The 119,581-nt window shown below is 38.1% G+C and overlaps 2 protein-coding genes across 3 annotated transcripts; both read left to right on the forward strand.

Moving 5' to 3' along the window:
* The first annotated feature begins 811 nt into the window (after positions 1-811).
* Positions 812-91,989, forward strand: LOC121959816 (rab GTPase-activating protein 1). 2 transcript variants are annotated; one of them, XM_042509320.1, is made up of 27 exons: positions 812-909; positions 13,363-13,598; positions 16,466-16,495; positions 18,594-18,852; positions 19,256-19,469; positions 19,706-19,880; positions 25,573-25,733; positions 27,130-27,240; positions 29,625-29,691; positions 29,775-29,877; positions 30,875-31,044; positions 31,210-31,378; positions 32,810-32,903; positions 36,422-36,572; positions 61,648-61,761; positions 65,121-65,195; positions 67,096-67,221; positions 68,107-68,250; positions 69,477-69,518; positions 69,993-70,121; positions 74,016-74,108; positions 76,202-76,312; positions 76,527-76,631; positions 78,410-78,493; positions 84,718-84,789; positions 87,155-87,355; positions 88,668-91,989. In XM_042509320.1, the coding sequence occupies exons 2-27, from the start codon at positions 13,446-13,448 to the stop codon at positions 88,788-88,790; spliced, it is 3,276 nt and encodes a 1,091-aa protein (XP_042365254.1). In that variant the 5' UTR covers positions 812-909; positions 13,363-13,445; the 3' UTR covers positions 88,791-91,989. The 2 variants fall into 2 exon arrangements, with proteins under 2 accessions (XP_042365254.1, XP_042365255.1); XM_042509321.1 differs by lacking the exon at positions 16,466-16,495.
* LOC121959817 (probable G-protein coupled receptor 21) lies at positions 47,750-50,274 on the forward strand. Its single transcript, XM_042509322.1, has one exon. It carries the CDS (start codon positions 48,123-48,125, stop codon positions 49,353-49,355), a length of 1,233 nt encoding a protein of 410 aa, XP_042365256.1. The 5' UTR covers positions 47,750-48,122; the 3' UTR covers positions 49,356-50,274.
* Positions 91,990-119,581: the final 27,592 nt, after the last annotated feature.

The following is a 119,581-nucleotide window of genomic DNA, read 5'->3' on the forward strand; positions in this document are numbered from 1 at the left end:
TAAGTATTGAAAATAACAAAGCAAGTACATCCTGGAAATAACAAAGCAAACAATCAGAATTCTGAGGATTATGAAGTTCATTTCTCCTTAACATGTACACCACCATAAAAATGGAGCCTGCATTACAATTGAAGGAAGGCAAAGTCTTCTTTTTTTTTTTTTTTTTACAACTTAAAGAATTTAAAGAACCGAAAAAAAGTATTCTCTCCTCTGATTAATTTATTCATATATACATAACAATAATAATAATAATAATAATAATAAAATAATATAACTTTATTTGTATAGCACCTTTTCAAAACAAACTTTATAAAGTGCTTTACAATAAAAACAATAACAAAGCTAAAAAAAAAAGGGTGCAAGATATAAAATAAGTTAAAATAAATATAAAAAAATAACAATAAATACCATTAGTAAAGAAAAAGCCAAACAATAAAAGTGAGTCTTAAGAGGCAATTTAAAAGAGGTCACTGAGTTTGCACAGCTGAGGGGCCCAAATTGAAAAGCTTGGTCGGGATTTTGAAACCAGTGAAATTTGAAAAGAAATATTAAAAAACTCAAATAAAGTAAAGATATCACCCAAAAAATAACCACTTGTAAGGACTTAAACTGTCATTTGAGTTGAGACGTGTTTTTGACTGACGTGAGACTTGGACTTGTCCCTGTAGACTTGCAGATAGTCAATGAGCATCATGTCATTAGGTGCCAGCCGCCGTTGGAATAAATCCCACTTCCCGGTCACCACAGACCAGAGAGGGGCACTGACAGGCGCATGCGCAGTGTGGGTGTCAGCGGGTTGGTTGGGCTTGTGTTTACAGCTCGGCTGGATGCTGTTGGCTGCTGATGTTCTTGGGAAAGTGCAATGTTGTGCCAGCCGCCGTTGGAATAAATACAACAGTGGGAACAAAGGTAAGCTGTTTTGCACTTGCACACGCTTTTAACATCAACGTTTAACGCGGCTGTTCCCACAGTTACGAACAACATACCCGTTTGTTGGCTCTAACTGCCAGGGTAGCATGGCTAGCAGGCGTTAGCTAACCAGCTACATACAGTAATGGCCTGTTTCAAGGCTGTACCGAGGGCCAGTTAGCGGTAATTCACCAAATTACTGCGAACACTTTCGCACGGCAGTTTTCTTTTTAGTGACGGAACAGTTTCGCCTGCTGGTCACTGTTTGGTTTAACATTTTTGTCGGACTTTGAATCGATGACTGCTAGTAGCTATCTTTGCTAACGTAAGGCATGTTTGCATGGGCTAACTGGGGCAGTAAGTTAACACCAGAGCTTGCTACATCAGGTTCGCCCAACGTTTTTCATTAAAAAATACAATATGAATCGTTACTTAAGTTATCTATTAAAGAGATGTGCTGTTTGAAATGTATCGAGGCCTTATGAATCTTATCAAGCTACACTGACATGCAGAAGGTTTACTTGTATCCAGATTAAGTGGTGCACAGGTGAGACCAGAAAGCCAATTAAACCAGTAACGGTGCAGTAGATCTGATTATTAAGCTGCAAATAAACATGCTGGAGTAGCTAAAGGCCACAGTTACATATTAAGCATAACATATTGGTTTTCGTGATTTATTTGACACTGTTAAGCTGGATTTGCTCTGTTTTTCTTTTCAATATATCGCCAACCAAGTGTGTTCACAAGTGGGTGGTATGGTTTAAGGCTACTATACTGAACTTTTTTTGTGTGTAGCATATTTCGTTATTCGGTAATATTTGACATTACAGTGTTGTCATGATACTATGGTTTCTAACTCGGTTCCGATACTCAGGAAAAATACTCCATACTTGATAGCTACAGTTTTTGATACCAAGGTCAAAAGGTAAAAAATACCCAAACGAACAAACAAAAAAAAGCACGTAAAAAATATTTTCATGGAAGTTAAGGGCAATACAAACTACAGGATCAATGACAACAATATTTTGAAGTTGCCTCAGGCAGTGCAAAATATGTGTTATAATGAAATTAAATAAAGAACTGCTATTACATAGGTAAATGAGGTACTGTAATAATAAGACAGAAGTATTTTAATAAAAACAAATGAATGTCTATTAATATAAAGTCGAAGTACTATTATTATAAAGGTAAATAAAGTGCTGTTACTGTAAAATGTAATAAAAAGTTAAATACAGTACTGTTATCATAGAATTAAATAAAGTACTGTTATTACAAAGTTAAATAAATTAGTGTTATCACAATGCACCAATGATCACACATTTTTCCTTGTAACATGGCAGCTTACCACATACATACAAGTTAATTTTGACATGAAATAAAGACAAAGCGGTCTACATAAAAATAGAATAGAAGAAGAAATCAAATCATAAGAGCATTGATAGCTCAATAGCTTGGTTTGGGCTATTTTAACTCACTTGAGTGTTTTATCTTGTATTGTTGTTTGTTATAACAACACAAGATAAAACCATTCATTGTGTTTATATTGGCTTTGACAGTGAATCTTTATTTGAAACCGCCCTTCAGATGCTCGCAGGTGGGAACTTAACATGATTTAAATCTTTCTTTAGTCAAGCACTCTGGCACAATGAGCATTAATCAATGCTGTGTTTTGTTAGTGGAAGTTCTGTTATTGTCACATGATGAGGGAGGGACCAGCAGGGATTGCTTTGAGAAGTCTGGTGGTGTGTGGGTGTATGACATGTCTGCTGTAAAGCATTGCCTGACTTTTTTATGCTGAATGATCCCATTGACACATTTTATCAATCATACTCGTTTGACACAGAAACATTCATAACAAACAAAGATCAATGCTGTGCTACATTTTTAAACTAGCTGTATAAAAAGATGAAAATATCTCCCTGCTCCAACACAGCTGATTCAAATGATCAACTCCTTATGACCTCCTGAAGCTGCTTGATAATGAGCTGATTATTGAATTCAGCTGTGTTGCAACAGGGAGAAATCTAAAACATGCAGGACAAGTGGCACTCAAGGAGAGGTTCAGAAAATGCTGTTTTAGAAGAATATTTCAAGGATACATTTTTTTAATCGAAGCCGTGTGACTGTGATTTAACATTTAAAAAGGGTGTCTCATACAGCCAGGGTTCCCGTAGATCCTTAGTAAGTCTGAAAAGACATTAAATCCATTAGTCTAAGTATAAGGCCTTGATTAGCATTAAAATGTATTTTTCAGTTTGTTTTCTGAAATTGCATTGCAAAAGCAATGTAATGATAATAATTTACCAGATGTCTCTTGCATTAACGTCACCAAATACTCATGTTTTATGTTTCAATATCTATTTCAAAAATGAAATAAAACTTTCCATAACCATAAGTAATGGATGTTGGTTCATGCCTTTTCCCCTTCAATATTGGCTACTGTAAAATTGGTCTTAAATTTTATGTGGCATTTTTAATCGGCATAAATAAAGTTTTGAAAAGTCTTGAATCCCACTTGCCCTAAGCAGTAGGAACCCTGTATACAGCATCCTTCCCAAAAAAAGCTAACTCAACAAACTCTGTGTTTTAGTGTTAACATTACACAGCTCTATTAGTTATTGAGTAGTGCAAGGTGTTCAAAAACAAACTGATATGTTGAGCAAGTAACCCGTTTGTATTGCGTTTTAGTCCGCATTTCTCTCATTTTTCATTGATAGTGAGACAGAGTTAGTAACAGCAGCAACCTAGCTGTCATTAGCTTCGCCTAATGCTTATTGTTTGCCAGAATAGTATTGTTGATGCATTCATTTTTTTCTCTTTGTTAGTTCAAATACTTCCCCACAGTGGATAATGTGCATGGTTAACCGTTTGCAAAACATGCCAACTGTCCCTTCACTTAACTCAGCTCATTGTTCCTGTTCTGTTTCCTGAAACTCAGGTATTACAGTAATACAGGTGACACATGCACAAAAGACACATGACCCAAATTTGTATGTATGCAAATATTTGCTGCAAAACAACAGTCACTGTGTATAAGAGGGAAAAGAACAGTGCTTCAGAGTATTTTCCTACACATTTGGGATAATGCCAACACTATAAAGATACATACATTTTTAATATTGGTCTTAGTACAACAATACTTCTTCAAGCATGCCTGTTTGGAATCAATTGTTTAAAAGCAGACTGCAATTCAGTGGTCTTAATTTAGTTATGAAGTCTAAAGAATTATGGAAACAAGTGCATACATTGCTATTCATTTGATTAAATTTAATACTTTTAAATATATTAACAGTGTTAATTCTTTCAATAAACAGTGAGAGCCAAAGAATGTAGCTTTTGTGGGGGGTTATTATTATTACAAATACAAAGTTTTGGTAGCCTACTATAATAATCAGTTACTTTTTCAGTCCACGAGATACAATTTGCCACAATAAAGATGACTGAGGAGAGATAAACAACCTGAAAACTTTATCTTAGTAGATAAAACAAATAAGTTTTCCTTTGAGGACATGATTTACAGCTGAAAAGGAGGTGATAAATCGGAATATATGGAATCGCAATAGTCAGTATATCAACACATTCAAAATCGCAATAATATCGTATTGTGGGGCCTCTGGTGATTCCTACCTCTAGTAGTTTGTCATTTAATCTCAGCATCTCTATGTCAGCTTCTCCTTTAAAGTCAGCCATGATAAAATACAAAACTTATTTATGTATCAAACAATCAGATACAAAAATCCTGCCTCCTCTACAACAAATCTGTCAAATCTAGAGCCTGATGCACTTTCTTTGGATTCCACTCGTCCCTCTGAGTGCATCCCCTTGTATCCCTCCTATTATAGCTCTATCTGTAATTGAGTGAGTTCTGAGCCCTGAATGCTCTGAAGTCCCAACAACGCCCCTCAGATGCACCTGTCATATGGCGAGCTATTGGAGACTGAATGGCGGCGCTGCTGGCTTCAACTGTAGTGGATTCGTGTTTCCTTACAGTTGCTGTGGACAAAATGAAAGCAGACCATGTGGAGTCTGAATCTGGCAAGAGATATAGAAGTGTAAAGAATTTTTTCTATTCTAATGATACTTAAGTCACAATACAACATTATTGCAATTTTGTTGTGATATGCTGAGCATTGTGATAACATATATTGTGATATATTAAAATTGATAACCTTTTTTCAACTGCAAATTATGTCCCCAAAGAAAACCATGTCAACATGTGTTTTGTTTTCTGTTTATTAATCTCACTTCAGTCATTTTTATCGCATTAAATTGTATCAAGTGGACTTTAAAAGCAGTTGGTTGTATTATTCTAGTACTAACAAAAGTTCGAGTTATAATATTAATAATTTATATAATTTACCCTAAGACTTCAAATAAATGCCTGTCCCAAATAAACGCCTAGTCCCTTTTACTAGCCCGGTATGGCTAAACATTTTGACAAATAAACGCCTGTCTCAAGTAGAAGCCGGCTTGCCATGCAGTTCATCTTTATAGAAGTTCTTTGACTTCCTGCTGGAGTTTACGTTAGTGAGCTTCTTAGATAAAATGTTTAAACTTTTGTTTAGTGGTTTAAGCAAATAATAGCACAGGCTATTAGTTGAAGTTTTATAGTGAAAAAGATACTTGGTGTGTCTGTGTATCACTGAGATATTGCCATGAAAATATACTGCAATACTATGCAATACTGTAGACAAAAGTATTTGGAGTGTCTTTCCAACACTTTCTGTTCAGCTTTATGGAGATGTTTTAGGTTTGACTCAGTGAAACATCAGTTAGATCACCCAGTGACTTTCAGGTGTTCACTTAACATTTAGTCTTCTTGTCTTCTCTCACTCAGTGTGTATTCCTGTTGATTGTTTCTTAAAAACCAGCTGCTATAAATTCAGATCAGAAAAGTCAATGTTTGCTTTAATGATATTTAATGACTTTCCCTGAGACACACTGTTTATATAGCCTGTATTTAAAATGAATAAATTCCCTTCAAATTATTCAGACCTCAAATCATCACCCCAGGAGGCCTAGAACTTTAATCAGTATTATGAATCGCTGACTGCTAATTCATTATTTTTGTATTTGAATTTTCAGATTTGTAGGAAGCTTATCTGTGGGCTGGTTGTTTAGATTTTGTGATTTGACAAATCTGTGACAATTATGTTCTCATCTGAGATACTTTCTGACCAGTTGTAGTGGCAAGCAGTTTATTTTTTAATATATGTGTGTGTGCAGACAAACCTGCAACACCCACAAATGTTCTCTCCATGTTTTTCAGTTCCTTTCATAATCACAGTTCATCCATGGTACATCTTGAACACACAGGTGGTCCTTTAAATCGTAATTTAATATGGTGTAAAAACACAAAGTAGTTCATAATTCATGGGTTAGAAATGAGATATTCATGACCTCACTGTTGTTGGCCACTTTTGTTCATTTTAAAATAAGATGAAAGTCACAAAATTACATTGTATTTTCAGAGCAAAACAACCAATGTCTTTTATTTTGCTCAATTCAAATAAAACAGCTATATAATAAACCTATTTTCTTTCAGCTGCATGTTAACCTTGTATCAGTGACATTTGCTGCTTTTGTTTCTCATTTCTAAACACATAACAGCCTTAACAACTGTTTGTTGTTGGAGCATATACCCACTTAAACACACAGGTGTCAAATTTCCTTTATAAGCCATAGTTCTGTTCTTTATAAACCAGCAGAGATGCACCACTGCTAAATAAACCCCTGAATAGCCACACAGTGCGCAGCTCAGTATCTCACAGTGGAGGGGTTTGTTGCAGCCAGTGCTCCATTTCAGAAGTTAAAGGCAGGCCTGCAATGAGCCATTGCGTTTTTTTTCTGAGTCATGTGAGATTGTTTTGTTGTTGAGTGTCAGACATGCAGAGGTTTCATCCCGGAACTGGGAGTCTGTGCTCTGCTGGGGATGTGAGTTCACATAATTATTTGATGATCACACAGTACAAATAAGCTGTAGATTAGGGACAGCATCTGTGTGTGTTTCAGTGATTTGTACAATCACTGACTTGCTCATTTAGAGGGCCCATCCTATTCTCTCTTGCCTTTTGCACCGTACCTTGTGACTCAGCTTGTGTTAATTCTGTCATTCTTTCTTCCATTCCTTTCGTTTCTCCCTGCTATCTCTGCCTGGCTGAAATCACTGCTGTGAGGCGAGTCGAAAGGGACTGTGTTGCAAGCCTGAATGCTCTCTGGCTGTGTCTGGCTGTGTCTTCCTCTCCCTTGTGAGGTGCACGCAGGGCCCAGCTGGCAGCCCAGAACAGCCTGTTCAGCTGGAGAGTAGTTGGGATGCAAAAAAAAAGAGAAAAGACAGGCATAGTACATGGATTGACATAAGATATACATGTTACAGATTTCAATACTTTGCACCTGTTTTTAACTTTGGCCAAGGTCCCCAAATTAAAGTGCACTCTGCCTCATCCATTGCAGGACACACCCCGAGTACACCAACCTAACTGCTGTTATCTTTTTGCGTATCAGCTGGTTTGGTGAAGCTCAGCCCCACCACACCAGATGACTAAGTTTGAAATCTTGAAAAGTACAGTGTAGTGCCTGTCTGATTACATCTTGTTAGTAAATGTGATGCTGTTCATTTTTAAACTTGTCATGGACAAAGAAACTCAATATCACAAAAAAATTGAACAGCTAATGCGATTGCATCTAAACCTATGAAATAGAGCTGAAACAATCAGTAAATTGATAAACCAGCTTCTCTCATGTAAAGATTTGCAGTTTTCCTTTGCCATAAATGATAGTTAATTGTATATGTTTTGGCTTGGGACAGTTGGTTAGACCAAAGAAGTCTAATTACATACAAGTATATGTAAAAATGACCCTACTTCTCACTTATTATTTCAAAAATTTACTTAGTGACTTTATTGTCTCAACATGCAGAATATCGGTCATTGACGTACCTTTTAGTGGTTTTAGCCTGATGTGGCTACTTTTCGCGGTGGCAGTAGGGCCTACTGCTCACTGCGTTGCGTGTGTGCTTTGTGCTAACATTAACTGCTATTAGTGGCTGAGCGAGAGTCCATCGATGCACAGCAGTTTTCTTCTTCTTTAGCTTGGGGTGTGTCTGTTACTGTGCTACTAGTTAAGTTGCTAATGCAAGTCTGTAGCTGCGCAGCGACTCACTCTGGCTGGGGGGACAAATTTCCTTTGTGCTATTGATTTAGCTGCTAACAAGAGTGTCTGGCTTCCCAACATTCATTTTCGTCTTTTCGTTTATATTGAGTGTCTTCACATCTCAACCTTCTTGTACAAAAGTAGTCACTCATGACTCAAAAAAAAAGTAAAAAAAAAAATATGATGGTCAAGGCTTCAAAAAGGTAGTCCACAAACTAGTAGGTGACGTAAAAGTGGCTGTGTCCAGTTCCAAGTCGAAGTCAGAGGATAGAATATGGGGAAAATGTTTATCAAGAATTTTACAAAAAAAAAGATTTAAAACAAAAAATGAAACAGAAACAAGATGAGGAAGAGAGAGGGTGTGGCTGCAGACATAAATAAATGGGAACGAAGAAGCAGTCTACTGCTCGTATCATCTGTAATCCACAACAAGCTGGTGTTGTCAAGCACAGTGCAATGAAATAAATGTAAGAAGTGTGATTTAGTTGAAGTTCAAGAAAACTCTCAAATGTAGAAATGTCCTCCAATTTAAGACATTTAGGAATGTTTTAAGCCTTTAGATAGGAAGTTCTGTTGCTAAACTTGTTACCTCAGAAGCGTGATAGGCAATGGATTGTGTGTCTTGCTGGAAATGTACCAAGGCACTGAAAAGGTTGATAACGAACAGTGTAGCTTGGCATGAGCAGGCAGAGGGCTGTTGCTGAGGCTCGGGAGGAAAGCAGGGTGACAAGGCAACCATTATAAGCCTGTCAGAGCCGCCAGCTAGTCAAAGACATTGAGTATGAGGTTTGTGTGTGCGCATGCACATGTGTGCCTGTGGGTGAGTGCTTATTTGTGTTCATAATACAGCTGCTTGTGTGTGTGTGTAGGGTATAAGTGAGCCAGCATGAAACAGTACTTTCTTTTCTGGATGCATTTGTGCGTCTAGGCCCGACTGCATAGGTTGGTAGAGTTTTTAGCTGCTAGAAACATGATTGAATTAGTGAGGCCATCCTTCTCACATAGCACCACACTTTGTGAAGTCTCAGCATTGCTCTCTGGTGAAATGATTGACTCTGGGGTTATAGGTAGTGATCTACTTGAATTAAGGTTTATGGTGGCCAGAAAAGGGGATTGGCTACTGTCTCATTTGTTTTCTAAACACAGTATTTTACTGAGATTTCCATGTTTCTCTTGGGGCAGGTTAGTTATTAACTGCCATAATTTAAGTATTAGGACTATGTAAACGTGAAAAAGACACTAGAAACTCAAAGTTCATCAACACAAAATCTGAAGAAGAACTAGACTAACAACTCAGAGGACACGTGTGCTAAAAATGGAAAGCAGCTGCCTTTGAGCCAAAAGTAGAGTAAACATCTGCATGTCTCTTCAAGATTAAAAGCCTGAGAAGATCAGAAGGAGGATGTTGAGAAATGCAAATTTCCCTCTTAGATTTGATTACTTTGCCAGATTCGTTTTTCTCTTTTAGACTGGTTGGTTTACTATTGTATATCAACTATACCCTGAACTTTGTATTTTATGTGTATGAAGAAATTTGTACACACCAACACAATCTTGAGAAGAAGTTTAATCAGAGGTTATAAGATGAGTTGTCACTTATCACTGATTTATATTTATGCAACATTATCTGGTAACCATGGTAACTTGTGTGCACAAAAGTGCTGGGCTTTTCGATGATGTTGGGAAGTGACAAGGAGGTAAACTATGGTGTGTTGGGCCTGTGTGCTCTGAGTCTTGTAGCAATTCCACATTAAAACATTGAGAGACAGTTAACTCTTGACAGGATGCTCTTCTAATTCTTAAGCTCCTTGTAACACTAAGGGTAAAGAGACAGGACGTAAAGGAGGCTTAAAGTAATGAGTCGAGGCTCATTAGTATGGGGATCACTGTTATACACTTTTAATGGACTTAATGAATTGACAAAGTACAAAGTCATATATTAGCACAGCTGTTTTAAGAGCTTTTGACATTATTAATCGGGGAGAATCCCACTAAGGCTTGTCAGTTTACTGAATTTTACTTTCAGTTATGATTTTGGCTTCCAGTGATTATGAAAACAAGATAATCAAGATGAAATGAATATTTTGATATTTTGTATTCAGTTTCTCGGTGATGTTCTCATCTGTTCTTGAGGTACAAACCCAGCGCAGCTCTTTCCTCTATAGCCATGTGCTCAGTGTTGCCAACTTGGAGACTTTCCCACTAGATTTAGTGACTCTTCAGAACCTCTTAGTAATTTTATTCTGAAAAAGTAAAAGATTTTTCAGACCATCAGGGAAAAATATATTCCCTCTCCTTTTTTTAAGTTTGATAAATACATGATGTCTCCAAAGTTAATCGGTAACCATGTCAAATAATCATGATCTCAGTATTAATCAAAATTATGATTTTAGCCATAATCAAGCAGCCCTAATACACATGCTAACGTACATGTTAGGATGGTTACCAGTCCTTATCAGTTATAAGATTGCTTTCTGAAAAGATTTCACAATAACAAGATGGATTTGTTAAGATTCAAGCTTTTGAAATCATGCTAAAATTACATCTGCTATTATAAAATCCTGTGGTTGGTTTGTTTGCTCCACCCCAGAATTCAATCGACAGCTTTCACACCAGGCCAAAGGAACTGGGCAAACAAACCTGAGTCAGTGTTTAACCAATTCAAATGCGTTAGGTTTGAAAGCGCCCTTATGGGAATCAAGATTGAGATTGTTTAACACAAAATTCAGAGGTCAAAGGATTACACTTTTCTGCTCTATCTGAGGCTACAGTTTCACAGTAAAAGTGGCCATGTGAGATCATTGTACGCTATGACCCTGTCTCTCAAGTCCAGTTTTTGCAATACAAGTGAAAAACAACACCCAGGACTTCAGGGTGAATAATACCAGTCGCTCATTTTCTCAGTTTGCTTTGAAAAGATAAAGAGAACAAGCTAAGCTGTCAGTTTATGTTTCTCAGTTTGTGTTTTGAAGCCTCATAATAACATTCATATCAGCACAAGATGTAAAACCTTTTAGTCACACACACACACACACACACACACACACACACACACACACACACACACACACACACACAGACGTACTAATATATTCTTGGTTAGTATAACAATGTTATCATCAGTAATGCACATTATTAACTGCTTTGACCTTTCTGCTGTAGACCTTTTTTCCTATTACTTTTCCATTGTTGGACCTGCTTTGAATAGGAAGGGCGGTGTTTGACAGGAGAGCAAAGTGGAAGCAACTGAAACCTTTAGAAAAATGTAGGAGTGCAAGGGCAGCCCTTATTTGAGAGGAATAAGGGCTGAGAAAACAGGAGATTGCAGGGGGATAGATAAGGACAGCATGAAGAAGAAAAGAGTAGAGACGAAGGGAGAGAGATGGGAGAGAATGAAAAGCAGTGGAGAGGGGGAACAGCCAGAAATAGCTTGTTATGGCCTTTTGTTGAACCTCTGCCAGAACCTTCTGTTGCGCCTTTCTTCCTGTGTTACACACAATGCCACCTCCCTTTTTCCTGAGTTGCCTCATGCCCTAACTGTAGAACTTTACCTAATTTTGCTTGTAAAACATAATTTTATCTCTTATTATCATACCTAAACTCATATATAGACACTAAAATGCTAATGTTGATGCTGAAGTCAGTTTTGACTTTAACACTTAAGGTAAAAGTGAAAATATTTTTTATTTTTTCTAGCTTTCCTATACCTATTACAAACTCTACTTTCTCTTTTCCAGTCTTTTCTTCCAGCTCGGTCACCAGGAGAAAATGTTTGCATTGCATATTTCTGCAAATCAACTATAAGTTACGTTGATGTAGTGATGACCTCACTTGGTCATCAGGAGGTGCAGGGGATGGTAGGTGTCATGTTTACACAGGGAGACGCCTGCAAAGCTGCAGACCAATGTTTGAGACCATCAAACTAAAAACTGGGTTATTATAAATGTTAATGTTGTAAATGTTTTCCCACCAGCAATGGTGCCACAGAAAGTGGTTGTTTAATATGGAGACATTGCTCTGTCTCCTGCCGGGTTAGTGCCACAAACAGTGAATGTTTTTTACCAAGACAATGATGCACTTTCTGCTGGGATGCTGCCAAGAAAAGTGGTTGTTTCTACACAAACATCACTGTGTTTCATGCCTGGATATTGGCATGAAAAGTAATTGTTCTTACTGAGATATTGCTGCATTTCCTGCCAACGTAGTACCACAAAAAGTGGCAATCAGGTGAAGTCAGTCTTGTGCCATCAAAAATGTGTATTTTAGGTCAAAACAAGATTTTTTCTGAACTGTGACCAAGTTGCTTTTGTGCATAAACCTAACCACATGTTAACCACAACATTGTTATAACGTAAAGAAATGTGAAGTTTCATGTAACAAATCTGTGGTTTGCATAAACTTAGATGCCAACATTACTATTGGCTTGTTTCTCCATTCATAAGGTATCCTCACAAAGACATTTTGAGAATGTGCTCAGTTTTGCTCACTAATTTTAATAGTTAGACAAAGTCAGTAGAAATGCTATCTTTAAATTTTATTGATTGTTGTTGGAGGGAGCTGGAGTAAAAGCCAGAGCGAGGGATGAGCGGATGATGTGCAGTGTTTCCCACAGGATCTGGGTTATTTGTAGTTGTGGTGTCAGGCCAGGAGAACAGCCAGGCACTGATGAGTACATGCAATGCAATTAGCACATTCAGTGCATTGCTCTTTTTGTGCATTTGGGTAATATATTTCTGGTGTACATGTCTGATGTGGTGATGTGTGACCACAATTTAATCTTTGTAGGTACAATACTGACATGAAATAGATGGATGCCTGTGGCAAGCTGGCTTGTTCCCTAATTCCTCACTTTCATATGCATGTTTATTTTTCAAAATGACACTTGCATCACCATGGCTTTGCATTGATCAAGCTATTTTGCAAATACGGCTTCTTTATTGTGCTGAGATAGACACATTTGCAACACATGACTTTACACATGACATTACTTCTTCATTGTAGCGTGCTCTCTTGTCTAGCACTTTAACTTGAAGTGAGCTTTTTTTTTAAACATTTCTTTTGCCCCCTCTTTTTTTCTCTAAATGCCCCCTCTCTTTAGGTTTCTAAAGCTTCCTCAGAGTTTCCTAAAGGTGTTTCAAAGACCTCTAAAAGAGAATTGTAAATGGTTTTATACCATTATATGAGAGGGATAGTTTCTAATAAGCCAAGTTTCCAGTTGCATTTAAAGATGCCTCATGAATTTCATCACCTCATAACTGTTTTCTGCTTCTTTTCTTTTTTATTTATTTTTTCTTTTTCTAGGTGATTTTGCTCATCATCTCCCACCACTCTCGCCTCCCGTCTTCCATTCATGAGCAGCGTGGCTGAGTTTAACAGCGGCAGCCATGGATGACAAGGGCTCGGTGGGGAAGATTAGCGTGTCTTCGGACTCAGTGTCCACTCTCAACAGTGAGGACTTTGTCCTTGTGTCCCGGCTGGGGGACGAGACACCCTCCTCCACTAATAATGGTAGTGATGACGAAAAGACAGGACTGAAGGTAAGGATGGTTGGGTGTAGGTATGGACGGAAGTACAAAGGAGAGAAGGGAGGCTTCAGAGCTGTACTGGTCAGAGTCTGAAAGTCTGTTGACGTTTACTGCCACTTGAATAGTGCATAAAAAATATGTTACTTAATGTGATCTTCATGACTATGCTCAGTACTGATAATAGTCACAATCTGGTCCTGATAACATAAGAAAAATTACAGCTACTGTGCTAGTAGGAGGCCAGAGTGTGCTGCAGATTTAGTTATGTCAAATAAGCACTCTTTTTGTAATAGTTAAAACTGATTTAGGTTAGGGCTGGGCGATATGACAAAAAAAAGGCAATATTTTTAGGCTGTATCCTGATGCACAATAGGTATTTTATTTTGAAATCTCCCCTAAACTATTTTAGACTACTAAAATACAAAATTATGAAAAGAACTACAGTTACAATGGAGTGAAATAAAGTAGCAACTGCCATATAATACAGTTAAATAAGGTACTGCTATAATAAAGTTTAATAAAATATTGTTATTATCAGGTTAAATAAAACACTGTTATAGTAAAATGAAATAAAGTATTTTTATAATTAGATAAAGCAAGCTGGTGCCTTTATTTTGAAGGACCCAGCTGTCTTGGGCTCACGAGTACTCGTAAGATGTTTTCACTGTGAAATTGAAGCTTCCTGTCAACAGTTAGATGTCAGCACTGCCACACTTTTAAATGTTAGGATTCTTCACTGTGAGCTGGCAAGAAACTAACAGCTCTCCAGTCAATATATTATAAAGATTTGCTAGTTGCACTGGTGCTCCGTGGTCACTCAGTAATCGTGATCAGAGTCGCAGACAAAAATGCACACTTGACCTGCTCACCTGCTATTGTTAAACTCGTTTATTTTTACTGCACCGCTGTTAAGCTTTAAGATTCAGTCACTGTAAGCTGGAAACAAACTAACAGCTCTCCAATCAATATATTAGTAGTATTTGCAAGTTTCAGTGGTGCTCCAGGAGAGAGCAAGAGAACCAAACGCCATAGAGCAAATCTCATGTTCATTGCGTTAAAAAGATTATGCGACAGTTTCTAGTCGATGTTTGTGTTTTGGTCATTTTATATTTCCCATGTGGGACAAGTCATGATTCATTGAGTATATTCGATATATCGCCCCCCCTAATTTAGGTGATGTATCTCAGGACCCACAGCATGATTTACCAAAACGTCTTGATATTCATTTCATCTTTACCTATTTGTCGCACATGTAACTTGATAAAGTTGCAGGTCAGGGGTCACAATCCATACTTATCACATCGTCAACAGGTTGTGTTCATGACAGCTCTTGTCCATCTTTTTAAACATGCAGTTTCACACTCTAACCATGAGGCTAACCATGTCTTGTTTTGCTTTTTCCCACATTCTCACTCTACGGTCTTCTCATAGTTGGTCTTAGATTTGTGTGTTTTATCTGTGAGTGTCTGTTTCCATTTGCTTCATATAGTAAAGGGAGCCCTTAAATTGTTGCACATCGCCAGACATTGGGAGTACATTGTTGCTGGCTTTAATTGTAGTAAAGAACTTTTTTGTTTTCCTAAGTGCTTCCTCTGTAAATGGTGGGTATGATTTAAATAGTATGGGATAGTGGAAAGAAGGGTGTCATCCTTGCAAATCATGCAACCGAAGAAAACACTTTGTATATCTGTGGGTGAGCTGAAAGTGTAGGAAAAATCAGTTGATATTTTACCAGTTTGTCATTCAGCATCTGCAAAGCTGAATACTTTACTTTGGGAGAACCTCTGCAGTCAGTCAGCTGCTTCTGTAAGTATACAGCTTGTGCTATTGTACCACAGTATGTCTGACATATAGTACGCCCTCTGCGCTTCAGTTAGCAGTCACTCAGCAGATATTAGTTGACAAACAGTGTGGCGATGCAGCTGTGAGTGCTTTGAACTCATTGTCATGGAAAGTAATGGTGTTTTGTGACTAGGGCGTGGTCTCTACAAACAGAATGAAGACTTTTGGAGGAAATGTAGCTGCTAGCCACCATCCTGTGTGTGTCCCTGATGGGTTTAGGTTTCGCTCCTCTCCTCTCCTCTCTCCTCTCCTCTCCTCTCCTCTCCTCTCCTCTCCTCTCCTCTCCTCTCCTCTCCTCTCCTCTCCTCTCCTCTCCTCTCGCCTCGCCTCGCCTCGCCTCTCTCTCTCTCCTCTCCTCTCCTCCTCTCCTCTCCTCTCCTCTCCTCTCCTCTCCTCTCCTCTCCTCTCCTCTCTCTCCTCTCCTCTCCTCTCTCTCTCTCTCCTCTCCTCTCCTCGCCTCTCCTCTCCTCTCTCTCTCCTCCTCCTCTCCTCTCCTCTCTTATTTCAGTTTACTAGTTATAACACTTCCTTTTGTTACATTTACTTGACTGGATGGCGTGTTCGTACTGTCTCCATCAGTGTATGTCATTACTGTACTGTACCTGTTTCCTTGTAAAATAAAAAATCATTCACTTGATGTTGCAAAGTTACCAGAAGATGGCGCCAGCAGAGCATTGATGTTGCATAATCAGTTGATAGGGGGAGGTCACGCTATGGGTTGTGCTTGGAAATGAGAGAATACAGATTTGCACAAGTACAAATCGCAATTATTTTGATTGAAAACTGAGTTGAGGTATCAGTTTTTGTGCAGCCTAGAGGCAGCTGTCTGCCTGATGTTGGACGGAGGAGAAGCGGTACCCTACACACATCCACTGTTCTCAATACGTAGTGGTGAAATCACGCCATTCACTGACACTTGGTCATCCAGACATCATGTATTGGTTCTCGCCAACACACTCTTGTGCACATTTCCCTCCCAGTCAGCCCATCCGGTCAGAGAGGAGTCAGTATGTCTAAACTTGTTGTTTGTTATGCAGGTGATTTCTGAGGAAGGGGTCAGCTTTAAGGTCAGTCTCTTCTCTCACAATCCTTCCTTTCCTTCTCTTTGTATCTCTTTCTTGCTTGTATCTCTCTATTTTACTCTCTTTCTGTGATGTGATTCCGTGGTGATTCTGTTTGTGATTATTTGTGCTCTCTTTGCCGGCTGTTGAGTGAGCCAGTCTTTTTTAACACCTAGTTTTTGATGACGTTAGTGATAGACATTCTCACATATAGGACTGTAGTTGTAGCTGACAATTTCCCCAGGCTTTTAGCACTACCTGTAAATCCCAACGCCGACCACAGTTGCACAGTGACGCAGTTGTGTCAAATGTGTGAACCCAAATGTAGAATTGATAGCTGTTTTACATCCATCTTGAAATTATACTCCTTTTTTCCCTTATATGGCTCTAGGGCTATGAACGCAGATGCTGTAGCAGTAGTCTCCATCCTGCTCTAGACAATTGCTTAAGTTTAACTGCACTGAACAAATTTACCTGCAAGGCAAAGATATTATGTATGGCTATCTAAACATGGAAAGCCTACCTGGAAAATTTTACCTGAATAGTCTACCATGCAATAATAACCAATACAATTAAGGTTGAAAAATCTTAAAGGAAAAAGGAAAACTTGTCCCCCAAAATTTGCATTATATATCAATCACTCACCCAGTGATGCGTTGATTTTGTGAAGACAACTTTGTTTTTCTTGCATGCCTCCACAATGAATAAAGAATCCAAAAAACAGAGAATATTCTTGATGAATTAAAGTCATAGACGACTGCATATTGTAACAGGAAAACTACATCAAAACATCCATTTACAAACTCAGACAATTTTCGCAGTATAATTCAAGTCTCATTCTAGCAGTTGCATGCTCAGTACTTTCCAAACAAGTACATTATTGTTAAAACAGTAGTACTTAAAACTGAGCTGAAAATGAAACTTATCTATGCTCTTTTTAAACTCCACCAACAAAAACAGTAATCCTGTGTTACCTTTCAGAACACAGGAGCTGCTGGTCTACCACTGCCTCATTCAGTTAGTTAATTTGTGTTTTTGTATGACTTTGGTGTTTTAAAGACTTAGTTTGCATTAGTGATGGTCACACAATTACACAAGCAAACTAACTGATATGGCATTGGTATACCAGAAGCTTCCATGTTCAGCGAGTAAAATGATTATTATTGTCCATGGCTTTGAGGAGAGCATAGATAGTTTCACTTTCAGTTCTGTTTCCCATCAGAAGGGACTGTCTGTTTGGGAAGTACTGAGCATATGATTGGATAAATGAGACTTGGCGAATGACTTGTGTGAGTGTTTGTGAACTGACGTTTTGATATAGTTTTTCTGCTGGGTTTTTTTTTCTGGTTTTTTTATTCTTCATTCACCAGAGGCATGTGAGAAAAAGACTGTTTAAATTATGAGTTCAATGTAGCACAGGCTGAGTAACTGGTGCACAAATGATCATTTTTGGGGTGAAGTATTCCTTGAATTGTATGTTCTTTTCCTTTATGCTCAACACAGCATTGTCCTCTGCAGCTTAAGTATGTTCTCCACTTCTTACCTAACATACGCTGCTGCCACAGCAGGCAGCAAGAAGGGGCGTTGCCACCTTTTGTGGCACCTCATGGTTTGTCCGGCCTTAAGTTTGCTCTTTAAATTGCTATTTGTTACCTTGAAAAAAACTCCCACAATTCGTGTTGGCATGGCTCATCTAATGTCTTGATGCAGGTGTTTGCACAACTCAAACTCACATGTCTACTAATCACTAATATTGGATGAAATGTAATGAAGATATATCTCTTAAACTCCAACATGAAACAAGGCATCTCTCCTTTGTAAACACACTGCAATCACTTAAAATGAATGAGAAAAAATCAGTGTAGAGGGCACAGCCAATGCTGTATGAGAAAATATTATCTTAGTTTCAATATGTTAGGGTGATTACTTCAGTGATTTTGTTTGGAAAAAATGTGCTTGTGTTTTATTGTTTGTTTTTTATACAAGATGTGTTGCTTTATATGCTTCCTTTTGTCCCTGCTCCTCGGTGTGGTTGTGTTTATGTCTGTTTCTGTGTGTGCGAATGCATGTGTTTCTCCTCCTCCTCTGTGTGTGTGTGTATCAGATTGTGGGGAATGGAAGTGAGCAGCAGCTCCAGAGGGAGTTAGAAGATGTCCTTATGGACCCATCGGTAGCTGACACTGGGCTCAGATCAGACGCAGGAATGGACAGCATTGGCGGGGGCGACCATTGCCCTCTTCCCACTACAGCGTCGCCTGTACCGCCAGGCTCTGACCCTCTGAGCGCACCACCACCCAAGCTGGAGATGGTCCTTCCTGTTCAGACAGCTCAGGAGAGTGAGCTGAATGAAAGGTCTTACCGAGGTGAGCTTGGATGGGACTATTTTTTATCCCCTTTTCTTGTGACTGTTGAAGCTGACACAATGGCTCTTATCTCCAGCTTAAAGGTGTGTTTCTAAGTCATTCAGAGTGATAATCACAGAAATACCCTGGTTTCTTAATCATACAGTTTACTCTGAGTCTTTCCACTTCCCTCACTGCCTCTTTTTTATCATTGTAGCAGATGGCTCTTGCCATTTTCTTTTCATTTACCTTTCACCCCTTTGCATTTGTTACATGAATTTCACTTATTCATACAGCTGCTCTTACTATCTCTCCTCCTACTATATAGAAAATCATAATAGGAGTTTTAAAATAATCCCCCCTTTGCCTTTACCTTGTTGTGCTCTCTTCTCCACCCCCCTCCCAAACCTTTGTCCCTTTGCAGCAGATGAATCATCATCAGAGGGCAGTCCTGGCAGTCCCATCCCAGATGAGGACAGCGTTGTGTTCAGCCAGCTGACATATCTTGGGTGTGCCTCAGTCAATGCCCCCCGCAGTGAGGTGGAGGCCCTCCGTATGATGAGTATCCTCAGAGGGCAGTGCCAAGTCCCTCTGGATGTCACACTGTCTGTGCCAGGCGTGTCTGAAGGCACTGTCAGGTAGGGGACACATACTAGCTCCAGTTCTTAAATGTACTTTAACATATGTCTACTTACAATATGCATACTTGGGCACCTAATGTTGAATTAGATGTCATACACACACACACACACACACACACACACACACACACACACACACACACACACACTATAAAACGCACACATATAATGTCATCATGCAACAGCATCTTTAAGATATCAAATGGCAGTATTTTTTATTGATATTCTAACAGGTTGCTGGACCCCAATGCCAGTACAGAGATCGCCAACTACCCTATCTACAAGATTCTGTTCTGTGTGCGAGGCCATGACGGCACACCAGAGAGCGACTGCTTTGCCTTCACTGAGAGCCACTTCAATGCTGAGATCTTCAGGATCCACGTGTTCCGCTGCCAAATCCAAGAGGCGGTGAGGATTCACTCATTAATTGATTGCTGGTTGTTAAATTTGTGTGTAACTATGGATTGTTCACTGGAGACACATTTAAAGGAAAGGGTCACAATTGTTATGACTCCTCACCGGCAAGAGCCGTGGCTAGAGGATTTATGTTTTTGGGTTGATTCTTAGTGCGTCCCATTCTCAAAAATGTGATATGTCAAAACGCCTTGAGGGAATTCTTCAGCTTTGGCACAGGCGTCCACTAGAACTCAAAGATGAACTGCACAGATTTTGGTGGTCGAAGGTCAAAGGTCAAGAGCAGTGTGACCTCACAAAACAAGTTAAAGTCAAGAATTCATAAACTAATTATAACAAAGTTTCACACAAAAAAAAAATTATAAATGATTTGATATGATTTTATATCCAAAAAGTCAAAGGTCACCTTTACTGTGACATCATAATGTTCTGCAAAAACACTTTTCTGGCCATTATTCAGCAACATAACTCAGGAACAGAAGGGGAGACATTTGGTCAGACACTGAATTGGTGATACTAATCTTCGATGTCCATCTTAAACTGTGCAGGTTGTAAAGATATTCTGTTAACTTTGCCAAAAAATACACATAACACCTTTTATTAAATTTCTTCAAAGTCTTCACTTCCTGAACTATGAGCCTTGACAGATATTAATGTAAACTACAACTTCACTGGTTGTTGGATGAATATAACCACAAGGCAGTGATTCTAGTTTAAATTTTTAAATGGAAATTTTAGCTTGAGATAAATGTTGGAATACATTTTTGCACAAAACAAGGACTGTGGGTTTTTTCCTCTATCACATCATGCATTAGTTAGGGAACTCTTAAAGGCCAGTATGAACAGGAGGAATGATTACATCAAGAAAAACCTGAATCTGTCTATTTCAATACCTCTTGTAATTTGTTTATTTATTTTGTGTGTAACAACTAAATGCCATTTTACCATGCTCAGTGTTGATCTGAGGAGTATCAAGGGATAAAAATGTCTATGATGACAAATGTATTTGAGTTTTAATGCCTTATAAACAAAAAGCAGGCATGGTCTTTCCCTTTTTACTGAGAGAAGACCATCCCACATTCTGGTACAGTTCAAACATACCAAAAGAAAAATGGTAACAAGCAGTGTTACTGCTATTCAGAGAGCGAACCAAAGGGGGGAGCAAAAGCTCCTCTTAGAAATGCTCCTCTGCTCTGTATTCACAATACGCTTCTTTATTCAAACTTTTTCTTTCTCTTCCACTCATGTACATATACATGTGTACACGCACATAGTGTCAACAGTATTCTGGTTGACCTTGTCTTAAAATGGTGATCTCCCCGTAGCGTTTTCCTCAGGGTTTAGCAACAGTGTTGCAGCTTCGTCAGAGGTCCCCAAGGTTTTATGTCATGCTCTGCAGGCTGTGCTGCAGTGCACATGTACATCATACACAAAGTACTCACAATCCCCCAAGCTAACATATAGGGTAGAGGAAGTGTCATTGCTTATACACAGTGAGTTCAGCAGAGATATAAAGGAAGAGAAGAGGGAATCCACTCATGAAACTGGGTTAAAGTACTGCTTCAGTGCTCGGTGACCTGATTCCTCCCTCATGGAAGCACTCTCCTTCAATGTCACTTAGAGCCTCCAGACAGATGCCACTTTATCAGACCCACATCATCCTACTACCTAGATTCTCAGACACCCACTTATAACACACATGTTCACACTAAAACATTAATGCATATATTCAACACACACACACACATAAATCCACATGCTGATAAGCCCCAGCAGTAATTAACTTCTTTGCTTAGCAACCAGACATCTCTGTCTTCAGCTCTCTCTCCTCTTCTCAACTCACTTCCTCTTGCTCTTGCCTTTCTTTTCCTCTCAAACCCCCAGCAACAAACCAAGCTGCCATGCCATCAGCTTTTCCTTTTTTTTTTGGCCTCACATTTGCACTTAAACACTGAAATGAGTCACCCCGCTGGTTCCTACTTATTCAGAAAAAAGCTGCTGGAGTCATATGTCTCCCATCAATCTCAAACCCCAATGTAAACAAGTCCCAAGACATCTTAAAGCACTGTTCATGTTGATGCCTACTATGCTTGGGTGATATGGTGAGATTATTATTCAACACAATATTGGCTGGCCATGATAATGGTCTTTACATGTCCATGTTTACAGAAAGACATTCAATTGTAAAATGCCTGTTATGAATGTTGCACTATATTCAGTCTCTTTTTTACTTGTTCTCTTACTTTCTTTATGCTAAACTGCGTTGTTAAATCCTAGTTTATAAATCATCATACATCTTCCCCTTGGCAGGACCATATAACTCCTACCATGGTGAGCAATCAATCCTCAATCATCAGGGCCTCTGCAAAAGCGATTAAATGTAGAAGTGACAGTCAACAATTGATTTATTTGATCTGTTAATCTCAGCAAGCTCATGCATTAAAAAAACAATACAAGAAAAACAAACAAACAAAAAAAATCTTATTGCCTATACATTGTGGCTACCTACAGATATTACAACATATGTGTCTCCAGTCCTATCATATTTGTATCCATGTGTGGCTCTCTCTTATTTGTGACACTAATTTCATATATCTGTTTTTCTGAGAGCAGTATATTCATAAAGCGAATTTTGATAACACCTAACCCTAATACCCACACAAACTTCCATATCTGTACAGAGCTAACCTTGTGGCGGGCCATCACAGCTGGACTAAAACTGTTTACTTCCTTATTTTCTCCAGCTGTCTCATCTGATACAACAAGTGACCTTATTATTAAATGAAATAGTTAAGAGCATCTGAAGCATTCGTTTGCCATAATTTTAAGAATATGACAATTTGGAAAGAGAAATTAGAAACTATGGGCAAATTCTTTCCATTCTTTTATTGGAATTATTACTGTAAGTCCTTTTATGTTTTATACTCATAATCTCTTTATAATTTCACTTTTTAAACAGACTGAGCTGAGCTGTTGATACATAAAGCAAACCACATCCTCAGCCTTACTCCGCCTCCTTTGTGCCAGACCTCCTAGTCAGGCCCCAAGGCTGCTTCCTAACGATTCCCAGTTTTCTGGTGTTGATGGGGATGCAGAGCTCCGCTGACTCTTAAACGCCTCCCTTTTTGTTCCCATCATCTTGCTGCTCCTGTCCAGAGATGTGTATTTAGTACAGTTCAAATCAAAATGGCTTAAATAGATTTGTTTCACTCAAATGATTTGGGTTCCTGACCCAAATTAAATCACATGTTCAGAGAGACAAACACAAATGGGGTACTGACAAATGAATACGGATTGTTGCCGTGACATCATTTCAGAATGTCTCAAAGCTGCATTCAAGTACGCACATTAAGATAAGGCTACCATATAGGAAAAAACAAGAATATTCTGTAATGGAAGTATAGACAGTGTAGCCCGATACTTAACAAGTTCCAGATTTTTAAGAGCTACAGTTTTAAAGGCTGAGTCAATATCCAAAATGTCTGATATAATTACATTTCAATAAAAAAAATTAACATTGAACATTTCCCCTGCATTTTATATGAAATAGTTAAAAATGTTATCCTGAATTTTTATAACAGTACGTCCCTCTTGAACTCACCTGTCTCTTCAGATAGATGTGCTAGGCGTTCTTTTTTTCAAGGATTGATTTTTCTGCAACTATCTACAACTGTCCAGGAAGTAATAAAGGTCTGCACACAAAAACAAACAGGCCATTTCTAGACAGTTGAAAACTGGTCAGTGTTGATTCTAGCATCGATTGGAACAGTACAAAACAGCAATTCTCTTGTGCCGTTTGTCAGAATTTCAACCATACAGGGGGTGACCCCCATCTAACTCCTTATTTCCCATCTCTTACATCCAGTCCCCCAGTGTTTCTCAATAAACAAACCCCCTGCGATGCCCAAACATCCTTCTACTGTACCGAGAACATAACAAAGGCTTTTTGTAGGAGATGTTAAGAGCTGCTTTATACCCTGGCCTTGAAAAAACCAAAAGAGCGTTGTTATTTATTGATAACAGCAGTTTCCACACACCAACTCTCAGTCACTAACCCCCAAGCTCTGCTGTTTACCAGAATTAGAGATCATCCAAAACCACTGTGCTGTGGGCCCCTAGTTGGGGGAACGCTCTGTTTGTTATGACACTCACATGTCTGTGTAGTAATAATCAGAAATAAAATCAAATACTTACTTAATGCAAATCTTGTGAGTGGAAAAGTATGTTTAGTGAATCTAAATAAATCATTACCACCTAGTTTTCCACACTTGGCAGTCTTTCACTGACCTCCCCCAACTCTACCCGGGTTGATTTAGCAGAACTCTGCAGTCCCTGGTAGGACTGAGTCATCTCTGCCTAATGCTTGTAGGAGCAATACCTCCACACTCCACACAGGCAAATGTGAATCAGTATGTTGATTAAAACTCAAAATGGTTAATAGGTTGGAGGATCTGCTGTCAGTAGAGTAGTGGGTCATTAGGTAAGCTTTTTAGTGCCCCATATTGCAGAATGGCATAACAGATCTGTAGAGGTTTGGTGCAGTTTTTAATCGATACTAATGACTGATTACTTGCTCAGCGCAGATATTTTTGGCTTCCAGAACTCCATTCTATGGTCTACAAGACATTTCAGCTACAGAAGCTGCTAAACTTTGTGCCAAAGGCAACAGAGTAAAGTACAATATTTTGTCATGTGATAGTGTTTATCTCTTTTGTAAATGTTTTGTATTAGGTTTTAGTTTTAATTCGCTAACTTGTCAATGTTGGCTGTGTTTTTAATCGAAGGGACATGACGGTGATCATTAACCCTTTGAAACCTGAGCAAATTGGCTTCATTTCTTTCAAAAACCCGGGTAAAAGGCGATGAGCAAAGAAAAAAGAAGTGATGCAAAAATTAGCCAGGATTTAGTAAAAAGTACAAGAAAATTACCTGAACATAAGTTAAAAAAAGGCAATGAAAAGGAAATTAGTAAAATAATATAAAGGAAATGACCTGGAAAAAGTGCTTAAAAATTATATAATTTTGTAACATAATTTTCAATATGTAATTAAAGTAATTGTAAATATAGTTTGAACGTAGCTTTTTTCTTCTTTTCCTTCAACATTTTGCCCTAGCTTTTTAAAAAATAATTTTCTAAATGTATTTATTGTAATTTATGAAACATTTCTTACCTTCTTCTCATTGCCATGTTTGGAAAGGAATCAAACCAATTTGCTCAGAGTTCAAAGGGTTAAATACTTGTGAAAGGCATTTGAAAGCAGCACAAGAAAAGTGATGTTGCTCCAGGTTTCAAAGAGTTAATCTACTAAGGTATCACAAACGCTTCAGTTCAGGCAAGGTTGTTAAATAAGAATTAGACATGTCCATAAAACAAATGTTTAACGAGAAATAAATGCAAATAAAGTTGCTAAAGATTTAATCCAAACACATCAAATTAAATTGATATCGGTAGATTCTGTGTTTTCTATCCCCCAAAAGGGGGCGCAGGCCTTGACATTTTACAAAGTTGCCATATGTGCTGTTCTGATGTTTGCTGAGGCAATTTCTACTGACCATGAGCACAAGTCAATATAAATGTCACAAATTCCCTTTCAAACACAGATTATTTACCTGTATATCTGCATTATTAGTCCTCCCCATTGATTTATTTTAAAGTGTTTTGTGTATATTTACCTTTCTCCTGCAGGTGAGTAGAATACTGTACAGCTTTGCCACGGCGTTTCGGCGGTCAGCTAAGAAGGCAGTCCTGTCATCTCAGCAGCCTGCTCCGCTCACCCCTGACAGTGACTTGTTTACCTTCACTGTCAGCCTGGAAATCAAGGAGGATGATGGCAAGGGTACCTTCAGGTAACATACATTCACCCATGATTTTTTTAATGTTTGGAGCATGAATTCACATTTTATTATGCTTTCACATAGGTGTAAATTGTGAGAAGTGAATGTGTCATATTTGTCTTGAAATGCTTTGGGGTTGCACAGACGTTGGGAAACATGGAACTTTTTCCATTGTACCTATTGTGACTTCAGCCAGAGAAGAATGAACTTCATGTACCTGCAGCTCCCTCAGTCTCACTCAGACTCACCCTGGGTCTGGGGTTCGCAGTTGTCTGAGACTGCTTTAGGAATCTCAGTCGATGTTTGCTCCATCCAACTCATCTTCCTTGACCCTTTTTATTTTGTTTTCACATACTACTGAGTCATGCCTGTGTGTTCGAAAACAGCCTGGGATACTCAGCTTGTTTGGAAAACAAAACCGAACGAGAAAATATGCCCGTGGTTATTTTTAACCAGCATTTCCTCCTCATTAGCTCTTTGGTGATTATTTTTAGTGTCCTGACTTTCATGCAAACAGCTCTCACATGCAAGCACGCATGAACTGTTTTTGTATGAGAGCAGTTTGTCCTTGTGGATGTAAGATATGGAAAGAGTGTTCTATACAAACACTGCACATAGTATATCTTTAAAATATAATACAAGTGTATTTACCTTGTTAAGGCATGACTGTGTGCGATAGTATGGTTGACTAAGCTGTATCTGGTGCATTAAGTCCCTAGTACTCACAGAGACATCTTTTAGTAATCTGAGTGCTGCCTGAAATCATGGCAGGTTCCAAATGTTTACAATAGATTTCAAACTGATTGATAGATTTTTTTTTCATGCAAGAATCTTTGAACTTGATGATTCTTTAGTGTTTCCTCAGAAATTTGTTTCTGTGAAGGTTTGGAAAGTGTTGATTATTGTTACTGTTTTAAACATGCCTCTCTATCCTGCTCTGCTTTGAGAGCAGGAAAGAACCAGGACCAGACCATGTTTGAAATAGCTCCTATACAGGCTTTTATTATGAAAAATTGGTTTATTCTGAACATGAGCCATGGTCTTTGATTTTTTTCTGTCAGTAAGGCTGATTTACTGATTAGTGGTAAATGTTATTGGCCTAGTTTTCTAGCAGAAGAAACACTAGTTGCTTTAATTTTAGGTTTTATTTGTTTCAAAAGTAGAAACTGAGGGAATTTTATTTTCCTTCTCCATCCAGACAAAAACAACCTGTCTAGTCACCCTGTGGTCAAATGTGAACTTAAATTTCCAATATAAGGTTTCAAATGAGTAAATCTGCCTCACTGTGTCATTGTATCTGCTACATAATTTAACCATACTTTTGACACATTGATCTCTGCTTTTCTCTATTGATGGTCTTTTTGCTGTTAAAAATGTGGGTACTATTTCTTGTTTTCACATTTTTCAGTGCTGTAGCAAAAGACAAAGACAAGCAGAGTTTCAAGCTTCGTGCGGGAATGGACAAGAAAATTGTCATCTATGTCCAGCAGACGTCCAATAAGGAACTGGCTATTGAGAGGTGAGATAAAGCACAAACACAAGCACGTACACTCATGCACACATGCAAGACATCCTCAGAATAGCTTCAGAGAGGCATCCTCTGAGATACTAGTTTAATATACAGTGCCATAACACCACTGAATGTTGATTTGTTTCGTTTCAAGTGTTATTAAGATAAGCTATAACATCCAGTCAGGGATGAGACTACTTTAAGACAGATAGGAAACACAGAAAACAGAATTAAGTTTTCATTAAAACACAGTGTGTGTGTTTATATGTACCCTAATATTCCACTAATACTAAGAATAATAGTCCAGTTAGTATAAAAATGCCTCATGTAACCACCTGGAATTTTAATCAGCTTGAGAAACTTGTAACAATCCATTCAGTACGTTGGAGTGAATATATACCTTCTGCTCATTTTTGCCCCAGGTGGGGGTAACACATCTAAGCCCCTCCCTTTACTGATTTCAACAGAGAAACATTCATCTATTAAAAAAGTATTTAGTGCACTGGTAGTGCTAGGTTCTTATAAGTGCTCTGATCAATACATGTATCCTTGGATTTTAAAACAGGAGCTTTATAGAAGGTGGCTGTTATACGCTGCATTGTGGATTTGCTAAACATAGCGATCATGATCAAATGATTCGATGGTATTGTAAAACTTATGTCACAATGCAATGTTATTGCAATTTTAAATGTTTTGCAATATGCTGAGTACTGCGATAACTAGGGATGTAACGATGCATTGCGAGGCAGTTAAAAATCGATACAAAATATGTGAGAATCAAATCGGTGAAATGAAAAATTAACTGCATTACTTTTTTGAACAGCAGAGGGCGTGATCTAATTTTGACTTTGCTTGCTTGACATCACACGTCACAATTTCTTCAAACTCGCCCTCTCTGCTTTCCTCTCTAGCAAAATAATTCTAATGCAAATAAAGTTGCTAAAATAATTCTTTAATTTGCTATAGAAAAGAAGAGAAAATGCAGTATCTTGTATATTTTTTGTTTGAAATATTACTATTATATATTATTATATATACTATTTTTCAGTCCTAATTTTTCTGTAATCTCATTTTGCAATTAAAACAAATTGTGAGGAAATCATATTGTAAACCCAGTATCGTGAATCTATCGATTCATGAGTTGAGTGAATCGTTAAATCCCTAGATCAACACACATTTTGCAATATAATGCAATTTATTACCTTTTTTCAACTGTAAGCTTTGTCCCCAAAGAAAAACTTGGTTAACATATATCCTACCAAGAAAAAGCTTGAAAGATTACCGTATGTGTTTTTTTTTTCCACTTCTTTTGCAGCAAAATGTATCTGTTGGTCAAAAAAAGCAACTGATTTTATTCTTTTAATAGGCTACCGAATGTTTAGTTTGTATTTGCAGTATTTATAAGTTATATGGTAAAAAAATCAATATTTAGTTTCTGTGTATTGATACAGTATTGCAAAACAAAATAAAGCGACACTAGGGTGTATCGTTTTTTTCCCCTCCATCTCTTGTTCATGTAACCTCAGCTGTTGTCAGGTCCTTTTGTTCAGTGCATTATTACATTTCCTTCCATTAACCAAGAGAACATTTTGGTATGTTGACAACGCTCCTTAGAGAAGATTTATTTTGAAATATAACAACCAAGGTGACATATCTAAACATGACAAAGTAGCAGAAATAATTTAGATTAATGTAAACAGCCAAGGGAATGAAGGATAAAACTGACATTTTGGAATTGTCCTAAAGGGAAACTACTTAAGCAGAGAATCTGTCAGACTGGCCGAGATTCTTCCATTTGCTCCAGTTGCGGTGTTTCTGCTTAAAACACTCAGACATTTGAAAAGAATCACTCATCTATAATTGATAAACACAGAGCAGTGAACATCTTTACATCCGTGTGTCAGGTCGCGTCAGGTTTTAAGTGTTCCGGCACAGTTTTAAGATGATTGATGTGAGTCTGTCTGCAAGGCTCTTCATTTTCCATGCTTTGATAAATCTGCTGAAATGTAAACAATCCATCACCTTTTTGCCGACTTCCATTTTCACGGTGGTTTGTTATTGTTTGATGAACCCAGACAAGGTGAGGATTGAAGGGCTGTGTTTAAATATCCCCATGTTCTGCTCTGTGTTAGAGGATCCCTCCAGGAAGCTATTTGCGGTAACATGTGATGATCAACGACTGTTTTTACTCTATAGGGAGATTTATTGTTCTGTGTCTGGTTCCTGCTCTTGCTCTCTATTTTTTTCCCTTCATTATGTAATCCTATTCATGTCACTTTTCTCTCTTCTGTGTGTGTATGTGTGTGTGTGTGTGTGTGTGTGTGTGTGTGTGTGTGTGTTCTTGATTGTTTGTTTGTGTGGGTTGCGTGCTTTCATGTGTGTCCCCTCTGCAGGTGTTTCGGTCTCCTGCTCAGCCCGGGGAAAAATGTGAAGAACAGCGACATGCACCTGCTAGATCTGGTTGGTGACTGTTTTTTTGTGTTTGTGTGTCACTGTGTGTTTGCATGCATTTGCTGACATCCCTCCAACTCCTGCCCCTTCAGGAGTCAATGGGAAAGAGCTCAGACGGGAAGTCTTACATCATCACAGGAAGTTGGAACCCCAACACGCCTCAGTTCCAGGCTGTGAATGAGGAAACGCCCAAAGGTAGCAGCCAAAAATGTGTCAAAAATTCACATAAAAAAAGAATATTTTTCAACACCTATTATTTCCTTGTTTCACATTTTATTAGCTAGTTGGTTGTTTATTCACACATATTTTTACACTAATATTTGACACATTGCCAAGCGTGAAAATCACTTTCCGCTGGTTGCACAAATCCCCAAATCAAGCTGTGAAGGAGCAATTTACTGTAAAATTACAGCTACACTAAATAGGTATGAAACTGCACTTTAATCATCTCTGTCCCTGTTAAAAATAATGTTGCAAAGCAGAAACTTCATACATTTTAACAGATCACACATAAATATAGCTGAAAATTTGATAATGACACAGGCAGTTTTTTTCCATCATTGTGCCACATGCTACATCTTATGCACCACCAGTCTACCTTTAAATACAAAATGTCAGATTCCATCGTTTTCATAAATTACACAATTATAGGTTGGCATGGGACAATAAAAATTTTATGTCATCATAATCCTGGGCAAAATATTGTCAATGCCAATATTATCCTGATATCAGCAAAGCATGTTTAAACTCTTAAAGTGGCAATAAAACATACTAGAATCACTTTTCTTTACTATTTTGCTAGAAAAATGACATTTTTATTGCATTGCAGACATCACAGATAGTGATAATTTTAAAAAGCCAGGTTTTTTTAACAATCGAAAATGGCATTAAATCTTTAATAAGAAATATGCCAATGATTTACATAGATCTTTTTTGTTTTTTGAGGTCGATGCATATGCAACCTGTTGTTGCGGAGTGTGGTCAATTGTTTGGATATTTTTGATGCTTATCTCTGATGAAAATTCAACATGATCAACTTTTTGAGTGTCATTATATTGCGATTCTTGTTAAAATCCTACATTGTCCCATCCTTAGTAACAATTTTAAGTTTCAATTTTTTTGGTTTGTTGGTAGTGAATTGAAGGGAATCACTGTCTTGGGATGACATTTTGGCTTTTTTCATTTTTTCCAGATAAATTTATGTACATGACGACAGCAGTAGACCTGGTGATCACAGAGGTGGAGGAGCCGGTCCGTTTTCTGCTGGAGACAAGGGTCAGAGTCTGCTCCCCAAATGACAGGCTGTTCTGGCCCTTTAGCAAGCGAAACTACACTGAGACCTTCTACCTGAAACTACGACAGGTACATCAAGTCCTGGCATAATTTTCCATCCAAGATTTATTCAGTTGAAGTGATGATCTGTCTTAATTGCACCAAAAATAAGCTGCAGTGATGCAAATGAATCAGTTTGTTAACACACTGTTTGTTTGTGACTGACAAGTAGTTTCTTGATGCATCTCTCTTCAGATGGAACGTAAGGAACGTAAGAGTCCCGCCTCTGACACACTATATGAGGTGGTGAGTTTGGAAAGTGAGACAGAGAGAGAGAAACGAAAGACCACAGCCAGTCCCGGCATCTTGCCCACCGGGGCTAGTACCACTGTTCCTTCACCACCTGAGGATGATGAAGAGGAAGGTGATGTGATGCTGTCTTACTTTTCCGCTTAGTCACCTCTTATGGGATTCTTGTTTTATCAAAGGCACACAATACAGAGGGATAAGAAATATGTTATTAAAATCAAATTCCATATATAGCACAGGGTATATTTTCTTAATATAACCCATATGAAAATATTTTTTTTGCATACATGACCACATAGAACCACAGAGGAAGCCTGTTTGGTAGAACCATCTGAAAATGGTTTCAGCCTTTTGAACCACTAGTTGAACTTGATCATGTCAGACGCAAACAGCCTCAAAGCTGACACTAAACTGGCAAGATAATATACATTTTGTACTCTTTTACCCTGGAATGCTTAACCATTGTGTTACCCTTGCAATTATGCTGCATATTCTCAGATATTTACGATTTACATTTGCACCCTGGCTCGATGACTCATTAAAAAATAAAACTCTACAGGGCTGTACCAGATATAGACTTGTGGTCCACGGGAGTCAAAATCCTGTGGGTTATCAGGCGCTGTGTGACAGAACTGTTTGTACTCCTCACACAGTACTTAGCCAGTAGTGATGTGTGTGTGTGTGTGTGTGAGAGAGAGAGAGAGAGAGAGAGAGAGTGAGAGAGAGCGGTAGCAAATAGCATAAAAGGCAGAGAACAAATAGAGGTACTTTTTTTTTTTATCCATCTGTGTGTCAGTCTTTGATCTACAGTCCTGTTTGATCTCACTCTTAGGACTGCATGTCCATTGACTGCTCCTTGCCGGTTGTTGTGAATATATAGATACCACAGTACTCAGATACAAAATTTGTGCCAGTACGTAAAGATATGTTGTACAGTGTATCAGTTGGTACCATGAAAAGATTAAGTGAAAGACCCTACTGTCTGTTTAGACCATAAAATGTAACATCTAGGTATGCATGTGGTTTAGGAAATAAGAAATTACCCATAAGAGAGATGCTGTTGAAGCTCAATATTATCATGTCCACAGCTCAAATGCACATTGTACATTGTACAAAAACAGCAGTACTGGTTGCCAGCTAGCAACAGATATATTGGGGCTTATTAAGGTATAGATTTTATTAGCCCACTCAACTTGATAACGCGATCTTTATAGGAGAACCAGAAATGCACACAAAAACAAAGGTGGACCATGAAAAACCAAAACAGTGACAAAAAATTGCTGATTTTATGTAAATTTACATTTTGGCCACTAGAAATGAACTTGATGGCCTGTGGGGTCATTGCTTAAAAATACTATCTATCGCTGATCTTGGCATCACCATTAGGCAGAAAGTTTGTGATTTTCTCCACAATTACTAATCTCTTGATATGTGACAACATCCAATGTTAAATCCTCACATTTTTATATCATTTTCATTTCACATGCAAGACTTTTTGTGACCTAACTTGTCTTTACTCTACGTGTTTGTACTCCTGTATGTCCAGATAATGATGAGCCGTTACTCAGCGGGTCAGGTGACGTTTCCAAGGAGTGTGCAGAGAAGATCCTGGAGACCTGGGGGGACTTGTTATCCAAGTGGTAAGGCTTTGTTTCCTCGTTAACATTGTCCTTCCACATGTGCACACATACACCAAGTCATTTTTGTGTGTGTGGGGAGGGGGGTAGCAGATTCACTGTATGTTCGTCAGGGAAAGAGCAGCAGGGAGGAGTTCTTGATAAGCAGCTTATTAAGATGGCTTCAGTCTCCCATTACTGCATTTGTTTTTAATCAGAAGCTTGTGATGAACTGAACTGAAACTGCCGGGACTTAAATTAGCTGTACGTTAAGCTCCCCACCCTGTCTCACACACACACACAACTTACCATGCCTCTCTCTTTTTACGTGTATGTTCTGCATGTTATTCAAGAGAACAGTATAATTTATTGTCAGTTGACTTTGTACAATACAAACTATGTATGAATTGTTTAACCTTATATATGTTTATTCTGATAAATCACAATAACCCTTGTTTTCCCGGACGACTGGGCAATATGGAGAGAATCAAATACTGCAAGATTTTCGACCAAATACCCTGATATTGATTTTGCAGTGATATTGTAGGGTTGACTATTGGTGCTTTTTCACAAAATACTTACATGAGACTTTTGATAAATATTCATTGGTATACTCTATTGACAGTTGGTGCTTTTTAAAAAATCTTTATATGAGATTTTCGATAAATAATCATCGGTATTGCGAATATCATGACTTAGTGGGTTAAGGTAAATAAAAGAACAGCTAGAAGAGTGGTACATTGAGAAAAAAACATCACATTATTGTAATGCAGCCTTTGAAACCAGGACAGGACAACATTTAGGATAATGAAATATCCAAAATCTTAGAAGCTATTCCATATCAATATATATATGATATATTGCCCAGACCGAAAACCCCAGTGACTGTAAAGTAACCCCAGTAACACTGTTAGGTGTAGGCACTACACAGACAACACAGAATACTTCAAAATTTAAGCAAAATTTACCCCAGCAGATCTCCACCCCATTAGTGATGCAATGGGTTGGAGAAATCTTCAGAGTGCTTCTCATGGAAAGACTCAGTGCCAAAATAAAAGGGAAAATGAGAGCAGCTTCATAAATGTATGGCAGCCACTGATAAATCACTTGCCCAGCGATTTATGCTACTTAATTCTCAGAGGAGGTACCACAATTTACTAGAAAGCACCAGAGGCCCGTCTGAAAATTATTTTATAAATGATTTGAAGGTTATAATGGTACAATCAGAGCGGTGTGGTCATGTGCATTCAATGTATCTTTTTAAGATTAATGTGTGTTTGTATATGAAACCCCCCACACCCCCTTATTTTTTTTTTAAATATTTCATTTTATGTGCTCATTTGCCTTTCTTTGTTGTTGTTTGTTTGTTTTCTGGATTGTTATACTTTTTAGTATTATACATCTGTGCATGTCTTTTCAAGTTGAAAATAATAAAATTTTCTTCTTAAACAAAAGCAAACAAAAAAAACCCACTGTTAGGTCTGTCAGCACTGTTAGTGCTGGTAGCACCACTGATAACGGTGTTTCAACTAAATAACTAAACAGTAGCGGGACCAAGTCGTCATGGAAGCGTAATGCCCACCCTCTGGTTCCCCCTCCAAGGTCGCACAAATGACTGTGAGCTAAACCCCTATTAACACTGGTAGTTTAATCGGCACTGTTGCTGTTGTTAGCACTGCACTGTTAATGCCACGATTTTAGCTCACCCATCTCCATGTTTGCTTGCTATGTCCGAGGTGAGAGCCATGTTTAGGCAAACCTAACCTAGACTATGAATGTCATATACTGCAAAGTGAAAAATTAATCTGTGTATCCATCATGTGATTCGGATCTGGGGGTTCAACCTTTGCCTTGGTTTTTACCATAATGTTGCAAACAAACAACCAAAGCACAAAACAAGGCAAATACATGAACTCTTTGGCAAAGGTAATGAAGAAAGAAATCATAAGACTAGTGTGTTATAATGCTAGGCTTTGTGCGGGTGATTTTGTGTGTGAGCGAGAGTGTGTGTGCTGCGGCATTGTGGGATGCAGCTCTCAGGGAGCAAATCAAAGAAAGCCCTTTACAATCTTAGGCCCCTGAGGACCAGGCCTGGCATTACTTATGTCACATACACACACATACACACAAGTACACAGTACACTTTTGTTCCCTTTCTGATACTCAGAAGAAAATGCCACACATTGCATAACCTGACTCTGGGAACAAACAAACCAAACAAGTCAGAAAATAATGAGTGATGAATTAAGAAAGGAGGAAAAAGTGAGAGAATCATCAGGGATTCAGGGATTTTCTGTCGGCTCCAGTCAGGCGGTAGTTGTTAGGTAGATACAGCTGTGTCTCCAAGTTCACCTTCTCCCTCACTCTGTATCTCTAATTCTGTCTCTGTCACTCACTAGTTGGCTGGCAGATGCCTGAGTTCACATCAGGCTGCATACGGTGTAAATCATTCTCTGAGATGGAGTGTTTCGCCAACAGCTTCAACATTTAAATGTGAAGATTCAGAAGGAAGGAAGAACTAAAAATTGCCTCTGTGTATTGCTTGCTGTTATTTTCTATTGGCTTATTGTCTCCCATTGTTTATTGTTTATCCATCCTGGTAAAAATAGTGCAGGGAGAAAAACTAATGTCAGGGAAGATGTGGAGTAATAAAGCTGAGAAAGAATAGGAAGGATATATAAAGTAAGGACTGTAGCCAACTCAGAATTATGCAAGTGGATTCAGATGTTCAGTATAAATATTAGATGATGCATTTTGTTTTCCATACAAAGTTGTAATGTTTGAACGGGCTCTGAAGGATGTTCATGTGACAGTGGCATTCACGTAAATAAGCTAACTGCATTAATGACAGGTCACGAATGTGCAGAAACATTTTTTGCTGACACTAGATAACAAACAAAAGCCAGAGACTGTATCATATTAAGTTGCTTTGAGTTGTAAATTCACCACTTCTAGGCAGAAAGTCTCCTTTCTCCTCCTCTGTGCCACAGCCTGCATGGCCGCAACTCCAAAGAGAAGCGTTAAAGTCAAGAGCACTCACTCTACAGTAAAATCTGGGGACCAAAACATACCCAGAATTAGGCTACACTACATACCATGCTGACTAGTAAAAAAAAAAAAAAAGAAAAAAAGACTGCTTGATATGAAGCAGTCTCATTCTGCTGAGGGGTCTCTGACTGATGATTCGCAGCCCTATAGAAAGTATAATGTTTTCCATGCAAAAATAGCACATATTTCACACTCTGAATCTGTGACATTTGTGTCACTGATTGATTGTATCCTTTGTGGGACTCGTAAATCCTTATGTCCGCTGTATTAGGTGATATAAATTCTCCTCACTGTCCTGATTCTTGCCCAGCACACCATCTGTAGATATGATGATAGTCCTTTATAGACACAATGTAGAGCCTATGAAAACATTGTTTGGGGTCGATATAGCAGACAGGTGTGCACCAAAAGATTGCAACTTATGACATAAAATTAGTATGTGCATGATAAACTGCCATGGTTGACTCCCCCTTTCCTCCTCTCTCCTCTCTCAGGCATATGAACTTATCAGTGCGTCCCAGGCAGCTTCCCGCTTTGGTGCGGAGCGGCATTCCTGAGGCTCTCCGTGGGGAGGTGTGGCAGCTCCTGGCAGGCTGTCATAACAATGACCACCAGGTAGAGGAGTACCGCACTCTTATTACAAAGGTAAGACCACACAAAAGTATTGTCTGTGTTAGGATGGCCAGGACATCGCAAAGTCCCATGATCCCCTAATGTTGGTGTCCTTTAACAAGATAGCTCGTACACAAGCTCCCCTAATTTTAGGATGCACCTGCAATCTGTACACTTCACCCCTGATTTCTAAATCTTTGTCCAAGCTGAAGATATCACTGAAGATAGACCTTTTTCCTGTAACAATGTTGTCTTGTGTGTTTTTACAAGGGAAGATACTGATAATTACCTGATTTTACCAGCCGATAGAGACAAGATCACCGATAATCGCATTTTTGTATTTTAAAAAGAAATTCTTAAGCTGTAGTTTATGCACACGTAAAGGTTAGAAAGGCTAAGATTCAGTGAGCAAATATGGATGATTTATTGTATCCCGTAGCCCTGGCCTAACCAAATCCAACTGACATCACAATTGTTAAAACAGAAAAACCCCGACAGAACAGTGGATGTAAAGGATGTAAAATAATTATATGTATATAATGTATATTGGATGCTTTGACATAATCTGTCAAATCAGACATGTCAGCAACTTATACACAAGAAAGTGAATGAAATGCTAACTGGGCAAAAGTTGAATTTACAGTTTGCCTGGAGATGGGCAGTTCTGGAGATAGTCCTTCATCACTGTGTATGTCTCATGTAATGGCAGCAACAGAAAGTTTGCTGATCATGCGGAGAGTGGGTGGTGTGGGTTCAAACTCCTGGGTCAATCTTGTTGTGTTTCTCTGAGACTGCGAAAAATGCTTCGGACGATGACAACACGTTTGGCTCTCTAGTCAGCGTGCTGCGCTTGTTGTTGTTATTCTCTGGCAGATTGCAAACCCAGTTTAAAGGTGCATACAGCCACATCCTGTGTCTGAGTGTGTAGATGCTGCACTTGTGAAATCAATGAAAGCAGTTTGATTTTGTGTTATCTGCTCTGTTATTACCTGTAGTTTCATTATCAGAATATTTTTCTGATATAGTATATTGTGCATCCCTAGTTTTTACACTTGGTCATAGTTTAATCTCTTTTACTGAAACTCATTTAATCAAACAGACTGAATTTCCTGTTTGTGTTTTTTTTTTGTGCTAACCAGAGCACATGTTACTGTTATTGTCCTTGGCAGTTTGAAAAAGCTTTGAAAGTACACCTCTGGGGCAACGGATTGCCCTGTTTCATAAGTATCTCTCATGTGTTTCAGACTTGTGATGGTGACCAGCTGATTACTTTTGGCGTTATGCAAGTGAAAGGTTGATGCGCTTACCCTTACTAACAAATTGGTGTTAAGTGTGTAATAATCCTTAACTTTTTTTTAAAACTAGACAGTTATGTTGTAACCTATATCCAGTTTCTAAACAAAGGAACAAAATATGTATATTACAACCTGTTTATGAACTTCTGAAAGTAAGGAGTCATTTTTCATGAGGTTGTGGCTGTTTTTTTTTACCGCATCAACGACGTGATGCTTTGTATTTCATTTAGTTTTTAGGCCATATTCAATGGTGCATCTCTTTTCTGCAAACCTGTGTGTGTTTGTATGATGGCTGCAATGTTCATGTAAAGGTCTGTCTGTGCGGCCATGTGTGGACAGATCGGAGGTGACTTAGCCCTGCTATAGGTGGGCAGCCCTCCCTGCGCGCTGAACAGTGGGTTAGTCTATGTAATTTTTGCTGTGGCTACAGCTCTGTCCACTGCTCTTATGTAAAGGCAACATCCCCGGGCAGCAAGCTGGGTCCCAGGTGGTGACAAGATGTTGGTCTTGCCCTTTCCTCCCCTCTGCTCTACTCTCCCACTCTTATTTTCTTCACCCTCGACCACATTTCCATCCTTCCTCTTTTTTTCTTTTGCTCTTTTCCTACCTCAGCCTTTGCACTTTTCCTTTATTTTGTCTTACATATTTGGCATGTGATGATGGAAACATTTTAGATTAAAGGGACCCTTGCCTGAGGATAAACTTAAATAAAAGTTTATCACGTAGGGGGCCACACTGTTTTCTGTTGACGTGAATAGTATGAATGGAATCTCAGCTTTTACTCAGACAACAATAACAATGGATCACAATGCCATTGTAGTGATAGTCATTGGACAGAAAGTTGGACAGGATTTTATTGCAGAAGCACTAAAGCATTCCAGGTTTGTACATCAGCCAACAAACACACAGAGAAAAGTGTGGAGAACACGTGCAGCTGTGTCTGACACTGACAGATGATGTGAGTGTTTTATTAAGTCTCCTTAGAGCAAGATGGGGTAAGGCAGCCAAGAACAGTTAAAGGACAGAAAGATGCTAAATCTTGTTCAACGCTATGAGGTGTGCATAGAGAAAGTTGTACTGATTTTTCAAATCAAACTTCAACCAAGACTTGAAAGGTCTTGTTAATAGAGTAGCTCTAAAATGTTGAAAAGAGTATTGAAATATATTGCATAATTGCAGTCTGAATATCATAACTTTAATTAGGAAAGAATTTCATTCACACTGATGTTGGTATTGTCACTGGTACTAATTAAAGCTGATCTTTTCATGAACTAATTCCATCTTTCCCCGTTCAGTTCCTATTTTAAAAGTTTGTACATACCATACTCATGTGCCAGCTCCTAATTTGTTTTGGGTGCTTTCTGTACTCAGCTTGCATCTCTTTGTGCTGACTTGCAATGTATGCACATTATGTCCTAGCTAGTGCCCTCCTTTGTACCCTAACTCTGTCTGAACTTGGTGTTCATCCACATATCTGAATGCAGGGCATTGATGGAAGGGGAACAGGTCATATGTTTGTCCCCTATGTAGCCCTAATGAATTATTGATATAAAAGCTCCTGTTGCTAAATACTAAAAGTACCAGTTTAACTTTGAAGGCTGACTACACCCAATAACCTATAAGTTAATTTGGCTGTTTGGCCATGGCTCAGTGTTAGCTTAAAAGTCTGGCAAACGAATAATTGGCCACGAAAGATGAGACATTGTGACACTTTGTTATTATGCTGAGGGGTAGTAACATCGTGGCATTATTACAGTATCACAGATAACACATTATTATCAGCAGAATCTTAGTTTTCTTGTACCACTGAAGTGTTGTTGCCCAATGTTTGCATGTAATTTGTCTTTGATGTTATAAGCTTTAGTTTGGTTGGTAACATTTGAAATAATGTTGGATGGCTATTTTAGTGTACATAATCCTGTTAAAACACAATTCCAAGCCTTTTTGGCTTTAATTATCCTTTTTTTTTACCTGCAGTTGTGTGACAGAGTGTCCGAGAGCATTTCTGTGAACTCTATAGTGATTTCCAGGTTCTATTTAGCTTGTGCGTGTGGTTGATGGTAGTTTTTAGGCCTGTCACGACAATAATTTCCTTATACAATTATTTACTTATACAACATAAGGACCCCAGTGATTTTGCTGGCCTCAATATTCCCTGCTGTGTTTACACGTGTTTGTTTACACGAGAATGTCACTAACGCTCTATCCATATGATGCCAGAATAAACAGCAGGGTTTCCCCTTCAACTATTATATGACGAGTCCGTGCAGCAAGCCAGAGAAAAATATAGCAACGCCTCAGAGCAGACACAGCATAGCTTACTGGCCTTCAGCTGCATTTTTGGAGGATAAGTGGCATAGTCCTGATAGTCGTTCACTTGCCAACCCCTGGCAACAAGCCAACAAGTCTGTCTTTTGTAGTTTTATCTTTAGACAACTTCATCCTCCACTCCATAAAATCCACCATAAGACTGCCCTTTCTTTCTTATATTTGTCTTCATTATCTTCTTATGTTGTTCATTACATAATTAAGTTAAATGTTTATCTCATATTACAATTTCAGTGTTCTTAAGTTCGTAAGATTTTAAAGTGTATTGCTCTTTTAAAGCATGTGCTTGCATTATTATGTTATTAAATTATCAATAATAACACAATGCTCTAAAAAAACAACAATAGTATTGTTTAACACGATTATCAGGGTGTCTGCAGGTCCATAAAAAAGTCTAAAAAATGTCTTGAATTCAATTTATAAATATTTTACCTTAAAAGTCTTTTAATAGTCTGGAATTTGAATTTGTGAGGTCTTAATTATCTAATTTTCTAATTTTCATTTATCTTTTCATTTGTTTTTGTTAAAACAGGTCAACCTCTTCAAAGTGAACATCCACATATTTGATATTACAAATCCCTTAACATACTATTGAGCCTTATACTGTCTTTTTACTTTATACTTACTTGTAAAATTATGTAACTTACTTAAATAACCATATTTCTACATGAAACCTACGTCTGCATGGGACAACTGATATACTTATTTATATAATTATTTATAATATATTATGTTCATACTTATCCGCAGTGTATAAATAAAAAATATTTGTTCCAAATCAGTCTCAAATTTGTTTAGAAATAATCCCTAAAATGTCTTTAAAGGAATTACAGTATTCTTAACAACTGGGACACACCCAATTATCCTTAAAAAGTCTTAAAATTTCTTAAATTAAGTTTCTAAATATTTAACCTCAAAAGTCATTTAGCTGTCCTGAATTTGAATTTGCGAGGTCTTAATTGCTACAAACATTTGATCTAATTTCATTTATCTATATTTAATTGATCTCTGTCAAAACGAGTCAAGCTCTTCTGCCTGAGCGTTCACATTTTTTGATGTTACAAATCTTGTCTAATGCCTCTAGACACTGATTATTTCATGGACAATGTTTTGTCCAACAAAAGTAGTTATTGTGACAGACCTAGTGGTGTTGTGTAATGTTGCATTACTGCAGGATACTCAAATATGTTCAGCCACCTTTTACCCATATGGGGGGGGGGTCTTATGGTATGTAGAAGCATCCACAAATGCCGATGTGTGTAGTGTCGACACAATGTGATCAGATAAACACAGTCCCGGTCCCCAGACCTGCTGTTTCAGCCTCCTATGGAGAGAGAAAAAAACAAGTGCTCATGTCTGCCTGCCTGTCTCTGTCTAACCCACATAATGACCTGTATGCCTGTCTGTCTTTATAATCGTTTGTACTTGTTTACGCCTGACTTTTACCTAGACCTGTTTGTGCTCCTGTCAGCTTGTGTGTCTTCCTGCCTCTCTCTGTCCACCTGCTCACTTGCGTTTTGTCACACTGTCTGCTTGCCTCTTCCTTGCTCCTCTCCTGCTGTCTTGTCGGCCCGTGTGTCTGCGTATTTCTTTTTCTGTGTGAGCCTGTCTCTCTTGTCCCATAGGTTTTTGTGTGCATTGCTGCTATGACTTTGACTGAAATGTAAATACTTTTGGATGTTTTTGTATCCTGTTTTGAAGCCAGTTTCCCACATTATAAAACACACAGAGAATGCCTGAAGGTTCAGGCAGTCAGATGAAAGAATTTTGGAATATTTTTTGCAGTCGAATGTGAATGGGCTTTTGTCTATCTTATTATAATAATGTTTTTGTCTGTGACTATGTAACAACTCTCACCACCCTTGCCTGATGTTTGTATTACCTTTATGTGCTAGCTCGAGGCTCATCATAGAGATCACAAAGATAAACATTGTTAATTCCCAGATAAAAGAGTTGGTATATCAGCCGTCCAGTTCTTTGAAATTCTTTTCATTTCTCTTCCTATCAGACATTTCTCATATTAATAAAAACCTCTGGCAGGACATCAGCTGACCGGCCCTTTTTTTCATATCACGTTGATTCTAAACTTGGCACTGTGTGACTGCTTATATGAAAACAGAACAGAATTATCAGGATTATGAGCCACCAGCTGGGTGGAGATGGATTGTGGGTGTGAAGCAGTTGCAAGTTTCCAATCTGTTCTTTTATTTGTGATTAGCTTGGCTTCCAAAAGGAAATGTATTCTCTTGTTGGGGATCTATTAATATTTTGTTATTTAAAGAAGTATTTCACTGCTGAAAAGATGGTCTTCTCATAAAGCAAAGCTATCTGTGCGGCAGAGAGACACAAATACTTTTTAAATCAGTGCTACTTACAGCTGTAAATTTAGTGGATTTTCTTTTTTTTTTGAGCATCACAAACCTGGTGGAATCTCTGGTTTCACCATCGAGATTTGATCCAGTTGGTCTGCTAACATTGCGAAAATCTTGAGAGTTGCATAATAGAAATAATTTTATCCCCATTTAAGTTAGCAGAGGGCTAAACCAGGAGTTAGCTGCATGGCCACCTTAGGTCTCTGGTGTGCTTGTTAAATGGGCTGCACCATTTGTACAGTGATTTTATAACTGGAAATTTAGCTTTTTTGGCTGCATGTGCCATTGAGTGACTCCCACAGATATGAACAGGTCCAACACCATATCCAGTTTTCTTCATGCATCTATGGTTTTGACACAGGAAACAACCGACTCTGTTTACTACCCATATTGTTATGATTCAGTGCTACTTAAAAATTTGAAAAGTATTTCTTTAAGTACAATTGAAATACATTTGCTGATATTTTGCAAAAGAATCACTGCTGATGTTAGGCAGTATTAAAACCACCCTTACAGTAGTTACAGAAGTGTCAACAAAGACCAATCATAAGGTGACTTAGTATTTATCACTAATAATCGTGATTCTCAACGATTTTCTTTCTCTTAAAATCAGACCTGGTTTTCAGGAGTTTAGGGCCTTTGTTTTGTTGTCAGGCTTGTGTTTAAGCTACTGGACATCTGTCCTTTAGAGGTTGACAAGTTGTGATGAAGCATAAGTTACACAGCTGTCACGACGAAGTTGTGCTCGGCCGGGCAACTTTGTTGATGGTACATCATGCTCTTCTTTCTCGTTCTCACACAGCGTCCCTTTCTTCTGATTCTTCCTCTGATTTGTTTTTGCAACATTGTATGTTTTTCTCTCCTCCGCCTTTTCCTCCTCTCATCTTTGTGTGTTGTGTTTCCTTCCAGTCTCTTCCTCATCCTTTTCTCTGCTCCTCCTCTTCCTCCAACCCTTTTCGTGGTACTGTCATCTATTTTTAGCTCCTCGTGTGGTGGGCAGACGAGGTGCGTGAAAGCATGGGAGTGTGTCTGGATTGCGGGGGAGAAAGGTGCAGGCTGGTGCACGCGCGTGATGAAGTGTGTGTGTGTGTGTGTGTGTGGGTATGTTTGGGTCTCCATCACGCTACACCAAATTGCCCTGCACGAGACACACTCTGCAGTCTTCAGGAAGCCATTAGGATGAGGATTTAGACCGTGCAGCACTAAACCTGCCAGTGATTACTACCCACTGATGTTTCTAATTTTAGCACAGGATTCTGAGTAATTAAATGTAATCAGCACATCATATGATCTAAAAATAACTCAGCTGGAAATTATTCTAGCACAGATTAAGTAGGCGTTTTGCAGAAGAGTTAAAGGGGACTTGCAAGGGCTTATATGTTTTTTAAAGAAAGAGTGAAAAACAAAGTGTTCAACGGAGTCCTTTAGAGCCTTGCAATAAAACATTTAGTGTTTATGTTGCCTGGAGGCAGATTAAAGATGTCTGGTGAGGTCGTGCTACCTGGGTGTAGCTGACTGTGTCAAAGCAACTCTCCTGTTAGGTGGAGTTGCAGCACCTGCTGATGCATACAGAATCAGGTGCAGGTGCATATTTGGCTCTTAGGCCAAATAGACAGAAGGACAAGTACATACACCACACAAATACGCTGAATCATGATTGTTTACCATAACTTCTTGGTAGAAAATCCCTACATCAAATACATACAGTAAACGGGCGCTAAGCAAACACTGCCTCAATTAGTGCATTTTTAGGCCTTTACGATGGGGAATAGGAGCCGTTATCTCAAACCCACCAGACTCCATTGAAAAAACAGTCATTTTACTTAGCAAAAACACTGAAGTTGCTTGTCTACCGCTGCCTCCATCAGATAGTGTGGCAGCTGAGGTGCTGAAAATATTCCAAAGACAGTACACTTACACTGATGAAAAATTTTGAAGAATGAAAAAAGAATTTTGAAGATAAAAAAAGAAACAAGAATTCAGTTTCTGCAATTGAAAGCAATTGCTAGTTGTCTACCTGCAAGTGACTATTATTGTTAGGGCAGCATGACAGTGATTTGGTCTATACATGGACAAAGTTAGCTGGCTCTGGGATGCAACTAAAAATGCATTTTATTGTCAACTATTTTGGAGACTATTTTCTCAATCAGCAAGTTTTTGGTCAATAAAATGTTAGAAGAAAATGAAAAATATAAATCGGTGTTTTCCAAAGCCCATTGTGGTGTTCTTTAATGTCTTGTTTTGTCCACAACCCAAAGATATTCATTTAACTGTGGTAGAGGAGTAAAGAAACCGTCAGATATTTACATTTAAGAAGCTTGACCTGGGACTTTTTTTTCTTTCTTTGCTTAAAAAAATCCAAACTGATTAATCAATTCAAAACTCAGTTGGCATTTAATTTCCCAGCTTACATCTAATAGATTAATTGTTGCACCTCTACTCTGGAACAACAATAGGAGTAGAAATTCAGTAGTTGCTACTTAGTACGGTAAATGCTTAAGTGTCAGTATGAAGTCTCAATTTTCTTTTTTCTCTTGCTCATTCAGAAACACAGAGTTACAATTAAACAGAAGGCAAAAATACCCACTTATATATATCTGAAAAGACCTTATAGGACAGTAGTCCATTTGTGTAGTCATTACATACCATAGTACCATTGTTTACATCATAAAAGGCAGGAGTACTGAGTGCTGTGTGTAAACATTATCTCATTTTTGTGTGTGATGTTATTTTGATGTATTCATGTTACATGAATAGTGATTATTATTAAAGTTGCCACTTTGACCTCTAATAGTGTTTTTTGGAATGTTTTCGTTCATGACATTTCCACATGACACTGTCATCCACATGTTTTAGTACAAACAGTACAAAGCAGTTATTGATGACAGAAGAATATTGCAGTTAAACCCACTATTACATTTTTTAATACTAATAATATGTACGGTTTTAGAGTAGAATAAACCCTCTTTGTTGAGGTTATGAGTTCAATAAATATGAACAAGATAAATGTACTTTGGTAACAGGATATTTACATCGCAGTGGTGTTTCTTTTTTTTGTTTTCCAGGAAACTTAAGCACATCCTTTTAAGCCATTCTATCTCTTTTCTTTTTTTGGTCCAGTGCTGTTTGCTGCACTATTTTCACAAACAGTTCTATATATATAATTTAAACCAATGAATTGCTTTGGTACACTCAAAGTGGCCTTAGAAAATGTTACTTTAGAACATGCTGAATTCCCGCCATTGAATGACGCCTTTCAATCTCTCCTTCACTCGCAGTATGCACCTAGAAGGCAGTTACTAATTGCATAATTACTTGCTGCGTTAGTGAATCAGCTCCTAATTACACACTGTGCTGTGAGCGCAAATTAAATTATTTGCGCTATGCTTTCATGTATTTAAATCTGTCTGTCAGTCTCGCAAGCTTTAATGTTGCTGCTATTTATTATTAGTAGATTATAGCTATAAAATGTCTAAACTAATACAATTCATTTATTGCATTAAGTTTAATTCAGTGTACAACAGCATGAAAACATCAGAGCCAGAAAAAAATGTACCCAGGGCTTCGTTAATAAACTTGTAGAGATAATGTAAGACATTCAGCTTGGGTTTTTATTTGTTTTTTTGTTTGTTTTTTTTTTACAAAAAATGAAGACTATCAGTTTATCTTTTGGAACCTGAATGCCACACTGGGCTAGGAAAACTGACTGGGGGTCTTATTTTGATGTTTTACAGTAACTGAAAATTGGCAACCCCCCCCCCAAAAAAAACAAAAAAAAGTGAATTAACATAAAAACAAACATAAAAAAACCCCAAACAAACAAGGAAACAACCTGGCAAAAAAAATTGCTGTAAAAGTAATAACTATTATGTAGCATATTTTTAAATGTATAATGCTAATAATTGTAAATACAGTTTTATTGACATTTTCCCCCAAGCAATGCAAATTTACCAATTTCGTTCAGTTTGAGGGACATCTTTTAGTAAGTTGCCTTTTTCCCATGTTACCAAAAGAATTCAAACCGAACTTGTTCAGGGTTCAAACATTTAAATACTTGTGAAAGGCGTCCGGACGCAGTACAAAAAAAGTGATGTCATTCCAGGTTTCAAAGGCTAAATAGCGGCACTTTTCTCACACTTTGCTTTTATTTTCGGAGCTGACTGAAAATGAACCAACACATAAGAGATGATTTACTCTTTTGTGCAGTAAAAGGCAGCACATACTGTATGTACAGTGTGCTTGTATGCACAAAGCTATAGGGTGACCTGCTGTTCTGTACTGTATGTTCTTGGTTTGCAATCAGATTGATAATGGGAATATTTCCTGTAAACTGCACCCAGACATGCAGTTATTGTTGCCCTACAGACAAATACAATAACTTTGTGCACTGTCGAGAGAAAATGTCTTTCTTACAGCTCAAAATGTTCTGAGACTGAGTTGAGAGGCTGTCAGCACTCCAATTTTGAGCTTTGTTAACATTGAGGTAAATTTTGACAGTGTAAAACAGTGTTTGAATCTTTGGGTCGATTATAAAAAACAAAGCAAAACAGGAAGGGTTGAGAGGGTGGGGGAAGGAGGCAAGCCTCGTGCCCTTGCAGTTGATCATTGGTTGGAGCCACTGGGTAGGGGAGGGGCCTCGGAGCCACTGTTTCTGTAGAGAGAGAGGCAGAGAGAATGAGAGAGAGAGAGGGAGAGAGACAGCGAAGGAGGATAAATGAACACGGGGGGTTCTCCCAGCATCGGCATGCCTGCCTACCTCATTTCCAGTCCAGACAGAGTTGCTGCTCCTCTGGATAGAAATAACAGCTGAGGTGTATTTGTATGCGTGTGTGTGTTTTAAATATCAGTCACCCCCGCACACCGCCTTCATCCTCTCAGCTTATGGCAGTCTGCTGTGATCGTACTGCGAAGGACCAGACAAAAACTGAGACAAGAGCAAGCGGACACGGAGGAGTGGGGAAAAGAGGGTGAAGGAGAGGCAAGAGGAAAAAGAAGAAGAGAGAAGCAGGAAGACATAATTAAAAGGAGAAATTATGCTTAATGTCTCCTTCCCTCAATTTATGTACGCAGCACATTACACAATAATGTCTTTTCACTGGAAGCTGTGACTGTGTGGACTATAGACAGATAAGAGAGCTTCAATCTGTGCTTTCTACAGCTGCGGCAGATGTTGAAGACATCTTTGACTTTATAGGGAGTGGAGGCATTTTAAGCAGGACTGGAATTCTTTTATACAAAGTCACTTTTTTTTTCCCTTTTTGTGCCTTTGGCTGGGAAGTTTAAAAAAAGAAAAGAAAAGGAATACGTTTCTTTTTGTGTTCATCTGTGGTTTGGTTTCTCTGTGCAAAGCCACAACTGCCTGCACCGAGGACAAACCCAGGGGGCTTCCTCACCTTTCTCTGTCCTTTCCATCCCTCCTGCATTGGAAATGGCAGATGGCAGCAGTCTCATCATGAAACCGCAGCATGGAGCTTTTTGTTTGGACTGAAACCATACGGCTACTTTCAGAGCCAGCCAGCTACCTGTCAAAATAGCGTTGGCTCATCGTACCCTTGAAGGGCCCCTTTAGACACGTATTCTTGCCCAAGATGATGAATTCCTCCCTGGATCCACTGAACCAGAGCTCTGCTGACCCGTCAAACTTGTCCGTTCCCTTCTGCCTGCTCGAGATAGGCTATTCCCAAATTTTCAGCACCTGCCTCCTTGAAGTCTCCATCATACTCCTGCTCACTGTTCTCATTATTTCTGGAAACCTAGTGGTGATTTTTGTGTTTCACTGTGCCCCCTTACTTAGCCAGCACACCACCAGTGCTTTCATCCAGACTATGGCGTACGCTGATCTGCTGGTAGGGGTCAGCTGTCTGTTCCCCTCGCTGTCCCTCCTGCATCACCTCCAGAGCCTTGACCCCAAACTCACCTGCCAGGTGTTCGGGTACATGGTGTCTGTTTTAAAATCAGTTTCAATGGTGTCGCTGGCGTGCGTGAGTGTGGACCGCTACATTGCCATCACACGACCTCTGACTTATGCGTCTCTTGTGACGCCTTGTCGGGTACGCTGCTGCATTGTTCTAATATGGTTGTACTCTGCTCTGGTGTTTCTCCCATCTTTTCTTGGGTGGGGGAAACCTGGTTACCACGGGGACGTGGTGGAGTGGTGCGCACTTAAGTGGAGGACTCGCCCAGCTTTCACCACTTTTATTGTAGCGCTGCTCTACGCTCCAGCTGCTCTCACTGTCTGCTTCACCTATGCCAACATCTTCAAGATCTGCCGACAGCACACCCGGGAGATCAGCGAACGCCACGCACGTTATCGACCCCAGCAGCTGCAGGGTCCAGGATTGACAGCGGGATCTGCGGTCAAGGACAACAGTGCAGTAGAGCAAGGGCAGTTGCCCCATTTGTCTCAACCGCTAAAATCCCAACCACAGTATCAGCAGCCCACATCAACATACCCAGACAAGCGATACGCCATGGTACTGTTCCGCATTACGAGCGTGTTTTATATCCTCTGGTTGCCCTACATCCTCTACTTTCTGTTGGAGAGCGGAGGGATCTACCACCACCCTGCAGCCTCATTCCTCACCACATGGCTGGCAATCAGCAACAGCTTCTGTAACTGTCTCATCTACAGCCTCTCCAACTCTGCCTTCAGGAAGGGCCTCAAACGCCTCTGCTCCTTCTGCTTACAGCGCAGTGGCGGTGGATTTGGGGTTAGGAACACCAAAAAGGCTTTTGTTGGCTCTGTTGAAAAAGGATGTGCAGGGCCGGGGTACGGATATGGTCACGGGGACATAGGAATTGGCACAACATGTCATGTGTAGAGCAGACAGAAAACGCTAGAGCCATTTGAACTTTTTAAAAAATGCCAATGTGATTGCTGTAAAATGTCTCCTCTTTTAAGCTTAAATGTGCTTTAAAGAGATGGAAGGAGGCGTCGATCTGCCGGTGCTGTTTGTGTCGCATTTGGAGGTTACACAGGCGTCCTCTCTGCACATGCTACAGCTGGTAAAGACAAGAAAGAGAGTCAAGAGCAAAGCACTAAAGGAGAAAAGGCCTAAACAGCATACTGTACTGTATGGACAGAGGTGATAGATGAAAGGAGTTGGAAAAGAGGAGAAAAAGGTGTCTGAAAATCTCTGCAGAAGTGAACATTTTATATTTTAGGGGAAGTCAATCCTTAACTTATTTTGCCAAAACAACAAAACGTTGCTAGAAAAGTGTTCCAAAACACTGTATGTGAAACAATGTGACCTTTTGTGACCACATTATCAGTCAAGTGCAAATACATTAACAGTTAATGGCTGTGTTTTAGTAATGTGGTGCTGAGTTGAAATGCCAAAAGCAAGCTCTTGAAATATGTTTTTACTCACTCTCACCCCTTTAGTATCTGAACAGTATCTGAAAAGTGATGCAACGGTGTGTTTGTGTATTTGTTGCGTCTCTCGTTGACTGATTGATTAAGCAGAGTCAAAAAGTAATAGAAAGAATTCATGTAGATCTACACTCCATACATGTCAGTTTGTTTGCATTGACTGAAAGCAATGTCAGCATCAAGACATAAACTTTGAAACTGCAGATTTATATTATATTTTGAATCACCGATGATGCATCTTAAACTCATCTAATGTGGGTTCACACATTGAGCCTGCCGTTTGTAATATGTGATATGAGACGCTTCTGAGCTTGGGTATGCGACCATTAACCCGACAAAATTATTTTCACTGAATTTCTCTTTCAATTTTAAAAATCTTTGTCAGTTTCATGACACCTTTGTTGTTTTGATTATGTAACTAAATGTATTTCATAACTGTGTCCATGTAAAGCAAGACCAAGAAAGGATGTACTTTTACATGTATTTTACACCGATTGTTGGTACATCATTTGGCTATTTTTTTTAAGCTTTTGAGTGAAGGTTAAACTTCAAGCTCTTAGATGAATGACCCTTGAACTGTGAGCCTTACCCTTTGTATTTAGGATTAGCTGAGAGTTGTAGTCTAATGAGAAGTCTTAATTATGTGATTGTGGAAATTTGCGAATAATTACGTTGTTGCAAACCTGGGTGTAAGCTGTGCCCGTATTTGGGAACTAGTGCATGCGCTCACAGACACACACATCAACACAGGAGGATCACTTGTAAACAGAACAGACAAATAGCATATTCACTCTGCCAGCAGGCTAACCTCTAACCTCTGTGTAGCACCATGAACACTCCCTGTGGACTTCACTTGCATTTGTTTGTGTGTATGCACATTGTGTAGTCCGTCTGCTCATCCTTATGTTTATTTGTGGGTTCTTTTCACTATTTATTTGATATTTGAATACAAATTTACCAAGACCAATAACAAGTCCAAATGAATCCAAGTGTACATACTGTGTTATAAATTCAAAAATTGCGAAAAAACTATCTGTTTTTTAACCATGGAGACTTCATGTCACAGTTTGTTTAGCTGCAGATAATCTAGCTTTATATATTTAATCTACCAAAGAAAGTTCAACAGATCTTCAATTATGATATTTGTTTCTAAATATCAAATAGTAAAGATTTAGTAAAATGTGAATGGGTTTTACACAAAGTTTGTGTAGGTCCACTGCACTGTGAAGGCTCAGCGATGCCTTGTGTGCATGAATATGACTGTTTTTCAGTATATAGTGATATATTGTTGCCTTGATATGAAATTAACTGTTGACAAAGTATTTTCCTTACATCTAGGGAGGGCTTAATATATAAACACACAGACTCAAAACTGAAATGAAAATGTTCATCCTTGATGAAGCCTTGATTTCACACTCAGTGTAGAATAACCTGAACCCCAGCTGTTGTGATAAATAATTTAAGAACGCCACTGGTTATTCAGCTACTTTTCAAAAATCGCTGTTCCTTTTTTCTGTAAAATGAAAGTAGCCAGGAGCAAACACATGACTCAAAACTGTTAATTTTTGTGTGCATTTTAATTTATTTGTTTGTGTGTGCAGTGGTGTGTATGAGTGTGCGTAGAGGTATGTAAGGAGACGACCATTGGCTGAATTGGACTGTTTACGTTGTTTTAGCGAGGTTGCTAAACAGACTTTCATTGCTTCATTAGCAGCAAATCACCTTCCTTGAGTATACTGTATTTGTGAGTGTATGTGAGTATGATGTTCAGTGGTTGTAGATAAATTCAAATTTTGTCTTTAGATTTTTTGGCTGTCATCTGTGAAGCATTGCCAAATATTGTAATCTCTCCTATTTGTACAGCATTGTTCAGGAATTGTGTGTATAGAAATGGTGTGTACAGAAATGGCGTATTGAATGTCTGATCTGATTGTCAAACTACAGAAGTTTATTTTTGTAAAATTACTTACTTTCTGTCTATTCTCTTGTGAAGTTATCCAGACACTAAGTACGTTTAGCAGCATGCTTATCTATTGAAATGCTTGCAGCTGTGTCTTTACGAAGATACATTTTATTTTACTTGGACAATTTCTATTGAGGTGTCTGTACTGTCTTTTGCACTTAGAATAATTTGAATTCACCACTAAAAAGATAAAAAAAAAAAAATGCCCCATCGCAGTTCATGGTACAATTCCCCAGAAATGTGTACAGCAATCTTTCCTGGGAAATTATCGTGACATAACATGCTCACATTAGCACACTCACACACTCTTTTTTTGTCCTGTGGGAAAACAAATGACTCTCATGTTCTCAAGGGAACAACACTCGGTGGCTGTCTCGAGGTGCAGTGCCATGTTAGGTCAGATTAGCGATAACAAGAGGGAATATGGACACTTAAGGCTGGTTTAGGAAGCCATTTGAGGTTAAATACATCCTGCTTTAGGAGAGGAAAGCAATTGTTTAAGGGGCAGTAGTCAGTAATAATGAGCAAAAAAACGGGACGGCCATCTGCACATAGTGTTTTTCAGGTATGAAAGTTAAATAAAATGTACAATAGGTGCTTCTTCTTCATTTTCCACTTTTGGCAACGTATGCAGTTGTCAAACAGCTTTAGTTGTATTGCCACTTTCAGGACTGGAGCTACCCAGATGTGTATCTGTCTTGGGAACATGCATAGTCTTTATGTAGCGTACTGTATATGTCGATCAATGTAAATACTGTATCTTTGATTTTATCCAGATACAAACACATGCAATTGATAAGATTAACTGGAGCCTACAAAAACTATAAATCTATTTTGAGGCACACATTAGTATCTTGAACATATTGTTCTCTTAGTTCAAAACGCATGTTTTGTAATTAACAACAAAACTATTTTACACCAACTAAATATTGGTTGGTTGTAGAGTGAATAGTGCCCCAAAAAGGTTACAGCCTCACTCTTTTAGTGCACTTTAACACACACATTCCCACGCGACAGCATTTTCTTATCTGTCTTTTAATCTGTATTAGATTTTCTTCTTTGTGTTTTCATAAGGCTCTAAATAGGCCACACCAGACCCCCACTAATGGCTGACTCATGACCCAGCTGTTCTCAGGAACAGATTATTATCAGATTAAGCCGAGACCAACCACTGTAGCAAAACCTTGGTCTGTAACCTTCCCAAAAGATGCAGGAATTTCACTCTGCATGTGTTTTGTCCACAATGAATGCTGGAAACTGCTCACAGTCAACAAGGGTCCATTTGTAAATTTCAGGTTGAGAAATTGAAGCCATTACTGCATTAGATCCTGGCAAACCACGTCATACTTCACACATCAGGGGTGTTTAGTTTGTGATAAGGTTTTTGTGAGGTGGCTGCTTTTATAGTTGGAGAATGTTTGGATAATGCAAATGGTCAAACATATTTAATTTTGCTTCTTTATGAAAGTGAGTCTTTGTGACGAATGAGATATTTTTCATTACATGATGCTTTGTAGGTGACAAGCCTATATGGTATTACAAGATGTACATGTTCTGTATCTGTACTGAACAAATAAATGTAATGTTATCTCAATGTATTCAAACTTCCTTGACCTAATTACTTGCTATGATTTTCCTTTATAGTCAGTTTCCCCCCTTAAATGGTGATAGTAATCTCTACTATAGTAGGTTTACACACACATGCGTTTTTATTTGCAACAAATTTCACAAAACAGACCTGTTTTCGCAGTTTTTAGTGAGGTAGAAGTCTTGGCTAGATACTGCTGGCTGGAGATCAAGCTGTGTAGTTGATAAGAAAAGTAATAACATTGCATTCACACAGAATTTGCCATCATTTGCCAAATTGCGAACACTTTGGCCTAGATTGTTACAGATTAAATTAATTGTGCAGCTTTAAAGCAGCACCATATTTGTGCAAGCAGTTTCAGCAGTCTGCTGAATTTTTATGCTTGCAAAGCTACGGTGGGAAATGTTAGTGCGGTCAATGGAAAGTAATACCATCAGAGAATGCAGGCCATTGTAGTTTTGGCAGCGTATTTAAGTATGTGCTGTTGTCATTACAGTTTACATTGCTTCTTCCTCTCTCTGTCATCTCTGTTCTAATCAGATGCATATTCTGCCTGCTGTCCTTGTGCTGAAGCAGCATACCAGTGCACAAATGGCACAAAAAGTAGGGCATGAGACAGACGATTAAGATTTAATGATAGATGACGCTAAGGTGAGGTAACAGCTCTGTGGGTATCTTGAGCATGTGCTCTGTCCATTACAGATTATTGTAAAGGGAAGACTGAAGGAATTACTGCATTTAACTAACTAGTATTGGCTTTATTAAAATAGTGGTTAAAAATTGCAGTTTTGTGACAAACGCATCTCTTAAATATCTGCTAACAATAAACAAACCATTAAACATCCGTCGGCATTTCCAAGTGGTATTATTATTGGTGTTGCTGTCACAAAGACAACTGGATCGCTTTCTGTTTTCCTCAGAGCCTAGCAACGGGGCTTTGTCTTTTGCTGGGTAGAGTGTCCACAATTACTCTGGTTTTTCCACTGGCTGCCACTTCCGCTACTGGGGATAGTAACTTCAAAGAACTTACATTTATTATTTTTTGGCAATTGGGGATAACTACCAATAACTTCCAGGGAAAACAAAAGTGCAAATCCTCTTCCTGTTTTGGTTGATGCACTTCCTTTGTGCTTTAAATTGAGCCTTTATTTTCTCAGGAGATGATGCCTGGTGGCAGACAGAATCACATATTGAAAAAGAGGCTTCGGCCGTTTTCATTTTAGGTACAATTGTCTAAGTACAACTATCCCCCTTCACTACTCCCCTGCTGCTCAGCTTTCACATTAGTAATGTTTTGAACCAGAGTGATCATGCACTTTTTGCATGATCGTACATGACATTTGTGTATGTTGTTGCTACAGTGTAGAAAAGGGTGCTGATGTTCAAGACCACCTTTTCAAGTGGACTCAGGCATGGATCGGCAAAATGTGCTCAGGGATGGTACACGAGGTCATGTGTACTCAGACCTGGGTCCTGATGTGAAAGCCTCCTTAGTGTATCTTTTTAAAAAAGCCTTAGTCCACCTTCTTTCTGTCAATATTGAGAATTTGAAATTAAAACTAAATCCAACACAAAACTTTGTTTAAATGCCTTTCGCAAATGTTCAATCAAAACTGAAACTTTCAACATCATATACAGAAAGTTCACAGCACCTTTTTTTATAAAAAGTGAAAATTTAAGTAAAAATGAACAAAATAAAAATAGTTTCCTGAGGTTTTGCAGAGTAAAAGTTCTTCCCATGCTGACACTTTCTTTGTACTTTCTAATTCATTATTTTTATTGGCGATCATTGAAATAAAACACCAATACAAATAATCATCAAAATGCCCAACATTAGCCCCAATAATTGGCCAGGCCGATAATCTGTCGATCTAAATGCTGTCTCTGTCGTTATTCAACAGCCACTACATTGTAAAATCAACATTTATTTCTTTATGATAAATTAAAGCAAAAAAAACTTATCTATTTCCATTTACAGATGCTGTCACATTCATTGTTACTTCTATAATTTAACTTTGTGTCTAGTGATATAATCCAATTGTAGCTCTTAGGGTTGTTTGGGTTGAGGAACAGGGTTTGTATCGAGCTTGATAAATATCACCCCGTGTTCTCTTGGCATCTCAGCAGGGTCCTTTAGGAGTAGAGAAAGAATAACAGAATGACATGTAAGCTATTGTGTTGAGTCAGAGAAAATCAGGGACATAAACAATAGAGGGCTAGCTACTCAGCCTTCCCACGGAAGCCCTACTCTGTACTTTATTCCTAGCTTTAGACACACACAAAAGCACACACGCACGCTGTAGCTCTGCCATTTTTGGCCTACCCCCAGTGAAGGGTTTTTATTGTATGTCTGTAATAAGAAGAAAAAGAACATGTTTTGTTCCTTGACTTTTACTCAGTTTGTAGATGCTCTTTGAATCCCTACAATACGACTCTGGTGCTTTATTGTTGCTAACAGTACACAAGGGCTGCAGTCTAGAGCTGCAATGATCAATTGATGAGTTGTCAACTATTAAATTAATTGCTATTTAATTTGATAACTAATAGATCAGTTTGAAGATTTTTTTAAGACATAAGAGTCAAATTCGCTACTTTCAGCTTATAAATGTGAATATTTTCTGGTTTCTTTACTCCCGTATGAAAATAAACAGAATATTGTTGGTTTGTGGGCAAAACAAGACATTTGAGGGATGGCATATTGGCCTTTTTTATGTAATACTGAGCAACATTTTTTTTTTACCCTTTTCTGACATTTCATTGACCAAACAATACATCAATGAATAAAATAAAATAATTATAAAATAATCAAGTGACAATGAAAATAATGAATAGTTTCAGCCCTGTTAAAGTCTACCAAAGAAAATCTTGGTTCGATACAATATCCACCAACTCTTCATCCAACTGACTAGTTGATCGGGCAAGTAATCAACGTAATTTCTCTAAATCGTCCACAATGCACACACTGAGCACTCTCTACCTGTTAGCCTATTGTGTGTCCAGGAAAGTGTTTTATCCTGAGGCCATCATATATATATATATGTATGGGATATATGGGAGCGTTGCATAATTACACCATGCTAGAAAGCCAGCAGCCTGACGAGGTGCAAAGCCTCTGTTCTGTGTTGTTGAAAAATGTTCATCTTTGGTTAAAACACTCTGCTAGTCACTGTCACCTTTTTACCCCAGTTATCCAGTCACAGTGGAGAAGGGGCAGAACAAATACAAGGACCAAATGTCACATTTTACATGTACCAGTTCTTAACAGCAATTGAGGAGAAATTATTACTGCTGGTCATGTAGACTGGCTGATCCGTCCTCTTTCCTTACATGGGTCATCCTTCTGTTCATCCAGAGCAAGGGTCTGACAAAGTACTTTATCTTGTGTAGATATTCTGTATCATAGCAATCAAACACGACCAAAGCATCCCAGCTTAAAAAACTGCTCCACCTCCGTAGTGCTATCAGGCACTCTCCTCTTGCCACATATCTTTTGGAAAAGAAAAAGGCTTTGTTGGACACACAGCCTTATGGAAGTAACACCAGTGAGTTTGAGATTTGAGGGAAATCTTGCTTATTTGCTCTCTTGCCATAGAGTTAGATGAGAAGATCAGTACCACTCTCATGTCTTTGTGTTAAATATGAAGCTAGAGCTATAAGCCTAGCTTAGCATGAAGGCTGGAAGCAGGAAAGTTTCTTGGCAAACATCAGCCAACAGCAGTGACTCCTCATAAAACCCCAACTTGACATTTTTACACTTTGTATATGGATTAAACAAACAAGACACAAAGTTCTTTATAGATGCTGGTAGGTATATTTTTTAGCTTTTGACAGAGCCAGGCTGTCTGTTTTTCATTCCTCCAGTCGTTATGTTAAAAGTAGAGCATATCTTCTCTTCTAACTCATGACAAGAAAGAGAACGAAGAGTTATTTTCCCAGATGTTGGACCGTTCCTTTAAATGTGCACAACATACTTAGTGCACAGATGGAAAGGGCAGAAATGCATTATGCCGCGAAAGTGGTTTCATAGTCTTTTTCAAACAAAACATCCGCACACTGTACTTAAAGCTCTTCGTCAGGCATTTTGGCAAAAATTCCTGACGAATATTTCTGATCAAAATGTTGCAAATTAAAATGTATTGGGAGCTTTAAGTACAGTGCACAGTACCTTTTGTTTGATTCTTACTTTGTGTGATTTTTTTTTTATCCTGCACCTGTAGAAGTCCTTTGGATATGTGTGCCCTCCTACCTTGTTTGTTCATAGTCTGTTTTAACTGAATGTCCAGGCTGACCAGGCACAGTCTAACCCTTTATAGCCTCGTTCAAAACATACATGGGTTTAGTGTTTAAGTATCACTTAAAGCCATAGTTATATATAAATAATATTTAAATACTTTGTCCTTTGCTGTCTCCTTTATTTGTACATCCCCATAGGGATGCACTATCCCTAGCATTATATTTCTCTCTCTTTTTGTCTTTCTCTTAATCACTTGAATTCACTCTTGCACTTCCTGCACTGCCATGAGACACTGGATATGTTTTCTCTCCCCTCTCACGCGAGAGAGGAAGCTAATTGGCCATTATGTCAGAGGTCTTTGTACATGCTCTCAGCACTTCAGATAAGTATGGCTAAGTGGTGCTTGTATAAACATGGATCCTTATCATTCACTGAGAGACTGTGGCCCAGTGTAATGGGCTCTTCACACTGGACACAGTAACGCCACCCCTGCGCTCTGAAATGCATCAATACCAATTTCAAGATCAGGGTTTCTGGAGTGCCTGTGTATCTTTCTTGTGGATAAGTTCAACCTGGTGAAAGTGATGTGCTCTAAAGTCAAGTTTTCAATCTGCAATTAATTTTTAAAGCAATTCATCACTTATTTGGTCTATGAAGGTCAAAAAAGAGTGAAAAAAAATCTTATCACAATTGCCAAAAGAGAGCCTGCATATATGATGATACATTTTGTTTTTTAAAAGCCTCAAAATATTTTTGTTTTTTAGAAAAGCTGCCTTTAAATCAGGCAAGTTAGTCTGCAACAATACCCCAAAAAATCCTGCAAAATCCTGGAGGGACTCATTAACACCAACTGAGGTCAGGGCGCACTCTCACCAAAATTACTCCAACAATCAACATTACTCAACTTCCCAAAGCAGCCAGACACACACACACACACACACACACACACACACACATACACACACACACACACAAACTAACTATGACTTCAAGGGTGTGGTGGAAGTTTTGGAATGGACTTAAAAAAATAGCCCCCTGTTGTTGGCCTCTGATCCCCATTAGCTCACTTTGTTTTAGTATTCCTTTCTTCCTGCATTTCTTCTTATACTCATATTATTTTTGTTTCACTGTCTTCCTCTGTGGAAGCGGGAACAGAAACCTTGGATAAGGAGAGGGAGGGACTTGATGGGTACAGTAACTGAAAGACCAAGATGGTATAATTAGCTACACAAGAACAAAAGAGATTTACAAAAAAAAAAAAAAGCATATTGATGATTTAAAGTCAGGGATTTCTGCTTTAATTTACCCATTTACCCATTTTGGCTATGATGTAGCAGGATGATGTTCTTTATAGGGATTTGAAGCCCCTGCAGGAATTGATGGTATGCTTTCAGTCCTGCAAAAGTCCTGTTGAACCAGGCACAGGATGCTAAAAACTCAATGAGTACCTCCGGACATGTAGTGGAAAGTTTTCCTACATCGGAGTATCACGTTAAATTGCTCATTCAACATGAACTTGGTGCGGCATTATTGTTACTGTGCTTGGTATGAAAGCCTGGTCGCAGCACCTCCTAACAGATTTCTGCCTGCAAAGTTAAATGAATGCCTCATTTCTGGTTAACATAAGCTGACATGTATTCCCCAACTTCAGAGCCACTTCACTGCCAAATACTATATGAAGGTGTATTTAAATGTGTGTTTGATTTGTCATGTAATGGCCAGGGTGTCTGGAGTGACATTACTTATTTAGAGGCTGTTTGTCCCAAACACACTGAGCATCAATAATAAAATGGGGAGTGATTAATCTTTGCTAGTAGAGTAGTTACTGATTTGTGTGTGTGTGTGGTATTTCCACTGCGTTGTGCTCTGTCATCACAGTGTTGGGATATCCCAGAGAAGTATGTTGCCTCAAGCTGCAGTTGTGGATGTGGTCATCCTGACTTTATCCTGACTTTAAACAAGCTCATCTGGATTTATGTTCCAGATATATTTTTGTTAGCATTGTTAGCAGCTTTACTTTGGGTGGCAGTGTGGTCTGTGTTGATTGTTTGGTCCAAAAGGTGGATTATCAAGTATTTTGGTATGAAAATCAAGATTAATTATATTTTTGATGACAGCTTTGACTTTTTTTAGTTGCGGTGTTCAGGTCAGAGTGTTAATTAGTTAAGTACTTTATAACCAAATAGCTTGGTGATGTTTTTATTTGTAGGCCGACCCAGAATTAAGCTTCACTTTATGATTTGCAGAACATAAATGCAGTCGCCAGAAATATAAAGCTAATGATAGTCCATAAACAACCTACACCGCGGCCGCATGACTTAATCGTCGCTACCACACCGAGGCTGCTTAGCCGTGTCCAGTGTGATGACGTTCTGGAGCCTCATTGAAACACTGCTTTTTGAAAGACACATGAAAGCTTAAAAGTTCACGAGTGGGGTATTTATGGATGCATTTTTTTTTTGTCCTAGAACAAAATGTGAAAGTCTCTTAAGCTTTTGCTACTCAATGCCCCCATGAATTGTGCAGGACCTTGAGCCAATTTGACATTGTGACCAAACCATGTAACCACATCTTTTTGGTCCAACACGTGATGCCATTGAGCCAAAGAAGACTTTTTCCAATAGACTTACATCAAAGTAGAGACACTTAAAATATCTTGATACATTTTCATGAGTGTCACAGGCCCTGCAAAATTGTGATTTGAGCCATTAAGTGCGATAACATTTTGAAAGTCTAGAAGAGCAGCACAAGTAAATCATTTATCCCTATTCCAGTTAGTGGAGGCCTGAACAGGAAAAAACAGTTTTGCTTCTTTAAGTTTTTAGACACGTACTGTATGGACTGTATGGATGATTTTATACACAGGAAGTCAAATTCTTTTGGGCTTCTAGCACCACTGAGCTACTTTTAAAGTTATGAATAGGGCTCCAGCTCCAACCCTTTATGCTGTTCTCCTTGTACAGTCTTGCACCACTCAGTCTCAAATACAATCAGATTTTGACATTTAATGTAAGTACACATGCACGCAACAACACATTTGATCCCTCATACTGTGGTGCCAATAGCTCTTCTCATGTTTTTCTTTTGGTGCATACATTTCCACTCACACCTCCACGCATCCCTTGCTCTCTGTCCTAGTCATCCGTCCATCCTGCTCTCCAGATAAAATATCTTCGTTTCACTCTGTTGCAGTTCAGATTGGTGTTGGAAGAAGGTGTAACAATGAAAGCCAAACACCCTCTTATCAGCCTGGTGTTATACAGTACAGTATTCAGTCTCTGGTATTTTTCCTTCCAATGACCTCCTCGCTGATATCACTCTGAAGTAGGGCAATGTGTCAGAGATTTTCTTAGTACAGAGTGCATGGAGTTTTGTGCAGCATGTTATGAGTAAATTACATTTCACAGTACCACCTTTTTAGGCAATGAACTTTACTTTTTTAGTCCCACCACTGGTGATGGCAGAATTGTCAGTATGTTATTTATCTCAGAAAAAACTTGATGATATGTTGAATCAAGATGATGAATTATATTAATCTTTCAGATTTGTCAGACCTTTTTTTCTCAGTGTTAGTAACTATTGTTATTATTATTTATGTAAGCTTTGACAACATCAGAATAACTTGTCAAATTCTAAACTGGTTACAGTCGCAACTAAAATGGACGGAAAAAGAGGTACAGGAAGAGATGCACAGCCTGTACTGTAGAAGAGAACACTCTGTGCCACCAGTAACTCACGCTGACCCGTACTGTAAATCTCAGCAGTGTGTTGGCACCACATACTGAGAAACACTGACCACTGCTGGGCCTCCAGGGATTTTATCCCCATAGTTGTCTCTTAAAACTTCCTGTGGATTCTCATGTGAATGAATCTTCCTCTCTGTGACAGACCATCTTCACTTCTTTTATTCACCTTGACCTTTTTGTCTGCCCCCTCCTCCTTTGTCTCATTATTAGGAGTCCCCTCAGGACAGTGCCATCACCAGGGACATTAACAGGACATTCCCAGCTCACGACTACTTCAAAGACACTGGAGGAGATGGACAAGACTCCCTCTACAAGATCTGCAAGGTGGGACACATACATTTTGAAATCATCACAGAGCATTTTCTAACCCAGTCAAAAGTGGAAAATAAAATTTGATCAGCTTAGTGGACAAAGCTTTATCAACAGCTACAACTGACTATATACCATAAGAAAGAAAGCTGCAGCCTGAGAAAAAAAGAGCTACCATCTTTACCCGCACAGTGACGCTGCATTACAGATCAACAAAACGTAAAAAACATGGCGAACTGTTCAGTACCATCCTCCTAAATGTCTAACTTTCTGCTGTTTCCCAACTCTGTTACTAAAAGTGGTGGCTGAATTTTATTTTCTCGAGTACTGAATTTAAGTACAACTCTGAGGCACTAGTGCTTGAGTGTTTCTGTTTTCTGTTACTTTAAACTTCTACCCCACTACATCTCAGGGACAAAAAACTGTATTTTTTAATCTATTACATTTATTTGATTGCTTTAAGAAATAAAAAATAAATTAAGATATTATTAAATCTGTAATGATGTATTAGTGCCCAGGGGAAAATATTCTTCATATGCTTCATATGCTTCATATGCGTATTAAAATCACTAAAAATTTTCTACGGGGGGGATTCCCCCTGACCAATCCATCTGATTTTTGTTTCATATCTTGTCTAATATTTTATATCCCTGAAGTTTACAGGTCTTTTAATTGCTCTTAACTTGATTGAAAATGTAATAAAGCCCAAAAATGTAATAGCTTGACCAGTAATGTAGTTTAATGTCCTGACTGATATTGTAACAACATTTTTATAGATAATGTGATACCCTACATGTGGGATCTTTTAATTTCTTCAGATGTTATGATATAATCACTTCAGTTTTTTTTAAAATGTAAAGTTAGTAAGTACACAGATTTTATTACATTTTCAGCATTATTACATTATTGGATTTTACAAGGTCTAATTAATTAAAATTACTGTAGCCCTGATGTACATTTAAGATCATTTATAATATAAACAGTTGGTCTTTTTGGTAGCAGTGGTGTCGATTGCCACTTAGAGCAATCTGCATGTGAAATCAAATCACATGTTCCCCTCTAACACTGCGATTATTACACAAATGCTTTACAGTAAGTCTGATGACAAAGTGTGTCGAGCAGTAGTGAGAGTTGTCACAGCTAAAGAAAACGGTTCATTAATTACCTGAACAGCCGCTTTCTTTCTGGGTGGTTCAGTGAGTTCACTGCCTGTCTACAAAAGCAACGCAAGTTTCTAATCGAACAAACACACACATTCTGGGCTCCACCATAATCAGTCCTGCTGCATAGCTGACTCTCTCTCTCACAATCACACACACCTATATGCAAACCTGGCAACTTATCACAAAATACTTATTGATCTTGAAGTGCGAGCGCTTTCTTTCTCATGAGCAAACACGTGCAGGCACAGCTGAGACACATTTCAGCCTATATGGTTCCATAATCTCACACGAGTGGCCTGCAGTTTGTTCACTGTTTTCATTTCATTCATTATGTATAACTCAGGTGAGGGCATCCATCTCTTTCCCAGACAAACACCTCCTCAGGTGTGTTTGAATAATTCAGTGGGCCCTCCCTTTCCTCTGTGTGTGGATTGATCCACTCTTTGTCCGTTGGACTTGTACTCATTATTTGTGTTTGTAGCTCAGTAGGCCACAACTCTCTCTGCTCCCTCCTCTCACATTTATGCAATTTCCTCAATACCAACGTCTTTCTCCAACCCTTCCCCTCTCTTTGTCTCTTCCTTTTTGTTTGACTTTTTAACAGTCTCGTAGTAATTCTTACTGTTTGTCTGTCCCCTCACTCCATATTCTTACCTCATCTATGTCCTCTGTTACTGCTATTTCAATTCCAGTAATGACGCCCTTCACAATGCAGCCAAGTATGTTTGATCACATACAGTGCAACAACTTCAACAACTTTAGATTTCTAAAAGGGGAATAAAAATGACTAAAGATTACTCTCAATAGCTGGTGCAGTTTTTTTCAGGAGCTCTGTAGCTAAACAATTCTGCATTGAGTTCAAAAGCTAAATATTTATCCTAGTTGTATTTAACTGATATGATGGTGGGTATGCAGTGTACGTCTTTATTTTTGGTTGCGTAATTTCTCAAGCTCTCTTTTTTTTTCTTATTGATTTGAAGCTGTGTTAAATTTCCAGCGTTGCTCAAGCCATCTTTTTCACTGCCTGTCAAATACAAGTTCAGTGTTTACTGACACTAAACTGGCTCTTGCCTGGTTTGCCAACGCATAAGGAAAAATATTTTTGGTATTTTGTTTTTTTCAATTTACCCTCACCTTTTTTTTTTAAACTCTGGCTCTTCAACTCTATTTCACATTACATTTCATATTTTGAGTCTGTGTTGAAATCATAAATGGGTCATTCTTTAGTTATGATCAGTTTCGGTCTGGAAATTTTAGAGATCTAACACTTATTCAGAGAAATGTAATAATATAATAAATGTATTCAGTGAGATGTTGACTGTTGTGAAAACAGGATTTTATCACATTTTTCCAGTTCTTTTTTATTGATTTTTGTCTCATTAAAGAAAAAAAAGGTTAGATTGCTATTGTCAGTTTTAGCGTTAGCATTAAATGTACACGAAATACACATGTTTTAAAGATGTTATTATTATTATTTGTACTCTCAAGGGAAATCTGTGCTGTTTGAAAATGACAACAAATTAACATAGTTTTGATTTAGCCAAATTTTTACCTTGATTTCGTCCTATTTCAGTTCCCTCTATGGAGCTAACTATCCCCCAGCCATGTGCTCTACTGTTACGTGACTATTGATGTGGACAGCAAGTATACACATTCTCAAAAAAATTCTCCCTGAATTTACATTTTGTAGTGTTTGGTGGAAATGAGAATAACCCAGAGGGACAGGTGTTCTACAGTAATTATGAAAAAAGACATGAAATACTAATATATCTCACAACACATGATAAATTTCATTAAAATGGGTGTTTTTGTGTCAGGGTTAAAACAAAGCAAATATAGCAGAAACCACACATAAAAGACCACTTTTTGTTTAATAAGAATAATTACAGATCTACCATTTATTTTTATATTTTCCCCTTGGTGTCCAAATGTATGTTTGTTTTTTTTTTCTGTCCTTTCTCAGGGACACAAAATCACAAAAGTTGCATAATCACCCAAATACTGTTTAATGTACCTGTAAAAATACTTGTTTGAATCAGCTGCAGGCTTCAGTTGCAAGGTGACGGAAACGCCTGTTATACAGTAGCTCTTTTTTTAATTTTTTTTTTTTTTTTTACAATAACCGTCTCATCATCTTTTCCCCCATCAATATTTGAAATCACTGTGAAAATTATTTACTGTGTGCCTGTTTGCCTTTCTCCTGTCCCTCAGGCTTACTCTGTTTACGATGAGGAGATTGGGTACTGCCAGGGACAATCCTTCTTGGCTGCTGTGCTGCTGCTGCATGTGAGTTCAACAAAAAATCCAATCCTATCCTTTTTAATCCACTTTCAAGAGTGGAGAGGGACTGTTTTATTTTCATTTGACATCTGTATCTGTTTTGACATTCTGCAGTGCAGGAGGACTGACCTAGCTAAGCTGAATGTCTTGTCTCTAGTATATTCAGTAGAAGATATGATAGGCATGATGTACTGTTACTGCACAAAAACAGTGTGAGAAACATTTTTGATGGGAGGAAGGCAGCAATGGAGTGTTATTAAGTACATCTACTCAAGAAGTGAACCTAAGTGCAAATTCAAGGTACTTGTACTTTACTTGAGAATTTCCATTTTATGCAACTTAGCTCTCAGTTTAGTTTCTCATCCCCTTCCTGTCCAGTGAAAACCCTGAATCTCCAGATGTGTTGACGTTAAATTTTTATGATAAAGTGAAGGATGAGGTGTTCCTTTATGAGTAGAGAAAATTCCTCTACTTCTTTAGCTAACTTTGTAAAAACCCTCTTGGATCAGCTGGAATATCATCGTCACAGAGCTGAAAACCAGGGATGTGCGCGATTAGTTGATTAAATGTTGTCATCATTCGCACCAAAAATACAAGTCGGTTACAGTTATTTTTAAAGTTATTATTCTATTGATCTACACATTTAAACTACTCATAGACATTATTTCCGTGATTTAAAATGTCATGTCTTTCCATTTAAATGTTGCTTTGTAAAACCACAAGCATGTGTTAGCCATTAATGTTAACAATGCTGTATTTAAAAAATGAGGTAAAAACAAAGCAACTTGAAAAAAAAACACACTGATCTGTTTGGCTCGCCCCACAAGTAATGATGTTTGATAAAATGAAGCACAACAAAGATGACATCTTGTGAAAACACTTGCAGTTTAGCAGTTTTTTGGCTTATATGTAGTGAGTTGTCATATTTAGTAGGATACAAAAGGGACATACATATTAGCTGCATTTAAAGTATGAGTTAGTAATTGAAAAGTGTAATTTACCATTTCAAATGGCACTTATACACAATAACTTTCTCTGACAATGATTAGCCTTATGGATTAAATTGCGCTTAATTTGGACTGTTTTAAGTGTTTTCTTAGGTCAACTAAGTTTAAACTTCCCTTCAAGGAATGTCAGGGAAAGTAGATGTTAGGAACATCCCTACTGAAAAAATGGGTGTTTTTCTGACACCAGTAAAAGTTTACTTTTTAGAGATACGTGATTCTCACGGGACAGCCCTGCTACAAATTTATCATGGTCTTAAAGATTATCATGCATTGATGTAGGTTAAACTATTAAAATGAGCACAACCCTAAAAATCTACAGTAGTAAAATGCAACAGTGATATTAATCCAAAAAGCATCAGATATAACAGTGACACACTGATAGAGAACATTTTACTGCATTATGACTTTTATGTTAACTACTCAAAATTCATTTTAATGATTATACTTAATGCATTTATGTAAGTAAAGTTTAGAATGCAGAAATTTTACTTCTAGTGGAGTATTTTTACAGTGTGTTATTAGTAGTTTTACATAAACAAAAGATCTGATGACTCCCTCCATCACTGCAGGTGGAACACTTACATTTTATTTTTATATATAATACATAATGTGCTCATGTTCATCCGCCACCCTAGACTGGCTTCCCTTTAAGCACTCCTGCAGTACAGGGACGTGTCAATACTGCCATCAAGTGGACAAACAGTGTCAAAGTCTTTTTATGAGCTGAAGATTTGTGCAAAATACAAAAACATAAGAGTGATTTAACAAGTTCAGGTAGTTTTGTATGAAAAAGCTTTCAACTAAATTGTCTGCCATGTTAGCCTCATCTGAAACTGTGTCATTAAAATATAAATTGGCGTTTTCTTACTAATGACCAAAGGCTTGGTTGTCTTCTTCAGATGCCAGAGGAGCAAGCTTTCAGTGTGCTGGTCAAGATCATGTTTGATTACGGGCTCAGGGACCTTTTCAAGCAGAATTTTGAAGATCTGCATTGCAAGTTTTTCCAGCTTGAGAGACTCATGCAGGTAAGTGTGTGTCATTTGACATCTTAATTACTTTTTCTGAATGTACTCTGTGGCAGTGGTCGACTTCACTGTGTTCAAGCATTATCACACTGATGAGCTGGTTTACACCTGGTATTAATATGCCTTTCAGTGATCTGTCAGCTGTGACACATCGCTGTTCAAACCTGTTTCTATAATAAGTCTTCTGTAGATCACTTGTTCTGATTTTCTTATTGCCTACGTCACTTACACTAGAAGGTCAAAGGTTTCCACGTACAGTTATTACATCCCCGCTCTAGCTAACTGCTCTGTAGGCTGCTCAGTAGTCGTGTCAGCTGTTGTGTCGGTGCAACTGGAGATACGGTTGTCATCAGAATACAACAAATTTTCTTCCACTTGGCTGGACATTGGACAGTCACACTTTGTCTGACTTGGGCAAGTTATACAGTGCAATCACACTGTCGCCAAAACAACAATCGCATCCTGCATTGATGACATAGTTTTTCTCAGGGACACTTTAGGACACTTTAGTGTTTGTACTACAAAAGCTATGTGGTCAAATGTGTCCCAGACCACATTGCCAAGAAGCTTGAGTGATTGCATCACAATGAGTCATGGTGGTAATTTACACTTGTATGTAGAGCTTTTAACTTGTGATCACATCACCCAAAACTTGTGTTTATACAAACAGGGACAATGTGTTCGGTGGTGTACAATTAGTCTAATTACTGTAGCACCGATTAGTACTTTCTTTCTTCCTGTGCTTAACTTTATCTTCATTGCTTAACATAACTTTCTCCTCTTTCTTTCCCTCCACATCATTCCTTTTACTTGTCCACTGTCTGTGCTCCTGTCACTTTATTCATTTTATTGTTTTGTTGTTTGCCTTCTTTCCATCTTTAACAGGAATATATACCAGACCTATACAACCATTTCCTGAATGTGGGTCTGGAGGCTCACATGTACGCCTCCCAATGGTTCCTCACCCTCTTCACAGCCAAATTTCCTCTTTACATGGTCTTCCATATCATCGACCTGCTACTTTGTGAGGTTGGTATTAAAACACAAAACAATTTCACTGGCTGCAATTACACATACATGTGAAAATATATTTATTTGGGTTTAAGGTATGCACACAATCTCCCATACCACAAAGGGGAAACAAATTTTGAGAAATGTAAACAATAAATAACAACTGAATAATGAATGAAACAATGAATAATTTTGTTTGCGTTCACTTGTTTGGTTACACATTTTACAATTCATGCATAAATTGAAATTGAAAAAATCTTTATTATGCTTGGGAGAGGTGGGGAAAAATTAGTGTGTCAATAAAAAGTTAAATAGGGCTATTGCTATGGCAATATTGTGAATAAAATGTTGTTGTACTTGTTAGTGCAAGTAGTAAGTATTTGAAGCCCTGAGTAGTTGAAATAATTAAGTTTGAAGTGAAAAATGTAAAGTAAAAGGCATTTGGAACAATAAACACTCTTCCCAGACCTGGCTGTTTGTCCAAAGTCAGTAAAAAAAGTTTGCCTACCTGAAGGCCTCAGAGAGTAGTTCATCTGATGAAATAAAGATAGTTTTTGGCCCGAATGTTAAGCTCTGCGTCTCGTAAAAACCACACCGCATTAATCGTTTGACAAATAGAGGGCACCATGATGCTGTAATGATGCATCACTGCAGCAGGAACTGGGAGTCTGTTCAAGATCTAGGACATGATGGACAGACCCAAAATACGAAGAAAACCAGCTCCAAAACACACACACACACACAACCGCAGACTGAGGGGAAGACCTCATACTGGTCCAAGCCAAGACGGCTGTGTGTCTCTGGTCTCTGGATGTTTTTGAGTTGGCCAGCTAAATCCTGGACCTCTATGGAGAGACATTAAGTTTGTAGTTTTTCAACCTCCCATGAAGTGTGACAGCTCTGATAAATAATCTGCAAGGAAGAGAAGGAGACACTGTGCTAATTCTAATATGCAAAGCTGGTGAAGGAATATTATTAGCAGCAACTGCAGCACTAAAATAATCGGATTATATACTATATGTGGTTGAGACATTTCTCTTTTTCTTTTAATAAATCTGGGAATGTACCTTAGTCATTATTGAGTTTTATGTATACATTAATGTAATTAAAGTCCTGCACACAGAAAGATTATACAGTATGCACCTTTTGTGCGCATACTATGTTTTTATTAGTTATGTTAATTTTATGGTAATTTCTTTGAAACTCAATTCCTCAATACACCATTAATGTCCCTTCATTTTCAGGGAATCAGTGTGATCTTCAACGTGGCTTTGGCACTCCTGAAGGTAAGATATCTCATACTAATGCGAACACACACACACAACACCAGGCAAAAGAAAAATCAAACTGCAGAAAGTTTTTACAGGTGCAGGCGCGTGCTTTGAGTGACCCATTTATGGGTGGCCTCGAAAATAGCGATCCATCAGTTTAAACAAGTCCTGGGAGCTACCTTATCTTGTACTTGTCTCTAGACTTAAACGGACAGTTCATCCCAAAATCAGCCTCCTTGGCTGACCTATAACATTAGTTAGCTCAGTGGTGCTATGTGAGCTAGCAGTAGATGGCGAGAAGGCAGATATCTTTAACTCCCTCCAACTCTTTAGTTTAATACGTTTTTTTATTATATAGTGTAGAGTCCAGAAATTGTGTCAGTAAGTGAGGATTATGCTCCTTCATGTTGCAGAAAAGAAAAGAAATGTTCACCTAACAGGCTACTCCTGATTGTGTAAAAGCGTTTAATGTTTTTTTCCTTCCCTCAGACATCAAAAGACGATCTTATCCAAACAGACTTTGAGGGTGCACTCAAATTCTTTCGTGTCCCAGTTCCGAAGAGGTATCGCTCTGAGGAAAACGCAAAGAAACTGATGGAGCTGGCCTGCAGCATGAAGGTGAGTTTGGAGTAAAAGAATCTCAGTTGACTTAAAACACACAGCAGCTATGTCTGCGCAGCACTGCACCTCTTACACAACCTCTGAGACTTCAGGCTCAGCTCTGTATTCATGTAGTAACCTCATTTTGATGTTGAGTGAAAAGAGAAATTTATGCAAGTCCCTTATGCCTTAAAAGCTAATGGTCTTTAGGATGTTCAGGAAACTGCAAAAGATTTTAAAAATTCGAAGCACAAAACTTGCATGACTACTGATCAGATATTCCAGATTAAATGTAATCGATTAAATGAATGAGTGAAACCTTTTTGTAGTCCAGCAGTGCTACTTAAACACCAGCAGGGGTCACCTTTGGACTTTAAAAGGAAACCACATGCAACAAACACACACTACTTTCTCCTCCCGTCTCTTCAACACACACATACAGTCACACCTGTGTCCTGACCTGTTTTGAGCAGCCTAGTTTAGAGGGGCCTGACTTTGACAGTAACTTTTGGCGGAGATAGTTATTAGTAAAAACTCTGTAGAGGAGCCAGAATGGAGATAGATATGATCTTTTTGGTTCTCAGCTAGACAGGTGGGACACACACAATGAGCTGCTCCAGCAGAGAAAATCAAGTGGAACAAAATCAGAAGGAACTGGACTTTCGGTACTAGTAGAGATGTTTCAGTACTCATCTTAGCAGCATCAGTTCTCAGCATAAATCATGAGTTTGGCCTCTCAGACAGGATGCAAAACACTATAAAAGCACATTTTTCTTGTTCTGTGCTGCCTTTGAGATGTCTGTAGGCTTTATGTAATCATTAATCTTAATTTAGGTTTGTATTTTAAGGGTGTTTCTTTAAGCCATTTGCATAAAATACCTGAATGTAGTATTTATACAGACCCAACGTTTACTGTATACTGCTCAAAGAAGTTATTTCAAGCACATTTTGTTGGAGGAGAATATAATTCTAAGAACTCATCTGACCTCAGTGAGTATGGCAGTGTTGGAGCTAGGAATTAAATCTGATTCAAGGTAGGCTAATCTGAGACTTGGATGTCACTATAGAGGGATTACCTGACCAGATTACTGGTGCCCTCATTGACTGATTATTCTGCCTTCTGATTGGAGCATATCTGCGCTGCCAGGTGCTCTAACTCTGTCTGTTTTAGCTCAGATTTGCCAGGTTTATAGTCAGTATCTCATAGGGCTGTTTCAAATGTGATTTAAAGTTTGGAGTGTTACCTTTGAATGACCTGCCTTGGGGTGTGTCCACATACTTTTTCATACTAAAAAGTAAAGTAAAAAGTCAATCAAAATGTTAAAGAATTATAGTGGTTCTTTCTATATTTATTTATTCTTTCGTTAATTTAATTTCCTATATTTTTATTCCTTTATTTATTTATACCTATATTTTTGGTGGAAGCAGCATGAAACTGTTAGTTCAAAATATATATTTTTTTAAATATATTTTTTTAAATTTTACATGAACAGCAATTAAAATTACATTTCAAGGATCTCATTGATTAAGTACTTTAATTTGATATAGTATTTTGATAGCATTAAACATATTGAATAAATGTATTTAATTTTTAAGAAATATTTCCACTAGAGGGAGCATGTGTACCACCACTGGTACATGAACCATAGTGTGAAAACCAGTGTTTTAATAGATGGTTTTGGGGGAAAAACTCTTTCAACTACTTTACTTAGTAATTGTGGTCAAAGGTCTTTATGGTTTGAATAATTTTCCAAGTGATTATGTGACAAACATGGTTGGAAACTACAGTCAGGTCACAAAATTTATTCAGGAAACAATCTCAGGGTCAAACTGGGGTCGTTTTGTCTCGGTGTGTAGATGTCACACCTATTTTCTCCTCGTCTGTCAACTTTTTGTCTTCTAAAACTAATATATGCAAATTGCCAATAGGATTTAAATGGAAATCACGAATGCTTGACGTTTCATTTTGTTTACATTTCTAGTTTCCATCTCTTAATGTCTACCTCATAGCTCTCTTGTGTCTATGTAGTATGTACTGTATGAGCATGTAGGTATTTTTATACAGTTACAGCCCTCCAGGCGAAAAAGCTTGTAACAGATTTTAAGGTTTAGAGAGAATGATCACCTGAGAGAGTGCAGGTGGTCTTACAATATGCCTCCTCACGTTCACTTTAACAAAACAATACTGATGGTGCTGCACAGGTAATTTTCTGATTTATAATTGATCCACGACTTGCAAGATGAGAAATATTTTATGTCTGTAAATTATAGCTGTGCCTGAGAGAGCCAGGTTGCTCCGTGTTCCTAATTGCTTTTCTAAGTAGTAACTTCTGGAGACCCAGCTGTCTGTCAAGGCTGTGAGAGAAAGGAGAGAAAAAGAATGAGAGCGAAGATCGATGAGGCAACTCCTGCCCTGAATGACGTCAAGTACTTCTTCTTCCTTTTGTCTGTCTCCCATGTACATGCACACACATGCATGTAGAGACAATTAGAACAGGACAACATGTGGGCCATGCTGCCCCAGTTCTGCCAGCATCATTAGGGGAGGAGTGCTGGGAGGATTTGGATCATCTGATGTACTGCAGTGTAATTCTACACTTAAGATTGTAATATGCACATGCAGGCGAAGACTAACCGTGCACTGATTTTGCTGCAGTAACTAGATGTGTTAAAGGGATTGTTCAGATCTTTAAAATAAGATAGTAAGAGATATATATTCATAGTCAGGATACCTTCACTGTGAAGAAGCAGGCAGGAGTACCACCATGTAAGCTTAGCAATGTGCTGTTGTGGATGAGGGCAGCAGCAAAGTGTAGTTTAGTTCAGTTTAAGTGTATAGCGATTTCTGACAGGGAACTAAAGCCATTATATCCATCTATGCTCTCTTCAAAGCCAGATTCCATTAAGAAAAACTATTTATTTTGCTGAACACGGCAGTTACCGCTCTACTGCTGCTCTAATCCACTGTTAAGGGGGTGCTAACCAGAAAATATCTAGCCCAAAAAGTGACAAAACAATGCTTCCAAGTAATTTATCAGGCTAATAACTTAGAGAAATCCATCCTCCACCCTCTCTTCCCCTCTGTGACTCTCTGTCTCCTGATCAAACAAACGAACACACACATAAACCATGGAAAGTGCTGCAGTGCTGCCTGTCTCTGTCGAGGAGCTACAGCCAATGACAGCGCAACACACAGGTTAAGGACAAAGTCCCCCCATGTCAGGATGCATAAGAAATCCTCACAGCTTGCGTCTTTTAACAGTTCACACATACTGCTGGGGCACTGATTTGTTAAATTAGTTGGAACTTGTTTCTTCCTGTGTTTTTGAAAGAGATGAAGCCAATTTGGGTTAATCCATGTTAAGAAAATACAACGTTATCTCAAGCAGCCTTCAAAGTATATACATACATGTACGCTGTCTTTGGGGAACATTCAGCCCCTGTTAATGTTCATGTTTTAATGCTGTAATATTTAATTTCTGTGGGTTGTAGTAACAGTAAAATTTACAAATTGGCAAAAATCTAAGAATGTTTAAAAAAAAAAAAAAACTCTGCAAAACGGTTAAGTGGCATGAGTTACTCCGAATTGGACAAATACATCTCAATGTATTGGCCCGTCCGAAATAAATGAACAGTTACAGATTGTGCCTATAATATCCAGACATGTTCCATTGTAACTTATTCAAATGCTGGACTGAACCAAAGAAGGCCACAGTCCAGCAAAGATTATCAATCTTGTGTGCTTGTTTACAAAAGATGGGAAAGATTCTTCTCTGGCAGCCACCTTGACTGCACGAGCCAAAGACTAGTGGGCCAGTTTATGTTCATATGTTTCATCATGTTGTATAATTGTTTGTGTGATAAAGTTGATGAGTACCAAACATTTGTTGTTCTGCTCTCTATGCCCAATAGATCAGCCAGAAGAAGCTGAAGAAATTTGAGAAGGAGTATCACACCATGAGGGAGCAGCAGGAGCAACAGGAGGCTCCCATCGAGAGATATGAGGTAACAAGCGCACAAAATATTCACCTGTGCGCAGTTATATTTTCTTTTCCAAAAAACACGACTCTGATTTGACAAGAGCAGTGATATTTATCCCTGTTTCCAGAAATCATGACCTGGTTGTTCAAGATAATCCACAGACCTTGTTGTGAGCAGTTTCATGTAGGCACTATTTTCTCTCTACTGAACTACATTTGCTAACCATGCACCTGCTCATGGACAAGAGGCTCGTGCTCATGACATCGCAAGATGACGACATCAATGGTATCCTCTTCCCCTGAGCTGTAAAGTTAGCCAGCTCAGTGGTGCTAGGTGAGCTAGCTGTAGATCCACGTTTGGAAAGAAAATAGTTCCTACATGAAGCTGCTCACAACAAGGTCTATGGATTGAGTGACCGGGTCATGATTTCTGGAAAGAGACATTGCTTTTAAGTTTGTCACCATAAGCCGAGTGCCATCTAGTCCCATTATATTTGAGAGAAGGCAGACATCTCCAACATTTGGCAACTCACACAAAAAAATTTAGACCTATAAAAAGCACTTCACGTGGAAGAATATGTATTTTATATTTGGGGGTGTCCCTTCAACTCATATTTATTAGTTTATAATTTGCCAATGTAGTATTTCATTTGATCTCAAAACCCAGGTGCTGGTGTAGATAATGGATTGTGTTAATACAACATATTCATGCTATATAGTGTTAAAAGAAGCAACATGTTCTGACAGATTTTCCACTGAACACTGTAGACCTTGACAGTCCTTGTTTGGGAAAGAAAAACTACATGGCACCAAAAAAGTCATTAATTGTACTGCCATAAGTCATCTCAAGGGTAGCGAGTTGGCTGTATACAGTACAAGATCATCAATTACAGCAACTGAACTTCTGCTTTGTTTGCTCTTTAAAGAATGCTTCCACCAAACCATATGTCAATACCATTTTTAAATGTCAAACAAGGACTCTTAAGATGTTTTTATTATTGCTGTTTATGAGGATATTTATACAATCAACCATTAAGCTGCAAAACTGATAAAGGTGACTGCAGTCAGGTTGGTTCAGTCAAATTATTGTAGATTTATTATTTAAAAAATATATTTCAGATATAATTGCAATTTCACATTTAAATGCTTTTTTAACAACTCCCTGTTTCAGTTTACATTTGAGTCAGTTGTTTTAAGGAAGCACCTCAGAGCATTTATGAAGCTTTATTTCTTTTATTAAAAAACATTTGTTTTCCCAGAATGAAAGTGAGCATATATTTCAGTGAAAAGCATGCACTCAGAAATGAGAAAATGTGCATTATTTGCAGTAACAGAATTGCTTTAAAGTCCCAAAACAAGAAAGTTAAACATAACAAAATGCCATCCCAAGTAAGAGAAGTGCTGCACACTTTTTTTAAACTGTATCTTCCTGAAGTTGGAGCATTTAAGATTACTTAATATCTTAACTTTTAAATCGAATCAGATGCATTCATAAAGCAGGTTTTTATAATGGTCAGAGTTGACGTTGAAGTGCTGTACAATAAAAATGATTAATAACATTACATGGTAACAGCAGAAGGCACAAGAGATAATATAACAAGCACGCCTCCAAGCATGCATCCTATAAGCATGCACAAATGAATGGGTAAGGTAAAACAAAGTAAAAAAATCAAACACAGAAGTAAAATTAAGTAAAAGTAAAGGATATTCCTTTAACCTCTATGTTTGTTGACTCCTTGAAAGTATTTTACATTCATGTCATTTTTTCTTTAGTTGTCTGTTGCTGTTAATGATGTACAAACAGGTTTCACTCTGTTAAACATTAACAACTCAAACTGGGATTACGCTCTCACCTGATCACAGTTAACTTTTACGCTCAGTTTCGTTCTGTATATTGTTGCACTACGCTCAAAACTACTGAGCCAGTGAGAGGTGCTTATTCATTCATTTGCAACTCTTTGACTCATTTTCCCTGCTCTATCACTTTACTTTCCTTCCTCTTTTATGTTCCCTAATTTCTCTCTGCTCATACGCTCTTCTGTTTTCTTGTCCCACTCTTTTTCTTGCATCTTATTTTTTTCTTTGTCGTCCTCCTTTTCTCCCTCTCTCTATGTCCAGCGGGAGAACCGTCGCTTGCAGGAGGCGAACATGCGTTTGGAGCAGGAGAATGACGACTTGGCGCATGAACTAGTCAGCAGCAAGATAGCCCTGCGCAAAGACCTCGACAACGTAAGCCAAACAGTGACATTTCCTCTGTGTGTGTGTGCGTGTGCGCGCACGTTTATTAGAATATGAGGTGTCATCAGGTTTAACTTAAGAGAGATTGAACTTACCTTGAAAAGAAAAGACACTAGAGAGAAAACTAAGAAGAAAGTAGGGCAAGTGTAACTTTCAGTGACCTTATCAACATTGGGTTATGTTGTCGTGTGTGTTTGTGTGTCAGGCTGAAGAGAAGGCAGATGCCCTGAATAAAGAGTTGCTGCTGACCAAACAGAAACTGGTGGACTCTGAGGACGAGAAGAGAAGACTGGAGGAGGAATCTGCGCAGGTTAGAGCCAACAACGAGACACCTCTCAGCCTGATGTCTATATTTTAGGCATTAGCTGAATATATGTTTTTTCTTAAAATCTCATGAGGCTCACAGGGTTACAGATGGTAGGAGAGCGTCAGCACTATTGCTACACAAATTCTCAGGTGAAGGAATGATCAGAATTATTGTGAGAAGACGCTGCTTAAATCTCCTGTCCCCGGGTCAGGAGTAGGAAACTTGCAGGAAGTATGCAATATTAATGTGACAGGCTGTGACTGAGCAGTCACTCTTATGGACAGAGCCAAGAGTCTGCAGGTTTTTAGTCCAACCAAACACTGCAAAGGCTGAATTTGCTGAAAAAGTCTGTCTGTGGATGATGGTGTGTTAATCAGTATAATCACCTGCTAGTTTTTTGTTGTGGGGAGGAAAAACCCTGCAGACTTATGGCATGTTGGCATGTCTTTTAGTTTATAATGTTATCATCACTCAGTCTCCCAAGATTAATTTTGCTTCTCGTTTAAACTAGAAATTATAGTCTATAAAAGGAGTTCACAGAAGTCCCACCATAGATACCTACAGTGTGCTTATAGCTGGATCCAATTTCCAGACTTAACTGCACTTGCAGATTCAGGACTTTGTGGGCCTCACCAGACTTCATTAGCCACAATTCATTGCAATACAGACGTGACAGTTTGTTTTTTACAGTTGCCTACTAAAAAACAACTGTTGCAGAGGCACTACTACTACTACACTACTTAAATCATGGAGGCAAGAAATAATATTCACCCACATTATGAAACAGAAATATGTAGAGGTATGGGCTATATAGGTAAATACATTTTATCATTGCAGCCTACCTTACAAACTAAAAACTTTCAAATATATAGGCCTAGAAGACTAGCATAAACAACAAAAGAAGATTTTTCAATGTACTTGATACCCAATTTATTTAGTCACAGTCCAGTTCTCATTTACAAGCATTTCTGTATCTTAATGTGTATTGCATCCACGTTGTAGAGAAATGTATAAATAATGTTTAGTTCAGCCACAAAAAAGCCTGTACTCTGGATTTATATCTTGCTCTGCAGGAACAGATGAGCAGACACTGCCCATCCCCTTGCATAAAGAATATGACAGAAATGATTTCCATGTACATGACTATAATTGTCGCTCCATCGTTTCCACAAAAAACGGGTGAAAATCTCTTGAGGCCTGTCTATCAGCAGCGTAAAGCCCCTGCCATCGCAGAGTTTACATGATGACAGTGAAGGTGTTACATGACAAATGACTGAGGCCTTCGATGGCCTAGTCTGCAAGTATTGAAGGGTGAACATTTGGATTCAGCATATGTAGTTGACCATCGAACCACTACCAGGACTTCAGGACTTCCTCTATCTTCTGTGCCATTTCTACAAAGAAACGCTCTCACAGTCAAATCTCCAATGTCAAAGGATGTCAGTGCACCTTTGATGTTGATTTTCTTGAGTTTGTGAAGAATCCCTCTGAGGTGAAAGCAAGCTGCTGCCCTCTGTGCTCCAATGTGTGTTCAATACTGTCCTCCAAAGGTGTTCTGTCTTCTTGAATGTGTGGGTCTAACTGTGAATGATGTATGTGTATGCATAGAGGTTGTGTTGACGGTGTGACTTTGCCCCGAGCTTTCAGTCTGCCAATACCTCTCTCTCTCTTCTTCACATGTCATGGCAGTCACATGGTCTCTGGGGGCTCTGACCCGGCTTTTGTCCTTGGTCTCTGCCCTCCAACTGCCTCACAGTATCTGTTTTTGTGTGTTTTCACAGCTGAAGGAGATGTGCAGGCGAGAGCTTGATAAGTCTGAATCGGAAATAAAGAAGAACGGCTCCATTATTGGAGAGTACAAACAGGTATGTACCATAGATCTTTGAGTTTACCAATAATATCAAACATGCTGTTTAAATCATATCACTGAAGGATCTCTCTTTCTTCACAAGTACAATTTAGAGAAGTGAAACTGTAGACTGTTGCAGACCCACCCCAATTTCCTTTTAACTTTTTTGAACACGTTGCAATTTAGGTACAACATCATAACAATCCACTCAACAGCAAATATAAGGATGTTTCTTAAAGAACAATGCATTAAAAATCAAATTATACAGGTATAAAAATGACATACAATGAAATGAATAGCTAAAGAATAATGGAATAGATAAAATAAAGATGACAATAAGTCAGTCAGCCTTTCTGTATGTCCTCAGGTCGGTCATTCAGCAGTCTTTGGTTCCTCATAGCAACTCTGTCTCCTTATTTTCAAGCCTTGACTCAGAAATGTCTCAAGGTACACACAGGTCCACATGAAGCTAGAGGGTCTAAAATATATCAAGTAGTCAGGGCATTAAGAGCCTTAAAGGCAATCAAAGTCTTTAAATCAATCCAAAACCCCAGTTGGAACCAGTGTAGAGAGATGAAAATAGGTGTTGACAAGTCACACCTCTGAGCTCTGGCTAAAAGCTAATCAGCTGACTTTGTACAGTTGCTGTTTTCCAGCAGCAAGAAGATAACCTGGCACTAATACTTTCAAGAGAATTTATCCTAATCAGTGGCTTAGATTTAATTTCATGAGGAGATTTAAAGTCTGAAGTAAATGAGCAGAAAGCTGCTCACTGGTCTGGAAGACATCGTGAACATAGTGGAGCTTTGCTAATTAAGTGCATAAAACAGGGTAAGACAGCAGTACAAGCTTTCAATTGGTGATCAGATACAAACAGGCAGTGATCCCGTGGGTCCATGTTTGAGTTTGGCCAGACAAATGATAAAAATATAAAGATTTAGAGGTATTTAGGTTGCTTGATTCAAGGCTCCCTAATCCAAAAGGAACATCTCATAATGTCAAACAAGACTTAAGCAACAGTAGGTAACTTTTTAAGCAAAATAACACAACAAAGTTTTTCCTTATAACTCATTTTATCCTGACACTAGTACATGAGGTACTGTGAAAATGATCATCACCCTTTTAGTTCACCCAATGGCATTTGCAAGAATCACAAAAACAACCAATCAGAGCAGAAGAGTCTCTAACGCAGCTGACACTCATGTCAGTCACTGCACTGTCAAACTAGGCAGCGCTGGTCAAATATGAATCAAGATTCAAATGTTTTCAGAAACAGAGAAAGTTTGCTTTGGCCAGCAGTGCTTCATTTCGTTTTTCCAACATGGCTGCCGCATCTCAAACCTTCTGATTTCATAGCTTAACAGTACACGAAAATATGTTTCTAAAAACAAAATAGGTGAAAGATGGTCAATGCAGTAACAGAATCTTGATTCATATTTGATCAGCGCTGCCTAGTCAAGACATAAGACACTTTAATGTCATTGTAGGTGCACAGCAAAGTTATGTCTGACATTTAAATGCAGCTGTTGACACGATTCACAGCTGATTTTTTTTCTGAAAATGGCCTGTGATTGGCCAAAATCTTCCATCATGGGCTAGATTTTCTAAAGCCTGAAAACATCCAAGAGGCACTGTAGAAGTCTAGTGTTCTCTCAGACTGCTTTAATTACAACATGCTCAAAGTGACGCCAAAATTTTACTACCAATCCAAGCTTTTATACAAATTTAGAGAAGATTTGGAGAGAGAATTTACTTGGGAGTTCACTTAAATCTCAGACAACATAAATGAAAAGGAACTAGGATTTTATGTATTTTCACTCAACATCTCTTATTTTTTAAGTAGGCCAAGCAGTCATTATTATTAAGATTAAACTCCTCAGGAGTGTCATCACCAACATACAGTGACAAGATTAGTTTTGAATTTCATCAAGAGTATGTGTTTTACATATTAGAATTACTGTGGCTTGTAGTTTGTGTTTCTTATGAGGCAGTTTTGTCTGATTTGCTACATTTTACTCGCCTCATCCTGAACTCTGGATGTTTTAGGAGCCTTTAAGCACCTCTTCTCCACTTTATCTTTCCTTTTTTGGCTCGTCTTTTCAGATCTAAGCTCTGATACCGCCATTATCGTGGCAAGACTAGCCATAAATATTTAAGAATAATATGAGTGCTCTGTTTTCATTCATTTATCTAGTTTGTGAGGCAGAAACTTCTAATTTTACGAACTGTCCCTAAGCTGAACCCAGAGCCTTTGATGAGTGAGCCTGTGAACATATTTTGAGTTCCTGTCTCTCCGAATTCCTCTTACGGTGATTTTCATCCTCTCAGATCTAGTCCTGTCACTTAATGCTTAAATATAAACCTACTCAGATCAAGTACTATTACCATCAGCACAGAGTTATTATGCAACAGTCCAGCTCCTATCATTCCCTCTGGAGGCAGACAGAAATAGCAAGAGGACTAATTTAGAAACCAACCTTAACTTCACCTGAGTCTAAAAATATTGGCATCAGATTTAAATTGACAGATCTGAAAACTGATGAAGAGCCATCAAGGATTTGATGTTTGTGTGCGTGTTATGGGTGAGAGCACTTTGAGATAGCATGCAGCTAAGGGCGCTGAGCTGAGCAGAGCTAAATGTGAAAATGGAGCTTTCTAAAAAAAAAAAAAGTTATTTTTGTGACAGCGAATAAGGTGGTGATGGATGGAGAGAGGGAGAAAATGAACAGAAGTCTGTGGAGGAGAGAGCAGAGGGAGGACAGCAGCATTCAATCCTCTGGGATTGACAAGCTGAGGAATGCCCCAAAATAGCCTGCATTGTTTTCAACCCAGATAGCTCAAATTATTCTTCAAATAGCATTTTCAAATTTCAGTGGCTGTGACTGCCAAGTTTCTTTTAGTGGGATTAGAGCCCAAAAAGCTTTGTGTGTTAATTGCCCCTCCAGCCCATGAGGACAGAGAAACGTCTGTTAATGGTGAAGCTAAAAACGGTGTCGAGTGGTGTATTGTAATCCCTGCTGTCGGAGCCGAGCCTGTGTAGATACACTCAGGCCTCTCGGGTACTTAACAGGGACAGCGACGTGTGCCAGCGCTTGTGTCTCTGAGGCCCTGTTTGCATTATATTTATTTAATTTCTACATTTTAAAATATTTTTTGACACCAAAATGCTATGAACATTTTTTTGACTGAGCACTGCATCCTAATTGCTTACTTTAATTCTCAGATTTATACATTATATCAGTGTGATAAGGCACTTAATGTAGCATGTGTTTACAATATGCCTGTTCTAAACATACATACTGTATACATGCAAAAATGACCCCAGGTAGTAAAGTTACAGCAGGACCAGTTGAAATTCGGAGTGGAAATATTAAAACTAATATAACTAATAAGACTGTTTGTGGAAAAAATTCAAGATATAAAATTAGAAACAAATTGAAGGTCACAGCAACCTTGACCTTTGAACACCAAATTCTAATCTGTTCATCCTTGAGTCCACTCAAACGTTTGCGTTATATTAAAAGAAATTTCCTCAAGGTGTTCTTTAGATAACGCGTGCACAAGAATGAGACGGACAAGGTCACAGTGACCTTCACCTTTGACCACCAAAACTTAATCAGCTCATTGTTGAGTCCAAGCGAACATTTGTGCCAAATTTGAAAAAAATATCTCAAGATTTTTTTGAGATACCTTGTTCACAATAATATGCCTGACAGACAGTCAAACCAAAAACACAATGCCTCAAACACAAAAACACAAAAGTGTCAAATAAAGCAGTAACAAGAATGAAGGAAATGTTAACGCCATTCACCCTAAATTTTAAATAAGAAAAATAATCCCTGACAACTGGCTGAGAGATGGTACAGTGAATTCCTGATTGTACAGTAGACTGACAGTTATAGTCGACTAATGTATGTCAACTTACCACCATGAAAACAGTGGTTGGATAACTCCCAAAACAAACTACAACTTAACTGTGCGCTTGAATCAAAGGTGCACTCTGGCACTTAAACAAATAGCACAATACCCCAGCCTACAAATGCCTAATTTATAAGCTTGTTAGTATTTTAAGACTTTAACACCTGGATCGACATTGGTTTAGTGTGTGGATTGAGGTTATTTTCTTCTGTTTGTTTTTGATTTTCCAATTTTCCATTTTTTGTGCTATTTTCGGGTAAATTTTCTTGTAAGAGATTTTCTTGAGAGAAATACAAAAATGAAATTCAAAATGACAGGTAATAATAGATTATGACAGAATTTTTAAAACAAAGTCCGACGCAACCTCTGGTTCTGGTCCCAACACACGTTTAAGTACGTGCTACTCGTAATCCACTGCAGTACTATATTTGCCTGAAAAGCGCCCGCACCAGCCTGCAAAGAACGCATAGGCGCACAGCTGCAGAAGTATAAATTAGGCAAGAGGGCAGCTGGAAGATAAACAGGGATAAGTGATCAGTAGTGATGAAGGGAAGGTGGAGAGATGGGTTCAGCAATGGCAGTTGAGAGCAAATGAAGGCGAGGATGACAGGAGAAAAAGATAAAAGACATGGAGGAGGAGGGAGATGGATATCTGCTTGGCTAAAGATACACAGATAGATGTATAGATTGATCTCTAAAGGAGAATAAAGAGAGATACAGTATATGCCACAGGGAAGCCGAGAGATATGCAGGGAGCAGAAACAGATAGAAAGATAGATCTTCTGTCTACAGAGAGGTGGGATGACCCCGTTAGGATGACTCATGTCACATCGATCTATCTGTTCGCCAACAAGCTAGAGCACAAGTGTGTGGGTGTGTGTGTGTGTTTGTATGTCTATCAAGTGTGCTTGTAGGTATAGCAGGAGGAGAAAAGGAGATTGGGCATATGTAAGGATGCACATTCATTCTTATGCGTGTACATCTGATGAGCCCTGCTGGAAAAACAGGACCTTGTGACACTGCTAATGGACTTAACAGTAAGAGGATGAGGACTCTGCCACAAAGACTGATTTACCAAATGAGGGAGAAACAGGGCTGTGCACGGTGATACAGTCAGGAGAGGCAGAAATCAAAATAGATGTTAAAAAAAAACTTTATGGTCTTTCTCTGTGGAAAAATCTATTTTTTATTTGGACATCACATCCTTGCTCTATTGTAACAAGCTTTTATTATTTCATTCTGCAGCTTAAGTAGATCCATTGTTCTTCACTCGTATTTATAAATAGAATTTGATACATGTACAGTGTTATAAAAGCATCTTTATTGTTGAAAATACTTTTCCCAACTTCTGACCTCTTATTCATGGAAAAATGTAAACAAGCTACTGCATCTGTATTCAATTTTCTTTTTATAATTTATCTCCGCCTAACCGACACAGTGCTGCTCTAGATACAGAAGTCTGCAGAGCGTCACCTTGCATCGCTCAGTAGAAATTAAATGGACTTTGGGTGAATTATTTATCATGTTGATGACAGTCTGAAAGTATCCATGTCAAGTCAGTTTTATTTATAAAGCCCATTATCACAAATCACAATTTGCCTTAAGAGGCCTTTAAAGTATACGACATCCCTCTGTCCTTAGACCCTCCCATCGACCAAGGATAAACTCCCCCAAAAAAGCCTGTAACGTGGGGAGAAAATGGTTGAAACCTCAGGAAGAGCAACTGAGACCCCTTTTCGGGGACGCACTGACGTGCAATAGATGTCATAAAAAACAATTAAATTACAGTAGATGACAAAATGACATATAGGAAAGAGAAAGAGGGACGGGGAGAGATGCACAACAATAATGGTAATAATAACATAACATATAGCAATAGTAATAAACATAGTGAATGCAATTTATGATAGCATGTGATGTTACATGCAAATACTCTAAGTGGTGATAACAGTCACCTGTATATTAATAGTGGAGGCATGACTAATAATAACAGCAGTAGAAGTAGGTGTCGAGCAGGATCACAGCATCAGTGCAACCAAGGGCCCCGACACAGGCGCAGCCACAGATAAGACCACAGCAACAGCACAGTCATAACCACGATTCAAGCTGAGCCGGAGGTACAGCATCAGTGCGGCCACAGCACGCGCACAGCTAAAGGCAAGAACACAGCATCAGCACAGCCATCACCACAATCCAGGCGCAGCCAAGATTCAGAAAAAACTACGAAACAAGGGAGCACAAATGCTCCGGAGAAGAAGCCAGGTTATAGTTACGCAAATCCAAACTGAACATTTTATGAAAAACTGTCTCTGCTTCATATAGATCTGCTCCCAGCTGAGTGAACGACTAGAGAAGCAACAGACAGCCAACCGAGGAGAACTGGAGAAAATCCGGGTGAGTTTTCACACCTCTATATGCCCACACTTGTTTTGTTTTTTAATTTTTGAATTTCAGGTTACTTTACACTAACAGTCATGTTAGACCTCAAATGATGCTGGGTAACATTAACAAAGTTTAGATGCTACTGTTATTCTGAGTATGACGATGTAAAAAGCAGATTCTGTCTGGATATAGGGAATTAAGACTTATTCTGTATTTTTTGATTGTGGGACATGCTGGTATTATTCCAGTTTTAGGAGCAGTCATTGGACATTTGTAATATGTGTTTCAATTCGGGTTTTATAGATCTCATTGATGTATGTTTTCTAAATTTGTATTTCATGTCTCAGAAATTGTCTACCACAAGCAGAGTTAATTAGATATAGTTTAAGAACGCATGGTCGCTACACTCTGTAACAATATTTAAAAAATCCAGCAGGTATGTCCATGTTTATATCAGTCACTCCGAGTTTGCAGGTATGTTGGTGACTATGTTGCCATCTCATTGTTCCTCCTGGCTGTGAAATATAAGCTTTTTGAGTAAGAATTAGGAGTTAGGCCAAGGAGCCAGGGCCAGGCATCTCACTTTCAGCACTTGCATACTTGGCTGATGTACTGTTTGTTTAGACTGTAGCTGGGAGGAAGGCCATTTTGGCAGTGAGCTCTGTCAGGGCTGCCCAAGGACTCACAAAAGGACAAACAGGTTTATTGCACAAAGGACAAGTCCTGTAAAGGATGTAGCGGGGCGTCTTTGTGTGTGTGTTTGAGGTAAAGTCTGAAAGTCTGTAATCTTGTTTGTTCTTGTGCTCTTTTCTCTCGTTTATAGTTAACTAATAAAAGGGCAGCAAATCTAATATAACTGTCAGGAATCACACTTAGAAGTGATGTAGGGGAACAGTGCTGTGCAGTGAATAATATATAACAAAGTTACAACAGTGTTAATTAGAAATGTTTAAATAATGTACTGACATACTTATTCACTATAATTCTATTTAAAGTGACGACAGAAACGATTTCAGCTCAAGCACTCCGCTGCTTCATTAATGCTCTCATTCACTTCTGCAGTGATGAGCCCTGAAAACGTGATGTATGATTACTATTCAGCTTTAAACTCAGTTGACAGTTTAATCCGAATGAAATGTAATAGTGTTATGAAATATTAATTCTGAGGGAATATCGGAACTAACATAGTCAATTGTTGTCACCAAGAAAGACCACCGCGACTTTGAGCTTCAGCGCTGTGGACACTGCTGCTTGTTACTGTGAGCTAAAGCACTAATCTATCTGCGCTGGTCTCAAAGGAATCAACCTACTAAACAGTACCCAGCCTGCACTGCCACTGAGCCAAACTTAGAGCAAATGAAGCAGGAACACTAAAACTACCATTTGTATGTATGTATTACTGCTGCGCTGGTATTACCTTGAAATAGTTCGAGGCTCTTTACACCTTCAAACACCTCCAGAATAGCTTACCTCATCTGGCAAAAATAACGCCCCTCTGCCACAGTGATAGGTGCTAAAATGAACGAACAAGTAGAATTTCCACATTGTCTTGCAGCTCAATCAGTATGGGTTTGTTTGCAGTGATTTTCTGTTGCTGCTTGCACAAATGTTCTGAGCCCAATAATAGCACATCTAATACAAGGGCACCCAAAAAGAGCTCATTGACAAAAGGTCAGGGTGGAGTGCAGCCCTGACAGAAGAGGGAGAGTTTAGTGGGCTCGTATGGATACTACACTAATGAGCTGCAATGCTTCAGTAACTAAGTAGAGCACCATCTCTTTTCAAGTTATATAAATATTGCTACTGCAAAATGATGATGGGGCACCTCACAGAAGGACATGGCTGCAGATAACTGCATACATTAGTTGTTCTGTTAGACTTTTTGTTTGTGTACAAAAGTTGACATTTTCTGCTGGTCTCATCTTTAAAAAGTCATAGCAAAGAATGCCATAAAAGGTCATTGTGTAGTTTTTCATTAAAAAAAATATAGTGTCTATAGTATGTATATTATTGTAAAGAAACAGTAATGTATGTCAAAAAACCTCAGTGCACTATGCCATAACAAATCATAGTATGTTATGAACAGTCATAATTTAGAATGCACTAAAAACGTTACACTGCGATATGCTATAAAAATGCTCTTTGAGCTTCGTTACAACGTTTTTTTTCACTTTTTTTTTTCTTCCCCGACAGCATGCTGCTGCTGGCCTATATTTTTTATCTAACCTGGAAGAATTCTTTCACAGTTCCTTTACCCCCCACAACACTGCCCTTTGCTCTCATTTATTTTACTCTACTCAAGCTTAAAGGTGTATAGATGTCAGTTATTAGCTTTTTTCCCTCTAACCTTTTCTATCTTTCTTTTATCTTTCTCAAGTCAAAAGTGGAAGGCTGTGAGAAGTGCAGTAGTCTTTTCAATAAAGAAGGTCGCGTACGTGCTGCCGTGACCACAGCACCTGCTGGGGGCTCCGAGGAGATGGATGAGGAGAAGGAGGGTTTGAAGAATCAGCTGAGAGAGATGGAGCTGGAACTAGCCCAGACCAAACTGCAGCTGGTGGAGGCTGAGTGCAAAATCCAGGTACGCCCAAAACACAGCTTTGACCCAAATCAAACTACAAAGTGAGAGCCACAAATGCATGAAAAATGTGTTTAAAGTAAAAACATGTTGTCACGTTGTTTTACCCCACTGATCCTGAAGGAGCTTGCAATATGATAGCCTCAAAAAGTCATACTAGAATATATATTTCAAAATAGCATAGAAGGCTCATGGTATAGTATGTTGTCCAAAAAAGCATAAAAAAGTCATAGTATAGCATTTCTTAAAAAATAGCATGGAAAAGTCATATTATAGTATGTCATCCAATATGTGACAAAAATTCATACTGTAGTAATTATTTCAAAATATTCCCAACAATTCATACTATAGTATGTCATTCAAAATATGCAAAAAAAATATCATACAGTATTATGTCAATCATTCTATAGTATGTCCTCTACCATGATCTTGATTTTGATCTTGACCATGATTTTAACAAAAACACTGACTTTTTTGACATGCCTTGCAATGATGTTTTTTTAAAAGAAGACTGACTTTTTTTTCACCATATTATACTGTACATATTGTAAAAAAAACATGATAGTATAGTTCATCATCCAAAATAGAATTGCATCGTCATAGTACAGGATGTTTTGTAAAATAACATAAAAAAGTCGTAGCATATTTTGTTGTCAAAAACAGCATGAAAAAGTCATACTATAGTTTGTGGTTGGATAAGAATGTCATCATATAAATATGTTGTCCAAAACAGCATAAAAAGTCATACTAGAATATTTCACAGAAATTAAAAAAATAAAGATAAAAAATGGCATAAAAATGCAATAGTATAGTATGTCGCCCAAAATAGTATAAACATTTTTTTTAATGTTCATGACATTTTCTACATACTACACCATGTCTTTTCAACTTACCATCGTATGATTTTTTTGACACACTATACTGTTATATGACACTATGACCTTTTGACATTCTATAATGTTATAATTTTTTGACATACTATACTATGACTTATACACTATAAAATGACTTTTTTTTAACATACAGTGCATTTACTTTTTTGACAAGATATCATGAGAACAGAGTTTATCAGGAATGATGTCAAAAAAAGAAAGATGAGGATTTCATATGATTCATGGCGTCTGTTGTAGTGGTAAGGGAATTTGGATCAAAGTTGCAGATTTAGGAAAGGCAAAGTGGTAAAAATAGATTCTAGAAATATTTAAAAACCTTACAGAGGCCTGAACTACATTTTTTCATCTTGTTAATTATTGGCATACTTGTTTAAACTGCTTTTGTTCTGTCATAATCATAGCGATCTTTTCTCTGCATTCAGGACCTGGAGCACCACCTGGGTCTTGCACTCAATGAAGTGCAGGCTGCCAAGAAGACGTGGTTCAACCGAACACTCAGCTCTATCAAGACCGTCACTGGGACCCAGGGCAAGGAGACCACCTAACCTGATAACCCTGTCATCCAGTTTTACCCGGACCACGTCTGGAGCTCAGTGCTACATCACGCTGAAACCTCTGAGCGCCTAACTTAACCCACCAGGCCATAACTTGACACTGACCGTTAATTCCCAGGATGACCATTACCACAGACTGTGCTACTTGTTCCTCTAATCAAGAATGTCCTCATATTTCCCTGTTCCCACAGCTCCTGATCAAATCACCCCCATCCATTTATTCTCCTCTCCACCCCAGATGACTCCAGCTAAGTGTGCTGATGAGAAGTGGTTGACAAACACAAGATGAAGTACAACGGTACCAGAGACACAATGTGCTTCCACCAGTCACAGAAAGAAAAGCATAAAAAAAAAAGAAGAAAGAAATGCTTCATTTATTTCTGTCTTTGTACTGCTGATCTTAAAGACCCGCAGAAGGAAGGTAGGACATCTGAACTGTTGCTGTCCTGACGGGATAGAAAAGAAAACACTCCGTCCTTCCTTACTGTTCTGCGTGCTCCCTTCTAAACTACTGGCACAGACCAACCAGTCCCTGTAAAACTTTTGTTTTAGGTACGAGAGCTAATAGACGCCTTTTCAAACTGAGCTTTTTCTAATTTACGTTGAACAATACCTTTCTTTTTTAATGTATGTACATGAATGTGCTTATGTAATGAGCATATGTGTGTGTGTGTGTGTGTGTGTGTGTGTGTGTGTGTGTGTATGAGAGAGAGAGAGAGAGAGTATGCATGTTTTTTTGTTTTGTGTTGACTGTGAGGTGTAGGTGTTTGTGAGCGTGAGACTAAAAAAAAAATGTGTTTGGATGCAAAATAATTGACTGAAATAACGTTAAAATGTGTGTATAAAAGAAAGAGCAAGACAGTGTGTAGAAGTCCAAGGGAAAGAAAAAGCACTAAGGTTATGAGTGTGTGCATGCATGTAAGGGGAAAAAAGTTTCCCCGGCTGTTGTTCCTTTAATGTTCAAATGTTTATATGAATGATGCTAAAGAAAAGTTTGCTGACAAAGCCTTGATCTGAAGGTCGATAAAGATTATACTAGTGGATACAAATAGATAATTCACGGCAAGGACAGAAGCATAAAAGCTGCTGTGATTACCAACAGCAACATAACTTTGCTCACATCAAATTCTAGACATAAAACATGCTTGAGGTTTGTTTGGTTTGGGTGTCCCAGCACAAAGAAACTAAAAAAAGCTCCAAACCAGGCCAACCTTGTGTATGTGTGTTAGAACACTGTTAAACCCTGAGCGGTGCAATGCTTGTTACAAACCATAAACATCACTTATGGGAAATGTAAAGTCAAAATGGAAACACACATTAACCGAACGTTGTAATTCCTTCTGCACTTGAACACACCTTTAAACCTCTCCTTCCTACTCTCTGGCACCAGCTGCTCTGACCTTTGCCCTTGACTGGCAGGGTCACGCAGGGTCAGGCCTTTTTACACTTCAGTCAGACCTTTGGGATCTCTTTAACCACTACACACAAACACTGAAATACACTGTTTCATGTAAAGCTGCGTACAGAACCAGCACTCAGTGGCCACTTTATTAGGGATACCTGCTTGTTAAAGCCGTCATAAAGTCTTCCAAACACGCAGACACGTTTAAGAGGTTTCCTCACAAAAACTCAGAGAGGACAAGATGTTGGATCTGGATGAGGGTATGATTGTTGGTGCTAGATGGAGGCTAGTTATCTTTGTACTGGATGGTGAGAAACAGGAGCAGTGCAGTCAGATGCAAAGAAAAAAACATGCCTCGTCTATGAGAAATGTCTATGTTTAAAAAATGTCTATGTTTAAAACAAACTGGAAGGCCACAAAGTCAGATAAGTTCTGCACTGCATGCAATACTTTTTGAATGGTGACTTGTCTTTAATATCAATTGTAGACATTTAAGTCCAAGAAAATTAGACAATAGTAGGTGATTGCCAAAACCACGTGACTGATGATTAGGATATGCTACATGATGGAAGCGATCATTCTGAGGGCCAGACTTGGTGTAAAAAGCTTGTATACAGTGTTGACTCAAGGGTAGACTCTATTGTAATGGTGAGAAGAGTTTCTTGGCTTGCACAATGGGGTTCCTTAATGTCACAGTGTCCAAAAACATGGTTACTGTCCAAGTGCATCTTTTTTTGGCTGTGTGACAAAGCATCACCTCTAGATAGATCCAGTAACATGACAGGAACTTGTGTTTATTCCAGCTGCCTGCACTCGACTCAGTAAGAGCACCTCTGGGATGAGGCACAACGGGATAACCACAGCACACGCATCTTGCAGCACGAAAAATCTGCAGGAATTGATCGACTATATCAAACCAGCATGGGGCAAAAATATCTGTGAAACATTTTCAACACCTTGATGAATTCATGCCTCACAGAATTCAATGTGTTCAGGAGGCAAAAGCAGATGTTACTCAGTACTGAGAGGATTGAAATATTGAGGTGGCCACTGACTGTATATACCCCCCCACGCACACACACACACACACAAAGTTAACTGCCAGAAGTGAAACTCTGCACCTTAGGCGTGGATCAGTATCACAGGAGTGACACTTTCAGTCACAGGACTTCAGAGGGAAGTTGTCAGAGGTCAAACTGACATGCACTCTAAATCAGTCCAAAGGGGTTGGGGGAGGTTTAAACATGCTTGTTTGTGTGTTTTCATATTTGGCTGACTAGAAAGAGGGTTCAACAATATTCTAATCAATTAATTCTAATACTAAACTGAAGGAAAAAAAAAAAACAAAGCTATTATTTCTGAATGAACAGTCACTGTAAATTGCATCTAACTTGAAGGTGGAATCTGATTGGAAATTCAGAATTGATATCAGAGGAAAGTTTGAGATGAAGTTAAAACAATGGACCGTTCCTCGAAAGGCACTGGGTTGAATATAACAAAAATTAAAAAGTTAATATTGAGTTTTTGGTTATGATTTTCTACTCTGTAACTATAACTAATGTTGCCTACTTGTACCTACCAACCTGCTGCCGTGCTACAGTTCAATTCACAACAATGTTTTATGTCTTCAATGTTTATTTTGCTCCAAGCTTCTTAGTCAGACTGCTGTTTGGTTAATTAAATGCCAAAACGTAGCTTTATCATCCAACAACAAAAACATTATCAACGTGTGGAAATTGTAATAGTGTAGGATGCATTGTGTATACTTCATGAATTTAAATATAAAGATAAACACAAATATGTCTAACATTTTTTGCGTCTTCAATAGTTTGAAAAAAAATCAACGCTCAACAGACACTTTCAGTAGATGATGAAATGAAAATGCAAATGTAAGGTCATAATATAATATGTCGGAAAATGTAAGACTATAGCATGTCCAAAAAATGGTTGAAAAAGTCATAGTATATTATGTCAAAAAATGTTGCAGTATATTGTGTCAAAAAATGTCAGAATATTACATGTTGAAAAAGCTGTTGAAAAGGCAAATATTGTCATGATATAGCATGTAAAAAAACAGAATGAAAAGGTCATGCTACAGTATGTTGCCCAAAATAGCATTAAAAATTACACTATAGTATGAGTCCAAAAACAGCATCAGACGAGTCATACTATTGTATGTCTTCGAAAACACGTGAAAAAAATGCATTAGTAAAGTCATAGTATATAGTATGTCGGTCCAGAATAGCATAGAAGGGTCATACTATAGTATGTTGTCCCTAGTAGCATTTAAAAGTCATAATGTCATCCAAAATGGCATTAAAAAAGTCATACTGCAGAAGGCCATACAAAATAGCATGAAAAAGTCAAAGTCAAAACTGCATGAATGAGTAATAATGCACTATGTCATCCAAAATAGCATGAAAAGGTGAAACGTCACAAAAAAAAGTCACACTATAGTAGGTCATTCAAAAATTTTAAAAAGAGTCAGAGTATACAAAAATTCACAAAAACATCATAGTATAGATTTGAATAGAATTTGTCTAATTTTTACAATATTACGCAAGTGAAACAAAGCAGTAATGAGGTTTGTTTTATATAGGAGGCAAAGGATAAATCTTGACCGAATATAACTCCAAGGTTCCTTACAGTTGTGCTAGTGGCCAAGGCAATGCCATCTATAGAAATTAGATCCATAGAAAAAGAGTTTCTGAGGTGTTTGGGACCAAGTGGCTCATCCAGGCTTTTATGTCTTTAAGACATCCTTGTAATCTAGATAACTGATCGGTTTCATCTGGCTTCATAGATATGTACAGTTGAGTATCATCCACATAACAATGGAAGTGTTGAGAGTGATTTCTAATAATGTTGCCAAGGGGTCCAAGCACAAAACCTTGTGGTACTCCGAAGCAGACCTTAGTATGCATGGAGAATTAATCATTAATAGGAACAAACTGAGAGCGATCTGATACGTATTATTTAAACCAGTTTAGTGCCGTTCCTTTAAGGCCAATTATGTGTTCCAGTCTGTGGAGTAAGATTTGATGGTTAATGGTGTCAAACGTGGCGCTGAGATCTAGTAGGAGAGAGCTTTATGTACAGATTTACATCGGAGAAATGCCATTTACACCAAATGCTTTCTTTTGGAGATACAATGGCAGCAGCTAAAATCACATGTAAAACAGTTTGTATGTGTACCAGGTAGCCAGCTTGTTACAGTTAACAAGTGTCAAATAATGTATATAACCTCTGTAAATATTTAAATACAGTATGTAGTATACAGTACAGAAATCGTGACACCAGTCGTCACATGACCACACTTTATTTCAGCCACACATGGAGGAAAATGAGGTAGGTGTGGGTTTGTGTTTGGGTCATCCAGAGTAAGATTAACAGAAGGTGAATGAGGATCATCTCTCTCTGATGCTCAGATGAGTCTGTGTGAATTATTTTGGAAAAATACAAGAAGACCTGAAAAGACTTCATTTTATAGGAGCTGTGCCAACTTTGATTTCTGGCAGTCTGTGTCTCTCTATAGAGGGCCAGGACTCTGGACGGGGGTTAGTTGTTACTTCAGAACCATCTATGGGAGGCACTTGATGAGGACATTGAAGATTAAGGCCTTGGCTCAAACAGATTTAACTTTAAGTTAAGGATTTAAAACAAATTGGTGTTAAGAGCAACCCTGTTATGTGGGCAATTATTTTTAAGGACAAAATTACAATTTTACAGCTTTTTAAAATGTATTTGTTTATGGATTTATGCATCGTTGGTGCTCTCTTTTTTCTCATAATTAAGTCAATTTTTGTGACACTGCTGTGGACACTATACAACCAAATGACCTACTCTACTCTTGTGGCCTGTTTTCCATTTTGGCATTAATCTGCCAGTTTCAGCATCTGGTCTACCCAAACACAGTGAAGGCTTTGGATGTCCACTATGTTATCTATCTTGCCATCAAGACCGAACTACACTAATGATTAATCAGAGCGAGGAAGATCAAACATATGGAAGAACAGAGGAGAGGAGTACAGGGAGCCCCTGTGATAAAAAGGAGAAGGAAGGTACTGCATCAGGTAATGTCTTCTGTAATCCGTTATGCAATATAATAAGAATGTAATGTTAACAACTCAGCTGCTTATATCTGGATAAATGCACTATATTGCATTAGTCCTATGAATTCATTGGATTTTTTAATTCCTTTGCCACAAAATGAGATTAAGAATGAGTAAGTGAATTTGTTTAATGTAAAATAGAACCAGTGCCATGTGCATTGTCAGTAAGATACAAACAGAAAGACTCAATTATCCAGCAATCTGCTTTTGTTCCACTGCTATTCATTTCTGTGTCATCCCCTTTGTGGTTTGGGAGCAAAGTCAAGAGGCCAGCTTAGTAATAAGGAATACAGGTGTGTGTGTGTGTGTGTGTGTGTGTGTGTGTGTGTGTGTGTGTGTAAGTAGGTATGTGTGCGTGTGCATGCGCGCGTGTGTGTGTCCAACTCTTTAATGAGTCTAGCAGTCCACGCAGCTGAAGGTGACTCATCTGCACCAGGTGCAGCTCTGGTGTAACACTCTCCTCTGTTGGGGAAGCATTGAATCATGACGAGTAAACAGTGAATCCTCAATGAAAAGTGAAATTTATTCAATGCAGTGCAGCTTTGAGCTTTTACTGTATTTCTATAACTCCAGGAATTTTACTCTATTTTTTATGTCACTGTTTTATCTAGTGCAAGGTCAGAGATAAAGTTGCATTAGTATTGGTTTGAACAATCAGGATTGATCAGGATTATGAATTCTGGTCATTTTTTACTCAGTTATATTTAGAATGCATGTACATGTCCTCTTTGTATTGAAATGTACAGCCTATACCGAAGCACTACAGGGCACACAGTAGCACTATAAAGGACTGATGTGTGGGATTAAGTGGCATCTAGCTGTGAGGTTGCAGAACTCAACAAAACAATGCTGTACAATTGCTGTACATACTGTAACAGCATCGGGATAGCTGCAGGCCATACAGGGTTACTCACATGCACCAATATCTGTAGTATATATATATATATATATATATATATACATATATATTTAAAATTATTATTATTTTTGCTGATGGGGAGGGACATCCAACTTTAAATTGTTGTATTTGTATTTATTTTGAACACCATATAAGCACAGAAAGTTTAAAAAAGCTTGTTTTGTTTTGGGTTTTTTTTTTTTTAAAAAACAACCCTAAAAACACACCATTTATCACAACCAGACACTGGCAAAACAGATATCATCATCATTTTTTCTCATTTTTGATGGTTGAACACATCATGTACACCTCCATTAGGAAAAAAAAAAATTTGAGCCTAAAATTGAAATATTTAATTAAAAAAATCTTTATTCTACATGTCCCGTGTAATATTTATCCAAAGAAAGAAAATGTCAGAACTGACCAGATCCTTCCTCACTTGTGTGCAATTTTTTGTTGCATTGGCTCTAACATTTGTGTGAATGTATCCTACAAAAATATGGTTAGGGTCTATTTAAGGTGGAAGGAGGGCCATGCTTTGCCCCCCGGTCACTCAAGGAAAGAACAATATGTGTAGCTTCAGGGAGGGTCGAGAAAGGAAGTTTTAGCTATTGAATAGTTAAACAGTGGATTGATTTTCTGTGGGGGATAAATCTCAGGAGTGCTAAGATGATAATTCACCGACAGACAGTATTGAGCTTCAAAGAGATCTCAGTGATTACTGAGATTGGCCTCCCAGAGGAAAAGTTTTAAAAACAGATGGTTTCCTGGCTGAGCAGAACCAGAGGCAGGTCCTGTCCTTGCTCCTGTCTGATGACACTCTCACATACCGAGTGAGGGAAGATTATCGAATCAGTACAAAAACATTCAAGGAGAGAAAGAATAATCTGGATCAAATTCTGGGCATCAAGTCACACTGACATGTTTTGTGCTTTATTGTCGCTTAAATCCACCAATTCATAGGTTAAACAAAGGAGATACATTTACATGGTTTTACTCACATCTGCTGTTTTCTCACTCAGCGTGGACTCTGAGGCAATCAGCACCAAGGGCACTGGTTCGGACAGAAAAGTACTGTTTTCCAGGAAATTCTTGTATCGGTTTCATGGGATTTGCATAAACCACTATAAACATTTGGTGTGTTTAATTAATTATGATATCAACTTTCATGGCATTGAAAAGAAGAGCAGTAGATGCATGCTTTCTTCTGTGGGGTAATATGGTTGGTGGTCGTGATTCGATAGAAAGAAAATAGTTCCTACATGACTGCTCACAACAAGGTCCGTGGTTTACCTTGAGTAACCAGGTCATGATTTCTATAAAGAGACATTGCTGTTTAGTTTTTCAGATGAATTTTTTTGCCGCTTTGAGTGCCATCTAGTTCCACTGTATTGGACAGAAGGCAGACATCTCTACAGCCAATTTCTCCTACACTCAGCATCTCAAAACAATCTAGATTGACAAATAACACTGAACTGTCCCTTTAACCGCTGCAAACAAATCAGCATTAATCACTGTGTACCATCACTTTATGTCTGTTGAAATGTCTTGTTTTTAGGGCCAGAATTTTGAAACACTATGCAGGCACCATTACGTCAAAGTGTAATCAGATATGACTGCAGACATGATGCTTTCACCCCAGCAGTGTCCAAGCCACAGTTTGCCATTTAAGCCGAACAAGAGCACTTTGTGAGGTTAAAAGAAGCTGACAGATTTATATTTTAACATTCCAGGGAAGTAATCCCTTTTTAAATATTTCATTACTTCTTATCCACTGCTTTTGATAGCTCACTTACCGCCCTACGAGGAAATATTTATAACATATTGCACTAAAAGCAACTCCACATATCCCCGATAGGCATAATTAAGTACAAATCAAATGTCTTTGGATACTAAATATTTAGCAATATGTGCAAAAAAGCTCAGTGTGGGTAAAAAATTGAAATTACCCTTTCTTCCAATAACTCTCTCTGTCATGCACACACAGCCTTGTCATAACCCTTTCTTATTCTCTCAGCATCCACTCAGCCTGCACAGATCTTGACCCAGCCACCATGTGACTGTCATACAGAACAACAAACTGAGGAATGAATGAGGGGACGCCATAAAAAAAAAAAAGGTGTGGTCAGGGTGAAAACAGGAAGGAAGAGTGTATGTGTGTATGTGAGTGAGAAACACAAAGAGAGAGAGAGAGGACTAGAGAGGGAAATAGAAAGACAAAGAGAGGAAGACAGCAGATGGTGTCAGGGATCATTGTGAGCATAATGCCTGCCAAATTAAAACACAGCTTGAAGATATTCCACACTTTATCTCACTCCACTGGGTTATCTATCTATCTGAACATATAATTGTTTAATTCAAGTAATCGCCTACACTCAGTTTTTAAGCAGACCCCTAATGGGAATGTGCAGAAAGTTAAAAGCAGTCTTTAAAAAAAAAAGGTCTCCCCGAAAATGGACACTTTAATGACGACAATTCCACATCAACCAAGCAACCCCATCTGATGAGGAACATTGTGACTATGATCAAAAGCTCCAGGACAGCTACTGATCAGAATTATAATTTATTTTATTTTATTTTATTTTATTTTATTTTATTTTATTTTATTTTATTTTTGGTGCATGAATTAAACAGATAATAAACATATTAAAAGAAATAAAAATGAGGTACAGTACTGCAACACTCAAGAATACATATAAAATAGAAAAAATAGAATAAAAATATGAAATATATATATATTTTTAAGTATTATAACATAACGTGTGTAAAATAAAGCTGCTTCAGAATAATAATAATAATATTATATAATAGTGTGTATATATATATATATATATATATATAGTAATTTGTGCAGGATGTGTAAAAATGTTAATAGGGGATGTGCAAAAGTTCACAGTGGATCAAATATTTGCAATGTGCAGAGATAATACTCCAAGATGTGTGTCAAATGTAATGCATATACACCTATGGGCTTGTGGTGTGATTGTTTTACATACTGCCGTTTCTAAGGTCACCAGGAAGGATTCAGTCTCAAACCTTGGCTGGCATGAAGGCTAAAAACAAAGTAAAGAGAGACTGTCCAGAATTATAAAATCACCTTTAAAATTATTTGGAAAGAACAGAAACACCCAGGATGTATACTGTAGATAAAATGCAGATAAAATCCTAAATTTGTCCCCCAGTAAGACATCACTTCAGAAACCAAGAACATTAGCAAAAAGGCATAATACCAAATGCAATAACTTTGCTTAACTGGTAAGCATCATTCACACTAAAACCATGACCGTAACTTTTCAGACAATCTACATTTGTGGACAATAACGATTATAATTGTTGGAGCCATTTCTAGCAAGTTCATAAATTTCTGTGGTTTGGCAGCACCTAGTGTTAGTTGTTGGTTGTGTTCACCTGACCTGGCATCTCAGGAACCTCGAATTAAACCCAGGTGTGCTGAATTTAGCTGACTACAGAGGACACCACAGGGATACACTCTCCAACTCTCTGTGTTTGGTTTAATCTCAGTTTGTTTGATGAATGTGTTTATTACCCCTGTTTAAATTTCTTTTATGACAGTCAGACAAATCAGTTTATAGCTTAAGCCGGCAACTCTGCACACATCATTCAAGTCAAACTTAACCACCTAAAGCACACTGGATCATCAATCAGTGAGTACAAACCAAAAGCATCGAATGATCATGTCTAACATGGTGTCTGTGGGTGAGTATTTTAAACTTGTTTTTAATGAGCGACAATAATGATTATATTTAATTGTATCTGTGGTTGTACTGAGAATTATAATGCTTTCCTAAAATCACTTTCCTGGTTTACAGAAATAAGAGACTCTTAAACAGCTTATTTAAACTATCAGAATGGCATCCCATATTTTGTGCTTTTTTTTTTTACTATGTCTCTGACAGTATTAGTCGTAACTGAGGCATAATGTTTTCAGGTTGTCCATCTGTACATTGATTCATTCTTCCCATTCTCATTAACACAATATTGGGGAAATTTCTTCAAATTTGGCACAAATATCCACTTGGACTCAAAGATTAACCGATGTGATCTTGGTGGTTGTAGGTCAAAGGTCAAGGTCACTGTGACCCTGTCTTTCTCATAATTTGAATGCAATGTCTCAAGAACATCTTGAGAGAATTATTTAAAATTTGGCACAAATGTTCATTTAGACTCAAGAATGAACTCATTAGAATTTGGCAGCCGAAGGCCAAAGGTCAAGGTCGCTGTGACTTCTGTGTGTTTTTACAGACATGGGTGTAAACTGTAAATGCAACTTGACTAACGGCAGAGACATAAAACTGAAACGCAGTAATACCACTTTAAATGAAATGACTTGTCAGTGGCATCACTGCAAAGGATAAATTAAGTGTTGTCATGATTTTGAAGTTCATGAAATATGTCAGAGGCTAAGGATGCACATTTGCAGAAGTCGTTACCATTGTTCTCCTGTCTGCATAGTATGAGCAGATAACCTTCACACTCGTGTGTCTGTTGTGTGAAGTGAAGAAATGTGAACTGTGAACATCTGCTAACCTGCAAACCTCTCACTGTCACCTTTTAAAACCCATTACTTTGTCTCCAAAATATTCCATTTGAGTTATAACGTCTATCTTGTATTCTGCACTGTGACCCACTTCTGCAAGCAGATCATAAATGTTTCATCTACTCTAATCTAAAGCTACCCCACTGTATTGTTATTTTGATATTGCTCTTCACTTTATTGCATTCATGCTGCGTATTCTGTCTCTTGCTTTCCATTTCCCCTTCTCTTTTCTCATCATCTATCCATCAGTCTCTGCCTCCTGGTATCAAACCAGGACTCTCCTTCATCGTTTGATCTCTGCCCTGCGTTTCATGGTTCACACACACACACACACACACACACACACACACACACACACACATTCACAAATGCACATACAAAATCACATTGTTCAACCTTGAGTGTCCTTTTCCACAGCTGACTGGGAGGGTGAGACAAAAAGAGAGAGATTGAGGGAGATGGGGGAGGTGCAAAGTCATCAATTATTTATGGCTGAAATCTAATAAGCGGCAGGAGTTTAGATGGGCAGCGAGCATATTGACAGATAGACAGAGTTCCTGTTTGCTGCAATGTTACAACATCATTATCCAGTGAAAAACAAAGCTGAAATATTGAAATCTGAATATAATTTTCTGTGTTTGTGTTCTTTGGCATTCAAATACATTTGCTCAGCTAGATTTTAATCAGATTGCTGTAATGACATTACATGATGACGCATTACTCTCTTTGTGTGTGTGTGTGTGTGTGTGTGTGTGTGTGTGGTTGGGGGCTGGGGGTCCATGCATCAGAAGGATCATTTGCATTGAAAGGTGAATGATTCTTATACAAGCATTGATATGCACAATAAATCATTTGCCCCTCATTAAGCCCATATTTGCAATTCTAAAATCCACTGATTTGGAGTGAAATGTTTTGGGATTTATTCCATTTTGTGTATAATCCCACTACAAAAAGGACAGCTGATTGACTTTGTATTCTTTAGTATATCTTCATCAAAAGCAATTGTAAGACTTGGAAGCTGTACATGCACATTCACAAACACACACCTGTGCAGTGAAGCGCTCAGCTCCAGAGGAAAAAGCTGTCTGTTTCTTAAGTGTCCTGCTGTCCATATTTGCATACTTATTTGATCTGTGGGGTGAAAAGAGCAGCTTTCTAGTTCCTCATTAGGAGTATTTTTGAGTATTCTTATGTCTACTCATGTGTGAATGTGCTGGCAGCTCAAGTGGTGCTCATACACAGCACACTAAATGAATCATCTTTCTCTTAAGCACAAATAAATGATCGCTTTCATTACAAGTTACCAGCATGATGGAGCGTGTATAAATACCATCATTACTTGGGTTTATCCATAAACGTAATATACACCTAACCTAATCGCCAGAATATGTGTTGCAATGTTGTATTGTACATTCCTGCAAACCATGTATATGCAACATTTGTTCATTACTATGTTGCAGATATTTTGAAACCATACATTCCTTACATTTAAACTATGCTTTGGTTAACAGGTAGTAATGCTTAGGCACAAAAACAACTTGGTTATGGCCTGAAAAATGTTATATTTTGGCTTAAAGTACACAGTTTTAGTGGCAAAATTGCAATTGGAAAAGCAGCAAATATCTTGCTTAAAAAAACGTTTGTGGCTTGCTAAAAATTACCCAGTTTTGGTAGCACAATCATGACTGAATTGCTAACCATATCTCACTAAAAACACCCTGTTTTGGTGGCACAAAAGCGGCTGGAGAAGCTAGCAATGTTTCTCAGTAAGCACATTTAATCAGAACGATGTCACTTTAAAAACATTAATATGAAATGTCAAAATCTAATATGTCTAATATGTATGCAGAAACATACAATGCCAACATTTTCCTCAGGCAACTAGGCTTATCCACCAAAGCTCTGTCATTTTTTTCTTCAACTGTTTATCTGTAATCCCTGCAAAATGTGGTATCTGGGCCATGCAGATAGTTTTGGTTTAGTTGCCAAGATTTTGAGAAATCAGATGCTTAGCCATCTCCCTTTACCCAAATACAACAGAGGTCAGAGCAACCTCATGTGCATTTATGATAATCTTCAGACTACAGAGAGTTCATTTTTTGAATATGGTGAAAAAAAGTGATTTTTTGTGTTTTTTGCTTTAGACATTTCAGTAGTAGATTTCCCAGATCCTCTGTAAATGAGACCATGACCCTCGTCATCTGAGCTACCATCGGAGCTGTACTTTTGATAATCACAAGGTGACTCTCAAGGAAATGTTCCAATCTCATCACCATTTTCCTCCTCAGTATTGATGCAATTACTGCAAACAACATCAAAGACAAGTTCTTCAGGTCAAATCCTGAAAACGTTGTGGTTAAAAGCAGATAAAAACAACTTCTTGATTAGTTAGAAAGCGGAGGGAGGTGGAAAGGTGTATCGGCAACACTAAGAAGGAGACAATTTAGAGTACTGATGGTGTTTTTCTCAAAGTAGAAAATTTCACAGTAAGGAGCTTTCAACCTGGCAAGTGACCGTCATATGATTGAGTTCAGATAATTTTGGCAAACGAAGTTTAACAGGTATTCTCCACCTCTGTGTTCTTCATATCAATTATTAGCAGAAAAATAGGTACTACCTATCACTTGTCACTTGAAAGAAGTATAAATGCCACATTCAGATAATTTATGTCCCCCCATGTAGACGTTTGGAGGTGGAGTTTTCTTCTCTCCAGATTCTGAATTTGTCTTTTGCACACTACAATGAGCAGAGACACCAGTAAATAGATTTATTTACTCTTGGTGCTATAAAAAATTTTTTGGTGACTTATGACTGAGTTCCCTTTTATAGCATTTTAATGGAATACTACACCCCCAAATGACCATTTGTATATATAAACCTTTGAGATCGAGATCTCATGCATTTGTGAGTGTGTGTGTGTGTGTGTGTGTGTGTGTGTGTGTGTGGACCATTAAACACAGGGCAGCGATCAAAGGACGAAGGTTACCTGAGTACACAATATAAACATAAAACAAACAATTAAAATACGCAATATCAGAAATTAATTATTATCATCGTAATAATCACAAAAAAATCATAAATTACAATAAAGCAAAATAAATAAAACAATGAGTCAATCAAAACAAGTTAAAAACAATCACAGTTAAAATCAGTCAGAATTTTGACCAGATTTTTAAACTGACTCATTGGAAACATCAATATCAATAACCTGAGTTTCGCTGACTTCGTGAAGAAAACTCACATGCCTCCAGTGAACTAGGAATCCAAAAATGGACAAAATTCTTGATGAATTGGAGTCATAGGCGGCCATATTTTTATCAAGAGCAAAACTATATCAAAACATCTGTTTGCAAACTCACACACAACTCATGCAGTTTGAAGTCACCAAAGTTGGGCAATACCACAAACAAATGAACAATCCAGACAGTGGTAGACTATCAGCTCCTGTGTTCAGCACGGTAAAATCGTTATTTTTGTCAATGGAGTCTTGCTTTGAAGAGAGCAAAGATAAGTTTGCTCTTAGTTCAGTTTCCCATATGGATGTACTGACTGTATGCCTGGAAAAATGAGACTTGGATTATACTGCATGAGTTTTGTGACAGTTTGTAAACCGATGTTGTGACATAGCCTTGCTGTTGTTAAACATGGAAACCCAGTGACCCCCCAGGGGGGGTAATTGATTTACAAATGGTCATTTGGGGAATGAAGTATTCATTTAAAAGCAGAGTAGTTGTATTGCCTTTGTGCTGAAGACTTCAATGACCTTAAGAGTTATGGAAATCACAGCAGGACATGTGAGAGAAAGAAGCTGACGGAGCTGCTTTGTTCCTCACAGAGGCTCAGAGGCACAGGGCCTGGACAGTGTCTGAGTCAGACAATATCAGCTGAGAGTTTGGGAATTGCAGGCTCTTTTAGTTGCTCTTTCACAGTGAGACAGGGGGTTCTTACAAAAGCCCTCAACTTAACTGGATAATTTTCTACTGACATATATAATGTAAGGAGTTTTTATTCCCCTGTCTGAGTGGTGTTAAGTTCAAGTCCTCCAGTAAATGCCTTCAGAGATGTGCAATCAAGCTGATGAATCTCTCTATTGAAGCTTATTCCCTGCCAAATAAAACTAGCAACAACAACAGCCTCTCCTCAGTGGCATGCCCTTTGCTTTTATCTCTTCACAATGTAATGCTCCAACAAATGTTTAAAAGGACTATAGCACATGAATGAAGCTGTCCATGATGCTGGCACACATCAGAAAAAGGTCTTGAAAAAGGTCGAAAGATGGTCACAATAAGTTTAAGTGATATTAAGACGAAAGCTCAAAGATCATTAAGCATTCAGTAAACCAGTGTGTGTGTGATTATACAAACTGGGTATTTATAAACAGGAGAAGACATGTATTAGTGTTATTCCATAAATGATATTTGTTAAATATCACCAACTGCCATCAGCAGCTGTTTCATCACCATCTCGCTGCAGTAAAAACCGTTGACATTCAATATGAGTTGTGAGCAACAGAGAAAAAAGAGTGGGATTTATCCCCTGACCTGTGTGTGTATGTGTGTGTGTGTGTGTGCGTGAGTGTGCACCAGGGAACAGGATCTGCTGATGGTGGCTATACGTGACAGTGTTTGATCCCCCTGTAATATGGAGGATCAGCGGAGAGCATACATGACATGTTCGATCATGTTATATTCACAACAAGGAGCGCAGATGTGTTGCATTACTTGTTTAGTGCTCAGTCTTTTTGAGCCTATTTACTACAGTAAATATTTCATACAATTTAATCAGGTTTAAATTATACTTTTATTTTATTTTCAAAAATGTAAATGACAGCCAACACAAGAATAGAAATCATGAACATAATGTCCCACAACTAATTCTTAACCCACTCACCAAAAAAATATGTAACATTTGTACATTATTATGTAGAGAGGATATAAGATTTTTTTATGTTTTAACAATGCTGTGGTGAATGTGTGGTTATCTTTAGGCACAAAAACTAAAATAACCACGTTTTGTTGCATAATTAACTACTGTAAATATTAATGACTTCTTAAAAAAGAACAAAAAACAAAAAATAAATCTTTATTTGTTGGTCTTGAACAGTTCACAATGGTGTGCAGCACGACAGCAATCTACAGTCTCTTTCCCACAGCACGAAAAATCCAGTAACACCTGCTAACATTTGGTTTTTTTATGTAATGGGAAAGGTAATAATCGACTTTCACACCTGGGTCACTCGACTCTGCACTAGTCAAGAGTATTTATCAGCTCTGGCTCCAATCAGCAGTGTTGGAGGCACAATACCTAGGTCACCGTGTTAATCTTAGCCCCTTTATCAGTGAGACGCAATGCCACACCATCAGAATATACTGTCCGTCTCCGCCGAAGCAGTGCTCAAACAAAGCTGGAAATTGGTCTGCACCGAGTTTGATAGAGATTGAAGAAGTAGGAGACAAAAAAGTAACCACCATAAAATTTTGTTTACTAACATGTTTTGCAGCCTGTCCGTGATGTCGTATGTGACAAACCAGTTAAAAAAATAAAAAACTTGCAGAGCCCTGTAGTAGTCTATCACCTATTTTTAGCAGGTTTTCCCATGTTTAAAAAAACCTGAATACATGCGCTAATTTTGGTGGGAAAGGGGTAAAGATGTCATTCTATCCACAATTCTCTCAATCTCTCAATCTTCTCAAGGCAAAGTCAGCTCATATGTAATCAGAACTACGCCACTTTAGAAACGTTAACATGATATGTATGGAACATACATATCATATTCACAGTTTGCAGAAATGTACAATGGCAACATTTTCTTCTGGCCAGTGGGTTGACTATGCTAGCTTTATGCTTTACTACAACAGTGTTGTGCACAAACTTCATAAGTGGCTGGGGCAAAAGAAGAAGGGTTATGGTTACATTTAGCATTTAGGTTATTTCGGTCATAACGGAGCAAACAGAAGTGCACCCTGGCTGACCAGAGGCACATGCGGGCCTCGCAGATGCTCCTCTGGTGTGACATCAGGGCAAACGTGCAGCATGGAAGTGCCCTTTTAGGGCAGAGACATATCCTGGTGAAAGAAATGTTTGAAAGGCTCAAATCAAAAAGCAGAGGGTGGTACAAAAGAAGCAGAGAATGGGAGAAAGTGAAATTTATAAATACATAACCTCTGACCTCGGTGCTGCCCTTGTCTTAACCTCTCATTCTGATTTGCCAGAGAAAAGTATTTTCCCACTTCAGCTTTCATGTCAGATCCATCCTGACAAGCACAGAGAGCATCTGCACCATTGGTTGCGTGGCTGCTTGCTCTAATGATGCCCCAGCTGCCTGCCTGCTACTCTGTGTGCACTCCTGACAAGCGACTTGATGCATTACTTGATCTCACCGTTCATACGATATCTGTCTAAAAAGTGCGTTCGTTTGCAAACTCACTGCAGCATGAACAAAAACAAGCCTCATTAAAGTGGGAGGTTTAGCGCTTCATTCTTTTTGCTCCTCATTTTAGCTACGACACGCGATGAGTTTGCAGAATTTGGAACAATTTGTACACCTTCCATCAATCATAATGATGTGCAGTGAAGTAAGCCGGCAGCATGACTGCCATGTGATAGAAGGCAGTCAACGGAGGACATGTAGCAAGCAAACTGCCATGTAGCAAGCAGTCTACTGAGGACAAAAAATTACAAAAATATAAATAAATACAAACACAAAGAAAGAAAAAAAACACAAATAAATGTATAACTGTCTTAATAAGTTAATGCAGAGTTTAGGACCTTCTACCTCATTAACATACAGAAAAAGACATACTAAAAGAAAAAAAAATGTAGCTGTGCAAAAATATACTAATAAATGTAAGCTATTTATTTATTTATTTCCTGTTTAATTATCTGCTGTTTATTTTTAATTTTTGCCTTTATGGATGTATGCCCATATTTATTTCAATATTTGAAAAATATTTTTCATTCATTTATTTATTTTAGGTTTATTTATTTTACTATTTATTTATTCTTTTTTTAACTTATTTCCAAATGTATTTATTTATTTATATATTAATTTATTTATTTCCAAATCTATCTATTTATTCATGTATTTCTTGATATATTATTCAGTTATTTTCATGTTTATTCATTGCTATATTTATTTATACTTATTGGGTTTTTTCTCAGTTTTATTCTTTTAAATCCTGTATTTATTATTTTTTTCTGACACTTTAGTCATGTTTTTGTCCTCTATAACAGCCACCATCTGGCAAACTATACTAAATAAACTTAAACATCAGCAATTTCAATTTAGTTGATACAAATTTTATCATGATGAATGGATTAGGTCCTTTTTGATATATCGTCACACAACTACTTTGCAATCTTTAACACTTCAATCTATCATTTTCTTTTGAGTTTGTGTATGTAGCAAAATGCTTGCTTCGTGCTTCATTACCTGACACAAACAAACAAACCCTATATATTTTCAGTAAGATGAATCCTGCATCGTCCTCTGCTACCGACTCACAGGAGGGAAACAGAGGAAGTGAGGCCTCAGGGTTTGGTTCATATAAACAGAGCCTGTTGATCACTTCTCCTTGTCTCTCCCACACATTCATCCCCCTCCCTTCTTCATCGTCCTCTTTTTTCTCCTCTGTTCCCTATCTTAACCCGAGGCCATGTTGCTCCCACAACACATATTCTCATTTCCACATGCATGATATTTTTTCAAATGTTTCCCCTCCTGGTCTCTCTTCTCTGCACCTGTGTTTTTCTCTTCAAAATTCACTTACACTTCAAGCTCTCACTTGAGAAAGTGATGAATGCCACGGCACATGGTTATAGTGTAGAGAAGTAAAAAAAAAAAAAACATCCTTAAGGATAATAAGACTAACTGGATAGTGAAGGTAAACAACAACATAATTTCCCATAATTTCTGGCTCTCCAGCATAAATCCTCCATGTGCAAGTCGGCTCAAATAAACCAAAATCAAATTCAAAGATCAGAATAGGTTAGTATGTGGCAGGACTGTATGTTTTATTCAAATGTAGTCTGGTGCATTAAATAAACTAGTTTAATGTCCTGAATGTGAATGGCTAAACAAAAAACCGAGATGAAGGCAGCCACTTAAAAGTCTGGAACCTCGTTGTTGTTCGCCTTCAAGAACAAGTCAAGTTGCAGTTACAGTTTATAATCATGTGAAAACATGGACGCTTCACACACATCTTCCCCACAGCAGCACAGAAGATCTATTTAAGATTAGTGTCACCAATTTAGTATCTAACCAAATGCCCCTTCTTTGTGTTTTTGCAGAACATTATGATGGTGAAGTTGACCTTTGACCTTTTGGATTTATAATAGCATCACTTTATATCATCATTTTTTCCTGTTAGACATATGTGTGATATTTCATAATTATCAAATCTTAAGTCATGGCCGAAAACCTGTTTTCCTGTTTCCTGTTGATCACAGTAAACTTGACCTTTGACCTTCCACCACCAAATTCTAATCAGTTTATTCTTCAGTACAAATGCACATTCGTGCCTACTTAAAAAAAAAAAAAAAAAAAAAATTAAAAATCTGATGGCTTTCTTGCTGTATGCTATATTCACAAGAATGGGACGGACGGTCAACCTAAAAACAGGCAGATATGGCAGATATAAAGCAAATACAATAAAGCCATAATCAAATCATATGGAGCTTTCCTAAATAAAAGGGATGAGAGCATATTAGTGTTTTGGTTGGAGTTGCAGCTTTGATTGGCTTCCTGTGTTATCTGTCTATATGTCATGCATTTGGCAGTTTTGCTACAGTGTAAAGAAAAGGAGGTAGTTACTGAATCATTATCTTCACTTGCAATTATGTCTATGTGGATCTTGTTTCTCACATTTTTGCGAATGTTCTGAACGCGTTCTCACTCTCTTAAGGAATATTAGCATGTGTTATCTCGCAAACAAAACACCCTGCAGTCTCTAACACTGAGTTATTCAGCCTCTCCATTCCTCCTAACCTCCTCCTTTATATCAATTATTGTTTATTGCACTGCAACACTACAGTCGTACAAGACAAATCCCTGCAAGTCCTCAATGATTGATTGGCTGGCTTTACACAATAGGCTGAATGGGAGGAAAAACTGAGTCATGTTCACTGTTTTAAAATTTCGCTTGAGACCTGGAAAAAAATATTGTTAGTGTCTGAGGCTTCAACACAGTTCAATTACTCTTGGCTATTTTGTGTCCTGCCTTTTTTTTTTTTTTTTTTTAACAATTCAGGATTTTTTTAACAATTCAGGATTCCTCTCATCTTCCTCTTCCTCCTCCCCTCTCCTAGAATATTGTGAGGATGTCATTACAGCAAAACAGGTTCGCACAGCCGGCTGAAAAAGAGTGAAATGATGGCCTTTGACTGTAAAAGTTGAATTTTGCACAGATATAACAGCTGTCGTCACTGGAGGATAATGAGCAGGCACAGACAAGTTGCTGGCTGTCTTGCTGGTTTCCTCCTTCACACTCCATCAGTGCTTCACTTCACAATGCCTAAAATAACCAAACATTGTCCTCAGCTATATATAAGTGACAAATAATATTCATGTTACAGCGGACACCTATCAGGGAAATATTTTCTGTGTCTGTTGCTTTTCTTTGTTTTCTTAATTTTTCCAAACTGGGGGGGACCAAAATCACCAGGTGAAAAACATGGACCTTTTTCACAGCAGACATTTGATTGGTCAAACACAGGTGTAATGAGTAACATCACTAACTGTTGCATTGATTGCATGAAGCCTTCCTTAGTGACATTACATCCACCTGTGCTTTTCCTGCTGTGAGGAGCCAAACACTCTGTACTTGATGGATTTACTTCACTGTGCACTACTTTATTTCAGAGTGTAAATCTGTTGAATCAGCGTCACTTTCTCAGAGGTCAGGGGAAGTTCAGGTGAAGGTCACAGGTAAATGGCTTCTGTGTTCACCTTGCATCACTTTTCCATTTCTCTGCAGATGGGTGACCTCACCACTGATCACCTGCTCTGAGGAACGCTCACCCTTCCATCGGCTCTCAACCCAATTAGTGTGAGTGCATTGATTAAAGTAAATTATGTGGGCTGTCCCTAATGACCAACCACTCCTTGGGTCTGAAGATCAATAAACAAGATCATTGATTGGTTATGTTTAATGAGTATGGATTGAGTTGTGGCTCTCAGCAGGAATTATGAGAAACAATTACAGCACTGTTACATTCCTTTCATTTTTAGCCATATTAATTATGAGGCTTCTATTTTTATTTCTAGGTTTCCAGCAGTGTTTGATAGTGGAAGTACAAAATGTATGCATTTTTAATGAAAGGAGACTTTAACTGGTAGAGGAGCCAATATGCGTTAATGTTTAACTGTTTTGCCTATAAGGGACAAAAAAAATGAAGTATGAATATATGAATTCATTAATAAAAAAAAACTTGCTTGCATAAACATGAATTTAAATAAATAAATGCACAAATGAGGAAATAAATGCAGAGGTTAGGACCTCCTACCTTTAGAACATACAGACAAAATACAGAAATAAATACATTTAATTTTACAAAATAATACAAAATTTAAAGTTTCAAAGTGTATGTGTTTAATTGTCAGTGTTTGTGCAATTGTTTATTAACTGACATACATTTAAACATTTATTCATTCATTTATTTTATTCATTCTGTATTTATTCATTTCAGCATTTCTTTATTTCTGTAGTTGTTTGTTTATTCATGTATTTTCTTAATTTATAATGGTTTTGTATTTATTTTTACATTTATTTAATTACATATATATATTTATCTATTAATTCCTGTATTTATATATACATTTATTTATTAAAACTTCAGTCAATTTTCGTTCTCCATCTTTTCCATGTTCTATGCATGCATATCAAACTATTATACTCAACCACAGTCTTTGATGGTGGATATACTTATTTTGCTGTTATGCTGCTGTGATCTTCTGTTTTATCCCCCACCCCTTTCTCTCTCTCTCTCTCTCTCACACACGCACACACACACACACACACACAAACGCTCACTGAGACACATGGTGGTCTATCTCAGTAAATAATTAGAGGAACAGGTGGTTGGGCTCTTGTTGCTTTACTGAAAACTCTATAAATACTTTAACTCCTTTGTTACTGTAATTATAATCAGTATCATTGTAATCTACAAGAGTAAATGCCAAGGCTTTCATTATCAGCCTATTCACCAAAAAGTATAATATCTCAAGCACAGAGAAAGAAAAAACTGAAGTGGCCCTTTGCTCTGCTGCTCATGTTTGATTTGATTGTTAATAACAATATTTAATAAAAAGCTGGAATAATCCCACTTACAGTAACAAAGCCCCCACTTTCCTGAACTATTCCTGGATTCATAGTGTCTTCTGTTTCACTTGAGCACTTCACCCCCTGCAAATATCTGAGCACCGACACATGTAGTCCACAAACAACGCTGTTTAGCATGACAGAAATTCCAAAACACCTCGACCTCGGTGCTCAGATGTTCTTATCTTCAGCTGAGCAACAACTGTCAGCACAAAGTACCACAGCATTGTTGACAAATAACTGCTCCCCCTCTATGTGTGTGTGGATAATAGACTGAAATAAGATCTCATTGTCTAAATTTATAGTGGTGTTAATCAGGGTGGAGTAATTCTGCTGAGCAAGGGGAAAAAAACCCAGAGACCACACAGGAAGAAGTTCACAGCTGAGCGTCAGGGGTCTTATAGAATTCTCTGATTCCATCACTTTTTAATATGCTGCAACACATTTTGTTATTAGTCATTTTATCTCATGAGTCTTAACCTGCATTTGCATGTTAACGTTAAGTTAACGCTAACTTGCACGCACTTAAGACAATCAAGGCTCACAAGGGACCTTATAGCATCTGTGGGAGATGTGGTCATGCCAGTCCTCAATCGAGGGGTCTGTTTTGGAAGGACAGGTTTTTATTTTAGTTTTGAGAGACATGCATCAGAAAATCCACAAACAGGCTATCTGCAGTTTTCATGCAGACTATTTCTTTTAGTCAGTAGATTTTATAAAGTAATGGAAAAACACTTTGCTGTTGAATTTTTAAAAGTGCTTTTTCAATGCCTTGATCAGTCTAAATTGTTTCATTTTATTATTCAATTTTATTTTGTGTTCAAGTTTGCAACTTTCTATTTGGGAATTTTTCATTCATATTTATTGTTCAGACACTAGTGGTATCAGTCCTCTGTCTGACTTTCAGCAAAAGAGTGCATTTTCATAAACGTCAAACTATTCCTTCAGGAGCTCTGCTGTGAAATCCAAAATACAAGACAAAAATAAAAACATCTGAAAGTTTCAAACATCTGACATTCGGCACACTGCTCTGTACAGATTACGTGAATCATCTTGACATGTCTTAGCTGCTATTGGGTGGATTGTTGTCAAAATTCATTCAAATATTAATGTTCCCATCATGATGAACTGTAAAATCTTTGGTGATCCCCTGACTTTTCATGTAGCACCATCATCAAGTCAAAAATGTGTATACTTTATTTTAACACATTCCCGCAAAACTAATGACATTTCCATCAATTTCACCACACTATTCTATCATTATGTTGATATTATTAAAAGTAATTGTAAGACACTGGGCCTAGATACAAGGTTAAAGAAAAATCATTTGCCTCTAGTGTCTTTGTCATTTTGGAGCTTCTCTTAAAGTAAATGTGCCTCACTCTGTTACATTTTGTTGCATACAGGATTTCAAGACCATGCAGCACCCATTATTTTGAAACTCTACAGGGAGGAAGAAAAGGAGAGGAGACGGAGTCACAAGGAAGGTGAGTATTAGACTTAGAAAGGGAGGAATAATGAGAAGAGTGCTGTGTGAGAAGAGAAATCAAAAAACACAAGAGGGTTATAAAAAGCGAAGGAGCACATCTCTGTGGGAAAAAGAATCTTTGCCCCCAAACGCAATGCAAAAACTTAAAATAAAGTAATGAAAAAAGTCGAAGAAATAAATCAGATAAGAGAAAGGGTGGAAAGAAAGACCAATGAAAGCCTGACAGCAAGAGAGAGACAGAAATGTGGAGGTGACAGATTTCTGAGTGTCTGGAAAAAATCTACAGCAGGTGTGAATCCAGTCTCAGCCTGCAGATCAGTGGCAGACATCTAAACCCCCAGACACACACAAGCACACACACACACACACACACACGCACACACGCACGCACACACGCACGCACGCATGCACGCACACACACACACACACACACACACACACACACACACACACACACACACACACACACACACTTACTTACATACAACGGAGACTTTTTTTTCCGGCAAGCTGTCTTGATTTGTCCTTCCTGTTTCTGCTAACCCCTCCATCTCTCGGTCTCTCAGACACACAAGCACACATTTATGTGTGGATTTTAAAACACAACTACATTTCTATCTTTTTTGAAAATCAAAAACCCAATCTCAAATGATTTGGTAATAACTCTTCTCCTGCACTGCGTGCGTTTTCCTTGACATATACAAAGAGATTTTTATCATAAATTGGAGCATAAAAATTGAACCAGAATGCAAGAAGTTAAGTAAATACTCTAAATTTTCTGAGCGAGGACCCCTAGACCTCGATCTTCATGTCAACCCAAATATTGAAACAAAACCAATGCCCTTGGTGGTAGCCTGGGCAATGCACTTCTGATGTGCCTTTTTCCCCCAACCTGCCATAATGATCTACTCCGACCTCATACCGATTCCCCCTTTACATTGCCTATAAACACATAAGTTGAAGACTGTTTAAAAAATGCTTTTGCCAGCTGACACTTCCGTGCCCACTGCTTTTCAACACAAATAATGTCCTTGGTGTCTACAATAATCATATTGTGTGCATGCAGTAATGCTGAAAATAATCTGAGCTGCCAAAACCACTAAAGCACTGTTAAAGCCAAGACAAAAATGTTATTTATTTGAAAATTACCTTCAGTTTTTTTCTTGTATATGTCATTGAAACTCCACAAAAACAGTGCCATAGCAACAGTAATCAGAGATAAAGAGAAATTGGGGTGAACAAAACAACAATGGCTGTGATAAAACTGTCAAAAACAGTATTGTGAGTTTGTGAGATGTGAACAATGGAAACAAACAGTAAAATGATGAGATAAAATTTTCTACAAAGTAACAAAATCCAATACTGTGCACGCTGTGGAGTCCAAGATCCAATGTGGACTCAGGGTTCACTTTGTCTCTTACCAATGTGTTTTCTCAGTCTTCTTTCTGCCTTTTCTCCTCTTATTTCCTCTTTTTATTCAATTGTTTGTAAACAAGATATATCCATCAGTTTTTGTCTCTTTTCTCATGCTGTGCTAATGATGGGAATGGTTGGACACATTATAGATTTACCTGCATCCCTGTAATCATTAATGAAATTTAAAACTTTCATCCAAAGCTCCTGTTGCACAATATCACAGGATCTGAGGCTTTTGTGGAGCTTTTCTGTTTTCTGAAACCTAGATCGACATCACTTTTCTTGTGCTGCATTCAGATGCCTTTTACAAGTTTTTAAATCTTTGAACTCTGCGTAAATTGAGAAATGTTGAGAAATGTTAGACAAATTGCAAGAAATAACTAGATTTAGAAAAAAAATTCTAAGAAAAAAATTCTGAATTATATAGGGAAAACTATATTAATAATTCTTAATTACATATTTAAAATTATGAATTATTACAATTTTAAAACTTTTTTCCAGGTCATTTTACTTTTTTCCAGGAAATGTTCTTGTGCTTTTTATTAATTTCTTGATCATTTTTCTTTTGATTTTTTCTTTCATTGTTTATTTCCTTCTTCACATGTTTTAGACAGAAATCAAGCTAATTTGCTCAGGTTTAAAGGGTTAAATTACAAGACAAACCTGTCAGAAAAAATCAGTTAGGAGAGATAAACAATGTCCCCAGCAGCAATGGCAGGATTATGAAAAGCACTGAGAAAATGTCAGTGGTTTTTGTGTGTGTGTTTGTGTATACACACCCCTGCATTAATAAAATCCAAAAGGCAAGAGCAGAAAAACAAATATTTTGGTTCTTAATTTTAGTCAAACATTTGCATGTTTGTACATTTAAACTAATTGGGCCACCCTTCATCTTCAGATATGCAACACCACACACACACACACACACACACACACACACACACACACACACACACACACACACACATCTCCCTGCGCTGCATGTTCTCTAAGGAGGAGCAGACAGCTGCCTTCCTAAAACTGAACTGTAATTAACACCTTTAAACCCAACATGCCAGACTCATAAATAAAAGAAACCGATTAAAGGCCTGGGACACATTAAAAGTGGATTATCTCCAAAGATGTAAATATCCTGAGCTCATTTTCATCATAGTACCCAGAATCCAGAGTCTGAACCATCATTAGGGAACCGAGAGGACAAAAAAAAAAAAAAGGAAGTATGCAAATGTTTTTGGGTGAGTGTAAGAGAGGGTATTATAAACAGAGACATGTCAGTCACACATAACTCCTCTGGATCTAAGTCCAAGGGATTTACATTGCTCTTAATGCTCAACTCTGAAATACACCCGCACACATACCAGTTATCAGACGTCAGAAATGTGCACGCACACAACTGACAGAATCCTTAGCTGCAATCAATAATAAGCTTAGGAATGATAATAATAATGATTTTTTTCTCTTTATTTAAATTGGTAGCTGTCATGTAAATGTAGTCACTCTGCATATGGTACAATATCAAGAGCTACAGTTACATAATGGAAGACTGCCATTTACTAACAAAACGTATCATTATAACTTGAACCAAATTACCATAACACTGCATTTTTAGCACACAGCTCTACTAAATGACTTGACACTAGTATTTAATTGATTTCACGGTGTTCCAGAGCCAGGGTTGGAAGCAAACCCTGACTGGAACATTTTGTTTAGAGGCATCAATACAGCGCTGCTTCACATATTCTCATCAACATGGCTCTTGACGTTCTACAACATAATGGCGCTGCGCTGAATGAATGTCGATCCAACATGGCATTGCATATGGTGGGAATTCATACTGAGCCGTCATCATTTGTTGAGTAAATATCTTCCACATGACAGGGCAGAGATAGAAATACATACAATATATAAAGCATTTGAGGCGTTTTGCCCATAGAGTACATGTAGTGTTTCACTGTGAAGTGTTACCGTTTACTTACACAGACACTGACACAGAAATAGTAACAACTAGTATGAAATCAAATCAAATTCTGTCTAAAAAGTCTAACTATGTGAGTCAAGTCATGTCTCTGACCTAGTGTGAGGGATCTAGTGTTTAAGCTGACAGGCACGAGCAGTCAGCTGTCAGTTTTGAAAAAAAGCTCAACAGGCTAAACTGGCCTAAAAAACTCTGCTGCATTAAGGACAATTTGTCCATTAATATAAGCATTTAAGTGATAACCAAAACATAGAGCACCAAAAAAGCTCATGTACTTTTCAGAAATAAATAAAATGTATGGACTAGAAATCTCAATCCTTCCCATGATGTGGCCAACACTTGGTATATTCCAGGTGGCATCTTCGTGTATTCAAAAGCTCTTCTTTAGGGCCACATCATGTGCTCCTTTTGCCAACACGTCTCTCCGGCAGCTGCAACCAGCAACAGAACCTTCAGCAGTGGGAAGCCAAAGAAATAAAAGTTAGAATGACTTAATGTGGAAATAGACCAGTGTTTTGCTTTAACTTATCATTATGAAATAAATGTCGATTTGACAATGTAATGACTAAAGAATGATGACACTATCTGCATTTAGATTGGTTCCCTCTAAGCCTCACTTTCATTATGCAATTTTGTCTTCCATTGGGTGTCTCCCGAGAAAATGAAGGCTCAATTTACAGCACAAAAGAAGTGTGTAAACCATTTCGCAACCAAACCAGGAAGAGGGTAGTGCTTTTGATTTGCTCATTATATTGGGAGGATGTTAAAACATTGTCTGTTTCCACTTAATAACAAACTAAGTCAAGCTAGTCAAACTGTGACTGTATGAGTATGAAACATAAAAAAAGCCATGTCATCATTCATCTGATGACTAATGAGTGTACAATGTCCATGAGGTCAAACGTTCAATAATGATCACGAGGAGAAAACTATTAAGTGTAAACAATGGATAACTATGGAGTGTACAGGAGGGTTACTGAAATGTAAATCAACTGTGAGGCAGCAGGTGTGGCCATCACATTTACAAAAATGTTTTTTCAGTATTAATTACTCATGGTTTTTGTGTATAGGTTGATTAGTCAGATGTACTGTTTTTACTCAGATGCAAATAGACTGTTGATAAAAACGCCTGTGGTTTCTAATGAGCGAATGTACATCAGCGTTTAAAGATTTACCTGTTTGGTTTGGTGTCAAACCGTGAGCGAGAGAACTCCTAAATAGAATATTTGACTGATGCACTGGTTTTGTCTGTTCGGTTATGAAACCAGTGATCTGGAATATTGTTTGTTATTTTCTCCATTCAGCCTGATCTAATGTGAGGTCTGTTATTGCTCAACAGATGGAAGGATTTAGGCAGACGCTCGCTGTCTCTCTCACCCACAAGCACAGACAAAATAGATGCAAGATTTTTGTTCATCACATCTGCTATTATGAGTGGGGTATATGCACAGTTTTGATGGTGATATCCAGTATCAGGTAATAATAATCTTTCTCTTCACTTGCTATTGGGATCCATTATGCTTTTCCTTATTTTCTGTCATATATATATATATATATATATACAGTATAATGTTACAATGTGAGATGTTCACATTGAACATGGCTTAAGTTTGAAATAATGAGGTAAACTTATGTAAAATTAATCCCTGTGAGCAAAAACCTCAGGCTTCAAACTGTTTTGAATACAACGTATTTTCTGCTTTAGACAAACTGACATCAGTTTTTGATGGATTTCTTTATATGGTCATCTGCACCGAGCACACATTGCTACGAGTAGCTACACACTGACGTCAGGGAAACACGTTATCTTGGCTGTCAGTGTTGTAAATTTCTCCTAAATTTCTGATCATTTTTTACGTCAAATTGTGAAAATATTGGTTTAGAAGTTTTAATCAGTGGTTTTTCATATTAGAAAGTGTCACTACACTTTGTTGTACTCCTTTGCTGCAATGATGATGCAGAGATGCTGACCCAGAAAGGCGGACCAATCAGAAATGACTGTTCATTTGTGGTAGGTAATAATAACAAAAAAGTGTGTAAGATGCAGGGGGATTGATCAAGTGGCACCTGGGGTGAGGATTGCAGAGTGTAACCATGAAGCAGTTTCACGCTACAAATCAGTGTTTCACCAATACCGTTTGACTAAAGATCCAGACATTCAGGAGGTTTCGGGAGCTGCATTATCTGCAGAGGTCTCCAAAACAAACAACTTGGCGATTTAAACGGGTGAAAACACAACAGTTTCTCATTTAAAAATTTGTTTTCTGTCACTGCTCTTCACAGAAATACAGCTAACCATTGTGGCTGACAAAACAATGCGAATGGCCCTCTCCAGAGACAGTGTTTGGTTTTTCTATTATATTATCTTTCATTTTGGCTAATATATCCCTCTAAATCCAACACACTGGACTTTTTAAGCATATGAGTATGTTCTGGTGGAAACCCAAAATAAAAGTATGAACCTGAAAATGATAACAGTGTATCCCCTTTAAAAGAACGATTGCAGCATTACTGTAGAGGCTCTAGATTCATTAACAACCTCCAGTTTAGATATGGGAGCTTCTCTATATGTCTCTCAGCTTCCCTGGTGGCTCACGCCTCGTTCCTGTTGCTTTTGAAGTGCTTCAGCAGAAACATAGGCGTAGGGGTCTGCACTGAATCTCAGGAGATGGAGATGAAGGATTTGAATGGAGAGATGTAAAGATGGGGGAAGATGAAAGTACTGAGATGTCATGTAGGATGGGGAAGCAGCGAACAGGCAGGTGGTTGGCGAGTAAAGATTGAGCACGTGGAGTGGAGTGGAGGTTAAATAGACTAGACTGATGTCCCTGACAGATGTAAAGTAACCAATATTCGTCAAGGTTGAGATCAATGTCGCAATCAGAGCTGCCATGTATGGGGTTTGTGTCCTCTGAGTATCTCAGCCTCTCTGGCTTTCTTTCCCTCTGTTTCGCTCTCTCTTAATCTCAAAGCTATTATTGAAGAGTAATGTCATTGTACATTTGATGAGATGAGCGCAGCGAAACTAAGACACCTTAAGGTTAACTCACACAAGCCTGACTGATACAACAGTGACTAAAGCATGAGTTGCTGATTTCACCGCTTTGCATCATCTAGCCAACGGTCTGTTTTAGTCAAAGTCTGTTCACTCAGCTTCTGTGTGTTTCCACTTCTAAAGGTTTCCCAACCTCTGTGTTCGCGCAGGTGTGCATGTTCAAGTGCAAATTCATGCAGCTGTGAGTGTTTCTATGTATCTCACTTGTGCGCGAAAAGAATAAAAGGCAGGTCATACAATGCAAGTAGTGACACTGAATTTGTGTTACTTTCACTCTCTGAATGACATGGCCCCTTCATTGGAAAAATATCACTAAAGTAGAGCAAAAATAAAGGAGCATCAAATGTCAAATTGTGCAGTCATGTCACATCGCTATTATTGGTATGTGGAAAACTTTATTTTGAGAGCAAATTTGCAAAGTGCTAAACAGAGCAACAGACAGGAATAAATAGAAATAATAAAACCATTTAAAATAAAAAAGCAGGTGCAATTAAATAAATAGATATAAGAATACTGATAAAAGATGACAGCCTTAAGTGCAGAGTCAAAGTAAAAACAG

This window comes from Plectropomus leopardus, chromosome 20, assembly GCF_008729295.1.
Source record: "Plectropomus leopardus isolate mb chromosome 20, YSFRI_Pleo_2.0, whole genome shotgun sequence".
In the NCBI taxonomy this organism is placed as follows: domain Eukaryota; kingdom Metazoa; phylum Chordata; class Actinopteri; order Perciformes; family Serranidae; genus Plectropomus; species Plectropomus leopardus.

What these genes read in the sequence shown, in the direction of transcription:
- LOC121959816 (XM_042509320.1), top strand. Translation starts at nt 13,446, where the DNA reads ATGGATGACAAGGGCTCGGTGGGGAAGATTAGCGTGTCTTCGGACTCA. An exon ending in GAATGAAAGGTCTTACCGAG is followed by an intron (nt 18,853 to 19,255) that starts GTGAGCTTGGAT and finishes GTCCCTTTGCAG; the next exon opens with CAGATGAATCATCATCAGAG. An exon ending in AGCTTGAGAGACTCATGCAG is followed by an intron (nt 67,222 to 68,106) that starts GTAAGTGTGTGT and finishes CATCTTTAACAG; the next exon opens with GAATATATACCAGACCTATA.
- LOC121959817 (XM_042509322.1), top strand. Translation starts at nt 48,123, where the DNA reads ATGATGAATTCCTCCCTGGATCCACTGAACCAGAGCTCTGCTGACCCG.